Here is a 122,500-nt window from a genome sequence, read left to right as displayed (position 1 = left end):
CCCACAACAACCCACGACTTACCACAACAACCCACGACTTCCCACAACAACCCACGACTTCCCACGACTTCCCACGACTTCCCTGGACTTCCCAGGACTTCCCTGGACTTCCCACGACTTCCCTGGACTTCCCACGACTTCCCTGGACTTCCCAGGACTTCCCTGGACTTCCCAGGACTTCCCTGGACTTCCCAGGACTTCCCTGGACTTCCCAGGACTTCCCTGGACTTCCCAGGACTTCCCTGGACTTCCCAGGACTTCCCTGGACTTCCCAGGACTTCCCTGGACTTCCCTGGACTTCCCACGACTTCCCACGACTTCCCTGGACTTCCCTGGACTTCCCACGACTTCCCAGGACTTCCCACGACTTCCCTGGACTTCCCACGACTTCCCTGGACTTCCCACGACTTCCCTGGACTTCCCACGACTTCCCTGGACTTCCCACGACTTCCCTGGACTTCCCACGACTTCCCTGGACTTCCCACGACTTCCCTGGACTTCCCACGACTTCCCTGGACTTCCCACGACTTCCCTGGACTTCCCACGACTTCCCTGGACTTCCCACGACTTCCCTGGACTTCCCACGACTTCCCTGGACTTCCCACGACTTCCCTGGACTTCCCACGACTTCCCTGGACTTCCCACGACTTCCCTGGACTTCCCACGACTTCCCTGGACTTCCCACGACTTCCCTGGACTTCCCACGACTTCCCTGGACTTCCCACGACTTCCCACGACTTCCCTGGACTTCCCTGGACTTCCCACGACTTCCCTGGACTTCCCTGGACTTCCCACGACTTCCCACGACTTCCCACGACTTCCCTGGACTTCCCTGGACTTCCCTGGACTTCCCTGGACTTCCCTGGACTTCCCTGGACTTCCCTGGACTTCCCACGACTTCCCTGGACTTCTTCCCTGGACTTCTTCCCTGGACTTCTTCCCTGGACTTCTTCCCTGGACTTCTTCCCTGGACTTCTTCCCTGGACTTCTTCCCTGGACTTCTTCCCTGGACTTCTTCCCTGGACTTCTTCCCTGGACTTCTTCCCTGGACTTCTTCCCTGGACTTCTTCCCTGGACTTCTTCCCTGGACTTCTTCCCTGGACTTCTTCCCTGGACTTCTTCCCTGGACTTCTTCCCTGGACTTCTTCCCTGGACTTCTTCCCTGGACTTCTTCCCTGGACTTCTTCCCTGGACTTCTTCCCTGGACTTCTTCCCTGGACTTCTTCCCTGGACTTCTTCCCTGGACTTCTTCCCTGGACTTCTTCCCTGGACTTCTTCCCTGGACTTCTTCCCTGGACTTCTTCCCTGGACTTCTTCCCTGGACTTCTTCCCTGGACTTCTTCCCTGGACTTCTTCCCTGGACTTCTTCCCTGGACTTCTTCCCTGGACTGCTTCCCTGGACTGCTTCCCTGGACTGCTTCCCTGGACTGCTTCCCTGGACTGCTTCCCTGGACTGCTTCCCTGGACTGCTTCCCTGGACTGCTTCCCTGGACTGCTTCCCTGGACTGCTTCCCTGGACTGCTTCCCTGGACTGCTTCCCTGGACTGCTTCCCTGGACTGCTTCCCTGGACTGCTTCCCTGGACTGCTTCCCTGGACTGCTTCCCTGGACTGCTTCCCTGGACTGCTTCCCTGGACTGCTTCCCTGGACTGCTTCCCTGGACTGCTTCCCTGGACTGCTTCCCTGGACTGCTTCCCTGGACTGCTTCCCTGGACTGCTTCCCTGGACTGCTTCCCTGGACTGCTTCCCTGGACTGCTTCCCTGGACTGCTTCCCTGGACTGCTTCCCTGGACTGCTTCCCTGGACTGCTTCCCTGGACTGCTTCCCTGGACTGCTTCCCTGGACTGCTTCCCTGGACTGCTTCCCTGGACTGCTTCCCTGGACTGCTTCCCTGGACTGCTTCCCTGGACTGCTTCCCTGGACTGCTTCCCTGGACTGCTTCCCTGGACTGCTTCCCTGGACTGCTTCCCTGGACTGCTTCCCTGGACTGCTTCCCTGGACTGCTTCCCTGGACTGCTTCCCTGGACTGCTTCCCTGGACTGCTTCCCTGGACTGCTTCCCTGGACTGCTTCCCTGGACTGCTTCCCTGGACTGCTTCCCTGGACTGCTTCCCTGGACTGCTTCCCTGGACTGCTTCCCTGGACTGCTTCCCTGGACTGCTTCCCTGGACTGCTTCCCTGGACTGCTTAATTCCCCCTTCTCGTTCGCCCCACCCACCCACCCCATGTCAAGTTCATATTTATATGCCCCTTTTTTACCTGTTCTCAAATCACTGTTTGCCATTTTTTTTCAATAGACACTAGCTTTTATTCTACAACTGCGCATGCTCGGTGACATTGTTAATATTCATTACCTATTTCAATTTCAACTCCCACTTTGATCAACAAGTCCCTATCCTTTCTTACCCTTCTTAGGCTATAACTCGACAATATCCGTCTTGTTAATACTGCGCTATATTCTACCATTTATTGAACAACAGTTTCAAAAGTACACTAGCTTGTCATCTTTCGTCACAATAGCATCAATTGTTGCATTTAAAACAGACTAAGTATTCTTCATCTACTGACAAACATTTTCCTCATAACTCCTTCACAAAACCACCAAACGTGTACTTTCCATTTCCAAGCACAATAATGAGCATTTGCGTAAACATTACACAAGCAGAGTATCATCCAGCCATTATCTTTGTTTGGCCAAAATAGTGTACCAAATGCAATTGATGACAAAATATGGTACCGAGAAAAAACGTGCACTTTTGTATACGTGTGAGTTTAGTGTCAACCACAACTTGCACGTATACAAAAGTGCAACTGTTTTCGGTATCATTTGTCAGAAATTGCATGAATTCGTACACATCATCACTCTTTTGGGCATAAGAAAGTATGGCTGGAATGATCAGGAATGTCTGTACTGATTAGTCGTTAGTTGAGCGAGAGGTGCTCAGTAGTTTTTGAGTTAAAAAAGGATTGAAAGGCGGGGACTTTCTAGTTACATTTACAGTTCTGATGGAGAGAAAACAAATTATCAGGGAAGATTGGGCTTGGAAGAGTGACTGTCCTCGCAACAAAATCTTAACAAAGTACTGTATTTCAACCAAAGTGTTGCCCGTTGGGAAGTTTTTAAGAAGCTAAAGCAGTTTCATCCCCTCCCGCCAAAATAATTAATGGAACAACACATAATTCATTACGCTAGATATTATTTTTGGCACTCTACCCAAACAAGCCAAAATTCTCAACGCTTTAAGGAAGTCACAGTCCAGAAAATAATCATTTCCAGACTTCAAAACGTCTCAGGTCAGTTATTATAGCCATGATCAGTGAATGGTAGGAATTTGTATTGTGATGCTTTCGTGGGTGCTTTGTGTTAGGATCCATATAAATACGCTCCAATTTTCGAACCAGTCATCCGCTTGAAAACAGCAACAGCGGCGCCGGGTGCCTTCAGTTCACAGCTATTGCAGCGCTACTCTCGTCATGTTGACTACGACTTCCTGTGCTAAAGGGCGAACCTGTTGTAAAGACCGTAAGTTCCCTCTTGCACTTTGGGACTCTTTTGTTTGTCATTAACTCGGTGACAAAAAGTTAACATTTTGTGATTATGACGGAATTATTTTTCTTCTATTTCGAGCTCAATGGTTATGACCTTAATTGGGCATGTCAGGGTCGGCATTGACGATTACATTTGATGGTGGTAACATAGACTAGTTTTTATTCTCGCAATGTTTTTTGTTTGCCACGGTTTCCTTAAATATATTACAATCTTTTTATGTTATGATATTATGATCCAATATTGGAATGTGTTTTCTTCATTCATTGTCTCCCATTAAAAGTGACTTTCATTCGAATCGGAATTTTAATCAATACACTTTTTTGCACATACACCTCCTGGATTGTCCTAGATCATTTGCAACACCAGTGGTGACGTGTCAGGGTGCACACCTGTTAATAGGCCTAAACCCATCCGCCGAGCTCATGAAAAGCAGTTATACCCTCAAAATATTCTATATTAGAGAGTTCTGAGGGCCGTAAAATTGGGGAATTAAAAAAGATATGGCAATGAACCACTGGCCCAGACTTGGGACTTCCAATTCTGAGCACTTTGGATGCAATGGAGCTCGAAAGTGGCGCTATTTTTTTCATGATGTAGAAGGATCGTTTTTCAAGATGGCTACTTTTTTCCGCTTTGGGAAAAATAGGGGTCGTCTTCTTTGGGTAAGAATTTCACGAAAAGACAGTAACGGGTCAACCCACCAAAAATTGAAAAGAAAAGAAAACTGAGATGACATTTCGATCACCATTTCTGTGTGCAGCTTAAATACATGTGAGAGTTCTGAGTATTTTTAAAAGAGTTTAGAAGTATGGGCATTTAGCACTAGTGTCTATGGGAATTTTAATACACTGTTGCACCCGTAGGGACACTCCGTATTTTCTCGTCATGTCAACACAGTTATTGTGAAATTGGGAACTCAAGATATACACATTGTATTGCAATGACATTTCCTGTAATATTTTGCCATGGTATTTGACACCAAACTCTAGAATCTTGACAGGAACTGCCGAAAAATGAATGTAATATAATACATCGTGAAAACTAATTGCACCAAATTTCAATTTAATCCATTTTGTATTTCTTGAGTGGTTCATCGGAAACGAGGTTGTTCATTTTGTTCAGTTGTGCAGCATCTGTGTTGATGCGTTGTTGAGACCACTATTTATGTGGCGCGCCCTCTATTATAGTGGTCTCGATCTCCACAACCAAACTCGAGTTGGGGCCAACAATTCAAGAAATACACATTACATTAAACTGAATTTTCGCACACTCATTTTGCATGATGTTTCACATCAAAACATTTAATTTCATAAAAAAAACGTCCAATAATCAAGATATTATGACCGTAACAATGCTGGGTTTTATTTGCGACAAGTACAATCATAATGCAAGTCAACATGGATTTTTAACGTTTAAAACACTAGATTGTTACGATCATATTATATTCATAGCTCCACGGTTTCTCACGCCATTCAAACAACTTATGCTACGCATCGTGAAAACTAATTGCACCAAATTTCAGTTTAATCCATTTTGTATTTCTTGAGTAGTTCATCGGAAACGAGGTTGTTCTTTTTGTTCAGTTGTGAAGCATCTGTGTTGATGCGTTGTTGAGACCACTATTTATGTGGCGCGCCCTCTATTATAGTGGTCTCGATCTCCACAACCAAACTCGAGTTGGGGCCAACAATTCAAGAAATACACGTTATATTAAACTGAATTTTCGCACACTCATTTTTCATGATGTTTGACATCAAAAGATTTAATTTCATAAAAAAAGTCCAATAATCAAGATATTATGACCGTAACACTGTTGGGTTTTATTTGCGACAAGTACAATCCTAATGCAAGTCAACATGGATTTTTAACGTTTAAAACACTAGATTGTTACGATCATATTATATTCATAGCTCCACGGTTTCTCACGCCATTCAAACTACTTATGCTACACATCGTGAAAACTAATTGCACCAAATTTCAATTGAATCCATTTTGTTTTTCTTGAGTAGTTCATCGGAAACGAGGTTGTGCTTTTTGTTCAGTTGTGCAGCATCTGTGTTGATGCGTTGTTGAGACCACTATTTATGTGGCGCGCCCTCTATTATAGTGGTCTCGATCTCCACAACCAAACTCGAGTTGGGGCCAACAATTCAAGAAATACACGTTACATTAAACTGAATTTTCGCACACTCATTTTTCATGATGTTTGACATCAAAAGATTTAATTTCATAAAAAAAGTCCAATAATCAAGATATTATGACCGTAACACTGCTGAGTTTTCTTTGCGACAAGTACAATCCTAATGCAAGTCAACATGGATTTTTAACGTTTAAAACACTAGATTGTTACGATCATATTATATTTATAGCTCCACGGTTTCTCACGCCATTCAAACTACTTATGCTACACATCGTGAAAACTAATTGCACCAAATTTCAGTTTAATCCATTTTGTATTTCTTGAGTAGTTCATCGGAAACGAGGTTGTTCTTTTTGTTCAGTTGTGTAGCATTTGTGTTGATGCGTTGTTGAGACCACTATTTATGTGGCGCGCCCTCTATTATAGTGGTCTCGATCTCCACAACCAAACTCGAGTTGGGGCCAACAATTCAAGAAATACACATTACATTAAACTGAATTTTCGCACACTCATTTTTCATGATGTTTGACATCACAAGATTTAATTTCATAAAAAAATCGTCCAATAATCAAGATATTATGACCGTAACACTGCTGGGTTTTATTTGCGACAAGTACAATCCTAATGCAAGTCAACATGGATTTTAAACGTTTAAAACACTTGATTGTTACGATCATATTATATTTATAGCTCCACGGTTTCTCACGCCATTCAAACAACTTATGCTACACATCGTGAAAACTAATTGCACCAAATTTCATTTTAATCCATTTTGTATTTCTTGAGTAGTTCATCGGAAACGAGGTTGTTCTTTTTGTTCAGTTGTGCAGCATTTGTGTTGATGCGTTGTTGAGACCACTATTTATGTGGCGCGCCCTCTATTATAGTGGTCTCGATCTCCACAACTAAACTCGAGTTGGGGCCAACAATTCAAGAAATACACATAACATTAAACTGAATTTTCGCACACTCATTTTTCATGATGTTTGACATCACAAGATTTAATTTCATAAAAAAATCGTCCAATAATCAAGATATTTTGACCGTAACACTGCTGGGTTTTATTTGCGACAAGTACAATCCTAATGCAAGTCAACATGGATTTTAAACGTTTAAAACACTTGATTGTTACGATCATATTATATTTATAGCTCCACGGTTTCTCACGCCATTCAAACTACTCATGCTACACATTGTGAAAACTAATTGCACCAAATTTCAATTTAATCCATTTTGTATTTCTTGAGTAGTTCATCGGAAACGAGGTTGTTCTTTTTGTTCAGTTGTGCAGCATCTGTGTTGATGCGTTGTTGAGACCACTATTTATGTGGCGCGCCCTCTATTATAGTGGTCTCGATCTCCACAACCAAACTCAAGTTGGGGCCAACAATTCAAGAAATACACATTACATTAAACTGGATTTTCGCACACTCATTTTGCATGATGTTTGACATCAAAAGATTTAATTTCATTAAAAAAACGTCAAATAATCAAGATATTATGACCGTAACACTGTTGGGTTATATTTGCGACAAGTACAATCCTAATGCAAGTCAACATGGATTTTAAACGTTTAAAACACTTGATTGTTACGATCATATTATATTTATAGCTCCCCGGTTTCTCACGCCATTCAAACTACTCATGCTACACATCGTGAAAACTAATTGCACCAAATTTCAATTTAATCCATATTGTATTTCTTGAGCTAGTAGTTCATCGGAAACGAGGTTGTTCTTTTTGTTCAGTTGTGCAGCATCTGTGTTGATGCGTTGTTGAGACCACTATTTATGTGGCGCGCCCTCTCATTATAGTGGTCTCAATCTCCACCACTAAACTAGATTGGGGGCAAATAATTCAAGAAATACACGTTACATTAAACTGAATTTTTGCACCCTCATTTGTCATGATGTTTGACATCAAAAGATTTAATTTCATTAAAAAAAACGTCAAATAATCAAGAAATGATGACCGTAACAATACAGGGTTTTATTTGCGACAAGTACAATCCTAATGGAAGTCAACATGGATTTTTAACGTTTCAAACACTAGATTGTTACGATCATATTATATTTATAGCACCACGGTTTCTCACGCCATTCAAACTACTTATGCTACACATCGTGAAAACTAATTGCACCAAATTTCAATTGAATCCATTTTGTTTTTCTTGAGTAGTTCATCGGAAACGAGGTTGTGCTTTTTGTTCAGTTGTGCAGCATCTGTGTTGATGCGTTGTTGAGACCACTATTTATGTGGCTCGCCCTCTATTATAGTGGTCTCGATCTCCACAACCAAACTCGAGTTGGGGCCAACAATTCAAGAAATACACGTTACATTAAACTGAATTTTCGCACACTCATTTGTCATGATGTTTGACATCAAAAGATTTAATTTCATAAAAAAACGTCCAATAATCAAGATATTATGACCGTAACACTGCTGAGTTTTCTTTGCGACAAGTACAATCCTAATGGAAGTCAACATGGATTTTTAACGTTTCAAACACTAGATTGTTACGATCATATTATATTTATAGCTCCACGGTTTCTCACGCCATTCAAACAACTTATGCTACACATCGTGAAAACTAATTGCACCAAATTTCAGTTTAATCCATTTTGTATTTCTTGAGTAGTTCATCGGAAACGAGGTTGTTCTTTTTGTTCAGTTGTGCAGCATTTGTGTTGATGCGTTGTTGAGACCACTATTTATGTGGCGCGCCCTCTATTATAGTGGTCTCGATCTCCACAACCAATCTCGAGTTGGGGCCAACAATTCAAGAAATACACATTACATTAAACTGAATTTTCGCACACTCATTTTTCATGATGTTTGACATCACAAGATTTAATTTCATAAAAAAATCGTCCAATAATCAAGATATTATGACCGTAACACTGCTGGGTTTTATTTGCGACAAGTACAATCCTAATGCAAGTCAACATGGATTTTAAACGTTTAAAACACTTGATTGTTACGATCATATTATATTTATAGCCCCACGGTTTCTCACACCATTCAAACTACTCATGCTTCACATCGTGAAAACTAATTGCACCAAATTTCAATTTAATCCATTTTGTATTTCTTGAGTAGTTCATCGGAAACGAGGTTGTTCTTTTTGTTCAGTTGTGCAGCATCTGTGTTGATGCGTTGTTGAGACCACTATTTATGTGGCGCGCCCTCTATTATAGTGGTCTCGATCTCCACAACCGAACTCGAGTTGGGGCCAACAATTCAAGAAATACACATTACATTAAACTGGATTTTCGCACACTCATTTTGCATGATGTTTGACATCAAAAGATTTAATTTCATTAAAAAAACGTCAAATAGTCAAGATATTATGACCGTAACACTGTTGGGTTTTATTTGCGACAAGTACAATCCTAATGCAAGTCAACATGGATTTTAAACGTTTAAAACACTTGATTGTTACGATCATATTATATTTATAGCTCCCCGGTTTCTCACGCCATTCAAACTACTCATGCTACACATCGTGAAAACTAATTGCACCAAATTTCAATTTAATCCATATTGTATTTCTTGAGCTAGTAGTTCATCGGAAACGAGGTTGTTCTTTTTGTTCAGTTGTGCAGCATCTGTGTTGATGCGTTGTTGAGACCACTATTTATGTGGCGCGCCCTCTCATTATAGTGGTCTCAATCTCCACCACTAAACTAGATTGGGGGCAAATAATTCAAGAAATACACGTTACATTAAACTGAATTTTTGCACCCTCATTTGTCATGATGTTTGACATCAAAAGATTTAATTTCATTAAAAAAAACGTCAAATAATCAAGAAATGATGACCGTAACAATACAGGGTTTTATTTGCGACAAGTACAATCCTAATGGAAGTCAACATGGATTTTTAACGTTTCAAACACTAGATTGTTACGATCATATTATATTTATAGCACCACGGTTTCTCACGCCATTCAAACTACTTATGCTACACATCGTGAAAACTAATTTCACCAAATTTCAATTTAATCCATTTTGTATTTCTTGAGTAGTTCATCGGAAACGAGGTTGTTCTTTTTGTTCAGTTGTGCAGCATCTGTGTTGATGCGTTGTTGAGACCACTATTTATGTGGCGCGCCCTCTAATATAGTGGACTCGATCTCCACCATCAAACTCGATTTGGGGCCAACAACGCTTGAAATACACTTTGCATTAAACTAAATTTTCGCACACTCATTTGTCATGATGTTTGACATCAAAAGATTTAATTTCAGGCTGCGGCAAATCCAATATATTGGTTAATGATGTTTTGATTGTACATGTATTCGTGTCTGAGTGTAATACAGGGTTTTATTTGCAACAAGTACAATCCTAATAGAAGTCAACATGGATTTTTTACGTTTAAAACACTAGATTGTTACGATCATATTATATTTATAGCTCCACGGTTTCTCACGCCATTCAAACTACTTATGCTACACATCGTGAAAACTAATTGCACCAAATTTCAATTTAATCCATTTTGTATTTCTTGAGTAGTTCATCGGAAACGAGGTTGTTCTTTGTTTTTCAGTTGTGCAGCATCTGTGTTGATGCGTTGTTGAGACCTCTATTTATGTGGCGCGCCCTCTCATTATAGTGGTCTCGATCTCCACCACCAAACTTGATTGGGGGCCAACAATTCAAGAAATACACGTTACATTAAACTGAATTTTCGCACACTCATTTTACATAATGTTTGACATCAAAAGATTTAATTTCATAAAAAAAACGTCAAATAATCAAGATATTATGATCGTAACAATACAGGGTTTTATTTGCGACAAGTACAATCCTAATGGAAGTCAACATGGATTTTTAACGTTTAAAACACTAGACTGTTGCGATCATTACTATATTTATAGCTCCACGGTTTCTCACGCCATTCAAACTACTTATGCTACACATCGTGAAAACTAATTGCACCAAATGTTAATTTAATCCATTTTGTATTTCTTGAGTAGTTCATCGGAAACGAGGTTGTTCTTTTTGTTCAGTTGTGCAGCATCTGTGTTGATGCTTTGTTGAGACCACTATTTATGTGGCGCGCCCTCTATTATAATGGTCTCGATCTCCACCACCAAACTCGAGTTTGGGGCCAACAACTCAAGATATACACGTTAAATTAAACTGAATTTTCGCACACTCATTTTACATAATGTTTGACATCAAAAGATTTAATTTCATAAAAAAAACGTCAAATAATCAAGATATTATGATCGTAACAATACAGGGTTTTATTTGCGACAAGTACAATCCTAATGGATGTCAACATGGATTTGTAACGTTTAAAACACTGGATTGTTACGATCATATTATATTTATAGCTCCACTGTGTTGATGCGTTGTTGAGACCACTATTTATGTGGCGCGCCCTCTATTATAGTGGTCTTGATCTCCACCACCAAACTCGATTTGGGGCCAACAACTCAAGATATACACGTTACATTAAACTGAATTTTCGCACACTCACTTGTCATGATGTTTGACATCAAAAGATTTAATGTCATTAAAAAACGTCAAAATAATCAAGATATTATGACCGTAACAATATAGGGTTTTATTTGCGACAAGTACAATCCTAATGGAAGTCAACATGAATTTTTAACGTTTAAAACATTAGATTGTTACGATCATATTATATTTATAGCTCCACGGTTTCTCACGCCATTCAAACTACATATGCTACACATCGTGAAAACTAATTGCACCAAATTTCAATTTAATCCATTTTGTATTTCTTGAGTAGTTCATCGGAAACGAGGTTGTTCTTTTTGTTCAGTTGTGCAGCATCCGTAACAATATGATCCTCCGAATTCATTTATTCTTGAAAATTGTAGCAAAAGCAAAGGTTGTATAATTTCCTTTAACCCTAAAGGGTCGGGTTAGTTTGACCACCTCTCAGCCGGGGGTTTGGTGGATTCCTCCCCCCCCCCCCCCCGCCCTAAAAACTCGACCTTCGAACGACGAAAAATTGTAAAACAACTTATCATAAACATACCCAAGAAATTTCATAACTATTGGTCAAAGGGTTTTTGGATTGATGGGTAATTAATTATTCATATGCACAAATGGTAATTTTGCTCTGTGTACACGACGAATATGGGGAAATTCAGTTTTTAAGGCGAGTAGCGCCGGACGGCAACCCGTGGTCCGAGTTTTATGTTTTTGGTATCAAAAGATGCGCAAGGCTCGGGGCTAAAAAGTCATAACAGTTCGTTTGGCGGAAAGAAATTCAAGGCTATCGCAGAAACAGTCGAGGCGGCGGATTCCGCCCCGGCCCCTTTAGGGTTAAACAAAGAAGAATTCTAAGGTGGGGACTTTCTTTTTAGTCGAATGTAGTTACTTTTACAGGTCTGTTGGGGAGACTAAATAAATGATCAGGGAAGATTGGGCTTGAAGAGTGACTGTCCTAACAAAATCCTAACAAAGTACTGCATTTCAACCAAAATATTACCCGTTGGGAAGTGTTTATAAAGTTAAAGCAGTTTCGCCAAAAAAATTAATGGAACAGTACAGAATTAATTACCCAAGATATTATTTTTGGCACTCTAACCAAACAAACCAAATTTCTCAACGCTTTAAGGGTATTACAGTCGAGAAAATAAATCCTTTTCAGACTTCAAAACGTCGAAGGTTAGTTACAGGCATGGTCAGTGAATGGTAGGAATTTGCATTGTAATGCTCTAGTGGGGGCTTTGTGTTTAGAATCTATACAAATACACTCATTACCGAACCTGTCATCTGCTTGACAACAACAACAGAAACGCCACGTGCCTTCAGTTCACAGCTATTGCAGTGTCACCCTCGTCGTGTTGACTAAGACTTCCTTTGCTAAAGGGCGAACCTGTTGTACAGACCGTAAGTTCCTTCTTGTAATTTTGGACTCTTTCGTTTGTCATAACTCGGGGACATAAAATAACAGTTCACATTTTGTGATTATGACTGAGAATTGTTTTTCTTCTATTTCGAGCTCAATTGTTATGATCATAAATGGGCATGTCAGGGTCGGCATTGACGATTACATTGATGGTGGGAACATAGTCTAGTTTTTATTGTCGCAATGTTTTTGGTTTACCACGGTATCTGTAAATTTGTTACAATCTTTTTATGTTATAATATCATGATCAAATATTGGAATGTGTTTTCTTCATTCATTTTCTGCAATTAAAAGTGACTTTCCTTTGAATCGGACTTTTCGCAATTAATACACTATTTTGCACACCTCCTGGATTGTCCTAGATCATTTGCAACGACACCAGTGGTGATTCTGCATTCCTTCAGAAGCTTTAAGCCAGCATGGGCTTCAGCTTGGTGTCCAGCGCTGCATGGACATTTGGGGACGCCAAGTCAACTGTAGCAAATTCTGAAAGTGAGTATTATTTTGGATGGCGTTTAAATGTTACCTTCTCGTATATACAAAACTGAAGAAAATCGCTCAAAAAGTTAATTCCTCGTGTACATCATCTACAATTTTAGTTTGAATCCATAGGAAAACAACATAATTATTATGGATCTAAAGTGGGACCTTTTTACACTTAGTAGTGCACCCTCTGTTGGAAGAAATAGATGACAGCAAAAAACGGAGTTTGCTTACACGTTGTAGTTTTTATTGTGGCATTTTTTTTTTTTTAAGGTTCCTGTCATTTTTTTTCTTCAAAACTGTTTTGTTATACATCATGAATAATTATTATGCGAAATTTCAATTCAATTCAACGCGCTTTCCTTTAGGTATCGGAACCATTAACAAAGAGTGGATATTTTTTGTTCGAGATTTCAGTCGATTTTTTTTCTTCAAATCTTTACATTGCGACTAAATATTCAACAAAATTTCCTTCAAAAGTAATTCCAATTAACAAAGTTTTTTTCACGATAAAAATACTGCTTTCTTCAATCATATAATTTTCAATCATGTTGCGTCACATATCACGGCCAGTAATGCGACGCAATTTTAATCATATGGGATGCGTTATTCTGCAATATTATCTCCACAGAGAGTGTGGTATTTTTGTCAAATGGGTACATCGTGACACACATTGACGGACGTCTTCGTTTTTTGCAAGAAATTGAAGGAAGCAATCATGGTGTACGTATACAGGGTGTTTCCAAAAAAGGAAACCCAATTTCAAAGAATGAGTATGGACTTACGATATGTTTACTGGCTATAAAACTGGTATCATCTGAAAGCGTAATCTCTATGCTTTTCAATGATACCGTGTTTAGGTTTTCTGAGTCATGCATCACTGAGCATCATTGTCTTGAAAACTGAATGCAAAAATGCACTTGGTTCACTTTCATAAAAAAAAACACCACTGGGTACGGTGTGCCCATTGTTACGGAAATGTCTTTGAAATGGCTTGAATGTCAATTCTCGGGAAAATGGCAGATTGTTTTGAACGTGGCTTGGTCAAAACGAGAATTAATGACAAACAAAATCCAGTTTTGAAACCAACCCGACTTGTTTTTTTATTTCTTTTGATGCACCCGTGTTATCTTCTTGAATACTTATTCCCATGCACACCATGCCTATTGTGTTTGACATGAAAGTGAACCAACTGCAATTTTGCATCCAGTTTTGAAGATAATGATGCTCAGTGATGCAAGGCCCTGGAAATGTAAACAAGGTATCATTGAAAAGCATAGAGATTACGCTTTTATATGAAAGCGGTTTCACAGCCAGTAAACATTTAGTCTGTCCATACTTGTTCTTCAAAGTTGGGTTTCCTTTTGATTGAAACACCCTGTATAGCGTCGACACTTTTTGCTTTATTGTCGTGTATTTTTTTCCGACGAGGTTTCCGTCCAGGTATTTTTTATGTCATTACGTGACGACTAATTATCGACTGATATGTTCAAATATCTACTATTCTGGAGTAATTGTATCCATAGGTAGCATGTTACTTTCATTCAATTATTATAAAGTAACTTTAATTCCCAATTAATTGTTTTTTGCGATTAAAACACTAAATTGTCATTAAATGACATTACATTATTTTATTCTTCTTCTTTTCCTGTCAAGTTTCTTACTTTCTGTGTCAAAAAAGCGATGAGCTATTTTGCAATAATTGTCTCTAGAAAGAGTGATTTATTTTTGTTCAATAAAAAGTGACTTTCGTTATGAATTTTTCATGATTTTTATAAATCATATTAAATTTATTCCGCAATGGCTTTCATCAATTTTCAAACTTGTGTAAAATATAATGGACAATAATAGGACGCAATTTTCATTAAATGCGATGTGTTCTGCAGTCATTATGTCTTAAAAAACATGTTTTATTGTTCGCAGATTGTCATCTGCATTATACAAAAATCTTAAAGGTGCTGACCAGTGTTTGTGTAGGACGCCCTCTTTTGGAAGAAATCGACGGTAGCAAAAGCTACGTACGGAGCGTCCAAACAATTGTTTTATTGTCTTTTATTGTTTCTTCCCAGGTTTCCGTCGGGGTTTTTGTGTGTGTCAGTACATCATGACTAATTATTGTCAAGTTTTCATATCAATACAATTTATTTGGGTGGGGGATTATTGTCTCTATAAATAGTGTTTTACGTTTTTCAATTCAATGTGACTTAAATTTGCAATCAATTTTTGGGGGGTTTGAATTTTTCCACGGTTCTTGTCAATTTAAGTTGCTTAGTGGGTTTGAGGATTCATTGTGGCTTATTACAAAAGAAATTGACGGCTGATCCCATTCCCAGTAGTTAAGTCAACTTTACTGTAACATAAACAACAACCTTGATTTACAGACAATAACTCAAGATATATCCGTTACATTAAATTGATATTTCACACGCTTATTAAACATGATTTGTGACCCCTTTCTGTTGAATTTGAACATTTTGAAGAAGAATCGTCGAATAGTTAAATAATAAAACATTGCAATGTACTGTATTAAGCGCGTAAAATACCAGGCGATTCTGGAATGCAGATTATAAAGCACGTAAAATACCAAGCGAATTCAAGTGAACTTTACTATAACAAAACAACATACATGTACTTGGTTTCCAGACAAAAACTCAAGAAATACATTTTGCAATGAATTGCAATTTCGTATATTGATAAAACGTGATATCTAATACAATTCTGTTGAAATTGTAGACAAATTGTCATAAAAAAAACCATTATAAACAAAGCAATGTGGTGAAATAAGCGGGTAAAAATACCAGTCGATTTTCGGTAAACTTTACTATTTCCAGACAATGAATCAAGAAGTATTCGTCGCATTAAATTGACATATCACACGCTTAATAAACATGATATGTGACTCCTTTCTGTTGAATTTGAAGAGGAATCGATCAACAGTTAAAATAATATCAAACAGAGCAATGTAGGATTGCTAAGCGCGTAAACTACCAGGCGATTTGAAGTCAACTTTTCTGTAACATTAACAACCAACTTGATTTCCAGACAATAACTCAAGATTTATCCCGTACCTTAAAATGACATTGAATCCACTTATTAAACATGATATACGACCCCTTACTGTTGAATTTCAAGAATAATCGTCAAATAGTTAAAATAATATTAACCAGTGACGCACCCAGGATTTGGTTTTAGGGCGGGGGGGGGGCTCAAAATATGTCTATTTACAAAATACAGTTTTGTTTGTTTTTGTTTTCAAAAATTTTGCCCAAATTTTTTGGCCGCATAAAAAAATGGTGTTTTTTTTTAGGGGCGGCCTATTTTGACGTTAGTGGCGCCACTTACACCCCTATTAAACTACTCGAAAACAGACCACATTAATAATCTCCAAGGCCAAAATCGTGGGACTAAAGAGTTCTGAGTATTTTAAAAAGATTTAATAACAATTATTTCTTTTCAAAGAGCGGGCGCGCTACACAAATACTGCTCACCACGCTCCGACGTCTGGCCATTCGAGATGTAAACACAGTTATTGTGCAAAAAGGGAACTCAAGATGAACACATTGTATTGCATTGAAATTTCATGTAATGTTTTGCAATGGTATTTGACACGAAAATCTAGAAAATTGACACGAACCTCCGAAGGTGGAATGTAATATAAGTAAAGGAAATTGCAGTATGAAGGACACTTCGTATTTTATCCTCATGCAAGAATTTCGAACAAAAGAGGGCGCGCTACACAAACACTGCTCACCGCGTTCCGACAAAATAATTTGGTTTACAAATTTGTTAGGGCCGGCCTATTTTGACAACAGCCAATCGTGGGACTAACAACAAAAATGACAACCTCTTGGGGGGGGGGGGGCTCAAAAGGAAATTGCAGTATGAAGGACACTCTGTATTTTCTCGTCATGTCAACACAGTTATTGTGAAATTGGGAACTCGAGATAAAAACATTGTATTGCAATGACATTTCCTGTATTATTTTGTCATGGTATTTGACACGAAACTCTAGAAACTTAATGTAAGAAGAATAATGTAATACAATTTAAGGGAATTGCAGTACGAAGAACACTCCGTATGTTATCGTCATGCAACAATTTCTTACAAAAGAGGGTGCTGCACAAACACTGCTCACCGCACTCCGACGTCTTAAGTTGCCACCGACGTCTTACTGTAAAAGCAAGTAAATATATACTAAATAAATTTTACTGCAGGAATACGGAACGCTTTTTTTGCTGGCAGCAAAATTTCCGGAAAAGTTTTTTCGTTTCGTAAAATAAACAGACCATTAACATGAGTTTGGACATGTGTACACGGTACACTTGGATTACTATAATGTGTAGGTGTTTGGGCCGATGTGGTTGATTGTAATCATGCTAATAAGCATAATTAATATCTGCAATTACGCAAAGTCCGTAAAATTACGGCGAAATTTACGGACATGAAGAAGAATAGTCAAACAGTTATGAATAAAGCAGTGTAGATTGTAAAGCGCGTAAAATACTAGGCGAATTTAAGTCAACTTTACTATTGCAGAACAACATACTTGATTTGCAGACAAAACCTCAAGAAATACCTTTTGCACTTAATTACAATTTCGTTAATTACAATTAAACGTGATATTTGATACAAGTTTGTTGAATTTGTAGACGAATCGTTATAAATGAAAAAATAATAAACAACACAATTTAGTGTAGTGCGCGCGCAAAATACCAGGTGATTGTTGGTAAACTTTACTATAACAACAACAACACACTTAGTTTCCAGACAATAAATCAAGAAACATTCGTCGCATCAAATTGACATATCATTCGCTTGTTAAACATGATATTTGACCTCATTCTGTTGAATTTGAAGGAATATCATCCAACACTTTAAATAATATAAACAAAGAAATCATGGGCGTCGCCAGGATTTTTTCTAGAGGGGGGCAAAACAATCTTTTTTGCCAAACAATGTTTGTATTTCTCAACACAATCTCGATTTGTCAGTTTTAGAGGGGGACAGGGACATTTTGCCCCCCCCCCAACTCATTAAATTTACACCACTTTGTCTTCGTGCCTCTTTTTCACTTTTTTTTTTTTCTTTTTTCTTTTTTGCTTTTCCAGGGGGTGGGAGCAAGTGCCCCCCTTGCCCCCCCCCCCCCCCTCGCGACGCCTATGAAAGAAATGTTGGATTGTAAAACGTGTAAAATACCAGCCGATTTGAAAACAACTATACTGTAATGAAAACAACACACTTGGCTTCCAGGCAATAACTCAAACAATTACTTTTTGCATTGAATTGCAGGTTTTTTTATGTTGATAAAACGTGATATATAAAACAAGTCTGTTAATTTGTAGATGAATCCTCAAACAATAAAAAGAAAAATAATAAACAAATCAATGTTGTGTATTAAGAGCGTAAAATACTAGGCGATTTTAAGTCAACTTTACTATAACAAAAACAACACAATTGGTTTCCAAACAATAACTCAAGAAATATTTGTTGAATGAAAGTGAAATTCCATACGCTCATTAAAGATGATAAGTGACCCCTCTCTGTCTAATTTAAACAAGAATTGTCAAACAAACAAAACTAATGTAAACAAAGCAATTTAGTGTATTAAATGCGTAAAATACCAGGCACTTTTAAGTCAACTTTCCCAGAATAAAACCACACACTCGGTTTCCAGACAATAACTCAAAAAATATTTGTTGCATTAAATTGACATTTCATACACTTTCTAAACATTGTATGTGACCGATTTCTGTTGAATTTAAAGAAGAATCGTCAAACAATAAAAAAAATAATGTAGACAAAGCAATGTAGATTGTAATAGCGCTTAAAATACCAGGTGAATTGAAGTCAACTTTCCCAGAACATAAACAACACACTTTCCGGACAATAACTCAAGAAATTTAGTGTGTTTGTTCAATATGATAATATGACATAACTCTCTTTAATTTGAAGAAAAATCGTCAAACAATAACATTTATTTAAACAAAGCAACGTAGTGTGCTCAAATGGCGTAAAACACCATGCGATTTTAAGTGGACAACACACACGGATCCAGACACTAACTCTTAGAAATACATTATTTAACACGATATGTGACACAATTATCACGTGTAAATATCACTCTATGGGGCCGATTGAAAGGTCTGAAGCCATCGAAATTCAAAATGGCGGCGCGCCCTGTGCATGCGGTTTTTTATATGTCGCGACAGTGTGTTTTTTTTTTCAAAATGAAAACATTTTTGTTTTTGTTTTTATGTGACGTCGCAATTAAGGCAGGCAGGCACTGAGTACACCACCATCTTTTCCTCCTAAAACGTTGGCGTTGGCTAAAGTGGTCAGAAATTCCCTCAGATCGCACCAAAGAGCATCTAGAATCCAAAAGTTTTTCGGGGGCCTTAAAGGGAATGTACATCATTGGCTTTTGCTGTTATTTTTTTAAAAATGAACTATTTGAGGGGTTAGTATAATAGATCAAATATTGTTACACAGACATGTTTGAAGTTTTGAAAAAGCCAAGAAAACAAAAACGTTCAAGTAGTCTGGTTCCCTGACTCCACTAAAGATGAAATGGATCAATTTATAGATGCCGGAAAATTGTTAGGTCAGGGAACCAGTCTAGCTGGGCTGCACCCGTTCATGAACATGTAACCAATAGCAAATAAAATTTTGACTGAACAAAATGGTAAATTTGGAGCAGTAGTTGAAAAATAGTTAGGTTTTCCAACGGTGGTCGGCCGACCACCGTTGGAAACACCAAGACTACTTGAACGTTTTTGTTTTCTTGGCTTTTTCAGCATTTTCGAACACAAAACTTCAACGGTGGTCGGCCGACCACCGTTGGAAATTTATACAAAAATACAATTTTCTTGAAAATGACTTCACACCAAGTGCCATAATTTTACAGGATGCTTTAGACTGTCATTAACCAAGATCCTAGTGAGGTATTTCGTAAAAACTTGGTGTTTGCAAATGTTGTATATTCCAAACGCCGTAATTTTTGGAATCACTTTTTGTGGGACCAATTTTTTTTTCGCCCAGCCCAAAAAATTGTGTTCTGGATCCACTCTTGGGGAAACACAGGTACATGTTTTCTACACAGCTTGCTTTATTTGCGTTTATGTCTTTGGTGGTTTGTGCCATTGATCTCAGACTGTGTACACAATGGTTTGGTGCAGTCAATGAAACGTGTTTGGCGCCCTCAATATTGAGGGCGCCAAACACAGTTTAATTGCCAAACACGCAGCTGTCTTGCTTGGTGTGTACATGTAGTTTGTTTAATTACCTTTCTGCGTTTGTGATTATGGGTCTTTGGTTGAGACCCTCCCACTCCAGTTTCATGCTCTTATTTCATTATCATATTTCTAATATTCATAGGACTGCAGACATGGTGTACAACCTCTGTCTCTCCGTTCCTTTGGAATATTGAGGAGTCTTTGGATGAACTCGCGTTTACTTCTGGCATGTGTAGCTAGCAAACCTTCACGTGCATGACGTGGGCTTGATCATCGATGTTGTTGTTGGATGAGCCCATGGAGGAATTCCTCCATGGATGAGCCATAGCCAATGTCATCGCCGATCGCATCATTTCGGATGTCATGACAGCGGTGCAGGGGGGAAGTCAACCAACTTTCCCAAGGTAGACAAATTCCCTTGATGTCAGTGTTTGCCTTACTGGAAAAAATGTTGCATCCTGAGCTGACGACACTTCTGCGATTGTCATGATTGTGTGGGTGTGTGGGTGCGTGTGTAAACACCGGCAATCGTGGACGTAGGACAAAAGAATTGGGGCGCAAACAATACGTCCACGATTGACCGAACGTCCACGATCTCAAATCGTGTACAAAACCAATGAGAGCTGTCGCTAAAAAGTTAGAGTACAAACAAAGGAAAGAGGATTAGGGACAATGGGGCGTCCACGATTGCCGGCATTTACACACGTGTGTGTGTGTGTGTATAAGGTCTTTGGACACGAATGAGAGTCAAGAAAAAAATGCTGTAAGTTATTTTCCTAACACAATTGGGAATGTTAATTCTCAGTGCATGCAGTCCCAGATTTATGTTGTTAGTATCACTCAGTATCATCATTTTGGCGATCATGTATAGTGTAGGGCCCCTGTTTTGTTTTGATCAAATTCGAATCAATTTTTTTTTTATGGCTAAAAAATGTTGTCAACCTAAAGCAGACTTCTCTCAATGTAATGACACCTTTTTGAATGTTGGTAATTTTTGAACACTAGTAATGCCTTCAAGAGAGAACTGCACAAAGACAGAAAATGTCTCATTTTCCTATGATTACTGATTACTGTTATTTTTTGCTCAACAGCTGATAAAAATCAACCAACCAGTTCTCTTGGTTGGGGAGTTATTTGGGTGGTAACGAAGCAGTGGACGAGGCAATCAATCGAGCACACCATTGAGACATGGATCAACCTCCACTCATTGACGGAGTTGTGCTGACTTAGATCATTGATGATTAAAGTAAGTAGCAAGTTTGAGTCCTGTACATGGGTTTGACCTTGGTTCGATTCCTCTTTTGTTCCAAGGTGTAGCCTTAGTTACCCTTGAATGAATTGAAACGTTTTTGGTTCAGATCCTACTGCTTCTTTGGTTTGATTCCTTTTAATTTCAAGTTGTAATCTCAGTTATCCTAGTATGAATTGAGTACTCCTAGAACTATGATGAGGCTCATAGGCAGATTACCCCACTAAACTGTTTGCTATACAAAACACCAACTAAGCACAAAAACGTCCATCCCAACCAAGCATTTTCCCACAGAACCGCTGCACAGTTTGCCCCTAAACTCCGTACAATACCTCATGACATAGGCCTACTCACGTTATGTGCACCAAACAAACATCGGTGGATTCTGTCGGTTTTTCGGCAAAAATGATGAAAAATATGCCCTTTCCGCACTGAGCCAACCTGACACTTGAAACGTGCACGCGCGCAGAATGATCGCAGTCATTTTCAGTTCAATCGCGATCACTCGGAGAGCGCCGTGGGGGGTACGTACTTGAACTTGTACGCATGCGCATATTATCGTTCCGCTCCTACCATACCCCCTGCGACGCGCTCTGAGGGATCGAACCGAAAATCGACTGCGATCATTCTGCGCGCGTGCACGTTTCAAGTGTCAGGTTGGCTCAGTGCGGAAAGGGCATATTTTTCATCATTTTTGCCGGAAAACCGACAGAATCCACCGATGTTTGTTTAGTGCACATAACGTGAGTGTGTCATGAGGTATTGTACGGAGTTTAGGGGCAAACTGTGCAGCGGTTCTGTGGGAAAATGCTTGCTTGGGATGGACGTTTTTGTACTAAGTTGGTGTTTTGTATAGCAAACAGTTTAGCGGGGTAATCTGCCTATGAGGCTCCACTACGTGGCGCCTCATAGTTCTAGGAGTATGAATTGAGGAGTCCTTGGTTCATGCCTAGTCCGAAAATTGGGGACTCTACATGTACTAGGCATTCATCCAACATGAGACAGAATTGCGCACAGGCCGTTTGGCCAACAAAAAAATAATAATGGGTCTCTGGTCAGACCAAAGTTCTTGAATTGATGTAGTGATGCATTAAAAAAAATATTCTTTGTCTGTACCATCCAAGCTTGGGAAAAAAATAGCAAAGTGGTAGGCCTACTGCTTTGTTTGTTTGAGTTCTCATATGGTGTTACATCATTTGACTTGGTGCCCTATCATTTGCGTTGTTGCCCTTGTGCTCCTTAGTGCTAAATATTTGAGGCGGTGCAGCACTAAAGGGCACTGTTGTGGCTACAGAAAACTTTAAAGAAAAAAAGAAATTGACTCAACGGATCAAAATTGACGCACAACAATTTTTTATGGCTAAATGGACAATAATGCAAGTGGGGGATTTTTGTTTTCTTTATATTTTCAGATTGAGTGATATTAATAACCTTTGATAGTCACTACATATGTTTTAAGGAAATTGTATAAAAAATATGGAGTAAGGTCTAAGGCATGTTTAAAGTAAAACCAATGGGCTTGTTTCATTGTTTTTGTCATGTAATGCTGTGGCCGGGTGAGGTGGAGTAGAGGGCGCTATTCAGGACATTCTTCTGTCACCTTGCAAGATGTAATGATTGCCAAGTCACTATAAATTTATATTTCCCGGATTGTTTGTATCAAAGATATACAGGTATCACAAGTCCTAAGTTCCCCCCAACATTATTCTTAATTAATGAAATAGAAAAGCACGATTTCAACAATATCCCAAATGCAAATGACAGAGGACACTCTCCTGCCCATCTTGTGAGAAAATGATAGAAATCCAATAACGCATACCAACACGGAAGCTCATTTGAATGAAAAAAGTGCCAATAAAAAAAGTTGCAGTAAATAGCATTGCTCCAATGTACTGGTTTGATCATGCTTTAAAAGGTAGAATGTTAATCCCTTTCGTATCTAATCTAAAAGAAATAGGATTACACAGCATTTTCTTTGTCACCTTTGCATTAAAAGGTCTGTCATTATCTGTTAGATTACCAAGATTGTGTCTTGTTTAGTCAAACATCCTTTTAAACAAGGAAACTTTTGTAAGGTAAAGTTATTAATTAATGAAAGTCTACCCTGCCTTGCAGGATCACTCAAACCAGTACGGTACATTGGAGCAATGCTATGTACTGAGACTTTTTTTATTGGCACTTTTTTCATTCAAATGAGCTTCGTGTTGGTATGCGTGATTGGATTTCTATCATTTTCTCACAAGATCGGCAGAAGAGTGTCCTCTGTTATTTGCATTTGTTATATTGTTGAAATCATGCATTTCTATTTCATTAATTAAGAATAATGTTGGGGGAACTTAGGACTTGTGATACCTGTATAACCAGGCATCCTATCCTATCTACATGTACAAGGATGGGACTAATAAGGGAGCAAAGACACTTCTTCTTCAGTGAAACAATAATTTATTCTTAAAAACTCCAAGAGTTCTGTGAACCAATTTGACATCTGTATGCATAGGACTCAGCTATCATTGCTTGTTCATCTGTCATCCGCTACGAATACCGCAAAATCTTTGTTTGTATACACGTTATCCGATGCAAACTGGTTAACCTATTTTGTTTTAACCTTGTTCCACTCGAATTTGCAGGATAGCTAATAATGAATACAAGTAAATGTCTCAATCAGTATTGTGGCGAAACGAGCTATAGGCCTACACCCTTTGTGGCGGGAATAACTAGGTGACCCGACAGTCTGACCTGATTGAAGGATGGAATTGGACCTGGCCTTAACCCACAAAAATATTTATTAACCTCGCGCAAGGATGAGCAATTACCCTGACGCAAGGGGGGATATAGTTAAAGAACGGCGGACTAAGCCTAGGGGCTGTTCGTTTGGCGGAAATGTACCATCGATCTGCCATTAAGTACTTGACTTTATTGACAGAAGAGGGGAATAACTTACTCAGATCTATCCAACAGAGAGCGGGACTACATAAGCTTCACAGTAACCAGTTATTCCAAGACGTTAATCAGTTAGTTTATTCCTTTAGCACACTTCAATTATAATGTCAATGCGTCACCATTCAATAATTTATGCAATGATAAACCTCACAGTTCTGATGAATCCAGGTAAACCTCGGACGGTGTTCGAATTAACACTGATAAACCTCATTCTTAAAACAATCACTAGTTAACCTTGCTGTGATAATGAACACTAGTAAACCACGCTGTTAGAATAAGCACTAGTAAACCTTGCTGTGATAATGAACACTAGTAAACCTCGCTGTTAGAATAAGCACTAGTAAACCTCGCTGTGATAATGAACACTAGTAAACCTCGTTGTTAGAATAAGCACTAGTAAACCTTGCTGTGATAATGAACACTAGTAAACCTCGCTGTTAGAATAAGCACTAGTAAACCTCGCTGTGATAATGAACACTAGTAAACCTCGTTGTTAGAATAAGCACTAGTAAATCTGCTGTGATAATGAACACTAGAAAACCTCGCTGTTAGAATAAGCACTAGTAAACCTCGCTGTGATAATGAACACTAGTAAACCTCGTTGTTAGAATAAGCACTAGTAAACCTTGCTGTGATAATGAACACTAGTAAACCTCGCTGTTAGAATAAGCACTAGTAAACCTTGCTGTGATAATGAACACTAGTAAACCTCGTTGTTAGAATAAGCACTAGTAAGCCTTGCTCTTAGCTGAGGGGTCAACTGCACCCCTTGTCATTAGCTTATACAATTATAACCTTCGTACAGCTCTTGGGTCAACTGCACCCTTTAGCTTATACAATTATAAACATCTGGTTCAACAGGGGTCAACTGCACTCCCTTATGATTAACTTGCACAATTATAATTCACAGCTGAGCGGGGTTATTCACGTAAGGTAAACCTCACTTGGGTATACCTCACCTATACTTCTAGGGGTTCCTACATGTAATTTATAAAGTGGTCGTCTGCACCACTGACTTAAATAACGGGCTAGTGTTCTTTCACTTTGCACAAAATGACTCTAATGAGGTCTACAATAACAGAGTAGATGTATACATGTACACTACAACACAGTCCTTGCTACTTGCTTGACCAGCGAATTACACACACGGGGTAGTGTAGTAACGTTATAACCCACCCGATGATAATAATAGTCCCCTGACGTTAACCCAGTAAACCTTCGGGAAACTCAGGGTTCACAGACTTTACGGGGTCGCAATCAACCGTATCTACGCCAAAGTTGCACAGGACAACGGCATGCAATTCCCTCCACAAAGTCACATTAAGCGGGTTCCCCAGCAGGAAAAGCGAGCTCTCAGTTGTCCAAGTCTGCATCAACCGCAGCCACGCCAATGAAGATCAACGGCAGACAGACCTTCTAAACAATCTTAGCTACACTATTTCCTCAATGGGAAAACAAGCCAACGGACTCACAGGGCAGCTATACCGCAGCTACGCCAAATGGCACAAACAACGGAAGACAATCCTTTAGTCTGAACTAAGCCTAACTGTTCCCCCAACCTTCAGATTTACTCCGAGTCCCACTACTATCTTAACTCAGGACCTACATGTACATGTATACATGTGTATATATCTGAAATATCCGACTTCTTAACAACAATCCACCCCAAATCTTATCCTATAAGACCTTAAAATGCACAGGGGGATGTAAACAACGAAGTCCAGCTTTACTGACCGATCACACCAGGCGCGCTGGGGCTTTCTCCCGCTCCAGTCCAACCAGGGTAACTCAGTAAACGCTCACGAGATTGCTCAATAATTGCTTGTTTCACAACGCGGTCTCTCCCAGTAGTTTACTCATTGAAGTCTCTCACAGCAGTCCCGATCCCACGCCAGGCCACGAGGCAATCGCCCCAGACCATGCCGGACGCACGCTGCTGATTGGTCGCCGTGCGCTATCATGCACTCAATCACGCAGTACACGCCTGCATAATTCATAGCCAGACATGCCCATCAGCCTAGTGTACATGCAGGACGCGCATGCTGATTGGTTGCCCCACAGTATCACGCACTTTAACGCGCGGGCTGACGTGATGCTTCTGAGGCTAGACTTGATATTAGTCACATACCCCTGTTTTGTTACAGTATCAAACATTTTTTCCCAAATTGACAATATCTAAATTTCTTGACCAGGTGATGGCAGATCTACCAGCTCACTTCACATCAGAGAGCTCTCTTGAGAAGCACCATAGAAGCACTATAAGGCCCAGGAGAAGGACTGCTTCTCACGGCTAGAACAGACTCAGACCAGAGCTCTCTTGAGAAGCACTGTACGGCCCAGGAGAAGGACCGCATCAAGTACATCACTACCTTGCTGGTGCTTCACAGGGATGGAACAGACTCAGACCAGAGCTCCCTTGAAGAGCACTATTCAGCCCAGGAGAAGGACTGCATCAAGTACATCGATCACAACCTTGCTGGTGCTTCACAGGGATGGAACAGACTCAGACCAGAGCTCCCTTGAGAAGCACTATACGGCCCAGGAGAAGGACTGCATCAAGTACATCACTACCTTGCTGGTGCTTCACAGGGATGGAACAGACTCAGACCATAACTCCCTTGAGAAGCACTATTCAGCCCAGGAGAAGGACTGCATCAAGTACATCGATCACTACCTTGCTGGTGCTTCACAGGGATGGAACAGACTCAGACCAGAGCTCCCTTGAGAAGCACTATTCAGCCCAGGAGAAGGACTGCATCAAGTACATCAATCACTACCTTGCTGGTGCTTCACAGGGATGGAACAGACTCAGACCAGAGCTCCCTTGAGAAGCACTATTCAGCCCAGGAGAAAGACTGCATCAAGTACATGTACATCGATCACTACCTTGCTGGTGCTTCACATGGATGGTGCAGACTCAGACCAGAGCTCCCTTGAGAAGCACTATACGGCCCAGGAGAAGGACTGCATCAAGTACATCAATCACTACCTTGCTGGTGCTTCACAGGGATGGTACAGACTCGGACCAGAGCTCCCTTGAGAAGCACTGTACAGCCCAGGAGAAGGACTGCATCAAGTACATCGATCACTACCTTGCTGGTGCTTCACATGGATGGTGCAGACTCAGACCAGAGCTCCCTTGAGAAGCACTATACGGCCCAGGAGAAGGACTGCATCAAGTACATCACTACCTTGCTGGTGCTTCACAGAGATGGAACAGACCAGAACTCCCTTGAGAAGCACTATTCAGCCCAGGAGGACTGCATCAAGTACATCGATCACTACCTTGCTGGTGCTTCACAGGGATGGAACAGACTCAGACCAGAGCCCCCTTGAGAAGCACTATTCAGCCCAGGAGAAGGACTGCATCAAGTACATCAATCACTACCTTGCTGGTGCTTCACAGGGATGGAACAGACTCAGACCAGAGCTCCCTTGAGAAGCACTATTCAGCCCAGGAGAAGGACTGCATCAAGTACATCGATCACTACCTTGCTGGTGCTTCACAGGGATGGAACAGACTCAGACCAGAGCTCCCTTGAGGAGCACTATACAGCCCAGGACAAGGACTGCATCAAGTACATCACTACCTTGCTGGTGCTTCACAGGGATGGAACAGACTCAGACCAGAGCTCCCTTGAGAAGCACTATTCAGCCCAGGAGAAGGACTGCATCAAGTACATCGATCACTACCTTGCTGGTGCTTCACAGGGATGGAACAGACTCTGACCAGAGCTCCCTTGAGGAGCACTATACAGCCCAGGAGAAGGACCGCATCAAGTACATCACTACCTTGCTGGTGCTTCACAGGGATGGTGCAGACTCAGACCAGAGCTCCCTTGAGAAGCACTATACGGCCCAGGAGAATGACTGCATCAAGTACATCAATCACTACCTTGCTGGTGCTTCACAGGGATGGTACAGACTCAGACCAGAGCTCCCTTGAGAAGCACTATACGGCCCAGGAGAAGGACTGCATCAAGTACATCACTACCTTGCTGGTGCTTCACAGGGATGGAACAGACTCAGACCAGAGCTCCCTTGAGAAGCACTATACAGCCCAGGAGAAGGACTGCATCAAGTACATCGATCACTACCTTGCTGGTGCTTCACAGGGATGGTACAGACTCAGACCAGAGCTCCCTTGAGAAGCACTGTACGGCCCAGGAGAAGGACTGCATCAAGTACATCGATCACTACCTTGCTGGTGCTTCACAGGGATGGAACAGACTCAAAGTCCTTCAATGTAAGACTTTTTCATATTTGAAGAGAAAATGCTCTAACTGTACTTTAAAACAGTTGAGGGAGTAACAGCAAAAGATCTTTCTTGCCCGATTTTTATGCTCAGCACAATAAAACAAAGACAAAAAAAAGTGGAAAATCTGTCAACAGCAGGATTCATCACACTGAATGTTTGGGGACTTTTTGATCGAGTACGACCCGATCACCTTTTTGAAATGGTAATAATTATTCTTTTTTTTTTTTTTTTGCTGGACAATAATTCTTTACGGGTTTTCTCCTACGTGAACTCGCTCGACCTTTACTTCCGGGTCTACTGGAAGGTCAAAGTTGGGTGAATTTAAATTACAGACAGCAGCCTCAAAATCAAAACGAACCACATCTTTTCCAAACAGTTCACGTGATGACGATAAAACCTAGATGGAATTTGAACCCTTGTCCGAAGATGTAAAAGAAATTGTGATGTCATCATGACATCACCTGGTATCAAATTACAAGCAGGTTAACATGAAAATTTGAGAGCTTACTTTTAATTAGGCTATAACTTTATAATGGAACAGTCTCATTTTTTTGTTGTTTCAGACATTGCTACTGGCAATATTTTGTTCCAGCATGTCCAGGGCACATACCATTTGACCTTTACTTCCAGTGTAACCGGAAGTACAATGATGATAAATTTAACTTGAAGATGGAAGCATTTTGCTACAATTATATAAATTATGCAAATATTTAGTGAGGAATGTCCAACACAAACATTGGCATGATGACATAATTACACGAAAGGGCACGTACCAGTACATTCACGCAATGCGTCTCTCCAACTAGGGCTCTCAAAAGTTGTCAAAAAGGGACAATCTACGTAATCTTTATAATCAGCCTAGATATATGTATGCACCTAGGGCATGTACAGGTAGGGCCTAGTACTTTTCATTTATTTTCTCAAAGGTGGTTTCATTTCAAAACGTAAAATGCACTCAAATTTGATCAAATTGTCTACTCAGATTGTTTATTTATTTATTTATTTCAACCGGATCCAACAGCGGCCAAATCACCAATTACAGTAGCACCAAAAATAATTGCAAACCAATAGTGTCACCAGAGTTATCTTGCGCTTAACTTTCCAGGTTGTTAACTTGTTGAATGCCTTGTACACGCTGTTCAACGCCAACATTTCCAACTATGACATCTAAAAGGTAAATATTTCATATGACTCAGCAGATTGTTTTAACCAGTTCGCGCTGGACTATTTTGACATTGACCAGACCAAGACTTGGGATTGTTTTCATGAATCTGGATGCCAGACGGCTTCAGGCTGTCATCTACGGGTAGCTCGCTGCAAGCGGGCCACTCACAGACATTTCGGGCCTCGCTTGTTGTGTGTTTATCCATCATCCATTCCGATTACCACAAAACCTTGCGTGTATACATACACGTTGTCTGATGTGAACTGGGAAGCCAAACGTGCCATATCACAGGAAGTTATTTTAAAGGGTACTGCAATAGATTATACTTAATACACTTATCCAAGTTCATTTATTATGGTTAATATGCAAACATGAAAAGATCAACAATACATTGACAGAAAGCACTTAACCCGTAACCCCTTAACTTGATTCTACCATCTTAGATCTGTTTTACTATCAGAGTACTTTACAAGCTATGCTTATACAAATGTAGTCTTGCATATTGACTGCTTCGAGTGGCATTATAAAACAGGTCTAGGAGGCTAGTTTGATTATGCCACTCAAAGTAGTCAGTATTAAAATGGAAGGTGTCATAGTCCTTTTAGCCATGTACATGTAGACGGAAAATAGCAAATACATTGTACTATGTGATGCACACTCTCGGCCACTGAAAAACACAGAATCTGTGGGTGCGGTGATATAATTACAAAGAGTCACTTGCATTATCATTGTCAACATTACTGGGCTGTTCGCAGGCGTAGTCATGACAATCACTCAGAGGTTAAGTTGATGCTACCATGGTTACTAGTTCAGGGAAAAACCAAGCAAATATGTATGTTCTATTATAATGTCTGAATGCAAAATTAACCAGTGTTAAATAATAACATCTTGCCAAGGTTGAAAGCATCGACGATGCCTACATGTTGGTCTCTTGCCTACTGATCCGTAATGGCAGCCGTCATGCTGGTATGATCGCCTCCACTGCATGACATCTCCTGGAGGGCGTTGATAGTTGATCATGCCACACAAACAAGATGAGAAACTCAAACTCCGCATCGGTATTCACTCAGGTAAGATCATTGTCTTTGCTTGTGGTCGAGATACTTAAGATTGATAAATCACAAATACATCACAAGTCCAGTCACAAGTACATCACAAGTCCAGTCACAAGTACATCACAAGTCCAGTCACAAGTACATCACAAGTCCAGTCACAAGTACATGTACATCACAAGTCCAGTCACAAGTACATCACAAGTCCAGTCACAAGTACATCACAAGTCCAGTCACAAGTCCAGTCACAAGTTCAGTCACAAGTACATCACAAGTCTAGTCACAAGTGCATCATCAGCCCAGTCACAAGTACATTACAAGTCCAGTCACATGTCCAGTCACAAGTCCGGTCACAAGTACATCACAAGTCCCGTCACAAGTACATCACAAGTACATCACAAGTACTGTACATCACAAGTCCAGGCACAAGTCCAGTCACAAGTCCAGTCACAAGTACATCATAAGTCAAGTCACAAATACATTACAAGTCCAGTCACAAGTAAATCACAAGTCCAGTCACAAGTATATCACAAGTCCAGTCACAAGTACATCACAAGTCTAGTCACAAGTACATCAGAAGTCCAGTCACAAGTACATCATAAGTCCAGTCACACATGCATCATAAGCCCAGTCACAAGTACATCACAAGTCTAGTCACAAGTACGTCACAAGTTAAGTCACAAGTACATCACAAGCCCAGCCCTAAGTACATTACAAGTCCAGTCACAAGAACATCACAAGTCCAGTCACAAGAACATCACAAGTCTAGTCACAAGTACGTCACAAGTTTAGTCACAGGTACATCACAAGTCCAGCCACAAGTACATTACAAGTCCAGCCACAAGTACATTACAAGTCCAGTCACAAGAACATTACAAGTCTAATCACAAGTGCATCATAAGCCCAGTCACAAGTACATCACTAGCCTGTTCACAAGTACATCGCAAGTCTGGTGGCAAGTCTATCACAAGTCGAGTCCAAGTACATCACAAGTTTAGTCACAAGTAAATCACAAGTCCAGTCACAAGTATATCACAAGTCCAGTCACAAGTACATCACAAGTCCAGTCACAAGTAAATCACAAGTCCAGTCACAAGTATATCACAAGTCCAGTCACAAGTATATCACAGTTCTAGTCACAAGTACGTGTACAACACAAGTCCAGTCACAAGTATTTCACAAGTCTAGTCACAAGTGCATCACAAGCCTAGTCACAAGTACATCACAGGTCCAGTCGCAAGCATATATCACAAGTCTAGTCACAAGTACATCACAAGTATTGTACTTTAATATAGCTCTTTGAGAACATCAGAGTCCAGCCGCAACTTAGGATCGATACAAAAAGAGGAAAATTACTATAAAAATAGAAAAACAACCCTTAGTACAGCTAGTCAGACTGTGAAATTATTCTCTCTGGCATTACATGTTGTCATTGTGAAGAACACAATAAAAGAAGGCCATTTCTAAATAGTGTGTCAAATGACACATTTTTTGGAAGTTTTCATTAGTAGTTGGTTTGTGATCAGACTAATCTGTGAATGGGTGTGCACAAGCGTTGACATGACTCATTCAGCGGTTTAGTGTGCAACATTGCAAAGCTTCAATCAGCTGAATGAGAACAAACGTGTCTCAGGAAGTTTTGAATAGAAATTGAGATCGTAGAATATTGTTTCCTCTGAAAACACAGCATTCACATATCTTTAACTTCATTTGGGGTAGTTGTTAAGCACCCATCTTTAGATTTTGAGAACTTTTGTTGCTTCAAATGGGAAAAAAATCACAAATGACAAATGATCTACCCTTCCTTCAATTTTCACTGCTGCAAATTCTCAAGTCCATCATATTTCAAAGGAAACATGAGATAACTGTTTCAACCAATCTCTTATATTTTTCCTTTCTTTTATTTCAGGGCAAAGGTGAAAGTCTGACGTACTGGCTCGAGGGACATGATCCAAGCTACAAGATCGACCAAATCAAGCCACCCAAACAAAACTTGTAAACAACCAGAATATTATCCCAACATTATCTGCAACGCATTTGGATCAACAATTTTTTGTAAAGAGGTAAAAAGCATAATCAGCTATTATACTACAGCGTTTGTAGGTCTATTTGAAAAACCTAACAACAAATTCAAATTAACACACAATTGTGTGTTCACCAACAGATTTGTTGTTCGCGATTACAGCTTTCGTTTAGCAACTTTAAGAAAAAGATTCAGGAAAAAAAGGTTTAGGTCTCATCACACTTGTACAATAACTAACTTTGATCAAGTCAGTTTTTTTTTTTTTTAACAAATACTGAAGTATTTTGTAGTCGCCTTTTAATCTACTACCATGTGGAAGTTGTAACAAAAATTCCGTCATCAAACAAACAGACTGTGAGTTCATAACTATACTGTTGAGAGTCACTAATTTGGTATTAAATTGTATTCAAACTAGTGATGCGTTTAAAAAAATATTCTTTGTCTGTACCATCCAAGCTTGGGAAAAAATAGCAAAGTGGTACTGCTTTGTTTGTTTGAGTTCTCATATGGTGTTACATCATTTGACTTGGTGCCCTTGTGCTTAGTGCTAAGTATTTGAGGTGGTGCACTGTTGTAGCTACAGAAAACTTTAAAGAAAAAAGGAAATTGACTCAACAGATCAAAATTGGCGTACAACGATTTTTTATGGCTGAATGGACAATAATGCAAGTGGGGGATTTTTGTTTTCTTTTTATTTTCAGATAGAGTGATATTAATAACCTTTGATAGTCACTACTTATGTTTTAAGGAAATTGTATAAAAAATATGGAGTAAGGTCTAAGGCATGTTTAAAGTAAAACCAATGGACTTGTTTCATTGTTTTTGTCATGTAATGCGGCCGGGGGAGGTGGGGTAGAGGGCGCTATTCAGGACTTTTTCCTGTCACCTTGCAAGATGTAATGATGCCAAGTCACTATAAATTTATATTTCCCGGATTCGTTTGTATCAAAGTTATATAACCAGGCATCCTATCCTATCTACAAGGATGGGACTAATAAGGGAGCAAAGACACTTCTTCTTCAGTGAAACAATAATTTATTCTTAAAAACTCCAAGATTTTTTTGAACCAATTTGACATCTGTATTGATAGGACTCAGCTATCATTGCTTGTTCATCTGTCATCCGCTACGAATACTGCAAAATCTTTGTTTGTATGCACGTTATCCGACGCAAACTGGTTAACCTATTTTTTTTTAACCTTGTTCCACTCGAATTTGCAGGATAGCTAATAATGAATACAAGTAAATGTCTCAATCAGTATCAAACATTTTTTCCCAAATTGACAATATTCAAATTTCTTGACCAGGTGATGGCAGATCTACCAGCTCACTTCACATCAGAGAGCTCTCTTGAGAAGCACTATAGAAGCACTATAAGGCCCAGGAGAAGGACTGCTTCTCACGGCTAGAACAGACTCAGACCAGAGCTCTCTTGAGAAGCACTGTACGGCCCAGGAGAAGGACCGCACCAAGTACATCACTACCTTGCTGATGCTTCACAGGGATGGAACAGACTCGGAACAGAGCTCCCTTGAGAAGCACTATACGGCCCAGGAGAAGGACCGCACCAAGTACATCACTACCTTGCTGGTGCTTCACAGGGATGGAACAGACTCAGACCAGAGCTCCCTTGAGAAACACTATGCGGCCCAGGAGAAGGACCGCACCAAGTACATCACTACCTTGCTGGTACTTCACAGGGATGGAACAGACTCAGACCAGAGCTCCCTTGAGAAGCACTATACAGCCCAGGAGAAGGACCGCATCAAGTACATCACTACCTTGCTGGTGCTTCACAGGGATGGAACAGACTCAGACCAGAGCTCCCTTGAGAAGCACTATACAGCCCAGGAGAAGGACCGCACCAAGTACATCACTACCTTGCTGGTGCTTCACAGGGATGGAACAGACTCAGACCAGAGCTCCCTTGAGAAGCACTATACAGCCCAGGAGAAGGACCGCATCAAGTACATCACTACCTTGCTGGTGCTTCACAGGGATGGAACAGACTCAGACCAGAGCTCCCTTGAGAAGCACTATACAGCCCAGGAGAAGGACCGCATCAAGTACATCACTACCTTGCTGGTGCTTCACAGGGATGGAACAGACTCAGACCAGAGCTCCCTTGAGAAGCACTATACAGCCCAGGAGAAGGACCGCATCAAGTACATCACTACCTTGCTGGTGCTTCACAGGGATGGAACAGACTCAGACCAGAGCTCCCTTGAGAAGCACTATACAGCCCAGGAGAAGGACCGCATCAAGTACATCACTACCTTGCTGGTGCTTCACAGGGATGGAACAGACTCAGAACAGAGCTCCCTTGAGAAGCACTATACAGCCCAGGAGAAGGACCGCATCAAGTACATCACTACCTTGCTGGTGCTTCACAGGGATGGAACAGACTCAGAACAGAGCTCCCTTGAGAAGCACTATACAGCCCAGGAGAAGGACCGCATCAAGTACATCACTACCTTGCTGGTGCTTCACAGGGATGGAACAGACTCAGAACAGAGCTCCCTTGAGAAGCACTATACAGCCCAGGAGAAGGACCGCATCAAGTACATCACTACCTTGCTGGTGCTTCACAGGGATGGAACAGACTCGAAGTACTGCAAAGTAAGACTTTTTCATATTTGAAGAGAAAATGCTCTAACTGTACTTTAAAACGGTTGAGGGAGTAACAGCAAAAGATCTTTCTTGCCCGATTTTTATGCTCAGCACAATAAAACTAAGACAGAAAAAAAGTGGAAAATCTGTCAAAAGCAGGATTCATCACACTGAATGTTTTTGGGGACTTTTTGATCGGGTACGACCCGATCACCTTTTTGAAATGGTAATAATTATTCTTTGGGTTTTTTTTGCTGGACAATAATTCTTTACGGGTTTTCTCCTAAACCTACGTGAACTCGTTCGACCTTTACTTCCGGGTCTACTGGAAGGTCAAAGTTGGGTGAATTTAAATTACAGACAGAAGCCTCAAAATCAAAACGAACCACATCTTTTCCAAACAGTTCACGTGATGACGATAAAGCCTACATGTAGATGGAATTTGAACCCTGGTCCGAAGATGTAAAAGAAATTGTGATGTCATCATGACATCCCCTGGTATCAAATAAGTCATTTGCGAGTAACCTACACCCTTTGGGATTTACGTTTGAAAAACATATGGTACACTGACTTGCTCAGAATGCTTGACCCATTTTAACTTTGAATTCTCCAGACCAAAGACACTGTTGCTAATCACATGATTCGGGGCAAGCTCTTGCATAGTTATGCTCAGCACCAATACATCGTTCACAATGGGTGAGAATGGCACAAAGACACCAGACCATGCCGGAGCTGGGGGTTGCTAGCATAAGGCTTGCCTGGAATCACGTGATATAGAAACAGTGTCTTTGGTCGGGAGAATGCAAAGTTTAAACGTGCAAACCATTGGATTAAGTCAGCATACCAGATTTTATTAAAATTTAACTCGCAAATGGCTTATTACAAGCTGGTTAACATGAAAATTTGAAAGCTTACATGTACTTTTAATAAGGCTATAACGGAACAGAGTAGTATTCTCATTTTTGTTTTGTTTCAGACATTGCTACTGGCAATATTTTGTTCCAGCATGTCCAGGGCGCATACCATTTGACCTTTACTTCCAGTGTAACCGGAAGTGCAATGATAATAAATTTAACTTGAAGACGGAAGTATTTTGCTACGGTTATATAAATAAGGCAAATATTTAGTGAGGAATGTCCAACACAAACATTGGCATGATGACATAATTACACGAAAGGGCGCGTACCAGTACATTCACGCAGTGCGTCTCTCCAACTAGGGCTCTCAAAAGTTGTCAAAAAGGGACAATCTACTGTTTGTGCACGTAATCTTTATAATCAGCCTAGATATACATGCACCTAGGGCATGTAGGGCCTAGTACTTTTCAATCATATTCTCAAAGGTGGCTTAAGTTCAAAACATAAAATGCACTCAAATTTGATCAAATTGTCTACTCAGATTATTTATTTATTTATTTATTTCAACCGGATCCAACAGCGGCCAAATTGCCAATTACAGTAGCACCAAAAATAATTGCAAACCAATAGTGTCACCAGAGTTACCCTTTACATCTTGCGCTTAACTTTCCAGGTTGTTAACTTGTTGAATGCCTTGTACACGCTGTTCAACGCCATCATTTCCAACTATGACGTCTAAAAGGTAAATATTTCATATGACTCAGCAGATTGTTTTAACCAGTTTGCGCTGGACTATTTTGACATTGACCAGACCAAGACTTGGGATTGTTTTCATGAATCTGGATGCCAGACGGCTTCAGGCTGTCATCTACGGGTAGCTCGCTGCAAGCGGGCCACTGACAGACATTTTAGGCCTCGCTTGTTGCGTGTTTATCCATCATCCATTCCGATTACCGCAAAACCTTGCGTGTATAACACGTTGTCTGATGTGAACTGGTTAAGCCAAACGAACCATATCACAGGAAGTTATGTTAAAGGGTACTTGTACCATCTTAGATCTGTTTTACTATCAGAGTACTTTACAAGCTATGCTTATACAAATGTAGTCTTGCATATTGACTGCTTTGAGTGGCATTATAAAACAGGTCTAGGAGGCTAGTTTGATTATGCCACTCAAAGTAGTCAGTATTAAAATGGAAGGTGTCATAGTCCTTTTAGCCATGTACATGTAGACGGAAAATAGCAAATACTATGTAAAATATCTATGCCTCGTGGTAAAAACGCCCGCCCAAATTTACAAAAGAAAAACTGCTATACCACAGGTTTCCCTGTAGTATAGTCATATTTTTTATTATTAATTTAATATGGAGGGATACTTCATCAAATACAAATAACTTTTCAAACACAACTGGTTAATTATAACATCAAACTTGATCATTTGAAACAGGTATTTTTATGTGGAAGGAAGTGGAACATTAACGTACATAATTCGCTCATAACAAACTTATGATAAGACCGGCCAATATTGAAAAATCTACTTCAATCTTGTTTAGCCAAATCATAGTTCCATGTTATTAGGCATTTTTGTATGTGTGCTTCTAGCCTACTGCTGGTAACCTGAGGCTTTATCAAAGGAGAACTACAGTACTAAGATACGCACATTTCTGTGACAACAAGACATATTTTTTAGAGAAAAGAAGAAATGCGTTCATGGAGAAACTTCTACTCTGTAAACACAAGAAAGAGGAAATTGCCAGTCATAAAAGACATACAATTTGAAATCTGTGAGCAATACATCATGAATGAAACACGACGAAAAGAACCACCTCAAGTTCAAGATAATCTACACACAGCTAACAAAAGTATTGCTGAAAGACCGACATTTAATTCCGGAACACCTGAAATTACATGTATGCAATCTGTTTCCCAGAAAACCAATTCCTGCCTATAAAAGGCCAAAAATCTTAAAGGTGTACTTGTCAAATCAAGGTTTATCAATAACTGGGAATTGGACTCATAACAAGGTTCACACAAAATGTTATTAGATGCACTTATGTGTATCTATGCACCCTAACATTTGACATGACTAATTTAGCCGAATATAAAATACTGGATTTGGCTTACATGTACTACGGATGAAGCTCTGCTATTATAGCATGAGAGCAGAAACCGGTCCAGTTGGGTCTTAGAGCCATTTCTATTCATTTTTACTTATTAAAAGTACACTCAAATCACCATAGAGGTGTTTGTTTTTTTTGAAAAAATGCCATGAGCTCATGATTTCTTGAGCACTCCCTAATAATAAATGCTAGTCTGAGTATCACCCGTTATCCACGGAGCCCAGACTCCTGTCTGACGTCTGATATATCAAGGCATGCAGATTTATGCGATCTCGCGCCTCAGCCAATCGGAGTCGACTTTACTAAATCGTGACGTCATTTCAATCCCAAATCAGGACTGAACGTTTGATTGGTCAATTCGAATGCAGTGTTTTGTAATGCAACAACAGCCGGGCGCGTTATCGCGTAACATGGTAACAGAGTGCGTGACGCAGGGCTTTTTAATCCATTGTCTATGATGCGCAACGGTGAATGACTGAAGACCCGATATAGAAAGCGCCAACTGATTGGTCAAAATCTATGAGGTTAAGAGGCGGGGTCTTGCCTAATTAATCTGCGAATCTGCTCACATACCATAGACCCATTGCATTCGCCACTAAACAAACATTTGCCAGATTCCTTGCCACTTCGTAACATCAGTTAGTGATACCGCCTACATGTACCTCCCCACTTCAAGCAATACACTGCCAGGGGCGGATCCAGGAGTTTTCGCAGGGGGGGGGGGGGTTCATCAGTTAAAAATCTGAAAATGTTCACAGGTTTTTTTCTCCAGACACTTTGCCTCCGTAAAATCAAAAACAGAGGGGGGGGGGGGGGGGGGGCTGGTACCATATTTCAATAGGGGGCGCTGTTCAAATTTGACGATTATTAACACTAGATTACAGAATGATGTACCGTTTTTCGAACAGGTGGACATTATACCAGTATAATGTTTGTTTGGGTGTCGTAGCGGGGGGGGGGGGGGGGGGGGGGCGACTTTTTTTTAGGAATTTGTAAGATAATTTTTTTTTTGACAGAGCGGGTTTTTTTGGGGACCCCCAAAACCCCCCTCTGGATCCGTGCCTGACTGTTTAATATTTATGTAGTGGGACTCTTATAGCTAATACTTACTCATACAACAAACATTATGCTGTACAAAGTTCTAACAGTGATGTTTTTGAAGATAAATGAGGCTGCAATAGAGTTTGATATCAAGGAAAGTACTGGGCGTTTTTTCCCCGAGACCCCTGATTTTGCCCGGGTAAAAATGCCCACTCAAAAAACATTATTAAGCAAATATTAAAATAGATTTTAATATTGTAATCATTTATAATTATGTTATTAACCCTTCTTAATATATATCAACTAGAGAATAATAAAAATATAAGATTTTCAGCGATATAGGCTAAACCTTCAATGGCCATTTTTTAAAAAATTTTTTTACATACGTTCCCTTCAAATATGTTAATGAATTTAATTCTTTTTATTATTAGTTTTTATCTACATTGTACTTATTAAAAATATATTCCATTGAACAATTTATCTTGTAATTTTTTACTAGCAGTGGAAACAAGTCAAGTGGGCTTTTGTTCCCCATGGGCTTTTTTACCCCAGTTTACCCTATTAAAATGGAAGGTGCCATAGTCCTTTTAGCCATGTACATGTAGACGGAAAATAGCAAATACTATGTGATGCACACTCTCGGCCACTGAAAAACACAGAATCTGTGGGTGCGGTGATATAATTACAAAAAGTTACTTGCATTATCATTGTCAACATTACTGGGCTGTTCGCAGGCGTAGTCATGACAATCACTCAGAGGTTAAGTTGATGCTACCATGGTTACTAGTTCAGGCAAAAACCACGCAAATACGTGTATGTTCTATGATAATGTCTGAAAGCAAAATTAACCAGTGTTAAATAATAACATCTTGCCAAGGTTGAAAGCATCGACGATGCCTACATGTTGGTCTCTTGCCTACTGATCCGTAATGGCAGCCGTCATGCTGGTATGATCGCCTCCACTGCATGGCATCTCCTGGAGGGCGTTGATAGTTGATCATGCCACACAAACAAGATGAGAAACTCAAACTCCGCATCGGTATTCACTCAGGTAAGATCATTGTCTTTGCTTGTGGTCGAGATACTTAAGATTGATAAATCACAAATACATCACAAGTCCAGTCACAAGTACATCACAAGTCCAGTCACAAGTACATCACAAGTCCAGTCACAAGTACATCACAAGTCCAGTCACAAGTACATGTACATCACAAGTCCAGTCACAAATACATCACAAGTCCAGTCACAAGTACATCACAAGTCCAGTCACAAGTCCAGTCACAAGTTCAGTCACAAGTACATCACAAGTCTAGTCACAAGTGCATCATCAGCCCAGTCACAAGTACATTACAAGTCCAGTGACATGTCCAGTCACAAGTCCAGTCACAAGTACATCACAAGTCCCGTCACAAGTACATCACAAGTACATCACAAGTACATCACAAGTACTGTACATCACAAGTCCAGGCACAAGTACATTACAAGTCCAGTCACAAGTCCAGTCACAAGTACATCATAAGTCAAGTCACAAATACATCACAAGTCCAGTCACAAGTACATCACAAGTCCAGTCACAAGTACATCACAAACCTAGTCACAAGTACATCACAAGTCCAGTCACAAGTACATCATAAGTCTAGTCACAAGTACATTACAGTTCCAGTAACAAGTACATTAAGAGTCCAGTCACAAGTACATCACAAGCCTAGTCACAAGTGCATCATAAGCCCAGTCACAAGTACATTATTATTATTATTATTATTATTATTAGCAACCAAAGCATCTAAAATGGTTGGATTAAAAACATTTGGAAAATATTTAAATTACATTTGAGTTTGAAATATATTAAACCTTTTAAATAGCAATGCACATTTAACATTAAAAGCTTCTAAAAGTAACCAAGTTACTGGAAACATACTTTCACATACCTAGAACATGACTAACAGAGCTCCACCGGTCATGACAAGTATTTAAATTTAAAAACAAAACATTTCAGTTATAATACATAATTAAATCATTTAGACACACATGCATTCACAGGCAACTTCACACGATATAAAAACACTTCAACCTAAAATAGTCATTAATATCAACATCAGCATCAACTTAACATTGCTAAAAAGTGACTAACAATTAGGACTGTAAATTATAAAGACACCAGGGAATGAAACTATTCTTTAGTCTGTTCGTTTTACAGAAAGGCAGGCTGAACTGTCTCTGGTTCCTTAATGCATACGATACAGGCTGGTGTTTTTCGAGCAAATGATTCAGCCTATGGTTAGGATTTGACATGTCAGCGAATAACTGCTCACACAGTGACTTCCTGCGCGGGCATATAGACTTTGAATATCTACCTGCTCCATTGCCTTTGCATTAGACTTACCAGGGATAATAATTCTCAAAGCTCTTCGTTGAATGGATTCGAACAAATTGGACTGTTCCTTAAGCCGTGTCCGCACTGGACTTTTTTTTTGCAAGGTTTTACTGAGACAATGGTAAAATGAGAAATGGTCAAATGTGACCACTGTCCGCACTTGGACTTTCGACATGGGAAAATTTACCCAGACCGCGTGGGAGAAGTAACCGAGCTGTCACAGTGTCAGTATAATCATGACTCACGGTCACCGTACACAGGAAACAAATTGCCGATCACATTTTCAGCCGCCGATACGCACAGTAATATTACACACGCCATTTGCATGCACAACATAATCGTTTACACAATATTATTTCATCTTGACACGCTAAATCTTGACGAAAAGGCCTATAATTCTGACGCATTTGTGATGCACGTCGTCGAAGCCATGCCGCTGTACGATGTTCCATGCGGCAGCAGTGCCATCAGTATTCGTTGGTTCCCATCGCATGCTTACAGAATCGAAGCTATGATGTGGGCCAGGAACCAGTGACTACGGCCTACGTACGGTACCGGACCATGATGTTCACTGCATGACTACAGTAGCGTATCAGGACGAATTTGGATCGTAGAAAATAACATGCATCGGTGGAGAAAGAGAATTTCCGCAAATTAATTCTCAGAACGTGATCTCTCTCTCTCTCTCTGTATGTATTTGTCCGTTGAAATATATATTTTAACGAGATTTTACCGATCGGACTTGATGATACACCGCAGCGTGTTTCTACAAAATGTTCCGCCACTGCTCTTGCAGGTTCCTGCGGTCTCTGTATGCATAACATACAGGGCGCTCGGGCTGGATGTACGCTTTCCTGAGCCGCTTTTACTGACTCGCACTGTCCGCACTGGACTTATCGTCTCGGGAAAAGTTACCTGGTCAGTTTTCCTGGGCGCGTGGGAAGTTTTCCTGGGCAGCAGTTGGCCAGTAAAAGTAACCGCTGGACTCAGGAAAAGTAACCGAGAGGAAAACGTCCTAGGCTTTCCGCACTGGATTTAAAGTGGGAAAAGTACCCATAGTCTCGGTTAGTTTGACCAAAAAAAGTCCAGTACGGACAGGGCTTTAGTTAAGCTGCTATGGTAAACCTGGCATGCATAATCAAGTATGGATCTAATACAAGCAAAATAGTATTTGCAGAGGTCCAGCTGGTTAAGACCTGCCCTACGAAGTTGCATTTACAATAAAGTCTCTGAGCAGCTTTCGTATACACAGCATTAACATGAGTTTCCCATCGTAAATCATCACTGATGTTCAACCCTAACAGTTTCATTTGTTTCACACGATCAATGTTATGATCATCAATGTTTTTGCTTGGAATTAACGGCACATGTTTACGGAAACTGATAACCATTTCTTAGTTTTATTTGGATTAATCTGCATGTCATTATGTGAACATGGTGAAGACCAATCAATCACCTCCTGTACCGACTCCTGCATTTTGGATTCATCTGGCGATGTCACTGTTTCAGCTAGGCTGCCTGGCCGGCTATGCACTAACTTTTAAGGCCGGGGACCGGATGGGGCAGCCGGCAGCACTTCCCGGTATTTATTTCTCATTATCAATTTCCATAAGTGGGGGAACATACCTTGATCAGAACTGATGCGAGCGTGAAGCGCGAAGCCCTTGAGGCGTGGGGTTAGGGGCCCGCTTTAAAGGGCCCCGAATTTTTTTGGATTCTAGATGCTCTGTGGTGCGATCTGAGGCAATTTCTGACCACTTTAACCAATATTTTCTGAGCAAAAGATACATTGTAGTACATAATACTATTAATAGGGCCCTATAAATGAGACACGTGTTCAGAAATCTTTTTTTACCTCTTGCATCATATTAATTAACCTGGTTTTTTAAAAATCGCTCCTGGTAAAAAGTGGGGGGGGGGGGCAAAATAGCTACCCATTCAAAAGTGGGGGGGGGGGGGGCAACTGCCCCCTCTGCCCCCCCCCCCCGGTTCCGCCGCCGGTGCAGTGTTGTATCATCAACATATTTGACTGTGGGCAGGGAGGGTTGAAGATCTCCAATCATCATGATGAAAAGCAATGGCCCAAGTTTTGTTCCCTGTGGGTCTCCACCATTGATGACAGTCCACTGCGATTTACAGGTGCCGATCTTAACACGCTGCATTCCGTGTCGCAGGAACTCTGTAACCCAGTTGACGATGAGTTGATCAACATGAAGAGATTCCAGTTTATCGATGAGAATCACATGGTTGATCCTATCAAATGCCTTGCTGTAGTCGAGGAAAAGGACACACACCATGTTCTTGGCTTGATCTGTGGCAGAGTACCAGTTGTGCAACAGGTCAATGAGAGTGCAAGTAGTTGATGAGCCCGGGACATTACCAAATTGGACTGGATCTAACTGCGGCTGGTACTGCTCCCATAGCCATTTAAACACAAATCCCTCAAGAATCTTCACTAGCACGGCGGTTAGGGAGATTGGATGCAAGTCATTCTCTACTGAGGCAGGTGGAGTCGTTTTCGGGATGGCGATAACTTCAGCAGCCTTCCAGATGCTTGGTAGAGTTGCTTGGGCCACCAAAGCATTAAAGATGGAGCAGACGGGTCTTGCCAACATGGATGCGTGATCTTTCAAGATCCAATTGGGAATCTGATCAGGACCAGGTGCCTTGTGTGTTCTCACCAACTTCAGTGCTTTCTCAACCACCGCACTTGTGAGGACGTACTTGGTAGGAATTAAATCTTCACTGTGAGACTCTGGTGCTTCTAGCGGAGGTAGATCGGATGAGATGGATGCAAAGAAAGAATTCACAAATTCGGCAAATTCTTCCTGATCACCATGGGCAACATTGTCGACAAGGTTTTTCAATGGTTATAGTCGTGTTTCTCACCTTTGAGTGACTTTACTTCGTTCCACCAATTTCTGCTTTGTTTAAGGTCCAGAAGATCAACTTTTGCCTGAAAGTACTGTTTCCGAATCGACTTGCTCAACCTGTTCACTTTGTTTCTGTAATACCTATACTTGGGCTGGTGTCCTCCGTGCCAAGCACGCTGTCTCTTTTTTATCAAATCCCTAAAACTGTCTAGCGAGGTGTACAAAAATGTATACATGTATGTGCTCCAGCATATATGATTATGCTTGTCTTTGACGTTATGGGGCTGATAAATAGCTCCAAACACAATGGAATTAAACTGCCGCGGAAGACGTTGGGGCTGCAATTTAAGCCAGACAGACTCGACGTTCTCCTCAGCTAAATTCCTGAGCACCGAGAATGGAATGTTGGCATGTACATAGCACACAATCCCTCCACCTGATGTATGGTCTCTGTTATGTCTTATTGGGGGGGGGGGGGGGGGTGATAGTGATCTAACAACAGGACGCTATCAGGAACACTGGTAGGACACCATGATTCTGTTATGCAACACACATCGACTTTATGTTTAGTTAGTGTTACACTTAACTCATCAAGTTTTGGAATCAAAGTTCTGGCGTTCGCATTCATCAGGGTAGGTATATTAAGTTTATTGGTTTTAATTGCCACCAAGTTACTCACGCAGACACCCGGCTGTTGCTTTCGAGGCCGCATATTTCTACAGTTAACCACGACTCTGATGGGGCGTTGGCGAGAAATTCCAGCCCTGGTACCCCGCTTGATATATTTATTGCATAGACCATGCAACTTCAGCGTAGACCACACTTTCGCTGGTAATCTGCCTACTGCTCCAGTCTGTTTCATCATATGGTTCCAATGCTGAGTAACTGTTGTGCGGTGTAGCGTAACATGGTGGTGCAACGTGACTTGCCCAAATGTCGACACAGTCACATTGTCCAAAACCTCCAACAATTTGCTGTATTGCAATGTCTTAAAAACTCACTAATTATCACACAACATATGACAAAGGCACAATACGACAAAACAAGACGTAACACGCAAAAAACGGAATTTTTGCAGAGCAAAAACGAGAGGGTGCTGCCACACAGCGCACCACTAGACACTAGACATTACCAGTCTAGTCACAAGTACATCACAAGTCACATCACAAGTCCAGTCAAAAGTACTTCACAAGTACATTACAAGTCCAGTCGCATGTCCAGTCACAAGTCCAGTCACAAGTCCAGTCACAAGTATAACGCAAGTCTAGTCACAAGTACATCACAAGTCCATTCACAAGTACATCATAAGTCCAGTCACAAGTACGTCATAAGTCCAGTCACAATTACATCACAAGTCTAGTCACACGTACATCATAAGCCAAGTCACAAGTACATCACAAGTCTAGTCACAAGTACGTCACAAGTTTAGTCACAAGTACATCACAAGTCCAGCCACACGTACATTACAACTCTAGTCATAGGTACATCACAAGTCCAGTCACAGGTACATCACAAGTCCAGTCACAAGAACATAACAAGTCTAGTCACAAGTACGTCACAAGTTTAGTCACAGGTACATCACAAGTCCAGACACAAGTACATTACAAGTCTAGTCACAAGTACATCACAAGTCCAGTCACAGGTACATCACAAGTCCGGTCACAAGAACATCACAAGAACATCACAAGTCTAGTCACAAGTGCATCATAAGCCCAGTCACAAAAATATCACTAGTCTGTTCACAAGTACATCGCAAGTCTGGTGGCAAATACATCACAAGTCCAGTCACAAGTACAACACAAGTCCAGTCACAAGTACATCACAAGTCCAGCCACAAGTACATCACAAATCTGGTGGCAAGTACATCACAAGTTTAGTCACAAGTATGTCACAAGTATATCACAAGTCCAGTCACAAGTATATCACAAGTCCAGTCACAAGTTCATTACAAGTCTGGTGGCAAGTACATCACAAGTTTAGTCACAAGTACATCACAAGTCCAGTCACAAGTGAATCACAAGTCCAGTCACAAGTATATCACAAGTCCAGTCACAAGTAAATCACAAGTCTAGTCACAAGTACATCACAAGTCTAGTCACAAGTACATCACAAGTCTAGTCACAAGTACATCACAGGTCCAGTCGCAAGCATATATCACAAGTCTTGTACTTTAATATAGCTCTATGGGAACATCAGAGTCCAGCCTAAAGGATCGATACCCAAGTAGGAAAATTACAATAAAAATAAAAAACAACCCTTAGTACAGCTAGTCAGACTGCCTGTGAAATTATTCTCTCTGGCATTACATGTTGTCATTGTGAAGAACACAATAAAAGAAGGCCATTTCTAAATAGTGTGTCAAATGACACATTTTTGGGGAGTTTTCGTTAGTAGTTGGTTTGTGATCGGACTAATCTGTGAATGGGTGTGCACAAGTGTTGACATGACTCATTCAGCGGTTTAGTGTGCAACATTGCAAAGCTTCAATCAGCTGAATGAGAACAAACGTGTCTCAGCAACTTTTGAATAGAAATTGAGATCCTAGAATATTGTTTCCTCTGAAAACATAGCATTCACATATCTTTAACTTCATTTGGGGTAGTTGTTAAGCACCCATCTTTAGATTTTGAGAACTTTTGTTGCTTCAAATGGGAAAAAAATCACAAATGACAAATGATCTACCCTTCCTTCAATTTTTACTGCTGCAAATTCTCAAGTCCATCATATTTCAAAGGAAACATGAGATAACTGTTTCAACCAATCTCTTATATTTTTCCTTTCTTTTATTTCAGGGCAAAGGTGAAAGTCTGACGTACTGGCTCGAGGGACATGATCCAAGCTACAAGATCGACCAAATCAAGCCACCCAAACAAAACTTGTAAACAACCAGAATATTATCCCAACATTATCTGCAACGCATTTGGATCAGCAATTTTTTGTAAAGAGGTAAGAAGCATAATCAGCTATTATACTACAGCGTTTGTAGGTCTATTTGAAAAACCTAACAACAAATTCAAATTAACACACAATTGTGTGTTCACCAACAGATTTGTTGTTCGCGATTACAGCTTTCGTTTAGCAACTTTAAGAAAAAGATTCAGGAAAAAAAAGGTTTAGGCCTCATCACACTTGTACAATAACTAACTTTGATCAAGTCACCTATTTTTTTTTTTTTAACAAAGACTGAAGTATTTTGTAGTCGCCTTTTAATCTACTACCATGTGGAAGTTGTAACAAAAATTCCGTCATCAAACAAACAGACTGTGAGTTCATAACTATACTGTTGAGAGTCACTAATTTGGTATTAAATTGTATTCAAACTAGTGATGCGTTTAAGAAAATATTCTTTGTCTGTACCATCCAAGCTTGGGAAAAAATAGCAAAGTGGTACTGCTTTGTTTGTTTGAGTTCTCATATGGGCTTACATCATTTGACTTGGTGCCCTATCATTTGCCTTGGTGCCCTTGTGCTCCTTAGTGCTAAATATTTGAGGCGGTGCAGCACTAAAGGGCACTGTTGTAGCTACAGAAAATTTTAAAGAAAAAAAGAAATTGACTCAACAGATCAAAATTGACGCACAACGATTTTTTATGGCTGAATGGACAATAATGCAAGTGGGGGATTTTTGTTTTCTTTATATTTTCAGATTGAGTGATATTAATAACCTTTGATAGTCACTACTTATGTTTTAAGGAAATTGTATAAAAAATATGGAGTAAGGTCTAAGGAATGTTTAAAGTAAAACCAATGGGCTTGTTTCATTGTTTTGTCATGTAATGCTGCGGCCGGGTGAGGTGGAGTAGAGGGCGCTATTCAGGACTTTCTTCTGTCACCTTGCAAGATGGAATGATGCCTAGTCACTATAAATTGATATTTCCCGGATTCGTTTGTATCAAAGATATATAACTAGGCATCCTATCCTATCTACAAGGATGGGACTAATAAGGGAGCAAAGACACTTCTTCTTCAGTGAAACAATAATTTATTCTTAAAAACTCCAAGATTTTTTTGAACCAATTTGACATCTGTATTGATAGGACTCAGCTATCATTGCTTGTTCATCTGTCAACCGCTACGAATACTGCAAAATCTTTGTTTGTATACACATTATCCGACGCAAACTGGTTAACCTATTTTTTATTTAACCTTGTTCCACTCGAATTTGCAGGATAGCTAATAATGAATACAAGTAAATGTCTCAATCAGTATCAAACATTTTTTCCCAAATTGACAATATTCAAATTTCTTGACCAGGTGATGGCAGATCTACCAGCTCACTTCACATCACAGAGCTCTCTTGAGAAGCACTATAAAAGCACTATAAGGCCCAGGAGAAGGACTGCTTCTCACGGCTAGAACAGACTCAGACCAGAGCTCTCTTGAGAAGCACTGTACGGCTTAGGAGAAGGACCGCACCAAGTACATCACTACCTTGCTGATGCTTCACAGGGATGGAACAGACTCAGAACAGAGCTCCCTTGAGAAGCACTATACAGCCCAGGAGAAGGACCGCACCAAGTACATTACTACCTTGCTGATGCTTCACAGGGATGGTACGGACTCGGACCAGAGCTCCCTTGAGAAGCACTATACAGCCCAGGAGAAGGACCGCACCAAGTACATTACTACCTTGCTGGTGCTTCACAGGGATGGTACAGACTCAGACCAGAGCTCCCTTGAGAAGCACTATACAGCCCAGGAGAAGGACCGCACCAAGTACATTACTACCTTGCTGATGCTTCACAGGGATGGTACAGACTCAGACCAGAGCTCCCTTGAGAAGCACTATACAGCCCAGGAGAAGGACCGCACCAAGTACATTACTACCTTGCTGGTGCTTCACAGGGATGGTACAGACTCAGACCAGAGCTCCCTTGAGAAGCACTATACAGCCCAGGAGAAGGACCGCACCAAGTACACATCGCTACCTTGCTGGTGCTTCACAGGGATGGAACAGACTCAGACCAGAGCTCCCTTGAGAAGCACTATACAGCCCAGGAGAAGGACCGCATCAAGTACATCACTACCTTGCTGGTGCTTCACAGGGATGGAACAGACTCGAAGTACTGCAAAGTAAGACTTTTTCATATTTGAAGAGAAAATGCTCTAACTGTACTTTAAAACGGTTGAGAGAGTAACAGCAAAAGATCTTTCTTGCCCGATTTTTATGCTCAGCACAATAAAACTAAGACAGAAAAAAAGTGGAAAATCTGTCAAAAGCAGGATTCATCACACTGAATGTTTTTGGGGATTTTTTGATCGGGTACGACCCGATCACCTTTTTGAAATGGTAATAATTATTCTTTGGGTTTTTTTTGCTGGACAATAATTCTTTACGGGTTTTCTCCTCCTACGTGAACTCGTTCGACCTTTACTTCCGGGTCTACTGGAAGGTCAAAGTTGGGTGAATTTAAATTACAGACAGAAGCCTCAAAATCAAAACGAACCACATCTTTTCCAAACAGTTCACGTGATGACGATAAAGCCTACATGTAGATGGAATTTGAACCCTGGTCCGAAGATGTAAAAGAAATTGTGATGTCATCATGACATCCCCTGGTATCAAATTACAAGCTTACTTTTAATTAGGCTATAACTTTATAATGGAACTTTTAATTAGGCTATACATGTAACTTTATAATGGAACAGTCTCATTAGCTGTTTCGGTGTACACACCGAAACAGCTCTTGTTTCTGTTATTTTTTTTTTTCTCTTTTATTTTTCAGACTTTTTTCTCATAGGATAACACGTGTTTTCGTTCTACAAGTCACTTTTGGCTTTTTTTCAAATCCGATCGACTTCAAACCTGGCACACACTTAGACCACCATCTGAAGATGTGCGCCGAAACTTTTCGTCATGCTGACGTCATCACGTGATTTATTATAGAATTTTGAATATTTAATTTTTCCCATAGACTTTGTACACAGAAATTTTAAAAAAAATGTCAATTTTCAGAGGGCATTTTCGACACTTTGCCAGTAATTCATTTACACCAATCTTTGTCCAAGCAATGACCCTAATTCAAACAACATTGTGTAATGATGACGTCATGATGACGTCATCCGGTGTTTATTTATAGGCAATTAAATTGTGACACTTTTAATATTTAAAAATGCATAAGAAATCAACCGTACGCGTCCGCAGCATTCTGTTGCCGGCAAGTGGTAGAGTAGGTTGAGGACTTTATTTCATTCAGTGTGCGTAAAATCACGTGGCCCTTGCTTCCGGTCGAAAAAGGCCAAAACCGAAAGTGGCTTATTATTTAAAAGTGGTAATAGATATGAACTTGCTTTTAACTGTGTTAGTCTCTTGGCTGATAGTATTCTTCAAATCATCTACCGATGACGTCATGCAATCTTCGAGCGCCCTCTAGCGACAGGTTGAACATTTTCAAAAATGTATTTTGAATAGATGTCTGTGGCGAAGTTTGTCGGAATCGCCTAAATAGTGGTGTATATGATGACCTTGACCCACTTAAGACGTGTGCGAAGTTTAAGGTGTATGACGTCATCAGACCGGAAGTTATAATGAAAAGACCCTTTTTCCTTAAAAGAAATCCTGAAAAATCAACCATGGCAGTTTTTATATTAATTTCTACTTTAATTGTCTATGTAAGGGTAGGTCTAAAATATTTCAAAGCTTCGAGGCAATAAGCAAACTCGGACATGCCCTGCGCACGCTTAAAACTTCAGGTTGACAATAACTCTGCTTTAAAACATGCACAGTCCACAATGTACATGTACATGTACATGCCCGTACGTTGTACATATCGTAGTCAGTCAGCCCGCGCGCAGCGCACGTGTTGCTGAGGTCAAATCCTGTCCACAGTGACCGTTTTAGCCGATTTCCGGCTAACTTTGACAGATTTTATGTTCATGCATTGTCAGGGACGTAGGATAGACACTTTTTGTATAGAATACGCATGTACATGTTCATTCGACCTGGATGAAACTCCTTTACGGCAGTCATTAATAAAACGGTCCAAACAGCTCAGTGTTTGTCCACAAACACATTTCTAGTTTTTTGTTGTTTCAGACATTGCTACTGGCAATATTTTGTTCCAGCATGTCCAGGGCACATACCATTTGACCTTTACTTCCAGTGTAACCGGAAGTACAATGATAATAAATTTAACTTGAAGACGGAAGCATTATGCTACAGTTATATAAATTATGCAAATATTTAGTGAGGAATGTCCAACACAAACATTGGCATGATGACATAATTACACGAAAGGCCGCGTACCAGTACATTCACGCAATGCGTCTCTCCAACTAGGGCTCTCAAAAGTTGTCAAAAAGGGACAATCTACTGTTTGTGCACGTAATCTTTGTAATCAGCCTAGATATACATGCACCTAAGGCATGTAGGGCCTAGTACTTTTCAATCATATTCTCAAAGGTGGCTTAAGTTCAAAACGTAAAATGCACTCAAATTTGATCAAATTGTCTACTCAGATTATTTATTTATTTATTTATTTCAACCGGATCCAACAGCGACCAAATCGCCAATTACATGTACAGTAGCACCAAAAATAATTGCAAACCAATAGTGTCACCAGAGTTACCCTTTACATCTTGCGCTTAACTTTCCAGGTTGTGGGTCTCTGGTCAGACCAAAGTTCTGGACTTGATGTAGTGATGCATTTAAAAAAAATATTCAATTTTCAACCAGTTACTTGTGAACTGACTGCAAAAAACATCACCAGTCACTCGGGATACATGGCCTACATGTACAGTATATAAGTGTTGTACATGTAGCTGAATCCAACACTATCACACATAAACGTGAATAAAACTGAATACAAGTTTTCGCAGTCACACATACCGGTACATGTATGGGAAGTCAAAATAAACCGTTTTTGTTAAATTTAAGTTGGATTTGAAAAGGCGTCTCTACAAATCCAAGGATTGGGGAAAAATTATATAAAATAAAAAGTAAGAACTAGTAAGAAGTTTTCGGCTACCAAAAAAAGGGGGGGGTGGAATCTGTAGGCCAATACATAAATTTTGATCCGTATTTGTGTCTTGACATCCTCGTGTAAGTTGTTAGTCTTTATGTTACAGTGCAGGCTCTAAAATTGGCATTAAAAAGTCGGTATATCAAGCAGAAATTGCAATGTGGCAGTGACCTACCGGTATCTCTTTTACAAATTTGTTCCCCTCGACTGGCTTTAGTAAGTCACATTGTGGCGCTGTTTTCAAGATGGCTGTGGAATGTGAAACTGACTTTCTAAGCATGTCAAGTGGACAACGTGTCTTTGGATTCTAAAATGGCACATTCCAGATGAAAGTGCACAATCATTAAAACAATACGTGCAGTAAGACCTGCACCTCAAAAAAAGTTTACCCATATTTGTTATAACCTATGAAATCGCATTGGTACTACTGAAAGTTTAATCCAATACGTCAATGCAAGTCAAGGATTTAAGGGTACATGTATTTTGCGAATTGAGTATTTTGAACTAAATGATTTTCTTGACACTAATAATTTGCAGATCAGATTGTACAGTTTGAAACATGCACATGTGCAACCTTTAACGACTGTAAGTCAAAAGTATTTGAATGAATTTTGCTATCCACACAAACTACACATTCTGCTGAAATAAGTTCGAATAAAAAGGCTTTATAGGCCTAGTTGTTTGCAAAACAAAATACATATCGCTTTCATTTATATTATTATTTGATTTTAATAATCGAAAGATATTTTGTGTACATGTACATGTAGATTGTCTGAGCAAAGTAACATACCTCGGCTAGATATGGATATTTACACAAAAACCGTGTCTAACTAAATTCATAACATACTGTAGTAGAAGACTAGAAGTGTTCATTTAATATTAAACATTTGATGTTTAATCCAATAAATTTTAATCCAATTAAAACACTGCCAATTAATTAACTGTGTGAAGTATAAATCGTCTGGTTATGTGTTTTCGTTCCGACTTTTCTTTGATTGGCCCTGAGGGACGTACTTCAGGGTCAGAAGCGCAAGTTGGTGTTGTAAGGGTTCGTTCTCACTGGATTCCTCGATTAAAGCTTCGTCTGCTTTGGCCCACCTGATGTACCGACAGTGTTTCATCTCTTCAAACAGTTCTCCGTCCTCCAAGTCCTGAAGGTTGGCGACATCGTCCATCTGCAGAGACTCCCGCCGGAACTTGCGGTAGCTTTGCATTTTCTGCACCTCATCTTGTAGCGTGTCGAAGGTGGTGGCATGCATGATCTGCGTGCTGACCCTGCGCATTTGACATCTCGGTGTTGAGCGTGATGTGGACGAGGCTGTCTGTTGCATGAGGGTGGACTGCCTTTCTATCTTGGCACCAGGATTGTTGCTGATCCCACGTGACTCGGGTGAAAAGGCTGGCGAGGAAAACTTACTGTGGGCCAGCGAAGGGGCCTTGGTGGGAGTGGACGCCTGCGAGAGGACGCTCATGTCAAGACCCGACTTGGGTCGCTCATCACGGTGGCCGTGGTGTGGTGACATGTCATCAATGCATATAGACGGCGCTGGCATTTCACCTTTTGAAGTCATGCGACGGACGTGGTTCTTCAGCTGTGCTTTGTACATGTCCAGGTAGTTGGTTCGCAGCACCTTGCTATTGGAGTCCAGTTGTTGCTCGGCAATGGTGGCGCAGGTACCGACACTCGTCTGAGGGCGTCTTTTCTTTGGCCGCGGTCTTCGGGAGTAAGACATCGGGCTGGATTGAGGACGTATGCCGAGCTTCTTCATGACAATTCTCACTGATTCCTCAGCTGCTGCCGTACTCTCATTGTCTGCCAGGGCTTTGCTTGCCTCGCTGATAACGCTCTTTGTCCTAGTCACCGGTGTTGCCCACTTCCCATCAGTCCTGTCTCCCTGCGTCGGTGTCTCCATCTTCTCTCCGGTGCCACCCGCAGCAGTCGCATGCTCTTCTGTCCCATTGCCTTCTGGAAAGACCTCCACTGCCTCCTCAAATTCCTCCATCACCTTCCGATAGTGATATATCTGGACCTGATCTGATCTCATCGAGGACAGTCTTCTCTTGGACATCTTGGTGTATTCTCTGGGAGGCGGTTTGCTGGTGGCCACCGATTCAGCGTGAGATGCATAGTGCTGTTGTCCCCTGACTCTCTTCTTAGGAAGCAGGGTGGCTAGTTCAGCTGGGGTGGGGAGAGTCGTGGCGCGGGGACGGGCCAGGTACGATGGCATCCCCTCGCGCGGGCTTGGCCAGCCGCGGCATGGGGCACTCTTTAGACGACACTCGCCAGATCCCCTCATGAGACTTGCGGATGCAGGGGTCCCGATCCTTCTCCAGGACATTGACCACTTTCTTCAGTCTCTGCTCCTGCATGCGGTTCTGCATCTGGGTCTTGACAAAGATGCGGCTGGAGCAGGCTTTGAGCTTGTCCAGCAGCCGACGGTAGTGGCGCTTGGTGCTGCCCGGTCCGCCAGTCATGGTGACGACCTTCCGTTTAACAATTCAAAGGAAAACAGCTTGTATAGAAGAATACAACTTCTGTACAAGTATCCTTGGTTGATCTGACTCACTGCTTATCCGTTAAGTGAAGTTTTGTATCTCATTGATAATGCTGCTGCATAATCTGATGATGTCCTGCAATCAAAACAAATGTTTAATGTTATTATTATTTAAGCCTTAGTATCACTTTAATTCAACGCAAGGACGATAACACTATCGCATTGGTAGCAGACCTGCCAATCACTGACAGCGGCCATGCACGGTGAGTGACGTTCAGCTGTCCACGGGCGACCAAAACCCGGCCAAATTACCGACTTGACTTCAAGTCGTAAGGTTTCGCCTGCGAATGGACACAATGTAATTGTTATCGACAAATCCACTTAGCTACAGGGATCCGTGTTTTCAAAGGCAGCAGCCAACCCAGAAATTGAAACACAAACACATTAATTGTGCCATTTAATATTAATTTGTTGCCTAATAAACACGAGAAACCTTCCTTCGCTTTCTTAATACACAATAAGATTTTTCCGGGTGGGCGGTTTCTAAAATAAAAGTTACACTGTTCCTCACTTTGATGGCCCTTTTTCAATGTGAAGAACCAGTCACTCGTTGGCATTACGGATACACCGTGCCACGAGTATCCTTGAGCAAAAAAAATAATTGCAAAGACATGAAGCAGAACGCGACAACGGGCCTGGAGTACAACTTCCATTGAAGAAAACCCTGTGTCACAATGGGCTTATGCGCTTGCGAGCAACGAACCCGTCGATTAGCTGACTTATTGATGTCCGTCCACCAACCTCCCGCCAAGAACCCATGGAAATACACCAAACGCGGGGAGAATAGCTGAACCACGTGCCTATTATTATTAATGTCCTTACAACTTATTGAGCAGCAACACCCAACAGTGAACTCCGTAGCCAGGAAAAACAACATACAGAACACCAACAAAAGAAATGTTTTCACTCCACGTCTCATACACATGTCGTTTCCCGAAATTTGATCTTTTTTTGCGACATAAGTTAAAAACATATGTATCTCCCGAAAGTCAGCACATGCTCAGAAAAGCCACAGAAATCTCAATTGATATTATACCCAATTTAACGGATAAAAATCTGTATACAGATATTTCACAAATTCGGACTTGCGCGCTAAGGCCAAAAAAAAAGTCTTCGGTTTCTGGTATGCGCGGACGTCGCCGTAGCCATGCGCGTCGGCAAAATGAAAAAGGTTTTTTTTTTCAATGAAAGATGATGTCTCAAAACCACCAAACTCACTGGTTTGACTGGAATCCTGCTGCTGCACAATTTTAATGATGGGGTTATGATCGAGAATAAGCTTTACAATGTATGTGGCCTCTCTGGTCTCCCATAATATTTGCACTAAGTTTAGTCGGGCACCATTTGCAGTCATCAGCCGACATTTGAAGCAAAAAAAAAAAACAGGTAAAAAAAAAAAAAAAAACGAGTTGCCGCACCACTTTTTGGGCAAGCTCCATACCAGAAACCGGAGACTTTTTTGGGGGCCTTAACTTATTAATTTTTTTTTACACAGCGAATTTCCTCCCATGTATTTCAAGATATGATGCAAATATTACACATTTCCCGGCGCATTATACCTTGCGGCACAGGCTACACCATTATAGAATACAGTTCTCGATAATTCATGGTTATACCTCTGCCCGATTGGGACCTCTGACTCACATTATCAGAGGGAAGCGAGGAAATATCAACCCCACGATACTCATTCATCAGTTTGGGTGTTTATTTACAACACCGGTCGTTTCTTTTAGTTCCTTGTCAGGTGGGAAATTTCGGGGAATTCTTTTTAAAGGGGCCTTCGGTCTCCGGTGGCGTTTGATTTTACAACATCAACGACTGACTGAGAGGGTTCAGACCAAATATTGCCCCAAAAAAGGAAAGGGATAACTTGACTGATCGAAAATGTATACAGTTCGGCGAAGTTTTCGGGGAACAAACTTAAAACATTATCATATTTCAGAAAAATGGGATAATGTTACTTGACGTGACAGAATCTTTCGTAACTCGTAAAAATTGTATCTTACATGTATCTTACCTCAAAAGTACTTTTGACATCCATGTGAGAGCAATTGTTAATGGCGGCGTTTTACAGCTACAAATGTACTAGCAACCTTGTAGATATCCAACTATTATGTTGTGTATGCAGACTGCAGTGATCTATTTATAGTGCAACCAGTATATGACGTCATTTGTTAATCGTCTGTACATTCTAGTACGTGTGTGCTGGAATTTACTACCTTAAGGAGACATGCACACAATAGGGAACAAAAGATTGTATACGTCTCCGCAAGAACATTTCTATAGATGAATACGTCTCCACAAGAATTTCACGAAATAGATATATGGATTTTACTCAAAAACTAGTAATTTCCAAGGTGGGTTGATCTGTCGCAAATGGAAGAGTTTTAGAAAAGGGATATTTAGTCCAAATTTCAGCCCAGGAAATTAATTCTGGTAAAAATTAGAGCATTTTGAAACTTCAATTTCAAACTCGAAAACTTTACTACACGAGAACAAAGAAATGTCTCTACAAGGATACAAATTCCAGAATGGGTGTACTCTAGTGTGTTATGGCATGACATGGAACGTGAATACAATACGAAGCAACCAGAAAAGTATCCCTAATCTCAGTCTCTCCTTAATCGGGTATTATTGACGTACGAACACAACAGTGGCGACGAGGATGAACCTTGAACACACGGGTTACGCAGAGGATTATCTACGGACTATAAATTGTGTGAAACGACCCTGAGTTTTCACGAACTTTTTGCAAAGTTTTCTCGACACGTACGGTGATAACTTTTGCACACACGATGCGCGGTACAGTACAACGTACATGTACATCGCCATTGGTCCATGCATGGTTGACGACGCATAGTAACGATACGTTCTACGATAAACGATAATGGCGACTTTTCAGAGAACTGTGTTCGAGAAATTTAACCCAGTGGACGGTGATATTGATACATATTTGGAGAGACTTGATCAGTATTTCATTGCTGTGGACATTGCGGAGACAGAGGCAAACGCTGTCAAACGCAAGGCTATTTTGTTGAGCAGCATTGGTTTCACGGCATATAAGACACTTAAAGACTTGTCTTTTTCGCAACAACCCAAGGAAAAGTCATTCGAGGATTTGTGTAAACTGTTACGGGGACACTACAGACCCAAGAGACTGGCAGTCGCAGAGAGATTTCGATTTCATAATGCTAGACAAATGCCAGGACAATCGATCTGTGAATACGTTGCTCATTTGAAGAAAATGGCTGTATATTGTGACTTTGCGGGGGATCAACTGCAGGAGAGTTTGCGTGTGGGCTGCAGTCTGAGAGCATCCAAAAGAAGCTGCTCGCTCGCAACTACAATTTCCAACAAACTCTGGATCTCGCTCTCGCAGAGGAGGCTGCTGCAAAGAGTGTGAGAGACATGGGCACCGTGGAGACTAAACCAGTGAATAGGGTGACTTCTCACTACAAGCGTAATCAAAAATGGCAAAAGCCAAGGTCATCGCAACCAAGGAAGCATTGTGACTGCTGTGGACTGAACAATCACAATCGCGATGATTGCCGATACAAGAGTGCCACATGCTACAAGTGGAAGAAAGTGGGACATTTGCAGTCAGAGTGCAAGTCTGATAGTAAATCAGGCCCTGCACCACCAACCACGAAATACACGCCCCAACAGCGAACCAAGCCCAAAGGATGCGTTCGCTATGTGGGAGACGACGAAAACCCCCGCGAACTTTACGATCCCACTGATGACGCATATCGCGATGACAGTACATTCGTCGACTCGGTTTTTTACGGTTATGACTTCCGATAATTCAAAAGCGGATACGTCAGGAGACACGACAGCCGATACGTACAGCCATACTTCAACTATCAAGGTTCCTGTCAAGATCGCGAACATTCCCATACAAATGGAACTTGACACAGGTGCCGCTGCATCAATCATGAGCCAGTCAGACTATTCACATTCCAATGCAACCGGTGAATCGTGTCCTACATGTACACGCTTACGCGGGTGCCCAATTGCGAATTTTGGGCCAACTGGTTGTCGAGGTTCAGTACGGCGACCAGAAAGCAACGTTACCGCTAATCATCGTCCATGCAGACAAGTACGCACCACCCTTGTTGGGCAGGGAGTGGTTGACAGTTCTCAAGCTGGACTGGCCTAATCTGTTTTCTCAGGGTCAATACGGTGTGAATTCTGACCCAATCGCCGAGTTGAAAAGTGAATATAAGGACATTTTTCAGCCAGAGTTAGGCACAGTACGTGGAGTTAAGGCAACACTGCACGTCAAGGAAGACGCTATTCCAGTTTTCCACAAGGCTCGCACAGTGCCATTGGCTCTTCGCCCCGCAGTCGAAAAGGAACTCGCCAGAATGGAGCAAGAGACAATCATTTACCCAGTTGATTTCAGCGAGTGGGCGACACCCCTGGTGTGTGTACCCAAAGCAGATGGTACGGTACGCCTGTGTGGGGATTACAAAAACACTGTAAACAAATCAATCCACACCGATCAGTACCCCATACCTACTTCGGAGGAAATATTCAGCAAGCTAGCCGGTGGGGAGAAATTCTCCAAAATCGACTTGAAATGCGCATATCAGCAAATGTTGCTCGACGACAAATCCCAAGAATACGTCACGATTAACACGCACAAGGGACTGTATCGGTATACACGCTTACCATTCAGTATCTCATCGAGTCCTGCAATCTGGCAGAGATTCATCGAACAAGTACTAGCAGGTCTGGACAGCACATAAGCAATCATGGATGATGTGCTTGTTACAGGCAAGACGGATGAGGAACATCTCCGCAACGTAAAGAACGTTTTCCAGCGATTCCGGAAATACGGTCTCAGGTTGAAGACCGAAAAGTGTCGGTTCATGCAGGAGAGCGTAATCTACATGGGACGTCGCATTTCTGCAAAAGGGATTCAGCCAACCGACGACAAGGTTGACGCGATACGCAACGCTCCAGTTCCACAGAATGTCACAGAGCTTCGCTCATGGTTGGGGATGGTCAACTTCCAAGCGCAGTTCCTTCCCAACCTGTCGACCATGGCCCATCCGTTAAACGAACTGCTCGGGGATTGTCCTTGGCAGTGGACGGATGAATGTACCAGGGCATTTGAGGCAGTGAAGGACGCCATCAGTTCAGACAAACTTCTCGCTCACTACGACCCAGCACTCCCTCTCGAGCTCGCAACAGACGCATCACAATATGGACTTGGAGCAGTCATGCTGCATGTGTACGCTGACGGCTCCAGACATCCCATAGCATATGCTTCACGCTCACTCAATAAACATGAGAAGGGCTACGCGTAACTGGACAAGGAGGCCCTGGCAATCATGTTCGGTCTCAAACGCTTCCGCACATATCTCTACAGAAGGAAATTTACCATACGGACTGATCAAAAGCCATTGGAGCGCATCCTTTGTCCCAAGACGTCGATTCCAACCCTTGCAGCACAACGTCTTCAGCAATGGGCTGTAATGTTGTCCGCATTTGACTACAACTTGCAGTTCATTCCATCTTCGCAGAATGTGCTCGCGGATGCGCTCTTATGTCTCCCATTACCCACAATGGAGGAGGACGATGAAGACGTTATCTACAACATCGAAGACAAACGCCTCGATAGCCTACCAGTAACCAGTAAGGAGATCTCACAGGCTACAAGAACTGATCCTGTGCTTTCGCGCGTGTTAGAGTTCACTAAAAGTGGATGGCCAGCAGAGGTAAGGGACGAACGCCTCAAACCTTTCTTCAATCGCAGACAGGAACTATCCACGGAACAGGACTGTTTGTTGTGGGGATTAAGAGTTGTGATACCCTACAAGTACGAGAAGTTCATTCTGGGTGAGTTACATGATGCGCATCCAGGAATTGTCAGGATGAAAGAAATTGCACGAAGCTACGTTTGGTGGCCTAACATCGATCGCGACATCGAACAGACTGTTCGTCTCTGTGCTAGCTGTCAACAGACTAGACACCTTCCAGCTGTGGCACCCCTAATGCCATGGGTGTGGCCTAGCTCTTCGTGGCACAGAATTCACATCAATTTCGCGCAGAAAAATGGTCACGATTTCCTGATCGTCATTGACGCATACGCAAAATGGCCAGAGATCTTCCACATGAGTAGCACCACCGCGAATGCAACCATCACGGTGCTGCAAGACTTATTCAGCAGGTATGGCATCCCCTACCAACTTGTCTTTGACAATGGACTGCAATTCACAAGTGAGGAGTTCCAATGGTTCCTCAAGGTGAATGGCATAAAACACGTAAGAGTTGCACCGTACCACGCCGCAAGTAATGGTGCAGCAGAACGAATGGTTTAATCCTTCAAACGCGCTCTCAGCTCAAGCAAATCGAGTGTTCGGAGTTTGCAACAACGTATCGACAGTTTCCTGTTGACATATCGCACTACGACACATGTAACAACCGGTCGTACTCCTGCGAGTTTGTTCCTAGGACGCGAACTGCGTACTCGTTTGTCCTTGCTACGCCCGGACGTTGAACGCAAGGTGGTCAACATGCAGAGCAACCAAAAGTTGCACCACGACAAACAGACCCAACTCCGCGAGTTCTATGCGGGGGAGGATGTGTTGGTTAAGGATTTCCGCTGCAAAGAGACTTGGTGGCTGGCCACAGTCGCAGAGCGCACAGCCCCAAAGTCTTAAGTGGTAATTTTGCAGGATGGTCGAGTGTGGAAACGACACGTGGATCAGATGAGAAGAGCAGAACGGTCCACAACCAGTCATTCTCAGAACTCAAGGAATGGGATGCACACCTCAGCTCACCAAGATACTGATATGTCTGACCTCGCATCCATTCCGGTGTTTATCCCTACCGCTGAGACAGCTCCAGTCGTTGGCTCGCAAATTCCTCAGACAGAACGTACACACGCGCCACCCTCAAACATCACAAGTGGTGAGCAGACTTCACAATCGGCGACACCGACCGTAACCGCAGATTCCAGTGCTTCACCCAAACCCCTACGTCGTTCGTCAAGGGTCAGCAAACCCCAGACAGACTCATTGAGACTATGGAATAACCTAACTGTTGTTCGCAGAGGCCGGCATGAGAGTTAAAATGTGCATGTACTGCACTTTGAGTTGTTACAGTTGTGTTAATGTTTATCTTGTTACTCAAGTTGTTTAAACAAGTTTTTAGAGTTGTAGTTTTGAAACAAACAAAAAAGGTTGCAGTTGAAATTGTACGGTATTGGAATGTCATGGGTGTAAAAAAACCCAAAAAACTAACAAACAAGCAACCAAACAAGAAGGAAATCCTAAGGGAAGTTCTGTTTATTCAAATTAAGGGCAGGAAGAGAAAAAAGCCATTGCTACAATGTACTTTGTCTAGGGACTTGGATTTAATTATGGAAAAAAGGATTTTCTTTGTTTTGAACTTTGGTTTTCTTGCAACAAGTGTTTGTAGGATTAGCATTTTTTTGTGTAAAGTGTGACATTGCTTTTATAGACAGAATTTTCAGTCGAGGACATTTTCATCGGGTTGAAAATGATATTTGTGTGTGTGTGTGTGTACAGCTTCCATATTAAGGGGGGAGAGGATGTAGTGTATGCAGACTGCAGTGATCTATTTATAGTGCAACCAGTGTATGACGTCATTTGTTAATCGTCTGTACATTCTAGTACGTGTGTGCTGGAATTTACTACCTTAAGGAGACATGCACACAATAGGGAACAAAAGATTGTATACGTCTCCGCAAGAACATTTCTATAGATGAATACGTCTCCACAAGAATTTCACGAAATAGATATATGGATTTTACTCAAAAACTAGTAATTTCCAAGGTGGGTTGATCTGTCGCAAATGGAAGAGTTTTAGAAAAGTGATATTTAGTCCAAATTTCAGCCCAGGAAATTAATTCTGGTTAAAATTAGAGCATTTTGAAACTTCAATTTCAAACTCGAAAACTTTACTACACGAGAACAAAGAAATGTCTCTACAAGGATACAAATTCCAGAATGGGTGTACTCTAGTGTGTTATGGCATGACATGGAACGTGAATACAATACGAAGCAACCAGAAAAGTATCCCTAATCTCAGTCTCTCCTTAATCGGGTGTTATTGACGTACGAACACAACAATTATCATTCGTAACTACCAGCATCAACTAAAACCTCGTTGATTATGGGCGGGCGTAAGATGGGTGGCGAAAACAAATAACAGCGATTAGTGTGCAGTGTTTAATTAACAACGGACTTATCTCTCAGTTAGTTCAATTCACCGCCAGTTCAAGTGACCGCTACCCAAGATATCGTAGTGCGGTCCTTTAGATGTTGAAAACAGTCCTGATTCTCTGAAATGATGGTGTTGGATCGGGGAGAAATCTTGGCACACTTAGGTATGAGATCCCTTACCGCCCGGTTCCCAGACGGTCTGGGCTAAGCCTCGCCCACTCCGAGAAAGGGATTGGGACTCCTCTCCAAAGTGGGCGAGCTCGGATTAAGAGAACGAAGTACAAGTCTGACTGGTGGGCCCTCTCCTGAACCTAACAAAAGAAGCAATTTGCAAGGCGATAATCCTCACTGCTGGGTAACAAAGACCCGGCAAATCAAAGGGCGCGCCGCCGGTAATCCCTCCCGTGGACTGCTATTGTTGGTGACCCATTGCCCTCGCAGGCCTATTGAAAAGCTTGAGTGATCAGTGAACATGGGTTTCAATTAGTTACGTGGTACGTTTTTCTCCCCTTAAATGTATACAAATGTATATGGACTTGCACCGATGAATCCCTGAATCTGACTTTTAAAGCAAACGGGTTTGGTATTTTGTTCAGTATTAAGATCAGAATTCCCCAGTTTGTTCTATTTACGTGCATTAATTTATTTTTTTCGTTCAACAGATAGTCCAAAGGCAGGAAAGGGAAAGAGGTATACCGATGATGAACAATAATATAGACGGAGAGCTTTCAACCTTTGATTTTCTTTTCGTCTTTTCGTTTTATTGTTGTTATTACCATTACCTTTATTATTTTCCCTTGATCTATTCTGATGGTGGTGTGAACATTTCTTCGTGATGATGATAAAAGCCACCGAAGATCATTAATTACACAGAAAACTTTTTGTAAAAAAAGCATAAAAAAATAAACAACTGTATCCGTAATCTTGTGATTAAAGCACACTATTGATTTGAGTAGACGAAGACTGAACATTAATAAAAGCTTTCCGGTTAGCCCAATATCCAAATACATATATAGACGTTATTTAAATGCGCAATTCAAACAACAACTGATCAGATCGCTTCCAGGGTTGGGGGCACAATGTGAACAGATTAAATGTCTTCTTTGTATCTTTTATACTCTGAAGTCACAGGTTTTCTGCGTGTTTGCAATCACGATGACTGTTGTCAGAACGCTGAAGTTAATGCGCTCGCTGCGACATTAGAGTTTCGTTTATCACAAAGTATAGTGAAAGGGTATCAGACTATTATGTTTACAGCGTGTATCACACTTTCTGTCTGACACCCAATCCCGCGTTGCAACAAAGCAGTATACGTCATGGGCTGTTCCTTCGGTTACATATCCCCCGCTGCGCTGTATGTATTCGATATTAAGACATGAGGGAGACCGTTCAATGAATGACAAAGAAGGTTTGCTCTGCGCTCACTTGACGCCAGTGCAGCATGAATTTAGGTTGTATGAAGTACGGACTCATTGGGGGTATTGCGCATGCCCTTGCATAGACAATTAGGAGATGGACCGGTCACGTGAGAGGGTTTAACCAATAAAAGGGGAAAAGAGTCCGATTTTCATACGAGTCCGATTTTCGTATGACACCGGGTCCCGTACACGGACGACGGGCGGGAACGTGGTCCATGTAGTAGTCATTCACAAGTTGCTTTCACAGATCAGTGGTTTGATTAAAGAATGTGCGTGTTCACGTACAATTTTGCAATGTCTTATCTTGCATATTTTCTAGATAGAAATTAGAATAGCTAGAAAAAAATATTCAAACTATTAATTGAAATGAGTCTCAGGGTGAACAAAAAATGTACACATAAAAATCTGGTTTCAGGATTTAAAGTGAGTGAAGTTTTTGCGTCAACAGAAAAACTTAAACCTTAAAACAAAGGGGGAAAATTATACGTTGTACGTCAAGCAATCAGTAAAACCCATATAGGCCTACATTTACACGCGTTCATGCAAAGAAAATACTGCCATTCTATACCCTATAGCAAAGAAAATGCTGCAGATAATCATAGCCAGGGCAAACCATAGTTGGCCAGGCGCTGTAATCCTCGAACAATAACCACTAATCCGTTGATAGCGACCAAGAGAGCCACTCCAGTCAACCAAGCTCACGCTTGAATAACCGAGCGTTCATACCGATCGGGAGCTACAGAGTGGGTTATTCCCACCCGCTTCTCGAGCGTCACGCTTGAATAAAAAAGTGCCCAGTATGCATACCGATCGGGGCTACCGAGTGGGCCACTTCATACCGATCGGGGGTCAAGCCCGCCAGCTTCTATTCTCAAACGGGTATCAGACTTTTCTGTTTAAAATGCGTATGAATTAGCGTGAATAAGGGGCAAGTGCAGTGTCGTAGTCTAAAATTCAACAACATCACATCATTACCACACGCAAAACAATTCATGTTCGTCATATGGGGAATACTTTATTTCAATTAATACAGAATGAGGTATTTCGTACATTTGATCAATTCCGAGAATATAGATATGGAACATCGTATTTCGAAAAATTCACAGAAAAAAAAATCACACCATTGTTCATATACAGACCTTGCAAACTAGGCAGTTGTATCAAGTTCATTTGTCAAATGATTTCATGCAAAAACAAAACACTTGCATTCTATGAAGCTAGAAAAGAATACAATTCCACAAAAAATATAATGATTGCCAGTGTCTTCCACACCAACCCAACCTGAGTTTGGCGCTGTAATCCTCGAACAATAACCACTAATCCGTTGATAGCGACCAAGAGAGCCACTCCAGTCAACCAAGCTCACGCTTGAATAACCGAGCGTTCATACCGATCGGAAGCTACAGAGTGGGCTACTCCCACCTGCTTCTCGAGCGTCACGCTTGAATAAAAGAGTGCCCAGTAATCATACCGATCGGGGCTACCGAGTGGGCCACTTCATACCGATCGGGGGTCAAGCCCGCCAGCTTCTATTCTCAAACGGGTATCAGACTTTTCTGTTTAAAATGCGTATGCATTAACGTGAATAAGGGGCAAGTGCGGTGTTGTAGTCTAAAATTCAACAACATCACATCATTACCACACGCAAAACAATTCATGTTCGTCATATGGGGAATACTTTATTTCAATTAATACAGAATGAGGTATTTCGTACATTTGATCAATTCCGAGAATATAGATATCGAACATCGTATTTCGAAAAGTTCAAAGAAAAAAAATCACACCTTGATCATCTAGTTTTTAACCATTGTTCATATATAGAACTTTGCAAACTAGGCAGTTTTATCAAGTTTATTTGTCAAATGATTTCATGCAAACATAAAATACTTGCATTCTATGAAGATAGAAAAGAATAAAATTCCACACCAACCCAACCTGAGTTGGGCGCTGTAATCCTCGAACAATAACCACTAATCCGTTGATTACAGCTATTGTTGTGACCCAGAGGGCCACTCCAGCAGGCAACCGAGCGTCACGCTTGAGTAACCGGGCGGGTACAGTGTTCGAAGCGGGCGGCAGCTTACTGGGCGGGCCGAGCTCGCCCGGTACTCGAACGGTCCCATTCCGGATCTCATACCTTAGGCACACCACACAGAGATGAAGAGGAGTCATTGCTTGCTTCGCATAAAGTGTCACATGTCAGTTGAAGGACATTAATGTTGCTTCTTTTTAAGCGTTTCCGCGAATTCCTTGACCGTCTCGCGCAGTCGCTACACACATGGGCGAATAAACGCGTTGTGGCCCGCAGGAGAGTAATAGGGGCCTAAGTGTGCAACGGCCAATTTTTTATTGTGACTTGTTTATCACGGTATGGATGTTGCGAAGTCAATCCTTTGTCCATCACTTCAGGCTTAAGGTATACTGTACCAATAATCGATACCGCGCCATTATTCGAAGGTTTTCATGTATTGATTCAACCACAAACCTTGTAACGGGCTTGGCTGAAAGGAATCAATTTACTTATTAATAATTCATTATTGCATGAAGTTAGAAAATATCTCAGTTCCATGTGCCTGTGTGTACTTTATGGAGACTTCAATTATTTTATAATGATGACGTCATGCACGCAAAGTTAGAAACTATGACAAAACGCGTAGGGTTCTCATCTTAAGGTTCGTGGTTCGAGTTCTCTCCTGGTCCTCATTTTTTCCTTTTTTTTTGCACACTCTTCGATTGTTCCCCCTTATTATAACTGTGAGGTGGCCCTATTGTTTAATTGAGATTCGAATTTCACAGCAGAAAAGCTTTTTTCTTTTTCTGAATCGAGGTTCGTGGTTCGATTCCTGTCCTGGTCTTCATTTTCCCCCTTTTTTCAACAGTTTTCGACTTTTCCCTTTAATTGTTATTATTAAAGTCGGATTTGAATTTGATAGCAGAAAAAAATCCAGAAATACAAGCGTGCAGTCACGTGCACGGCTTCTGCTCTTCTGTTCTACAAACTTTCAAGTTCATGGCCCACAATAATTGCTCTAATAGCAAAGTATATTTGAGGGTACACAAATTGTGATTTGGCTCGCGTAGGCAATGATGGGCCACTTTAATTACAGGTCTGCACCCCTCGTAGTCTCGCACCACATAAATAGTGGTCTCGATCTCCACCAACAAACTCATTTTGGGGGACAACAACTCAAGAAAAACATGATGTATTAGCAGTATTACATTGAATTTTCGTACACTTATTTGTCATAATGTTCAACATTACGAGATTTAATTTCATAAGAAACCGTCGAACAATGGAGCTATTATGAGCGCTACAAATACAATCCGAATGGTAGTCAACGTCGATTTTTCGCGTTTAAAACACTACATTGTTGCGATCATATATTATATTTGTTGTTTCATGTTTTCACATGATATTCAATCTCCTTATGTAACACATCGTGGAAACTCAGTGCGCGAAATTTCAATGTAATACATAGTTGTATTTATTGAGTAGTTGATCGAAAACGAGTTTGTCATGATGCGCGTTGTACGTGGAGACTACTATTTACATGTGGCGCGCTCTCTATTGAACGAAACCTAGACAGACACACGTGTGCAGCGGCTGCGAGTTTACTTTGCGCTCCCTTATTCTCGAAAGACCTGTCGGTTGTTGTTAGACGGTTTCTCACAAAAAGGAATCTCCTTATGTTACACATCAAGACCGATCACTGGCCGAACTTACAGCACAGACGCCATGCTTTTGGAAAACCGTCGTAATTTGTCAGTCCTCTGAAGGTACGGAATTCAACGGTTTTTGCTATTCCTATGGAAACATGCATTGTCAGCCTGGTTATTCATATTGGTCAGACTCCCATTGGTTTGTACACAGTATGCCAGGAGGTGAGATACAAACATTTTGACCATTGGTGACCTCTTAAATAGTACGAGGGTTAAGCAAGCGATCACACTTCTGTAGCTCAGATAAGTGAGGTGATTTTTAAATGACAAAATAATTTTGTTCTGAATTGATTTTCGGCTTCCCTACAATTTGTAGCAATGGGACCATCCACTCCACCCCCGGGCCACATGTCATGCATGTAGTGCAGAGTTAGTCCAGTATTTCAGCCGCATTTATGGGGCTAACAATCTGACAAAAAGCACTTTTTTTTCGGCACCATCCGTGATAGCCAGCCCCACAAATGTGGCCAATTTGCTGTACTACCTCCGTAAATATAGGCCACACTTGGAACATGTACCCGAACATAGAACTTTGTCAAGTTTTGATGTTCATATTTAGACTTTGTAGTTTATTTATGCTTTAGAACCCTCTTATACTAGCTATAGAAAAGAAGTTAGGCATTTTTCAGACGTCATTTCGATAATGCAAATGTGTGCAAAGTGCAAACAAACTAGAATTACACAATCAGTGACAATCAAAATGAGCATACATGTAACAATTATGACAATTAGCCGCCGATGTTGCCCGTCGCCATCGTGAATATTATCAATCTTAAGCGTCATCATTCTTGGTATTTCCTAACCTTTATACTTTAGGTCAATTTTATAGACAATATCTTGCTCTTTCCAGCAATACCAAACACAACACTTGTAAATTATGTCGAAGAAAAAGTTTATACGAAGAAATAAAACTCTCCAAATTCATGGTAGTTTGTTTTATTTTTGCTTTAAAAATACAGAATTTTAATATGCAAGGAGTCATTAGCACCTTCTGGCACCATGCACTGGAAAATTTGGGGTTTTCTGATCCGACATACATGGTTCATATTTTTAGTGGCAAAACCGGTGTCGCAGTGTGTCACAAAGGGGGTGATACATGTACCTGGGTGTACATGTAGCTATGTGGGCCGGCAGAAGTCGAAGAGCGTGGCCGGCCAGCGCTGCGCCAGTGCGGACCACATAATCTTAACACAATGATTCACTTAACTTTGTCAAACTGTTACGCATTGAACACACATATCGCACACCTATGTTTCCTTTGTCAATTCTCTGTCAGTTGAGTACCAAATATGTTTCATTCTCTGCCTGCTAGAATAGTTAAGTGACTTGAATCACACCCCAGCCCTTACATGCCTATTATTAGGGTTGTCTGATTTAAATCGCGTTGATTTAATTCACCAATTTAAATCCCAATTTTTAATTCTTGTCGCAACATTGTTGTGTTAGATTGTGACATGTACCGGTATACTCACATGGTGATTTTATCAATGTTCCTTCTGTTTGTACTCACTCTAAAATGGATCTCCTTATTTTTATTTTTATTCAATTTAAAGCAAAGCACTCAGAGTGTGCAAACCTACCAACATGACCAAGGATAAACAATTCCCCGCCTTCACCCGAAAGAAATACATGTACTCGCATTTATGGTGAAGAATCCTTTAAAAAAATCCTACATGCAGACCCAAAACAAATCCTTAACTCAAACAGTTTGTGTATGTATGCCTGTGTCGGTCTACCTTTCCACTCCCCCATTGTATAAAATGGTCTAGTCCATTGACCTGTGTGGTTAGATTAGGTGGGTGATAAGGGATACAGGGTCACCGGGTCAGTGCCACGCACAAGAAGAGGGTCACGCAGGGTGATGTGTTGAAAGTTTTCCACATGATGGGTGAAAAAAATCTGTAAAAAAAATCCTGCATCCAGATGAACATGTAGACTATCTGGATCACTTCCAAAATCCAATCGATTTGTACTTTACCAAAGACCACTCCCGCAAAAACTTTCATGAAAATCCGTCCATAACCAACAAACCAACCAACAAACCAACAAACCAACCGAATCACAAACCAATTAACGCCAGTGCAAACATAGCCTCCTTGGCAGAGCTACGTAATAAGTTTTTGGATAAACGTTATGAAATTGAAAATGTTGCTCAAGAAAATGAAATTGACACTTTATTAATGGAATAGATGTTAATTTTTCTTTTTAGGTTTCAAAGCCAGTTCCCTGGCCGCAGCCTGGGCCTGCATGAGGAGTTCAGCCTGGTAGAGGTGCTGAAGGCCGTCACGATGCAGCATGGACTTGGGCCGTAAGATGAGCGAGTTGGAGAAAAAGCTTAAGTGTCTGCAGATGCAGCGCAAACTTGTACAAGTAGAGCAAGGTGGCAAAAACGAAGACGAAAATCCACAAACTGAGCACCATCAAACCATCGGTAAGCCTGTTATACCCAAAATATGGCAGTGGTCCCAACTGTAGTCCAAAATATGGCAGAGGTTCCAGCTATAGCCCAAAATATGGCAGTGGTCCCAACTGTAGCCCAAAATATGGCAGAGGTTCCAACTATAGCCCAAAATATGGCAGTGGTCCCAACTGTAGCCCAAAATATGGCAGTGGTCCCAACTATAGCCCAAAATATGGCAGTGGTCCCAACTGTAGCCCAAAATATGGCAGTGGTCCCAACTATAGCCCAAAATATGGCAGTGGTCCCAACTGTAGCCCAGATTATGGTAGTGGTCCCAACTATAGCCCAAAATATGGCAGTGGTCCCAACTATAGCCCAAAATATGGCAGTGGTCCCAACTATAGCCCAAATTATGGCAGTGGTCCCAACTATAGCCCAAAATATGGCAGTGGTCCCAACTATAGCCCAAAATATGGCAGTGGTCCCAACTGTAGCCCAGATTATAGCAGTGGTCCCAACTGTAGCCCAAATTATGGCAGTGGTCCCAACTACAAATTATGGCAGTGGTCCCAACTATAGCCCAAAATATGGCAGTGGTCCAAAGTATAGCCCAAAATATGGCAGTCGTCCCAACTATAGCCCAAAATATGGCAGTGGTCCCAACAATACAATGTAGTTGGGGTGATGTCATACATGTACTTGGGGCATTTCACCTCTAAATCCTTCAATAAGAGCATATTTCATGTTGCTGTGAAGCACACAACTTTGCTGAACAATGAATCAGAGTTGTAATGACTCAAGTCAATGATTTACAATGTAATTGACTCGACTCAGGTCCCAATGGGTAATTGACTCGACTGGACTCGAGTCTCTCATCAGTAGACTCGACTTTACTTGAGTCGAAGGTTAATAAAACTTGAGTCCTAACACTGTGCGAACATTACAAAGTTTTATATTCACATTACCGTCGAGTTGTTGCCGTTTATCATGTACAAATACATGTATACGCCTTAGGCCAAAAAAAAAAGTTCTGCTTTCAACCGGAAGCAGAATTTTTTTTGTAGGGAAACCCCCTATCTACCCTATTCTGACAGCCCCTACCCTAATCTTGTTATGGGAAAAATGACAAAAAAACACCAAAAACTATCAATTTCTGCCTTTAACCCATGACTACACGCAGACTCCTCCATATGATCGTACCAAAAAATATTGGCCAAAAAAAATCCCTACCTACATGTACCTACCCTATTTTCGAATGACATGTAATTGGAAGCAGAATATTTTTTTTCTTTTGGCCTTATCATGGACTCCCAACTCGTGTACTATAATGTAGCGCACAAATTACTATCCCGGAACCAGAGTTTTCCCAATTCTTGGTTTCATCTTCGGCTTCGGGCGATTTCCTAAGCCCTTGATGAAACTCCAACTAAATTTATGTTTTCAAATTTTGTTTTATATTTTCTATATAATCAGAAACAGTTTCAAATGTTGCAATTTGTAAGCGTAAAATATATTTCAGACCTGAATCCAAACCAGAGATGAAACCGTAGTTCACTTCATGTTAATTGGTACGCAGATCTTTGGTAGAAACGTCCAGCAGAAACTGTCTATTGGGTACCATGCAGCGTTTTTTAAGTCTTTGGATTTTCATTACAAACTGGTGCCTTGTGTTCTTTCTTCCATTCTGTAATTTATTAGATGTTGTTCAAATATCACTGACTTAAGCCGGCCTCAGGTTCGACCTGCGATTTGCTTGCGCCATGACGGAACCGTCAGCATCAAGCAGAAAAATAATACTCAGATCACAAAACTGAGAAATCGTGTGATTCTCTTGAACAAGCGGCATCCCGATTAAATAATCGCAATTATATAACTGACATATATCCTAGTCATTTGATTGGTGGAACTCACATCACGTGACATTCGTTATTGCTCCCATTCACGCCGCGGCTCAAAAAGTACTATCCGCCCATGGGGAATGGGAAATACTATTCAACAGTTAAGATCATGAGGCGGTATTTGTGTGCAAATGCATGCTGGTGTGCGCGTTCAGCGTTGCGCGTAGTGCGTATTGTTCCGAAGAGCCAGCGCTACAGCGTTGGGTTCAATCATTTTCGTGAAGGGGTATTTGGAAGAGAGAAATACATTTTCCCTCAGTTTTCTATTGCAAAAAAAGTTCAAATATATCAAATGACAAGGATCTATATGTCAGTTATATAAAACAAATATTGAGTGGCTTTAAATTGTGAAATGGGAGGAATATTATCGCTCGGTAAAATCTGGACTTTTCCAGTTCACTCGGCTTCGCCTCGTGAAATGGAAAAGTCCAGATTTTACCTTGCGATAATATTCCTCCCATTCCACGCTGAGCCACTCAATATTTGTATACCATGCTCAAAATTGCTCATGTCACCTTGACGCGACGATCCACCACGATTCCACAGCATAGACAGTCATAGACAGACTTTACCAATAAGGGAGTAAATATGTGTTTGGCCATGTTGGCTGGCTCGGCTCGAGCCATTACCAGCGCACATTCCCCTGATACGGTCTTAAATGTACTTGTGGTATTCCCATTCACAAATAGCTTTGAGTCAAAAAATCGGCACAAGTCAAACAATTATACATTTCCGATGATTTTGTTGAACAGTTTTATTTAATTTTTTTCTAAACACCCCTCTAGCTATGGTATGGAATATCCTCTCGTGAGTAGGTAAACAATCGCCTTATATGGTGATTGACGCACGCGTGCTGCGTACTACGTGATGTTGCGCAGAACATGCGGAGTGCCAGAGTAGTGTGCTAATTGGCTAAACAATTGGAAAGGATGATCTTGATGCGCACACGATCGCAACGTCGTCATAGAAGTTGAAATTTTTCTTCTCTTGCTACTGTTGATTTTTTTTTAGACCCGACTAATTCCGATCGTCTTAATATCGTCGCAGTTACACTCAGGTTGCAAAAAATTGGTGACTGAAATCTTCCCGCCGGTGATTGCTCAGGCACAGCTTGATCCTGAAAAGTCGGTCGTCGACTGATCTTTGTCAGTCGCAAGGTCGACCTGAGGCCGGCTTTAAATTGACTAGAGCACAGATTCTACTTGACTCGATTCGACCACACACTGTTACTCCACTCGACTGGATTTGACTCAAGTCACTTCCTTAAAATGACTCGACTCGACTCAAGTCACAAAATTCAGTGTCTCGTTACAACGCTGCAAAGAATAGAATTTGTTCATTGTTTAGCAGATGCCGGTTACCAGCTTCATTCCCATGTGATTTATCTTGCTTGGAACTAGTTCTCTTGCACAATTGTTGTCTTGGTAATTTTTCCCATAGATGATGATTTTTCTGCCAATGTTCACTGGAATTGTGAGGATCTGACCAGCCCCGAGGTGGACCGTGTCATCGTCCAGCGACTGAGGGTTGATGAAGTCATTGACGTCCCTTACGGCAAGCTGATGACCTGTTGATCATCAAGGGAATGCGAGACAGTAAGTGATTCCATTTGTGTAGCCGTTCAAGAACGCATAACCAACAAATTTAACAAGCTGTATCTCTGTTAAATTTACAAACTTCAAATGGGCATAATATCACCTGCATTGTAGGAAAGTCCGTTTAGAAAATAAAAAGGTCATTGTAAAAAAAGGGAAGATCTTTATTTTAAAAGGCATATAGGATCATTTGATATTCATGACTTTTGTTCGTTTTCAAATAATAAGACCATTCAAATCAAAAGAAGAATGTTGAATGCCTAACCTATTGAAGTTTCAGCTCAGTGATACCATTTCCCCCCTAGGAAACAGTACAAAAAAAAGAAAAAAAGTGCTCAACCTTTTGATCATGAAACATAATTTGTGTGTTTGTAACTCTTTCTTCAAAAATGAGTCGATTGACTGATCGTTTGAAATCCCCTACATTACTGGGTTTTCTAAATGACAGCAAGACAGACGGAATTATTTTGTGGGGTGTAAAAGTTAATACCGCGGTATGCAACATTTGCAAACATCAAAAAACAAAATTACTAAATAATTATGAAATTTCAGTGAATAATAGTCTCAAGTGTCCTATGAAATCATGGCACCTGGTGTGCTGTCATTTTCCAGAAAAGTGGAATTTTTGTATCAATTTCCAATGATTGTCGGCCGACCATCGTTGGAAAAACCTGACTGTTTTCAATACTCCCCCAATTTGCCAATTATAGTAAGTACACATTTTGTTTGCAATCGGTTACACATCCGTGAGTGCGAGCAAGCCAGCTAGTCTGGTTCCTTGACCCTATCGGTACAATTCCCTGACGCTGTTTTGTCTGAAGTAGGGTGAGGAACCATACTACAAGACAAGAACAGCATTTTTTTCTTGGTTTTCCCAGCATCTATGAACACAAAACTTTAAATAGGTCAGTGTTAAAATACTTGCTATTAAATACTTACCCCCCAAATCCGTCTATATCTGAAAATTACAGCAAAAGAAAATTTTGTACGGTATACATGTACATGTTTGTACCGGTATGTACACGTTTAAAAACCAGTCTGATCTGATTAAATGCAAATGATCCTATACGCCTTTAATATTATTTTTAAAAACCTGTTAAAATAGCTTTTCAGAAGAGTCGTATTTGATTCAGTAAAAGACGATTTGATTGTACTCAATTTCATTATAGGTTATTGGCTTGTTGTGCCCATGTTTAGGTAATGTTTTGCTCCAGATCGATTCACTTGAAATCATTCATGTCTTTATGAATGGGTTAAACTGCTTTATTAGAAACCCAAATGCAGAGTTACTGCTAGCATAAATTCCAAGCCACCTGACACCGAGTGTTCCTTCTTGGTTCTCCCCAGCTTTTCTCTCATGAGTCCGTCGCAAGCCTCTCCCCAGCAGGGCGCACTAAATCCTCCAACGTCTCCTGAGTCGTTTCGTCCAAGACACCCAACTAGACACCAAAACGGCCCCGCTGATAGCGATCCATGATGTCCAATGCATCAATGATGACTCCTGGGCTTACTTACGCTTCTTCGGCGGCTACTCTTTGTTGTAGGCATGGGAGGGCTCGGGAAGGGGGCGGAGTTTGAGGCTCTGGAAGGGAGGGAGATCTTGAACAGTCTGCTGTGTATCGACGTCCAGCTTGATGGGCTGGAGTCTAGCAACATGGAACCATTGCTGTGCCAGTTGCTGGAAAGGGCAAACATGCCCAGGGAACTCAACAAGTAAGTTTACTCACATCTTGTGTTTATTTGGCAATTCATATCCACATGGTTCCGACTGGCGATCAAGAGTCAAGCCATCCCAAAAATCAGTAAGCCCAACTAGATTTTCATTTCACAAAGGTGAAATTACCATTGAACAGATAATTACCAATCACTGACCATGTTTGTCCAAACAAATTTTACACTAAAAGTGTAGATGGCGGCTCAAAACTGAGTTTTTGTCCAACAGTCGTGATTTTATCCTCATGTCTCAGACAGGCAAACCTGCTGTAGATTTGCAGCAGTTTGCATTAGGTTCAGCTCATGAGTAGTCTGAGTATCACCCGTTCTAGCCCTAACTCCATTCAAACGTCTAGGAATGCAAATGTGTGCTGTGCCATGAGCTACGGTAGCCAATCAGAGTCAACGTTAAATCAGGACGTAATTTCATTCAGAAATCTTGACAACATGTACAAGTGTGATTGGTTGATTCCGATGCAGTGTTTTATACTAAAACAACGGCCGGGCCTAGATCTATAGAATCTAGACAAGCTTGGGGTGTATCGCGTAACATAACACAGAGTGCCTGACCACAGCCTTTGTGTGCTCAATTCACAGCGTATCCCATGTTGTGTCTGGAGGTTTTTTTTTAATCATGTATATGATGCGACAATTGGTGAATGACCGAAGGCCTGATATAGAAAGTGCCCTCTGATTGGTCAAAATCTAGAGGTGTTGCATAATTAATCAGCGAATCTGCTCAAATATTATATACTAGCTCATGAGTGGATTTACGTCTAAAATCAAGATGTGCCATGGTCCTTTCAAATGCCACTTAGAAGTTGAGTCGCTGTTCCAAATTGTTTTAAAAGTGTAGCCAGGTTTTTGTACCATGCCAAAACAAAACGAGCACAAATGGCCATTTGATTTATGTTTTAAAGTATTGAAGGTCAATGTCAAAAGAAGAGCAAATCATTCTAACTTGAAATTTCGGACGGGACACATGGTTGAGTCAAAGTCAAAATCGCCTGGTGCAGAAATAACTTCTGTAATTAGGCCACAGTTGGGAACACATTGGGAACACACAGTGCTCCAAAAAGAAGCTTATGGAATTGGAACATTTCAACTTTTAAGATGTGCCCTAACTTGAACCAAAGATAACTATTCAATACTACAGGAGCAGAAAAATAAAGAACTAAGCTTTCAGTGCCAAGCATTTGAAGTATCACATGGAAACAAATTTGTGGCAAGTTTTGTAAAATCACAGTTACCAGAGATACAGAGAAAATGTTGTTTTAAATGAAACTTTTGTTACTTTTTTTCCATTCAGATTGATGAGAATGAGGTTGATCACATTGTCAACAAGGAGTGTGAAAAACTGGACAAGAGACTTGGAGAGGGGGCCAAGGTGAGCTTGCCGACACCCAAGATTTGCAGAGGGCAGAACTGGACTTGGCTGTTTTGGGCAGAGATGTAACCAGATCAGTCACGTTGTATAGATTTGAGACTGAATGACTCTTAGTTAACTTGTGATGACTTGTGACTGATTTTGTAAACAGTTCGGCTTAAGGCTCGACTAGGTAGTCTTGTATTTTCCAGTTAAACATTTATTTGCGGTAATTTTTCTTGGTCATATGCGAGACCTGTCGATGCAAACTTGCAATTTACACATTCATTTTGAAACAATACACCCAAGAAGTCTGACATCATGCAAGTCGTCTAAGTGGTAAGTCTAAACAATGTCTTGTTCGCCACTTTTACCTTCGGATTTGCACAGGCATAAGTTGAACATGTTTTGATAAAAAGTAAATGGTAAGCCCTTATCGTATTGAATTTGTGATAAAAACTTAACTTTCCCCATTTTTATAAAAATGCAAGGCTAACCCTTACCGTATTGAAATTTTGATGAAAATTTACGTTCGTGCTATTTTTTGATAAAAACTACCATAAAAACTAAGTTTGTTTTTGCCCCTTTTTGATAAAAATGCGAGGCTAATCCTTTACAGTTTTGAATATCTGATGAAAAGTTAACTTTTGACCAGTTTATGATAAAAATTCAAGGCTAACCACGAACCGGTTCGAATATGTGATAAATAATTCTTTTTGTCCCTTTTTGATAAAAATGAAAGGCTAATCCACTACCGCTTTGAATTTGTGATAAAAAAAATTTTGCCCTGTTTTGAAAAAAAATGCAAGGCTAACCCCTTACCGTTTTGATTTTGTGATAAAAACGTAACTTTCCCCCATTTTGATAAAAATGCAAGGCTAACCCCTTGCCGTTTTGAATTTGTGATAAAAACTTAACTTTCTCCCATTTTGATAAAAATGCAAGGCTAACCCCTTACCGTTTTGAATTTGTGATAAAAACTTAATTTTCCCCCATTTTGATAAAAATGCAAGGCTAACCCCTTCATTAGCCCTTACCGTTATGAATTTGTGATAAAAAGTTAACTTTCCCCCATTTTGATAAAAATGCAAGGCTAACCCCTTACCGTTTTGAATTTGTGATAAAACTTAATTTTCCCCCATTTTGATAAAAATGCAAGGCTAACCCCTTCATAAGCCCTTACCGTTTTGAATTTGTGATAAAAAGTTAACTTTCCCCCAGTTTGATAAAATGCAAGGCTAACCCCTTCATTAGCCCTTACCGTTTTGAATATGTGATAAAAACTTAGCTTTCCCGCATTTTGATAAAAATGCAAGGATAAAAAGGTTTTTTTGCCCCGTTTTTGATAAAAATGCAAGGCTAACTTGCACTAACTAACCCATTTCCGTTTTGATTTTGTGATCAAAAGTTAACGCTTACCCCGTTTTGAAAAAAAATGCAATGCTAACCCCTTACCGTTATAATTTGTGTTAAAAAGTACATTTCCCTCCATTTTTATAAAAATGCAAAGCTAACACCTAGCCTTTTTGATTTTGTGATAAAAATTTGCTTTTGACCAGTTTTTATAAAAATGCATGGCTAACCCCTTACTGTTTTGAATTTGTGATAAAAAGTTAACTTTTGACCCGTTTTGATAAAAAAATTTAGACCACACACAAAAGCACACATTGAAGCGATGATTTGACTTTTGGCATAGTGTTTTAAGCCACTTCTTCATTTCTATATGTAACCTTTTGTTTAAATTTTGGATCAAAATTAGGGGTTTTTTTTCCCTTACTGTTGTAAATTATGGATAAAAATGTGTTTTTGCCTCTTTCTGATAAAAATACAAGGCTAACCCCTTACCGTTTTAAATTTTGGATAAAAATGTGTTTTTGCCTCTTTCTGATAAAAATACAAGGCTAACTAACCCCTTACCGTTTAAAATTTTGGATAAAAATGTGTGTTTGCCCCTTTTTGATAAAAATGCAAAGCTTACCCCTTACCGTTGTAAATTTTGGATAAAAATGTGTTTTTGCTTCTTTTTGATAAATATACAAGGCTAACCCCTTACTGTTGTAAATTTTGGATAAATAAAGGTGTTTTTGCCCCTTTTAGATAAAAATGCAAGGCTAACCCCTTACTGTTTTAAAATTTGGATAAAAATGTGTTTTTGCCCTTTTTTGATAAAAATGCAAGGCTAACCCCTTACCGTTGTAAATTATGGATAAAAATGTGTTTTTGTCCCTTTTTGATAAAAATGCAAGGCTAACCCCTTACTGTTGTAAATTTTGGATAAAAATGTGTTTTTGCCTCTTTTGGATAAAAATGCAAGGCTAACCCCTCACCGTTTTAAATTTTGGATAAAAATGTGTTTTGCCCCTTTTTGATAAAAATGCAAGGCTAACCCCTTACCGTTTTAAAATTTGGATAACAATGTGTTTTTGCCCCTTTTTGATAAAAATGCAAGGCTAACCCCTTACCATGCTCACCGTTGTAAATTTTGGATAAAAATGTGTTTTTGCCCCTTTTTGATAAAAATGCAAGGCTAACCCCTTACCGTTTTAAATTTTGGATAATAACGTGTTTTTGCCCCTTTTTAATAAAAATGCAAGGTTAACCCCTTATTGTTTTAAATTTTGGATAAAAATGTGTTTTTGCCTCTTTTTGATTAAAATACAAGGCTAACCCCTGACCGTTTTAAATTTTGGATAATAACATGTTTTTGCCCCATTTTCATAAAAATGCAAGGGTAACCCCTTACCGTTTTAAATTTTGGATAAAAATGTGTTTTTGCCTCTATTCGGTAAAAATGCAAGGCTAACCCCTTACTGTTTTAAATTTTTGGATAAAAATGTGTTTTTGCCTCTTTTTGATAAAAATACAAGGCTAACTAACCCCTTACCGTTTAAAATTTTGGATCAAAATGTGTTTTTGCCCCTTTTTGATAAAAATGCAAGGCTTACCCCTTACCGTTTTAAATTTTTGGATAAAAACGTGTTTTTGCCCCTTTTTGATAAAAATGAAAGGCTAATCCCTTACCGTTTTAAATTCTGGATAATAACGTGTTTTTGCCCCTTTTAATAAAAATGCAAGGTTAACCCCTTATCGTTTTAAATTTTGGATAAAAACGTGTTTTTGCCCCTTTTTGATAAAAATTCAAGGCTAACCCCTTACTGTTGTAAATTTTGGATAAAAATGTGTTTTTGCCTCTTTTGGATAAAAATGCAAGGCTAACCCCTTACCGTTTTAAATTTTGGATAAAAATGTGTTTTGCCCCTTTTTGATAAAAATGCAAGGCTAACCCCTTACCGTTTTAAAATTTGGATAACAATGTTTTTTTGCCCCTTTTTGATAAAAATGCAAGGTTAACCCCTTACCATGCTTACCGTTGTAAATTTTGGATAAAAATGTGTTTTTGCCCCATTTTGATAACAATGCAAGGCTAACCCCCTTACCGTTTTAAATTTTGGATAATAACGTGTTTTTGCCCCTTTTTAATAAAAATGCAAGGTTAACCCCTTACCGTTTTAAATTTTGGATAAAAATGTGTTTTTGCCTCTATTTGGTAAAAATGCAAGACTAACCCCTTACTGTTGTAAATTATGGATAAAAATGTGTTTTTGCCTCTTTCTGATAAAAATACAAGGCTTACCCCTTACCGTTTTAAATTTTTGGATAAAAATGTGTTTTTGCCTCTTTTTGATAAAAATACAAGGCTAACTAACCCCTTACCGTTTAAAATTTTGGATAAAAATGTGTGTTTGCCCCTTTGGATAAAAATGCAAGGCTAACCCCTTACCGTTTTAAATTTTGGATAATAACGTGTTTTTGCCCCTTTTAGATAAAAATGCAAGGCTAACCCCTTACTGTTTTAAATTTTGGATAATAACGTGTTTTTGCCCCTTTTTCATAAAAATGCAAGGGTAATCCTTTACCGTTTTATATTTTGGATAAAAATGTGTTTTTGCCTCTATTTGGTAAAAATGCAAGGCTAACCCCTTACTGTTGTAAATTATGGATAAAAATGTGTTTTTGCCTCTTTCTGATAAAAATACAAGGCTTACCCCTTACCGTTTTAAATTTTTGGATAAAAATGTGTTTTTGCTTCTTTTTGATAAAAATACAAGGCTAACTAACCCCTTACCGTTTAAAATTTTTGATAAAAATGTGTTTTTGCCTCTTTTTGATTAAAATACAAGGCTAACCCCTGACCGTTTTAAATTTTGGATAATAACATGTTTTTGCCCCATTTTCATAAAAATGCAAGGGTAACCCCTTACCGTTTTAAATTTTGGATAAAAATGTGTTTTTGCCTCTATTCGGTAAAAATGCAAGGCTAACCCCTTACTGTTTTAAATTTTTGGATAAAAATGTGTTTTTGCCTCTTTTTGATAAAATACAAGGCTAACTAACCCCTTACCGTTTAAAATTTTGGATCAAAATGTGTTTTTGCCCCTTTTTGATAAAAATGCAAGGCTTACCCCTTACCGTTTTAAATTTTTGGATAAAAACGTGTTTTTGCCCCTTTTTGATAAAAATGAAAGGCTAATCCCTTACCGTTTTAAATTCTGGATAATAACGTGTTTTTGCCCCTTTTTAATAAAAATGCAAGGTTAACCCCTTATCGTTTTAAATTTTGGATAAAAACGTGTTTTTGCCCCTTTTTGATAAAAATTCAAGGCTAACCCCTTACTGTTGTAAATTTTGGATAAAAATGTGTTTTTGCCTCTTTTGGATAAAAATGCAAGGCTAACCCCTTACCGTTTTAAATTTTGGATAAAAATGTGTTTTGCCCCTTTTTGATAAAAATGCAAGGCTAACCCCTTACCGTTTTAAAATTTGGATAACAATGTGTTTTTGCCCCTTTTTGATAAAAATGCAATGTTAACCCCTTACCATGCTTACCGTTGTAAATTTTGGATAAAAATGTGTTTTTGCCCCATTTTGATAACAATGCAAGGCTAACCCCTTACCGTTTTAAATTTTGGATAATAACGTGTTTTTGCCCCTTTTTAATAAAAATGCAAGGTTAACCCCTTACCGTTTTAAATTTTGGATAAAAATGTGTTTTTGCCTCTATTTGGTAAAAATGCAAGACTAACCCCTTACTGTTGTAAATTATGGATAAAAATGTGTTTTTGCCTCTTTCTGATAAAAATACAAGGCTTACCCCTTACCGTTTTAAATTTTTGGATAAAAATGTGTTTTTGCCTCTTTTTGATAAAAATACAAGGCTAACTAACCCCTTACCGTTTAAAATTTTGGATAAAAATGTGTGTTTGCCCCTTTGGATAAAAATGCAAGGCTAACCCCTTACCGTTTTAAATTTTGGATAATAACGTGTTTTTGCCCCTTTTAGATAAAAATGCAAGGCTAACCCCTTACTGTTTTAAAATTTGGATAAAAATGTGTTTTTGCCCCTTTTTGATAAAAATGCCAGGCTAACCCCTTACCGTTTTAAATTTTGGATAATAACGTGTTTTTGCCCCTTTTTCATAAAAATGCAAGGGTAATCCTTTACCGTTTTATATTTTGGATAAAAATGTGTTTTTGCCTCTATTTGGTAAAAATGCAAGGCTAACCCCTTACTGTTGTAAATTATGGATAAAAATGTGTTTTTGCCTCTTTCTGATAAAAATACAAGGCTTACCCCTTACCGTTTTAAATTTTGGATAAAAATGTGTTTTTGCTTCTTTTTGATAAAAATACAAGGCTAACTAACCCCTTACCGTTTAAAATTTTGGATAAAAATGTGTTTTTGCCCCTTTTTGATAAAAATGCAAAGCTTACCCCTTACCGTTGTAAATTTTGGATAAAAATGTGTTTTTGCTTCTTTTTGATAAATATACAAGGCTAACCCCTTACTGTTGTAAATTTTGGATAAATAAAGGTGTTTTTGTCCCTTTTTTGATAAAAATGCAAGGCTAACCCCTTACCGTTGTAAATTATGGATAAAAATGTGTTTTTGCCCTTTTTTGATAAAAATGCAAGGCTAACCCCTTACCGTTGTAAATTATGGATAAAAATGTGTTTTTGTCCCTTTTTGATAAAAATGCAAGGCTAACCCCTTACTGTTGTAAATTTTGGATAAAAATGTGTTTTTGCCTCTTTTGGATAAAAATGCAAGGCTAACCCCTCACCGTTTTAAATTTTGGATAAAAATGTGTTTTGCCCCTTTTTGATAAAAATGCAAGGCTAACCCCTTACCGTTTTAAAATTTGGATAACAATGTGTTTTTGCCCCTTTTTGATAAAAATGCAGGGCTAACCCCTTAACATGCTCACCGTTGTAAATTTTGGATAAAAATGTGTTTTTGCCCCTTTTTGATAAAAATGCAAGGCTAACCCCTTACCGTTTTAAATTTTGGATAAAACGTGTTTTTGCCCCTTTTTAATAAAAATGCAAGGTTAACCCCTTATCGTTTTAAATTTTGGATAAAAATGTGTTTTTGCCTCTATTTGGTAAAAATGCAAGGCTAACCCCTTACTGTTTTAAATTTTGGATAAAAATGTGTTTTTGCCTCTTTTTGATTAAAATACAAGGCTAACCCCTGACCGTTTTAAATTTTGGATAATAACATGTTTTTGCCCCATTTTCATAAAAATGCAAGGGTAACCCCTTACCGTTTTAAATTTTGGATAAAAATGTGTTTTTGCCTCTATTTGGTAAAAATGCAAGGCTAACCCCTTACTGTTTTAAATTTTGGATAAAAATGTGTTTTTGCCTCTTTTTGATAAAAATACAAGGCTAACTAACCCCTTACCGTTTAAAATTTTCGATCAAAATGTGTTTTTGCCCCTTTTGATAAAAATGCAAGGCTTACCCCTTACCGTTTTAAATTTTTGGATAAAAACGTGTTTTTGCCCCTTTTTGATAAAAATGAAAGGCTAATCCCTTACCGTTTTAAATTCTGGATAATAACGTGTTTTTGCCCCTTTTTAATAAAAATGCAAGGTTAACCCCTTATCGTTTTAAATTTTGGATAAAAACGTGTTTTTGCCCCTTTTTGATAAAAATTCAAGGCTAACCCCTTACTGTTGTAAATTTTGGATAAAAATGTGTTTTTGCCTCTTTTGGATAAAAATGCAAGGCTAACCCCTTTACCGTTTTAAATTTTGGATAAAAATGTGTTTTGCCCCTTTTTGATAAAAATGCAAGGCTAACCCCTTACCGTTTTAAAATGTGGATAACAATGTTTTTTTGCCCCTCTTTGATAAAAATGCAAGGCTAACCCCTTACCATGCTTACCGTTGTAAATTTTCGATAAAAATGTGTTTTTGCCCCATTTTGATAACAATGCAAGGCTAACCCCTTACCGTTTTAAATTTTGGATAATAACGTGTTTTTGCCCCTTTTTAATAAAAATGCAAGGTTAACCCCTTACCGTTTTGAATTTTGGATAAAAATGTGTTTTTGCCTCTTTCTGATAAAAATACAAGGCTTACCCCTTACCGTTTTAAATTTTTGGATAAAAATGTGTTTTTGCCTCTTTTTGATAAAAATACAAGGCTAACTAACCCCTTACCGTTTAAAATTTTGGATAAAAATGCGTGTTTGCCCCTTTGGATAAAAATGCAAGGCTAACCCCTTACCGTTTAAAATTTTGGATAATAACGTGTTTTTGCCCCTTTTAGATAAAAATGCAAGGCTAACCCCTTACTGTTTTAAAATTTGGATAAAAATGTGTGTTTGCCCCTTTTTGATAAAAATGCAAGGCTAACCCCTTACTGTTGTAAATTATGAATAAAATTGTGTTTTTGCCCCTTTTTGATAAAAATTCAAGGCAAACCCCTTACTGTTGTAAATTTTGGATAAAAAGTGTTTTTGCCTCTTGTTGATTAAAATGCAAGGTTAACCCCTTACCGTTTTAAATTTTGGATAAAAATGTGTTTCCCTTTGGATAAAAATGCAAGGCTAACCCCTTACCGTTGTAAATTTTGGATAAAAATGTGTTTTTGCTCCTTTTTGATAAAAATGCAAGGCTAACCCCTTACCGTTTAAAATTTTGGATAATAACGTGTTTTTGCCCCTTTTTAATAAAAATGCAAGGTTAACCCCTTATCGTTTTAAATTTTGGATAAAAACGTGTTAGTTTGCCTCTTTTGGATAAAAATGCAAGGCTAACCCCTTACCGTTGTAAATTTTGGATAAAAATGTGTTTTTACCTTGTGCTTTGGTGCTTAAAATTCAAGAACTTGTCAGAGTAATGATGTGATTATTGAAGAAATAAAGAGAAACAAAATGGAAATAAAAGCTTTTATACCTTGTGTGTTCACTTTATTTAGCATTTGTCCAATAGCAATTGTTTAATAGCTTAAAATAAGGAAAAAGAATGATTTAATGAATATTCATCAGGAAATCAATGAATATTCATAAGGCGAAATATATAATGAGTATGAACAAATGATGGTATAGCTGAAAAGTGGTTTCACCACTGAATATTCATCAGGAAATCAATGAATATTCATAAGGCGAAATATATAATGAGTATGAACAAATGATGGTATAGCTGAAAAGTGGTTTCACCACTGAATATTCATAAGGCGAAATATATAATGAGTATGAACAAATGATGGTATAGCTGAATATTCATAAGGCGAAATATATAATGAGTATGAACAAATGATGGTATAGCTGAATATTCATAAGGCGAAATATATAATGAGTATGAACAAATGATGGTATAGCTGAAAAGTGGTTTCACCACTGAATATTCATAAGGTGAAATATATAATGAGTATGAACAAATGATGGTATAGCTGAATATTCATAAGGCGAAATATATAATGAGTATGAACAAATGATGGTATAGCTGAAAAGTGGTTTCACCACTGAATATTCATAAGGCGAAATATATAATGAGTATGAACAAATGATGGTATAGCTGAATATTCATAAGGCGAAATATATAATGAGTATGAACAAATGATGGTATAGCTGAAAAGTGGTTTCACCACTGAATATTCATAAGGCGAAATATATAATGAGTATTAACAAATGATGGTATAGCTGAATATTCATAAGGCGAAATATATAATGATATGAACAAATGATGGTATAGCTGAAAAGTGGTTTCACCACTGAATATTCATAAGGCGAAATATATAATGAGTATGAACAAATGATGGTATAGCTGAAAAGTGGTTTCACACTGAATATTCATCAGGAAATCAATGAATATTCATAAGGCGAAATATATAATGAGTATGAAAAAATGATGATATAGTTGAAAAGTGGTTTTGGACCCAAAATTCGGACCCAAAATTCGGACCCAAAATTCGGACCCAAAATTCGGACCCAAAATTTGATGCATGCAGGACCTGAACCCACAACGCCTGGGTTTCCAGTCACAACTACTAACCAGTGCACTACTTGGGTCCCCCCAGTACATTTCCCTATTTTATAAACTTAGCTCTTAGGTTCCCTAAATAAATTTCAATAACAGTGCTTCCACACTTAGCCACACACAACTCTGAAACTCTCTTACAAATTCTAATATTTCAACTTCCTGTCTATTTATTTTTTTGAAAAAAAAAAAATCTACCATCCAGATTGCTCTTTCTTTTTTTTTGACAAACAAAAAAAGGCAAACAATTGTGTTTTTTTGGAGCTACAAATCAAATTGTTTGATCCAATCATAATTATTCTAATAGTGCATTGGAACTTAACAGATCATGTTTTTCAGCTGGCTACAGTTCAATTCCACACATCTCGAGAGAAGACGCATTAACAAAAACATTGTAATTACTGATGACTGATTTGATTTATTGAAATAATTATGACCGACAGAACAATTCATACACAAGAGAAAAGTAAATAATAACAGGAATAATTTGTACAGAAAACCACTGCCTTGCGATGCCATGGATAGTTAGAAAGGCAGTTTCAATAATGTTACATAGTACAGACTTCATACATTGTTAATATGTACTCTGAAATTATTCTACAGTACTATTTACAGCTTTTATACAAATGTGCATAAACACAGCATTGGTAGTTAATTTTAACGGATAATTTCAATAAAATCATTTGAAATACTTCCATGTGTAGCTATGGTTGGTCATTTTTTGGTCCATAAAATATTAATCCTTCAAAAAAGTGTAAGATTTAAACTGAAAACTGTCCCATTCATTATTGCTAATTTCCTGTTAACGTTTAAAGGCACATTTTGCTTGTTTCGCTGAACAAAAACAATATAATGTACATTATTGTTGATTCCTCTGACAAATGCACTTAGTTTCTAACATTAGGTGTTTTTCAACTAACCTCAAAACTTTGACAACATTTTTTCATAAAAAAATCAAACATAATTTCAGTGTTATCCCAATTATAGTTTTCTTCTCTACACATTTCCCTTCGCATCTGGGAAATAAATTTACCTCTTTTTTTTCGTTCAAACCATGAAACCACAGATACTTTATAGTTACTTATGAAACTAGAGACTTATGAAATAAATAATTTTGGAATCTGTTGAAGTCTGTGGTGTTGCATAACCATCAGAATGCACATCTATCAGCCTCATTTCAACAATATGGATGACTGTATGTTACACAATGAGTGCGTTTGATTATTTTCCCCAGCTTACTCGCGCTTGGCTCGCGTGATGACAGACATGCGCAGTGGAGCTAAATAAACGAACGGTTCCGGGTTAAGTTTTGTGCAAGGAGCTGGAAAGTTGAACTTTGACATGACACTGAGGCTGCATCCGAATCAAGTGTCTAGAGCTAGGTCTAGCTCTGCGCCCACTGAAAATAGTGACGGGGACGCACTGACAATAGACGTAGCCGTGGCTCTGGAAGCCTGTTTCGGACATGGCCTGAGGCGCCCGCCGAACGTCACGTTGGCAGCCGTGTTCATTGTATGGCCTTATGGGATACTTACCCAAGTAACTGGCTCGGTGAGTCGGTTACTTGGGCCAAGCTTGAGTAAGCACGAGAAGTCACGTGAGAGGTCAATCGAATGCTGTCGTGCTTGCACGAGTAAGCGTGGGGGAAGTAATCGAACGCACTAAAATTAAGCAAAGCTTACCTGAATAACCCTTAAGCACTGAAGAAAGATCTTTTGCTGTTAATCCCTCAACCGTTTTAAAGTACAGTATGATTTTCTCTTCAAATATGAAAAGTCTTATTTTGCAGTACTTCAAGTCTATTCCATCCCTGTGAAGCACCAGCAAGGTAGTGATGTGTACATGGTGCAGTCCTTCTCCTGGGCCGCATAGTGCTTCTCAAGGGAGCTCTGGTCTGAGTCTCTTCCATCCCTGCGAAGCACCAGCAAGGTAGTGATGTGTACTTGGTGCGGTCCTTCTCCTGGGCCGCATAGTGCTTCTCAATGGAGCTCTGGTCTGAGTCTCTTCCATCCCTGTGATGAAGCACCAGCAAGGTAGTGATGTATATGTACTTGATGCGGTCCTCCTCCTGAGCCGTACAGTACTTCTCAAGAGAGCTCTGGTCTGAGTCTGTTCTAGCCGTGAGAAGCATTCCTTCTCCTGGGCCGTATAGTGCTTCTCAAGAGAGCTCTGTTCTGAGTCTGTTCCATCCCTGTGAAGCATCAGCAAGGTAGTGATGTACTTGGTGCGGTCCTTCTCCTGGGCCGTATAGTGCTTCTCAAGGGAGCTCTGGTCCGAGTCCGTACCATCCCTGTGAAGCATCAGCAAGGTAGTAATGTACTTGGTGCGGTCCTTCTCCTGGGCTGTATAGTGCTTCTCAAGAGAGCTCTGTTCTGAGTCTGTTCCATCCCTGTGAAGCATCAGCAAGGTAGTGATGTACTTGGTGCGGTCCTTCTCCTGGGCTGTATAGTGCTTCTCAAGGGAGCTCTGGTCCGAGTCCGTACCATCCCTGTGAAGCATCAGCAAGGTAGTAATGTACTTGGTGCGGTCCTTCTCCTGGGCTGTATAGTGCTTCTCAAGGGAGCTCTGTTCTGAGTCTGTTCCATCCCTGTGGAGCACCAGCAAGGTAGTGATGTACTTGGTGCGGTCCTTCTCCTGGGCCGTACAGTGCTTCTCAAGAGAGCTCTGGTCTGAGTCTGTTCCATCCCTGTGAAGCATCAGCAAGGTAGTGATGTACTTGGTGCGGTCCTTCTCCTGGGCCGTACAGTGCTTCTCAAGAGAGCTCTGGTCTGAGTCTGTTCCATCCCTGTGGAGCACCAGCAAGGTAGTGATGTACTTGGTGCGGTCCTTCTCCTGGGCCGTATAGTGCTTCTCAAGGGAGCTCTGTTCTGAGTCTGTTCCATCCCTGTGAAGCATCAGCAAGGTAGTGATGTACTTGGTGCGGTCCTTCTCCTGGGCCGTACAGTGCTTCTCAAGAGAGCTCTGGTCTGAGTCTGTTCTAGCCGTGAGAAGCAGTCCTTCTCCTGGGCCTTATAGTGCTTCTATAGTGCTTCTCAAGAGAGCTCTCTGATGTGAAGTGAGCTGGTAGATCTGCCATCACCTGGTCAAGAAATTTGAATATTGTCAATTTGGGAAAAAATGTTTGATACTGATTGAGAGATTTACTTGTATTCATTATTAGCTATCCTGCAAATTCGAGTGGAACAAGGTTAAAAAAAAATTAGGTTAACCAGTTTGCATCGGATAACGTGTATACAAACAAAGATTTTGCGGTATTCGTAGCGGATGCCAGATGAACAAGAATGATAGCTGAGTCCTATAAATACAGATGTCAAATTGGTTCAGAGAACTCTTAGAGTTTTTAAGAATAAATTATTGTTTCAATGAAGAAGAAGTGTCTTTGCTCCCTTATTAGTCCCATCCTTGTAGATAGGATAGGATGCCTGGTTATATATCTTTGATACAAACGAATCCGGGAAATATAAATTTATAGTGACTTGGCATCATTACATCTTGCAAGGTGACAAAAGAAAGTCCTGAATAGCGCCCTCTACCCCACCTCACCCGGCCGCAGCATTACATGACAAAAACAATGAAAAAAGCCCATTGGTTTTACTTTAAACATGCCTTAGACCTTACTCCATATTTTTTATACAATTTCCTTAAAACATAAGTAGTAACTATCAAAGGTTATTAATATCACTCAATCTGAAAATAAAAAGAAAACAAAAATCCCCCACTTGCATTATTGTCCATTCAGCCATAAAAAATCGTTGCGCGTCAATTTTGATCTGTTAAGTCAATTTCTTTTTTTTCTTTAAAATTTTCTGTAGCTACAACAGTGCCCTTTAGTGCTGCACCGCCTCAAATATTTAGCACTAAGGAGCACAAGGGCACCAAGGCAAATGATAGGGCACCAAGTTAAATGATGTAAGCCCATATGAGAACTCAAACAAACAAAGCAGTACCACTTTGCTATTTTTTCCCAAGCTTGGATGGTACAGACAAAGAATATTTTTTTAAACGCATCACTAGTTTGAATACAATTTAATACCAAATTAGTGACTCTCAACAATATAGTTATGAACTCACAGTCTGTTTGTTTGATGACAGAATTTTTGTTACAACTTCCACATGGTAGTAGATTAAAAGGCGACTACAAAATACTTCAGTCTTTGTAAAAAAAAAAAAAAATAGGCGACTTGATCAAAGTTACTTATTGTACAAGTGCGATTAGGCCTAAACCTTTTTTTTCCTGAATCTTTTTCTTAAAGTTGCTAAATGAAAGCTGTAAACGCGAACAACAAATCTGTTGGTGAACACACAATTGGGTGTTAATTTGAATTTATTGTTAGGTTTTTCAAATAGACCTACAAACGCTGTGGTATAATAGCTGATTATGCTTTTTACCTCTTTACAAAAAATTGCTGATCCAAATGCGTTGCAGATAATGTTTGGATAATATTCTGGTTGTTAACAAGTTTTGTTTAGGTGGCTTGATTTGGTCGATCTTGTAGCTTGGATCATGTCCCTCGAGCCAGTACGTCAGGCTTTCACCTTTGCCCTGAAATAAAAGAAAGGAAAAAGAAAAGAGATTGATTGAAACAGATATCTCATGCTTCCTTTGAAATATGATGGACTTGAGAATTTGCAGCAGTGAAAATTGAAGGAAGGGTAGATCATTTGTCATTTGTGATTTTTTTCCCATTTGAAGCAACAAACGTGCTCAAAATCTAAAGATGGGTGCTTAACAAGTACCCCAAATGAAGTTAAAGATATGTGAATGCTGTGTTTTCAGAGGAAACAATATTCTAGGATCTCAATTTCTATTCAAAAGTTTCCGAGACACGTTTGTTCTCATTCAGCTGATTTAAGCTTTGCAATGTTGCACACTAAACCGCTGAATGAGTCATGTCAACGCGTGTGCACACCCATTCACAGATTAGTTCGATCACAAACCAACTAAATAAAAACTTCCAAAAAATGTGTCATTTGACACACTATTTAGAAATGGCCTTCTTTTATTGTGTTCTTCACAATGACAACATGTAATGCCAGAGAGAATAATTTCACAGGCAGTCCGACTAGCTGTACTAAGGGTTGTTTTTCTATTTTTATAGTAATTTTCCTACTTGGGTCTCGATCCTTTGCGGCTGGACTCTGATGTTCTCATAGAGCTATATTAAAGTACAATACTTGTGATGTACTTGTGACTAGACTTGTGATTTACTTATGACTGGACTTGTGATGTACTTGTGACTGGACTTGTGATGTACTTGCCACCAGACTTGAGATGAACTTGTGACTGGACTTGTGATATACTTGTGACTGGACTTGTGATTTACTTGTGACTAAACTTGTGATATACTTGGACTCGACTTGTGATGTACTTGCCACCAGACTTGTGATGTACTTGTGAACAGACTAGTGATGTACTTGTGACTGGGCTTATGATGCACTTGTGACTAGACTTGTGGTGTTCTTGTGACTAGACTTGTGATGTACTTGTGACTGGACTTGTGATTTACTTATGACTGGACTTGTGATGTACTTGTGACTGGACTTGTGATGTACTTGCCACCAGACTTGAGATGAACTTGTGACTGGACTTGTGATATACTTGTGACTGGACTTGTGATTTACTTGTGACTAAACTTGTGATATACTTGGACTCGACTTGTGATGTACTTGCCACCAGACTTGTGATGTACTTGTGAACAGACTAGTGATGTACTTGTGACTGGGCTTATGATGCACTTGTGACTAGACTTGTGGTGTTCTTGTGACTAGACTTGTGATGTTCTTGTGACTAGACTTGTGATGTACTTGTGACTGGACTTGTGATGTTCCTGTGACTGGACTTGTGATGTACTTGTGACTATAGACTTGTAATGTACTTGTGGCTGGACTTGTGATGTACTTGTGATTAGACTTGTAATGTACTTGTGGCTGGACTTGTGATGTACTTGTGACTAGACTTGTAATGTACTTGTGACTGGACTTGTGATGTCCTTGTGACTAGACTTGTGATGTACTTGTGGCTGGACTTGTGATGTACTTGTGACTAGACTTGTGATGTACTTGTGGCTGGACTTGTGATGTACTTGTGACTTGACTTGTACTTGTGGCTGGACTTGTGATGTACTTGTGACTAGACTTGTAATGTACTTGTGGCTGGACTTGTGATGTACTTGTGACTAGACTTGTGATGTACTTGTGACTAGACTTGTAATGTATTTGTGGCTGGACTTGTGATGTCCTTGTGACTAGACTTGTGATGTACTTGTGACTAGACTTGTAATGTACTTGTGGCTGGACTTGTAATGTACTTGTGACTGGACTTGTAATGTACTTGTGACTAGACTTGTAATGTATTTGTGGCTGGACTTGTGATGTCCTTGTGACTAGACTTGTGATGTACTTGTGACTGGACTTGTGATGTTCCTGTGACTGGACTTGTGATGTACTTGTGACTTAACTTGTAATGTACTTGTGGCTGGACTTGTGATGTACTTGTGACTAGACTTGTAATGTACTTGTGGCTGGTTTTGTGATGTACCTGTGACTAAACTTGTGATGTTCTTGTGACTAGACTTGTGATGTACTTGTCACTGGACTTGTGATGTTCCTGTGACTGGACTTGTGATGTACTTGTGACTAGACTTGTAATGTACTTGTGGCTGGACTTGTGATGTACTTGTGACTAGACTTGTAATGTACTTGTGACTAGACTTGTAATGTACTTGTGGCTGGACTTGTGATGTACTTGTGACTAGACTTGTGATGTACTTGTGACTGGACTGGTGATGTCCTTGTGACTAGACTTGTGATGTACTTGTGACTGGACTTGTGATGTACTTGTGACTAGACTTGTGATGTACTTGTGGCTGGATTTGTGATGTACTTGTGACTAGACTTGTAATGTACTTGTGGCTGGTTTTGTGATGTACCTGTGACTAAACTTGTGATGTTCTTGTGACTAGACTTGTGATGTACTTGTCACTGGACTTGTGATGTTCCTGTGACTGGACTTGTGATGTACTTGTGACTAGACTTGTAATGTACTTGTGGCTGGACTTGTGATGTACTTGTGACTAGACTTGTAATGTACTTGTGGCTGGACTTGTGATGTACTTGTGACTAGACTTGTGATGTACTTGTGACTGGACTTGTAATGTACTTGTGACTTAACTTGTAATGTACTTGTGGCTGGACTTGTGATGTACTTGTGACTAGACTTGTAATGTACTTGTGGCTGGACTTGTGATGTACTTGTGACTAGACTTGTGATGTACTTGTGACTGGACTTGTGATGTACTTGTGACTAGACTTGTAATGTACTTGTGACTAGACTTGTGATGTACTTGTGACTGGACTTGTAATGTACTTGTGACTGGACTTGTGATGTACTTGTGACTGGACTTGTGATGTACTTGTGACTGGACTGGTGATGTTCCTGTGACTGGACTTGTAATGTACTTGTGGCTGGACTTGTGATGTCCTTGTGACTAGACTTGTAATGTACTTGTGGCTGGACTTGTGAAGTACTTGTGACTAGACTTGTAATGTACTTGTGACTGGACTTGTGATGGACTTGTGACGAGACTTGTAATGTACTTGTGGCTGGACTTGTGATGGACTTGTGGCTGGACTTGTAATGTACTTGTGACTGGACTTGTGATGTACTTGTGACTAGACTTGTAATGTACTTGTGGCTGGACTTGTGATGGACTTGTGGCTGGACTTGTAATGTACTTGTGACTGGACTTGTGATGTACTTGTGACTAGACTTGTAATGTACTTGTGGCTGGACTTGTGATGGACTTGTGGCTGGACTTGTAATGTACTTGTGGCTGGACTTGTAATGTACTTGTGACTGGACTTGTGATGTACTTGTGACGAGACTTGTAATGTACTTGTGGCTGGACTTGTGATGGACTTGTGGCTGGACTTGTAATGTACTTGTGACTGGACTTGTGATGTACTTGTGACTAGACTTGTAATGTACTTGTGGCTGGACTTGTGATGGACTTGTGGCTGGACTTGTAATGTACTTGTGACTGGACTTGTGATGAACTTGTGACTAGACTTGTAATGTACTTGTGGCTGGACTTGTGATGGACTTGTGGCTGGACTTGTAATGTACTTGTGGCTGGACTTGTAATGTACTTGTGACTGGACTTGTGATGTACTTGTGACTGGACTTGTAATGTACTTGTGACTGGACTTGTGATGTACTTGTGACTAGACTTGTAATGTACTTGTGGCTGGACTTGTAATGTACTTGTGGCTGGACTTGTGATGTACTTGTGACTGGACTTGTGATGGACTTGTGACTGGACTTGTAATGTACTTGTGGCTGGACTTGTGATGTACTTGTGACTAGACTTGTAATGTACTTGTGGCTGGACTTGTGATGGACTTGTGGCTGGACTTGTAATGTACTTGTGACTGGACTTGTAATGTACTTGTGGCTGGACTTGTAATGTACTTGTGACTGGACTTGTGATGTACTTGTGACTAGACTTGTAATGTACTTGTGGCTGGACTTGTAATGTACTTGTGACTGGACTTGTGATGTACTTGTGACTAGACTTGTAATGTACTTGTGACTGGACTTGTGATGTACTTGTGACTAGACTTGTAATGTACTTGTGGCTGGACTTGTAATGTACTTGTGGCTGGACTTGTGATGTACTTGTGACTGGACTTGTGATGGACTTGTGACTGGACTTGTAATGTACTTGTGGCTGGACTTGTGATGTACTTGTGGCTGGACTTGTAATGTACTTGTGACTGGACTTGTGATGTACTTGTGACTAGACTTGTAATGAACTTGTGGCTGGACTTGTAATGTACTTGTGACTGGACTTGTGATGTACTTGTGACTAGACTTGTAATGTACTTGTGGCTGGACTTGTGATGGACTTGTGGCTGGACTTGTAATGTACTTGTGACTAGACTTGTAATGTACTTGTGGCTGGACTTGTAATGTACTTGTGGCTGGACTTGTGATGTACTTGTGACTGGACTTGTGATGTACTTGTGACTAGACTTGTAATGTACTTGTGACTAGACTTGTGATGTACTTGTGGCTGGACTTGTAATGTACTTGTGACTGGACTTGTGATGGACTTGTGACTAGACTTGTAATGTACTTGTGGCTGGACTTGTGATGGACTTGTGGCTGGACTTGTAATGTACTTGTGACTGGACTTGTGATGTACTTGTGACTAGACTTGTAATGTACTTGTGGCTGGACTTGTGATGTACTTGTGACTAGACTTGTAATGTACTTGTGATTGGACTTGTGATGTACTTGTGACTGGACTTGTAATGTACTTGTGACTGGACTTGTAATGTACTTGTGACTGGACTTGTAATGTACTTGTGGCTGGACTTGTAATGTACTTGTGACTGGACTTGTGATGGACTTGTGGCTGGACGTGTAATGTACTTGTGGCTGGACTTGTAATATACTTGTGGCTGGACTTGTGATGTACTTGTGACTAGAATTGTAATGTACTTGTGACTGGACTTGTGATGGACTTGTGGCTGGACTTGTAATGTACTTGTGGCTGGACTTGTGATGTACTTGTGACTAAACTTGTGACTAGACTTGTGATGTACTTGTCACTGGACTTGTGATGTTCCTGTGACTGGACTTGTGATGTACTTGTGACTAGACTTGTAATGTACTTGTGGCTGGACTTGTGATGTACTTGTGACTAGACTTGTAATGTACTTGTGACTAGACTTGTAATGTACTTGTGGCTGGACTTGTAATGTACTTGTGGCTGGACTTGTGATGTACTTGTGACTAAACTTGTGACTAGACTTGTGATGTACTTGTCACTGGACTTGTGATGTTCCTGTGACTGGACTTGTGATGTACTTGTGACTAGACTTGTAATGTACTTGTGGCTGGACTTGTGATGTACTTGTGACTAGACTTGTAATGTACTTGTGACTAGACTTGTAATGTACTTGTGGCTGGACTTGTGATGTACTTGTGACTAGACTTGTGATGTACTTGTGACTGGACTGGTGATGTCCTTGTGACTAGACTTGTGATGTACTTGTGACTGGACTTGTGATGTACTTGTGACTAGACTTGTGATGTACTTGTGGCTGGATTTGTGATGTACTTGTGACTAGACTTGTAATGTACTTGTGGCTGGTTTTGTGATGTACCTGTGACTAAACTTGTGATGTTCTTGTGACTAGACTTGTGATGTACTTGTCACTGGACTTGTGATGTTCCTGTGACTGGACTTGTGATGTACTTGTGACTAGACTTGTAATGTACTTGTGGCTGGACTTGTGATGTACTTGTGACTAGACTTGTAATGTACTTGTGGCTGGACTTGTGATGTACTTGTGACTAGACTTGTGATGTACTTGTGACTGGACTTGTAATGTACTTGTGACTTAACTTGTAATGTACTTGTGGCTGGACTTGTGATGTACTTGTGACTAGACTTGTAATGTACTTGTGGCTGGACTTGTGATGTACTTGTGACTAGACTTGTGATGTACTTGTGACTGGACTTGTGATGTACTTGTGACTAGACTTGTAATGTACTTGTGACTAGACTTGTGATGTACTTGTGACTGGACTTGTAATGTACTTGTGACTGGACTTGTGATGTACTTGTGACTGGACTTGTGATGTACTTGTGACTGGACTGGTGATGTTCCTGTGACTGGACTTGTAATGTACTTGTGACTGGACTTGTGATGTCCTTGTGACTAGACTTGTAATGTACTTGTGGCTGGACTTGTGAAGTACTTGTGACTAGACTTGTAATGTACTTGTGACTGGACTTGTGATGGACTTGTGACGAGACTTGTAATGTACTTGTGGCTGGACTTGTGATGGACTTGTGGCTGGACTTGTAATGTACTTGTGACTGGACTTGTGATGTACTTGTGACTAGACTTGTAATGTACTTGTGGCTGGACTTGTGATGGACTTGTGGCTGGACTTGTAATGTACTTGTGACTGGACTTGTGATGTACTTGTGACTAGACTTGTAATGTACTTGTGGCTGGACTTGTGATGGACTTGTGGCTGGACTTGTAATGTACTTGTGGCTGGACTTGTAATGTACTTGTGACTGGACTTGTGATGTACTTGTGACTGGACTTGTAATGTACTTGTGACTGGACTTGTGATGTACTTGTGACTAGACTTGTAATGTACTTGTGGCTGGACTTGTAATGTACTTGTGGCTGGACTTGTGATGTACTTGTGACTGGACTTGTGATGGACTTGTGACTGGACTTGTAATGTACTTGTGGCTGGACTTGTGATGTACTTGTGACTAGACTTGTAATGTACTTGTGGCTGGACTTGTGATGGACTTGTGGCTGGACTTGTAATGTACTTGTGACTGGACTTGTAATGTACTTGTGGCTGGACTTGTAATGTACTTGTGACTGGACTTGTGATGTACTTGTGACTAGACTTGTAATGTACTTGTGGCTGGACTTGTAATGTACTTGTGACTGGACTTGTGATGTACTTGTGACTAGACTTGTAATGTACTTGTGACTGGACTTGTGATGTACTTGTGACTAGACTTGTAATGTACTTGTGGCTGGACTTGTAATGTACTTGTGGCTGGACTTGTGATGTACTTGTGACTGGACTTGTGATGGACTTGTGACTGGACTTGTAATGTACTTGTGGCTGGACTTGTGATGTACTTGTGGCTGGACTTGTAATGTACTTGTGACTGGACTTGTGATGTACTTGTGACTAGACTTGTAATGAACTTGTGGCTGGACTTGTAATGTACTTGTGACTGGACTTGTGATGTACTTGTGACTAGACTTGTAATGTACTTGTGGCTGGACTTGTGATGGACTTGTGGCTGGACTTGTAATGTACTTGTGACTAGACTTGTAATGTACTTGTGGCTGGACTTGTAATGTACTTGTGGCTGGACTTGTGATGTACTTGTGACTGGACTTGTGATGTACTTGTGACTAGACTTGTAATGTACTTGTGACTAGACTTGTGATGTACTTGTGGCTGGACTTGTAATGTACTTGTGACTGGACTTGTGATGGACTTGTGACTAGACTTGTAATGTACTTGTGGCTGGACTTGTGATGGACTTGTGGCTGGACTTGTAATGTACTTGTGACTGGACTTGTGATGTACTTGTGACTAGACTTGTAATGTACTTGTGGCTGGACTTGTGATGTACTTGTGACTAGACTTGTAATGTACTTGTGACTGGACTTGTGATGTACTTGTGACTGGACTTGTAATGTACTTGTGACTGGACTTGTAATGTACTTGTGACTGGACTTGTAATGTACTTGTGGCTGGACTTGTAATGTACTTGTGACTGGACTTGTGATGGACTTGTGGCTGGACGTGTAATGTACTTGTGGCTGGACTTGTAATGTACTTGTGGCTGGACTTGTGATGTACTTGTGACTAGACTTGTAATGTACTTGTGACTGGACTTGTGATGGACTTGTGGCTGGACTTGTAATGTACTTGTGGCTGGACTTGTAATGTACTTGTGACTAGACTTGTAATGTACTTGTGGCTGGACTTGTAATGTACTTGTGGCTGGACTTGTGATGTACTTGTGACTAAACTTGTGACTAGACTTGTGATGTTCTTGTGACTGGGCTTATGATGCATGTGTGACTATACTTGTGATGTACTTGTAACTGGACTGATGATGTACTTGTTACTGGACTTATGATGTACTTGTGACTGGACTTGTGATGTACTTTTGCCTGGACTTGTTATGTACTTGTGATGTACTTGTGAATGAACTTGTGACTGGACTTGTGATGTACGTGTGACTAGACTTGTAATGTACTTGTGACTGAAATTGTAATGTGCTTGTGACTAGACTAATGATGTACTTGTGACTAGACTTGTGATGTACTTGTGACTGGGCTTATGATGGACTTGTGGCTGGACTTGTAATGTACTTGTGACTGGACTTGTAATGTACATGTGGCTGGACTTGTGATGTACTTGTGACTGGACTTGTAATGTACATGTGACTAGACTAATGATGTACTTGTGACTAGACTTGTAATGTACTTGTGACTGGGCTTATGATGCACTTGTGACTAGACTTGTGATGTACTTGTGACTGAACTTGTGACTGGACTTGTAATGTACTTGTTACTGGAACTGTAATGTACTTGTGACTAGACTTATGATGCACTTGTGACTGGACTTGTGATGTACTTGTGACTGGACTTGTGATTTACTTTTGACTGGACTTGTGATGTACTTGTGACTGGACTTGTGATGTACTTGTGACTGGACTTGTGATGTATTTGTGATTGATCAATCTTAAGTATCTCGACCACAAGCAAAGACAATGATCTTACCTGAGTGAATACCGATGCGGAGTTTGAGTTTCTCATCTTGTTTGTGTGGCATGATCAACTATCAACGCCCTGCAGGAGATGCCATGCAGCGGAGACGATCATACCAGCATGACGGCTGCCATTACGGATCAGTAGGCAGGAGACCAACATGTAGGCATCGTCGATGCTTTCAACCTTGGCAAGATGTTATTATTTAACACTGGTTAATTTTGCTTTCAGACATTATAATAGAACATACATATTTGCGTGGTTTTTGCCTGAACTAGTAACCATGGTAGCATCAACTTAACCTCTGAGTGATTGTCATGACTACGCCTGCAAACAGCCCAGTAATGTTGACAATGATAATGCAAGTGACTTTTTGTAATTATATCACCGCACCCACAGATTCTGTGTTTTTCAGTGGCCGAGAGTGTGCATCACATAGTATTTGCTATTTTCCGTCTACTTGTACATGGCTAAAAGGACTATGGCACCTTCCATTTTAATACTGACTACTTTGAGTGGCATAATCAAACTAGCCTCCTAGACCTGTTTTATAATGCCACTCGAAGCAGTCAATATGCAAGACTACAAATTATAAGCATAGCTTGTAAAGTACTCTGAAAGTAAAACAGATCTAAGATGGTAGAATCAAGCCAAGCAGTAACGGGTAAGGTGCTTTCTGTCAATGTATTGTTGATCATTTCATGTTTGCATATTTACCATAATAAATGAACTTGGATAAGTGTATTAAGTATAATCTATTGCAGTACCCTTTAAAATAACTTCCTGTGATATGGCACATTTGGCTTAACAAGTTCACATCAGACAACGTGTATACACGCAAGGTTTTGCGGTAATCGGAATGGATGATGGATAAACACACAACAAGCGAGGCCCGAAATGTCTGTCAGTGGCCCGCTTGCAGCGAGATACCCGTAGATGACAGCCTGAAGCCGTCTGGCATCCAGATTCATGAAAACAATCCCAAGTCTTGGTCTGGTCAATGTCAAAATAGTCCAGCGCGAACTGGTTAAAACAATCTGCTGGGTCATATGGAATATTTACCTTGTAGACGTCATAGTTGGAAATGATGGCGTCGAACAGCGTGTGCAAGGCATTCAACAAGTTAACAACCTGGAAAGTTAAGAACAAGACGTAAAGGGTAACTCTGGTGACACTATTGGTTTGCGAATCTGAGTAGACAATTTGGTCAAATTTGAGTACATTTTTGATAATACATTGTAGTATATACATTTTGAACTGAAGCCGCCTTTGAGCAAGGGCGGATCCAGAACACAATTTTTTACTGTTTTGGTCCCCCAAAAAGAGGGTCAAAAAAATTACGGCGTGGGGTTCGGGGCCCCTTAACATGCTTGAGGGCCCCGAAAATGTTTTTGATTGTAGATGCTCTGTGGTGCGATCCGAGGCAATTTCTCACCACTTTAACCAATGTTTTTTTTAGGAAAAGATGGTGGTGTACTCATTGCCTGCCTTTATTGCGATGTCACATTAAAAAAAAAAAAAATTGGTTTCATTTGGGGGGGGGGGGGGGGCACGGCCCCCTTTGTCCCTCCCCCCCCCCCCCCTCCTGGATCCGCCCTTGCCTTTGAGAATACGATTGAAAAGTACAAAGCCCTAGGTGCATGTTTATCTTGTGACTAGACTTGTAATGTACTTGTGACTGGACTTGTGATGTACTTGTGACTGGACTTGTGATGTACTTGTGACTGGACTTGTGATGTCCTTGTGACTAGACTTGTGATGTACTTGTGACTGGACTTGTGATGTACTTGTGACTAGACTTGTAATGTACTTGTGACTAGACTTGTGATGTACTTGTGACTAGACTTGTAATGTACTTGTGGCTGGACTTGTGATGTACTTGTGACTAGACTTGTAATGTACTTGTGACTGGACTTGTGATGTACTTGTGGCTGGACTTGTGATGTACTTGTGACTTAACTTGTAATGTACTTGTGGCTGGACTTGTGATGTACTTGTGACTAGACTTGTAATGTACTTGTGGCTGGACTTGTGATGTACTTGTGACTGGACTTGTGATGTACTTGTGACTAGACTTGTAATGTACTTGTGGCTGGACTTGTGATGTACTTGTGACTGGACTTGTGATGTACTTGTGGCTGGACTTGTGATGTACTTGTGACTAGACTTGTAATGTACTTGTGGCTGGACTTGTGATGTACTTGTGACTGGACTTGTGATGTACTTGTGACTAGACTTGTAATGTACTTGTGACTAGACTTGTAATGTACTTGTGACTGGACTTGTGATGTACTTGTGACTGGACTTGTGATGTACTTGTGACTAGACTTGTGATGTACTTGTAACTGGACTTATGATGTACTTGTTACTGGACTTATGATGTACTTGTGACTGGACTTGTGATGTACTTTTGCCTGGACTTGTTATGTACTTGTGATATACACTGCAACATATGGGACCAAAAAAATTGGACTGGTACATGTGTAGCTACATACACTCTACATAAAAACTAGAATAAAGCGCTCTCATCAGACAAAAAAAACTATGCTGCACAAAATACCCATGTCTACATGTACGTAGTACCGTTGCCTATAGTTAAAAAAAAGAAGACTACATGTACATGTACCGGTACATCTACATAATTATGTCGTGCGCCATTCAAAAAGTCTACAGGCATCTACCCTGTACAGAAAAAGTCTACAGGCATCTACCCTGTACAGAAAAAGTCTACACACATCTACCCTGTACAGAAAAAGTCTACACACATCTACCCTGTACAGAAATAGTCTACACACATCTACCCTGTACAGAAAAAGTCTACACACATCTACCCTGTACAGAAAAAGTCTACACACATCTACCCTGTACAGAAAAAGTCTACACACATCTACACTGTACAGAAAAAGTCTACACACATCTACCCTGTACAGAAATAGTCTACACGCATCTACCCTGTACAGAAATAGTCTACACACATCTACCCTGTACAGAAAAAGTCTACACGCATCTACACTGTACAGAAAAAGTCTACACACATCTACCCTGTACAGAAAAAGTCTACAGGCATCTACCCTGTACAGAAAAAGTCTACACACATCTACCCTGTACAGAAAAAGTCTACACACATCTACCCTGTACAGAAAAAGTCTACACACATCTACCCTGTACAGAAATAGTCTACACGCATCTACCCTGTACAGAAAAAGTCTACACACATCTACACTGTACATAAATAGTCTACACACATCTACCCTGTACAGAAAAAGTCTACACACATCTACCCTGTACAGAAATAGTCTACACGCATCTACCCTGTACAGAAAAAGTCTACACACATCTACACTGTACAGAAAAAGTCTACAGGCATCTACACAGTACAGAAAAAGTCTACACACATCTACACAGTACAGAAAAAGTCTACACACATCTACACTGTACAGAAAAAAGTCTACACACATCTACCCTGTACAGAAAAAGTCTACAGGCATCTACACTGTACAGAAAAAGTCTACAGGCATCTACACAGTACAGAAAAAGTCTACACACATCTACACTGTACAGAAAAAAGTCTACACACAACTTCACTGTACAGAAAAAGTCTACACACATCTACACTGTACAGAAAAAGTCTACACACATCTACACTGTACAGAAAAAGTCTACACACATCTACACTGTACAGAAAAAGTCTACACACATCTACCAAGTACAGAAAAAGTCTACACACATCTACCCTGTACAGAAAAAAGTCTACACGCATCTACACAGTACAGAAAAAGTCTACACACATCTACCCTGTACAGAAATAGTCTACACGCATCTACCCTGTACAGAAAAAGTCTACACACATCTACACTGTACAGAAAAAGTCTACACACATCTACACTGTACAAAAAAAGTCTACACACATCTACACTGTACAGAAAAAGTCTACACACATCTACACTGTACAGAAAAAATCTACACTGTACAGAAAAAGTCTACACGCATCTACACTGTACAGAAAAAGTCTACACGCATCTACACAGTACAGAAAAAGTCTACACACATCTACCCTGTACAGAAAAAGTCTACACACATCTACACTGTACAAAAAAAGTCTACACGCATCTACATTGTACACAGTACAGAAAAAGTCTACACACATCTACTCTGTACAGAAATAGTCTACACACATCTACCCTGTACAGAAAAAGTCTACACACATCTACATTGTACATAAATAGTCTACACACATCTACCCTGTACAGAAAAAGTCTACACACATCTACACTGTACAAAAAAAGTCTACACGCATCTACACAGTACAGAAAAAGTCTACACACATCTACTCTGTACAGAAATAGTCTACACACATCTACACTGTACAGAAAAAGTCTACACGCATCTACACTGTACAGAAAAAGTCTACACGCATCTACACAGTACAGAAAAAGTCTACACGCATCTACACTGTACAGAAAAAGTCTACACACATCTACACTGTACAGAAAAAGTCGAGAGTAACTCCGCTTATTGAACAAACGCATGGTATCATCACGCAGTAATCATGAAAACTGTTACAATGTATCTATTTCACTGTCAGTCCCATCCGACTGGAGAAATTAATACCGTGGGAACTTGATAGTGCGCTCGGTGGCCACACCACACCAGGGCTGCGGTCACAGTGACTGTCAATAATGTTGGATCACCTGAATTTCTCAACTGTTTCGGTTTATTTCGGTTTATTTCGTGTTTTTTTTCAAAAGATGGCTAAACCGCCCTGAGGTCAGTTTCGGTTTCTGGTCGAGTTTGCACATCATTAATCTACACTGATCAAAAAAGGTCTACACATATCTACCCTGTAGAAACAAAATCTAGATGCATCCGACTTGCACCAAAAAAGTCTACACGCATCTACCCTGTACAAAAAAGGTCTACATACCCTGTAGAAACAACACGCATGGGTAGATGCGTGTAGACCATTTTTGTGCAGTGTAGATGCGTGTAGACCTTTTTTGTACAGTGTAGATGTGCGTAGACTTTTTTTCTACAGTGTAGATGTGTGTAGACATTTTTTTGTGCAGGGTAGATGCGTGTAGACTCTTTTGTCATGTTTGTGCAGGGTAGATGCGTGTAGACTTTTTTGTGCAGGGAAGATGCGTGTAGACTTTTTTTGTGCAGGGAAGATGCGTGTAGACTTTTTTTTTGTACAGTGTAGATGCGTGTAGACCCTTTTTTGTACAGTGTAGATGCGTGTAGACTTTTTGGGGGCAGGGTAGATGCATGTAGACTTTTTTTGGTGCAGGTCAGATGCATCTACACTTTGTTTCTACAGGGTAGATGCGTATAGACCTTTTTTTGTAGAGAGTAGATGCATGTAGACTTTTTCTGTACAGGGTAGATGCGTGTAGACTTTTTCTGTACAGGGTAGATGTCTGTAGACTTTTTTAACTGTTTGGCGCACGACATAAATTCTGTAGAAAGTCTTTTTTTCTGTAATTAAAGGCTATCATCACCCTATGCAACGGGTACTACGTATACATGGGAATTTTGTGCAGCATTTTTTGTATTTTTTGTCTGATGAGGGCGCTTTATTCTAGTTTTTTATGTAGAGTGTATGTAGCTACACACATACCAGTCCAATTTTTTGGGTCCCATATGTTGCCCCAAATGGACTAACAAGCCCCCAGATAGCAATTTCATGTCATCAAAGTCAATTTGAGCAGTGAGAAAATACAAACATTTTCTTAGAAAACACTTAGAATTTTTCAGTCCAATCTCATAGGGTTTGTACACAGGGTGTTGAGTGAACTTCGTATATGGAAATCTTTCCCCAAAATGATGATACCGATAGACAACATAAATCTAGGACTGCATGCACCGAGAAACATTCCCAATTGTGTTAGGAAAAATAACTCAGCAATTTTTCTTGACTCTGTTACGTGCGGGGAACGCACGGCAGAAAGAAATAAGTAATAAAAACGGGAATCATGACTTTTGAATCAAAGGCAAAAAAGAGACCAATATATGATTAACAAAATTTAATTAATTCTCCCAAATCAATCAACAGGACAGTGGGTGATACAAACATTCTCAGTTAGTCTTCAACTTTAAGCGTCATGCAAGAACCTCCAAGCATTAGACACAGGCAAAGCAAATTAAATTACAAAGAAATTAGCAAAGAAGCAATTTATACAAACAGGCGAAATAAAGTAAAGAACAAGCCGGCAAAATAGAGTTAATAAGCAAAACACACAAAAAAAAGGCAAATTGTATTCGGCCGAATATAATTACCAATAAGGAACCAGTAGCAGGAACAGGCCCCGCCCAGCCAGTGCCCACAACGGTATCAGCGCAGCCGTCGAACCAAGCATCTCCGCACCCAACCGTAGATCAGCCAAGCCACAGGTAAGTCAGCGTTGAGCACCGGGAAGTCAGCCACATCAAGCAGGCCACGACAGTCCAGGTCTCGTCCGGTAGTACCGTCAGCCTCGGCCACGATCCAGCGATGAGGGGTACGTAGATCGGTAGGACGGCGGGAGATGCTGGCTCAACGACGCGCTAATGAAAATCGCACATAATGGTTGTACATGGGCACCAACTGAGAGCGAATAAAAGCCAGTCAGTGCTTATATAGGGTATTTACCCGCGCGTAGCCACCATAACAAACATTCATTAAATACCGAAAATTCTAGTGCGGGAGCAACCGTACTAAAGGATTACAGATTAGGTGGGTTCGTAACACTCCCCTCCATAAAAAAAGTTTGAACGTTAGGGAAAACTTTCTTTTTAAACATGTGGCACGCGAATAAAGCCCTTATAGAATTATTACATGTATAAAGTTTACACTCCATTATACATGATTACTAATTATTAATTATTAATGCCAATTTAATAAAGTTATTAACATAATGTTAATTGGAAATTAAACCAATTATTCAAATGGCAAACAGTGATATCCAGATTATTAATTGGCAGACAGCGAAATCAAGTTAGTAACACCTGGACAAAGTGTCCGCTATTACATTATCTTTGCCCTTAATATGACGAATTTCAATGGCAAATTGCTGAAGAGCCAAACTCCATCTTAACAGTCTCTGGTTTTTGTTTTTCATTTTGTTCAGAAACGTCAAGGGGTTGTGATCTGTATATACTACAATCGGTTTCACTGCTGAATCTACATACACCTCAAAATGTTGCAGAGACAAAACTAATGCCAACGTTTCCTTTTCAACAGTGGAGTATTTCATTTGATGACGGTTCAACTTTTTTGAGAAGTAACATACTGGATGCATAATACCACATTCATCTTCTTGTACAAGTACAGAACCTACTCCAACATCACTAGCATCAGTTACAAGTGTAAACGGTTTATCAAAGTCTGGAGCAGAAAGAATTGGTGCGGACGTGAGCATGGCCTTTATCTTTCCAAACGCCTGATTGCATTCATCGTTCCAAATGAATTTTGTGTTTTTGGCAAGCAGGTTTGTTAGTGGGGAAACAACATCCGAAAAATTACGGCAAAACTTCCTGTAATACCCAGCCATGCCAAGGAAACGCATCAACTCCTTCTTTGTTTTTGGTTCAGGAAAATTCACAATGGCTTCCACCTTAGCGTTTACTGGCCGAACTTCTCCTTGGCCGATTTCATGGCCCAGAAAAGTAACCTTGCCTTTCCCAATCTGACTCTTCGACAGGTTGACTGTTAGTTTAGCTTGGGAGAGCCGATCGAACAAAGATTTGGTTTGCTCCACATGTTGTTCCCATGTATCACTGTATATAACAATGTCATCAATATACACTTCAGTGTTTTCTAAGCCTGCAGTAATTTGATTCATGATACGCTGGAATGTGGCAGGGGCGTTCATCATGCCAAAAGGGAGTACTTTGTACTGGTACAGACCCTGTGGGGTTACAAAAGCTGAAATCTCTTTTGCTCGAGTTGTTAATGGCACCTGCCAATATCCCTTCAACAGATCATATGTACTTACAAACTTAGCACTACCAATCTTATCAATGTAATCATCAACTCTTGGAAGTGGGTAAGTGTCGGGTTTAGTCACAGAATTAACTTTTCTGAAATCGGTACAAAACCGCATAGACCCATCTGACTTAGGAACCAAGATACATGGAGAGCACCAGGAGCTATTACTCTCTTCGATAATACCATTTTCTTTCATGTACTGGATTTCTTTGTGCATGAGCGATTGTTTAACTGGTCCACATCTATAAGGATGTTGCTTCATTGGTGTGGCATTTCCAACATCCACATCGTGTTCGGCAATATCAGTTTTTGTGGGCACATCAGAAAATAATTGCTTATTCTCATTCAACAAATTTGACATTTCTGACTTCTGCTCTGGATTAAGATGTTCCAATTTCACATCTAGATTTGCCAAAATCTCTGAGTTATTCAACTTGATGTTGTCACCTGGCATCTGACAATCATCTACATTATCAGACTCTACTGCACTTACAGCTACTGCTTCAGTTTTAGTTTCTGATGGTCTGACATGGTAGCTCTTAAGCATGTTAACATGGCACAACTGTCTTTTCTTTCGCCTATCAGGAGTCTGAACTAGGTAATCTAGGTCACCTATTTTACGTTCGATTACATAAGGTCCACTATAACGGGCCTGAAGTGGTTGACCTAATAATGGTAACAGTACAAGGACTTGATCACCTGGTGCAAAACTACGATCTCGAGCTTTACGATCATACCAAGTTTTCATTTCTCTTTGGACTCCCTGAAGGTGATTGTGTGCAAGTTCACAAGCATTCTGTAAACGCTCTTTAAGTTTTACAACATAACTCAGAACGCTGTCAGTAGTTTGATCATCTCCTAACCACTTTTCTTTCACTAGAGCCAATGGACCTCTGACATTACGCCCAAAAACTAGCTCAAATGGGCTAAAGCCTAGGGACTCATTTGGTACCTCACGGATAGCAAAGAGAAGTAAAGGGAGACCTTCATTCCAATCCTTATCATGCTCTGTACAATAGGCTTTGATCATGGACTTCAAAGTCTGGTGAAATCGCTCAAGTGCACCTTGACTTTGAGGATGGTATGCACTAGATGTTACAATATCAATGCCTAAAGCACTGAGTTGATCTCGGAACAATTTAGATGTAAAGTTTGTTCCTTGGTCACTTTGCACTACCTTGGGAAGACCAAAACGAGTAAAGAATGAGATAAGTGCTTCACTTACTGGTTTGGCCTTTATCGACCTTAAAGGTACAGCCTCAACATATCTAGTGGACGAGCACATGATAGTAAGTAGGTACTGGTGCCCTGATCTAGCTTTGGGTAATGGTCCAACGCAATCAACAATGACTCGGCTGAATGGTTCAAGCAAAGTGGGTATTGGCCTTAAAGGAGCTTTAGGTGGATCCTGATTAGGCTTACCAACTAGCTGACAAGTATGACAAGTTTTGCAGTAATCGGCTACAGATCGTCTAAGATTAGGCCAATAAAAATGCTGCAAAATACGATCACAGGTTTTTGTCACACCTAAGTGTCCAGCCATAGGGATGTCGTGTGCTAAACTCATTATATGACTCTGATAGGTTTTAGGCACAACAACTTGTTTGACAACTTTCCACTCTTCATCAGCGGAGACATATGGTGGTCTCCACTTTCGCATAAGTACGCCATTACTAATGAAATAGCACACAGGCACCTTAAAAGCTTCAGTTTCACTTAAAGCAGTCTTACTTATGCTAATCAATGTAGGATCCTTCCCTTGTTCAGCTATCAAATCCTCTTTACTAATGAAAAGATCACTAGAAACATGTGACTGAACACCTGGGAAATTTTCCTGAAATGGCATAGAAGATTCATTCATGAATGTGTCAGATAAATCAATGCCATCTGATTGACCTAAGAACTCAGTACTAGTTAGTTTATCCTTACTAGTCATTGATCTAGTGGTCACACATGAAGGAAAGATACCCGGAAAATCTTCCTCCAGCTGAGTAGTGTGATTTTCACTACTCGCAAATGTATCCATTACCGGTTCAACAACAACTTTGCAACCAGCAACATCATTACCTAGGAGTAAGGTTACACCTTCTAATCCCTTCGGTAGGCTTGGGGCCACCCCTACTGTCACAGGCCCTGAAACCAAGTCTGACTGTAAGTTAACATGATGAAGAGGCACATCAATGTAATCATTACCAACACCAGTTACCAATACATTAGTTCCTGCATAAGATTGATCAGTTAAGGGAACTGCACCTTTAAGGAGCAAGGACTGAGAAGCTCCCGTGTCCCTAAGTATTACGACTGGATACTGTGGCAAGTCTAATTCACCTTCGCCAAGTGAAATAAATCCCTCTGTGATAAAGGGTAAGTAGCCCTTACTTATGTCAGACAAAGAGCCTTTGACTTCATCATTGTTCTCAGAGAATGTGGAACATGGAACACTCTTAGTGAATGCAACCGGCTTAGAATCACTAGAACCACTAGCCTGCAGTTTTCTCAAGTAAGCAAAACAATTGGATTTTATATGGCCTGTTTTCTTACAAAAAGAACAAGTCACGGTTGACCTACTACTAGATGTTTCCTTTTTTGCACTAGTCCCTGAATTTGCACTGTCGGGTTTATCAGTATCTACTGACTTATAACGTGGAGGACTGTTACGAGCCCGACGTTTACTAGAGTAGTCATTACTCTTAGCAAAATGTGTTTTGTGTGTCAACACATAATCATCAGCTAATACAGCTGCCTGATGTAACTCTTTAACCTGTTGTTCCTCTAAATGTGTTTTAACATTATCTGGGACACAACTCTTAAAGTCCTCCAACAGCATAACCTGCCGTAACTTAGCAAAATCTTTGCCTACACTACAAGAGTCACACCATCTATCAAAGAAAATCTCTTTCTCACGTGAGAACTCAATATAATTCTGCCTATCCTGCTTTTTTGAATTCCTGAATTTCTGCCGATATGCCTCAGGTACTTGCTCATACGCTTTTAGAATAGCCGACTTAACTAGCTTATAGTCTTTACTTTGTTCAATAGAGAGAGCTGAATACACCTCTTGTGCTTTACCAGTTAAGACACTTTGCAGCAACAAAGTACGCATATCTGAAGGCCATTGAAGCCTATCTGCTACTTTTTCGAAATGCCCGAAATACTTGTCAATTTCTTTGTCGTGAAAAGGTGGAACTAAACGAATGTGTTTACTAGGATCGAACGCACTATGTGTATGTGACGTAGTCTGCTTTAACTTAGCTAATCCTAATTCAATCTCGGCCTTTTTCCTTTGCTCGATTTGAATTTCTAACTCGAGTTCTTTGAGTCTAATAGCAGCTTCTTCTGAGTGATGACTAGGCTCTGCAATTTCTAACTCTAGCATACCCTCATCTACAAAGAACTCTACAAGTACAGCCTTTAAATCTGCTTTTTTCATACTAGACAGTACAGAAACACTTTAATGCTTAGCTACGTCAAACAATTCAGTACGCTTCAAAGTATTCAGTTTACTCTCCGAGGGAGAGTCTTCAAAGTTAGCTACAAAGTCACTAAGATCGAATTTGCTTGCCATGATTCGCTTCAAGTTCAAAGTATGCAAAGACTAACTGAAAAACAAGGGTATAATAAACCCAACTACGGACAATTTCTTAGCTTGTAATTTTGCTCGATTCCCGGACAAGCCCCCAATTCTGTTACGTGCGGGGAACGCACGGCAGAAAGAAATAAGTAATAAAAACGGGAATCATGACTTTTGAATCAAAGGCAAAAAAGAGACCAATATATGATTAACAAAATTTAATTAATTCTCCCAAATCAATCAACAGGACAGTGGGTGATACAAACATTCTCAGTTAGTCTTCAACTTTAAGCGTCATGCAAGAACCTCCAAGCATTAGACACAGGCAAAGCAAATTAAATTACAAAGAAATTAGCAAAGCAGCAATTTATACAAACAGGCGAAATAAAGTAAAGAACAAGCCGGCAAAATAGAGTTAATAAGCAAAACACACAAAAAAAAGGCAAATTGTATTCGGCCGAATATAATTACCAATAAGGAACCAGTAGCAGGAACAGGCCCCAGCGATGAGGGGTACGTAGATCGGTAGGACGGCGGGAGATGCTGGCTCAACGACGCGCTAATGAAAATCGCACATAATGGTTGTACATGGGCACCAACTGAGAGCGAATAAAAGCCAGTCAGTGCTTATATAGGGTATTTACCCGCGCGTAGCCACCATAACAAACATTCATTAAATACCGAAAATTCTAGTGCGGGAGCAACCGTACTAAAGGATTACAGATTAGGTGGGTTCGTAACAACTCTCATTCATGTCTATAGACTTTATACACACACCCACACACCCAATCGCAGAAGTGGCATCAGCCATCAGGTTGCAACATTTTTTTCCAGTGAGGCAAACACTGACAATTGTTAACTACTTGGGAGAGTTGGTTGACTTCCCCCTGCACCACCGTCATGACATTGGCTCAACCATGGAGGAAGGAACACATGGCTCAACCAACAACAGAAGATAATCAAGCCCACGTGGAGGTTTGCTGCCGATCGTGAATTGTAGACCCCCTGTTTTGTTTTGATCAAATAAGAGTCAAAAATGTTTTTTATTGCGCAAAAATCACCTTTATCAAAAGCAGACGATCGCCGGTTTGCTAGACATGCCAGAAGTCAACCATGTCAACGCGAGTCATCTAGATCTACCCTACGCAGGTACTCAGCAAAGTCCACTAGATGTTAACGCTGAATATATTCCAAAGGAACGGAGTGACGGAGGTTGTACACCATGTCTTCAGTCCTATGAATATTAACGACAAATATGATAAAGAAATATGAATGAAACTGGAGTGGAAGGGTCTCGACCAAAGACCCACAAACGCAGACAAGTAAACAAACTGCACACCAGACGGCTGCGTGTTTGGCAATAGACCGCTTGCAGACGCGTTCGATAATCGACGCGCGAAGGCGCGCGACGCCATGTTGTGGGACAAGCGCATATCTATCCATGCACATTTTGTCCCACAACATGGCGTCGCACACCTTCGCGCGTCAATTATCGAACGCGTCTGCACGCGGTCTATTGAACGGTGAACCGCGTTTGATGGCGCCCTCAATATTGAGGGCGCCAAACACGTTTCATTGACTGCGCAATTCCACCCACAGACATTATAAACGCACAAATCAGTCAAGCTGTGAAGAAAACATCCCATACATGTATCTGCGTTTCCCCAAGGGCGGATTCAGAACACGTGTTTTTTTTGGGGGGGGGGGCCAAAAAAAATTGGTCCCCCAAAAAAGTGGGTCAAAAAAATGGGGTTCGGGGCCCGCTTAAAGGGAATGTACATGATTGGCTTTTGCTGTAATTTTCAGAAATGGAGTATTTGAGGGGTTAGTTTAAAGGGAATGTACAACATTTGCTTTTGCTGCAATTTTCAGAAATAAATGGATTTGGAGGATTAGTATGTTATAGAAAATATTGTTAAACTGACTTGTTTCACGTTTTGGGCTTGTAGATGCTGGAAAAACCAAGAAAACCTATCATGTTCTTGTAGTCTGGTTCCCTGACCCCACTTAAGATGAAACGGAGCAATTAATACACTTTGGGGAATTGTAAGGTCGGAGAATCAGTCTAGCAGGCTTGTACCCCTTCACAGGTGTGTAATCATTTGCAAAGAAAAGTCAGAATAACTAAATATGAACAATTAGGAACAGTTTTTAAAAAAGGCCAGTTTTCTCCAACGCTGGTCGGCCGACCAGCGTTGGAAAAAAAAAAATTCTTGAAATGTCACCAGGAGCCACGATTTTAAAGGATGTTTTAGACTATCAGTCCCTAACAATTCAGTGGGGTATTTCGTGATAATTTGATCATTTCGTTTTTTGATGTTTGCAAATGTTGTATCTTCCCTTTAATATATCAAATATTGTTACACTGACATGTTTGAAGTTTTATGTTCGAAAATGCTGGAAAAACCAAGAAAAACAAAATTTTTCAAGTAGTCTGGTTCCCTGACTTCACTAAAGATGAAATGGATCAATTTATAGTTGCCAGAAAATTGTAAGGTAAGGGAACCAGTCTAGCTGGCCTGCACCCGTTCATGAACATGTAACCAATACCAAACAAAATTTAAAGTAAAAAAAAAGGTAAATTTGGAGCAGTAGTTGAAATAGAGTTAGGTTTTTCCAACGGTGGTCGGCCGATCACCGTTGGAAATGTATACAAAAATACCATTTTCTCGAAAATTACTTCACACAAGGTGCCATAATTTTACAGGATGCTTTAGACTCTCATTTACCAACATCCTAATAAGGTATTTCTTAAAAACTTGGTAGTTTTATTTTTCGATGTTTGCAAATGTTGTATATTCCCTTTTTAAGGGCCCCGAAAAAATTTGGATTCTAGATGTGGTGTGATCTGAGGGAATTCCTGACCACTTTAACCAATGCTTTTTGAGGAAAAGATGGTGGTGTACTCATTGCCTGCCTTTATTGCGACGTCACATTAAAAAAAAAACCAAAAAGGGTTTTTTTGGTGAGGGGGGGGGGGCATGGTCCCCTTTGCTCCCCCCCCCCCCGTCCTGGATCCGCCCTTGATATTAAGTCGTAAGTTCAGCGAGTGATCGGTCTTGATGTCTTACATAAGGAGATTAAATTTCGTGAGAAACCGTCAAACAACTGAAACATTTCTTTCGAGAAAGAGCGTGCTGCATAAAACTAGTGGTCTCGCACCGCCAAGACATACATCCGCGCCGCACGCCGTAGAATATTTTAAGTTTTGTTCAATAGAGGGCGCGCCACATAAATAGTGGTCTCAACAACGCATCAACACGGATGCTGCAAAATTGAACCCAAAAAGAACAACCTCGTTTCCGATTAACTACTCAAGAAATACAAAATGGATTAAATTGAAATTTCGTGCAATTAGTTTTCACGATGTGAAGCATAAGTAGTTTGCATGGCGTGAGAAACCGTGGAGCTATAAATGTAACATTCAATTCAATTCAAGAAGACATTTATTCCTCACTCCTTTAGAGAATACATCCATAAATAAAAGAAAGACTGGTAAATAGCAAAATAACAAAATCAATAAATTTGTCTCAAAAATAATAAAAGTAAAATGCGCTTTGAAGAAATGATAAACTTATTTCAATATATGTACAAGAGAAAGTAAGGCGTATGGGACTGTTTACATGATCGTAACAATCTAGTGTTTTAAACGTTAAAAATCCATGTTGACTTCCATTAGGATTGTATTTGTTGAAATTAAAACCCTGTATTGTTACGGTCATAATAGCTTGATTATTTGACGGTTTTTTATGAAATTTATTTTTTTTGATGTCAAACATCATGACAAATGAGTGTACGAAAGTTCATTTTAAAGTAACGTGTATTTCTTGAATTGTTGGCCCCAAATCGAGTTTGGTGGTGGAGATCGAGACCACTATAATAGAGGGCGCGCCACATAAATAGTGGTCTCAGCAACGCATCAACACGGATGCTGCACAACTGAACAAAAAGAACAAACTCGTTTCCAATGAACTACTAAAAAAAAATACAAAATGCATTAAATTGAAATTTCGTGCAATTTATTTTCACGAAGTGTAGCATAATAGTTAGAATGGCGTTAGAAACCGTGTACCTATAAATATAACATGATCGTAACAATCTAGTGTTTTAAACGCTAAAAATCCACGTTGACTTCCATTAGGATTGTATTTGTCGCAATTAAAACTTTGTATTGTTACGGTCATTATAGCTTGATTATTTGACGTCTTTTATGAAATTAAATCTTTTGATGTCAAACATCATGACAAATGAGTGTACGAAAATTCATTTTAATGTAACGTGTATTTTTTGAGTTGTTGGCCCAAAATCGAGTTTGGTGGTGGAGATCGAGACCACTATAATGGCTTTAGTGGCTTTATATTTGCAAAGGAGTTTAGGGATCATTTTTATCAAGATGACGATTGGCTTCGCAACCACCTTTAGACTGGAGTGGTCATCTTCGGCAGGCAATGTGTCCCAAAAGTTATCAGATCCCCCTCCCCCCCCCAACATAAAAAAAAATTGAACTACGCATTTCAACTTCGCCTTCGTGGAGTTGCTCAACCAAACCTATGAACTTGTGTATTTATTATGCAGCATATAATTATAGACCTAGAGAGGGTGTACTAAGTGAATAAACCTTTATTCAAGTGGCCTAAAAATAAATAACCGACTGTGGTGTACTAAACAAAAAAAATCGCCCATGTCCCGACCGCACTATCTTTTTCCGTACGCCTTTTTTCTGTAGAAGAATATTCTTATTTTGGGGGGATGGGGAAAACAACCTTAGAAATGTTGCCAGCGGGGATCGAACCCTGGTCTTCCCGCTCATGAGATCCGTTGCTAATCCACTAGGCCACAGGTGCTACACAACCGTTAGTGGTAATTTTAATCATGATATCATGTACATGTATCTAAATTCAGCCCTATCTTAGAGAGTACAGCGCCCTCTGTTGATAGGGACTGCCGCCGGCAAGCCTTTTTAAGTAAACCGTTAGTTTGCCGGGATTACCGCCGGCAATATCCACTATCAAAAATATTCTTGATTCTAATTTGATCGAAACAAAACAGGGGCCCTACATGTACGCTACACGATCACCCTATATTTAAACACAGTTCACCTAAAAAAGAAATGATCAAAATCACGGCGCAGACTTGCCAAAATACCTTATAAAGCGCCTATACTGGCTTCTCCACAAGTCAAAGGCAAACTATGCCGGGGGCTTCAGTGATGCTTACGGTCATGTTTAGGGCTACAAATCCATACAATTCCACTAGTTTGGCATGGACATGTCCGAACATTAATGTCTACAACTTACAACAGGTTCAAAATATGGTGGGATATTATTAAACGGAGTGTGACACGTGCCGCCGGAAGGGAGTTCCCGTATTTTTTTTAAATCTCAAGAAGCTTTGTTTAGTACGCAAAAAGAGCACCCTCTAGAAAGATTTGTTTTTTGTACGTTTTGCTATTGTTTCAATATCTCAGTTTGTTCTCATTTTTGCTGTATTATTTGCTGTGTTTGAAACAAATATTAGTTTGCTGAGGCCTACATCTACTTCACTAAAGTCGATAGTATTATGTATACATATGTATTAGTACATGTATTATGATGTTTTAATTACTTTTTTGGGGGGGTCAAAATTTCAACAACAAAAAATGCAAGGGTTACAATCGTACTTAAAAAAAAACAGTATTCGGGCAAAAATTGGAATGTGTATAGCATCTCCCATGCAATTTTTTTATAAAAATGGGTTACAATTATACTTAATATATTTGTCTCCACAACTGGATTTTATTTTTTTGAAATCGTCAGTCATATTATTTCTTAGCGTCAATATTAAGGTTTTACAAAATTGGAAACGATTGAGTGAAAATAAACATAAAATCCAAAACTGATCGCGGAGGGAGGATGTTTCTAAGACAGCTGATTGTGAGAGATTAAATTTGAGTAAATCACAAACAGAAACTAAAAAATGTCTCCCATTGAAAAGTGACTTTTTATTTCATCTGTTACACTGAAATGGTTCAAATTTGAGTAGTAGTTTACGACACACTAGAGAAAGAGTTACAATGGAAGGAAACCCTCCCCTTCTTCCCTTAACATCCCATTGAATTACAACACAAAACAAATAATTTGTGTACCAAATATTAAAAATCAACATAAACTACCACAGTCCGTAAGAGTTTGCGTAACAGTTAGAACATGCATAATCAACAGCATCGTATCAGAATAATCCTAATGGTAATGCTGGAAACAAAACGTTCCATTAATAAAGAAAAAAAGACATTCCTGGTACCCTTGTGTTATTCAGCTGGTAAACGCAAATTCACTAAAGCAGAAAAATAAACCGTCCCCGTTTTTTTCCAAACTTTTCTCGCGTTTCTGCCATTTTTTTTCAAGGAAATGCCCGTAAAATATATATTACTAAATCTCAGGTCATCTTCACTTCTTTTATATTGGACTTCAATATTCAACTTTTAAACTTTTCGATTCCCAAACGTTTTTTGGTCTGTCTGCACAACTCATGCAGCCTTCCGAGTGATTCCAAAAACTGCGAAGATATTCACTTCATGAACCCTTTCCTAAATATTTCTGATAATGTTTTTTTTTTTTAAGTTAAATGGGACCTACAGAAGTTCTTTCACTTTTTCCTTTGGAATTACACAGATTTTTCTAAATGAATCACAGACATTGCTTTTATCATCACTATGTGAAAATTAAAGTTTGAATTTAACAGTAACATTTCTAACTGCTCTGTAAATACATGAAAACTCCAACTAAAATGTCAGTACAAATTACAACAGAAAAAAAAAATGGCCAAAGTGTTATAAATGCTATTTTGATAAAAAAAAACTCAATAACTTTAAAAGGTTTTAATTGAAAAAGCGACACAAATGGATGGTGAGTGAAGTATTGGGGGCGTGGTTAAGGGAAGAAGGGATACGATAAGGGTGGGGGACCAAGAGGTACCACAGATGAACACCGTAAAAAATCCCAGATATGGAATTGTCTTTTTTTCCTTTAATCTGTACACATGGTATACCACCCAATGGGAATCTTCGTTCTTTTAATTTTTTTTTATTTTGAACATTTTGTTAAAAGAACTGTGGCTTCAACACACTGTGCATAAAATGTGACACGGAAAATGTATGTAATTGACAAAGCACTCAATCTTTTTTTATTTTTAATTTTTACGAACATCCCAAGTGCAACCTAAGAACATACACTGGATGTCTCGAGGGGAGAGAAAGGTAAAACCAGGGATTTTTTTGTTAAGTTTACAGTCTTCTGAAAATGGATTTGAACAAGTTTAATGTCGGTTGAAATCCACTGTTGCTATCAATTGTTGTTACAATCTTGTCAAAAACTATTAAACCTCCCTCCCCCCCCCAAAAACCCCACCTCTACAAAGACAAAAGACCAGAGTTCAGCATCCGCTCCAAAAAAACCCCAAATGTTCTTGAGATGGCTAATGCCCTGTTGTGTCCTCAGGCAGTATACTTTACAAGATCTTTCTACGCCTGCCCCGTTGTCCTACTCATATGGAACAATTTTATGAACCACTGTTGAAGTTACCGTATGTTTAACCAACAAGCGGCAAAACAAGACCTTGTTATTGAGAATTGTTGGTTTCGAAAAGGAATACCATACTACTTCAACATGATGTTTGAGGAAACATTCCGATTTGTAAGTTTTCCATTCAAACATGATTGAACACCCAATCTGTGCTTTGTAAAATACTGAACTCTGTTAAAACGGACCTTGGTTATGACACCTTAGGAGAGCAAACTTTACAGTAAACACCACTGTCTTTTTTACGGCCAGCATTTTAAGTTGAACAAGTTTGTAACGTGTATCATCAGCACATCACTCATTATGTACGCAGTCATTTTTTAACCGAGTATTTGAACGAAGTAAGCATAAGTCATACCAGTTCTTTCTACTTCCTTAATACGACGCATTTTCCTTCTCAAGTCCATTTACAGAAGTAAAACGAATAAACTTTTCATTGTATTTTTATCATTTTCCCCCTGCGAGACATCCTGTGTGTTAACAGAGGCAGTGGTATTCTGCCTTTTAAGCTATATATCATTTAACATGTACAATTTTCAAAAAAGTTTACATGATAATAACTTTGTTACATCTAGATAGAGAGAGAAAACGAAAGGCCTATTGAATGATGAAACAAGCTTTAGGTACAAAGGCTACTGCTCAGACAGACAGCCAAAAACACTTCCGACGCTAAATCCATCCCAAACATTGCAATATAAAAATATTAAAAAGAAACATTTTTTTTACCCCTTTTTAAAGTGCATCAACGCTGCTCTACGAGTTACAACATTCAACAAGTTAATCGTGTTTTTTCCCCATTATCATTATTTTCCCCCGACACGTCTTTAATCTTAAGATATAACAGTAATAATTAAAACTGTACAGCTTTGTCAAAAGAGAGAAAAATCAATGAGAGGAAAGCAAAGATACATCAAAGGTATTTATAACAATTAATAACTAGTCCACGCCTAATATTACGCTTGACTGAATGCTATATCAATATCACAAGAAGCAAAAAAATATATATAATCCATCCACAGTCCGAAGAAGTGGTTTTGTCAACTAACTATTTTTTATTAACTTTCCTTTTCTAGCCACTACTTGGTGTCTCCAAAAACAAACAAAAAGAAAAGGAAAAAAAAAAAGAGAAAGAAAGTACATCTTTTTACATGATCTACTCATGAAATTCACCTTAGCCATGCGTAATTAAAAGAGCTCATCTGTTCCTAGTTGTTGTTGGTTTGTGTACAGGGAGAGAGTTATCAAGATCTTAAACCATATAGAATTTTCTTTTTCCAACTGGAATTAACACCCACATGCGTACAGCGTCTTTCTGCCGGCGGACTACACATTATACTTTTTTTTGTTAAATTCATTAATGTTTTTCAAGACCCTTAGAAGACACACACACATATACAATTTAGCTACGCATAGCCATACAACCATACATTACAGAAAGGATCTGTCGAATTTGTTGGGACTGAAAAAATCTGCGATGGTTACAATGTTTACATACGTACAAGCCATCAAAACACGGTTTCCAAGTGGAGCATAGACCAGCCTCCGTCACATATATATATAAACCAACAAAATATAAAACCAAAAAAAACCAAAGCAACAACCCCAAGTTGTGTCATTTTATATCAATAATAAAGGTCACTTAAAAATGTACACAGAATCTATACTTTTTAATTTCATAGTTCACATTTAAAAGTGGTTATTGTACAGAGGATCGACATGAACTACAAGCTAATAGTTAATACCTTTACTGAACGTTATCATGAATGCCTGATGAAGCTGTGTACAAGCCATGCGGGTTGGATGCCTTGATTAGAGTAGATTTATAAACAAGGAGTGCTGAACCATCCCCCAAACGAGGTATTAATTGTGCAAAATGACAAAAACATCCCTTGACTTGTAACAGTATCTCCTGAAGGGTATATAGCCAATATGCATGCACTGTGAAAACCAAAAACTAACATTGCAAGTTGGTAGTTTGGTAGTTAATTGCACAATCCAAGCAGATCAAAATAGTTATTTTCTTATAAAAGCTTCAAGATTTCACCTAAATTTTCTTAGATGGTCCACAGTGCATTACTCAGCTGCAAGACCAAGCAGAACTGTGAATTGTGATTAAGCTAAGGTCTTTTTTTCTGATTTTCAGCGCGGTTATCACTCTGCATCATTTAGTAGGCGATACGGGATACCGGACTATGCCTTGTTCCCAGACAACATTGTGTAACACAACACCAACACTGAAACATTACGTCATAGGGACCAGCCTATTGAGGGCAAGGTATGATACATGAAAGATATGTACATGTACAGAGATCAAATGACCTATTAAACATACCATACTGAAATCACTATCGACAATCCATTTCACATTGTTGTAGCCTGAATGGGTCTTCTTACAAGAACAACATCCAAATCTCATTTTAGCTGGAAACCAAACCACTATCTAGACCAGATATCTGCCATTTTGACCTTCGTTTTTCATGAATTAAACCAACCATTTTCTTTTTTTTACTGAAATCTTCAAATGATGTTTTTCTCAGCTGAAATTCACAGCTATATCAAAGCAGCTGGCAGCTTTCCTAGTGAGGCATTTTTGTTGTAAAATGATGGTTTTATAAGGGAGAGAACGCCTTAACAGATTAGTCATTCATGGAGACTATGACCTGCATAGCCCAGACACTCCTGGAGCAAGACAATTCCGCCTTAAGTCACATGTTGAGTGATATTTTTTCAGATTTAGTACAATGACAAAAAGATGTTAGGCAAATATGGGCTTAGTTGAATGAGGTTCTTCACTGTTGCCACGGTCAAGTGATAAGTCTTTCTGGAACCCAACTTGTGTTGTCAGATAAGCGCAGACTGCCAGTATTAGCAAGCCAGGATTTCAAATAGGGAATTGAACATGCCTCCACCAAACCCTTGCAAACACAACCCTTCATCAAAGCGCTCTGCAGAAAGTGTTGCTCAATAGTTGGTACACACACCTTATTTGTTGGTTGGTAACCAATTTTTCCCTGCGGTTAATAAAATGTCTCTGTTGACCCCCGTAATACCC

General features: G+C 40.0%; 5 long non-coding RNA genes and 1 pseudogene across 7 annotated transcripts; 4 read left to right on the top strand and 2 right to left on the bottom strand.

The window, feature by feature from the left end:
* The first annotated feature begins 3,359 nt into the window (after positions 1-3,359).
* LOC119730894 lies at positions 3,360-20,587 on the top strand. The gene is made up of 4 exons (XR_005271406.1): positions 3,360-3,521; positions 12,467-12,563; positions 12,945-13,074; positions 20,440-20,587. It is a non-coding gene; the product is annotated as an uncharacterized LOC119730894 (long non-coding RNA).
* A 79-nt stretch (positions 20,588-20,666) lies between these two features.
* LOC119730892 lies at positions 20,667-26,739 on the top strand. The gene is made up of 3 exons (XR_005271405.1): positions 20,667-20,701; positions 21,389-21,543; positions 26,679-26,739. It is a non-coding gene; the product is annotated as an uncharacterized LOC119730892 (long non-coding RNA).
* A 1,949-nt stretch (positions 26,740-28,688) lies between these two features.
* Positions 28,689-49,174, top strand: LOC119730303. 2 transcript variants are annotated; one of them, XR_005271358.1, is made up of 7 exons: positions 28,689-28,732; positions 29,850-29,918; positions 30,806-30,979; positions 37,124-37,192; positions 40,489-40,662; positions 47,651-47,804; positions 49,113-49,174. It is a non-coding gene; the product is annotated as an uncharacterized LOC119730303 (long non-coding RNA). The 2 variants fall into 2 exon arrangements; XR_005271357.1 differs by lacking the exons at positions 28,689-28,732; positions 29,850-29,918; positions 30,806-30,979 and adding an exon at positions 35,557-35,602.
* A 702-nt stretch (positions 49,175-49,876) lies between these two features.
* LOC119730304 lies at positions 49,877-78,503 on the top strand. Of its 2 annotated transcripts, none has more exons than XR_005271359.1 (5): positions 49,877-49,931; positions 70,920-71,141; positions 74,450-74,604; positions 75,952-76,317; positions 77,627-78,503. It is a non-coding gene; the product is annotated as an uncharacterized LOC119730304 (long non-coding RNA). The 2 variants fall into 2 exon arrangements; XR_005271360.1 differs by lacking the exon at positions 49,877-49,931 and adding an exon at positions 68,736-68,767.
* LOC119730302 lies at positions 53,611-55,444 on the bottom strand (annotated as a pseudogene).
* Positions 78,504-91,504: 13,001 nt separating the features above from the next.
* LOC119730681 lies at positions 91,505-107,090 on the bottom strand. The gene is made up of 4 exons (XR_005271387.1): positions 106,632-107,090; positions 101,418-101,486; positions 100,368-100,541; positions 91,505-91,554 (listed from the first exon to the last, which is right to left on the bottom strand). It is a non-coding gene; the product is annotated as an uncharacterized LOC119730681 (long non-coding RNA).
* Positions 107,091-122,500: the final 15,410 nt, after the last annotated feature.

Source organism: Patiria miniata, unplaced genomic scaffold, assembly GCF_015706575.1.
Source record: "Patiria miniata isolate m_02_andy unplaced genomic scaffold, ASM1570657v1 HiC_scaffold_22, whole genome shotgun sequence".
NCBI lineage: Eukaryota > Metazoa > Echinodermata > Asteroidea > Valvatida > Asterinidae > Patiria > Patiria miniata.
The sequence above is the reverse complement of the archived record's forward strand: the minus strand, read 5'-3'. Positions and strand labels throughout refer to the sequence as shown.